This window comes from Lemur catta, chromosome 2, assembly GCF_020740605.2.
Source record: "Lemur catta isolate mLemCat1 chromosome 2, mLemCat1.pri, whole genome shotgun sequence".
Taxonomy (NCBI): Eukaryota; Metazoa; Chordata; class Mammalia; order Primates; family Lemuridae; genus Lemur; species Lemur catta.
Genome location: NC_059129.1, coordinates 107,646,594 through 107,790,772, shown reverse-complemented (window position 1 = coordinate 107,790,772; position 144,179 = coordinate 107,646,594). Strand labels below are relative to the sequence as shown.

General features: G+C 37.3%; 4 protein-coding genes across 7 annotated transcripts; 1 reads left to right on the top strand and 3 right to left on the bottom strand.

Annotated features, from left to right (window-relative positions):
* Positions 1-59,090: 59,090 nt before the first annotated feature.
* Positions 59,091-78,359, bottom strand: RWDD1 (RWD domain containing 1). 3 transcript variants are annotated; one of them, XM_045544236.1, is made up of 8 exons: positions 78,053-78,142; positions 75,531-75,644; positions 70,356-70,421; positions 65,578-65,708; positions 61,669-61,812; positions 60,833-60,965; positions 60,293-60,355; positions 59,091-59,386 (listed from the first exon to the last, which is right to left on the bottom strand). In XM_045544236.1, exons 5-8 carry the CDS (start codon positions 61,792-61,794, stop codon positions 59,265-59,267), a joined length of 444 nt encoding a protein of 147 aa, XP_045400192.1. In that variant the 5' UTR covers positions 61,795-61,812; positions 65,578-65,708; positions 70,356-70,421; positions 75,531-75,644; positions 78,053-78,142; the 3' UTR covers positions 59,091-59,264. The 3 variants fall into 3 exon arrangements, with proteins under 3 accessions (XP_045400192.1, XP_045400191.1, XP_045400190.1); XM_045544235.1 differs by lacking the exon at positions 78,053-78,142 and adding an exon at positions 76,726-76,837; XM_045544234.1 differs by lacking the exon at positions 75,531-75,644 and having other exon boundaries at positions 78,053-78,359.
* Positions 78,360-90,113: 11,754 nt separating this feature from the next.
* Positions 90,114-94,595, bottom strand: CALHM4 (calcium homeostasis modulator family member 4). The gene is made up of 2 exons (XM_045542296.1): positions 93,978-94,595; positions 90,114-90,528 (listed from the first exon to the last, which is right to left on the bottom strand). Exons 1-2 carry the CDS (start codon positions 94,533-94,535, stop codon positions 90,142-90,144), a joined length of 945 nt encoding a protein of 314 aa, XP_045398252.1. The 5' UTR covers positions 94,536-94,595; the 3' UTR covers positions 90,114-90,141.
* A 5,201-nt stretch (positions 94,596-99,796) lies between these two features.
* Positions 99,797-132,420, bottom strand: CALHM5 (calcium homeostasis modulator family member 5). Of its 2 annotated transcripts, none has more exons than XM_045544231.1 (2): positions 131,812-132,420; positions 99,797-99,892 (listed from the first exon to the last, which is right to left on the bottom strand). In XM_045544231.1, the coding sequence occupies exons 1-2, from the start codon at positions 132,349-132,351 to the stop codon at positions 99,836-99,838; spliced, it is 597 nt and encodes a 198-aa protein (XP_045400187.1). In that variant the 5' UTR covers positions 132,352-132,420; the 3' UTR covers positions 99,797-99,835. The 2 variants fall into 2 exon arrangements, with proteins under 2 accessions (XP_045400187.1, XP_045400188.1); XM_045544232.1 differs by lacking the exon at positions 99,797-99,892 and adding an exon at positions 125,878-128,335.
* On the top strand, positions 102,337-138,805 carry TRAPPC3L (trafficking protein particle complex subunit 3L). The gene is made up of 5 exons (XM_045544233.1): positions 102,337-102,378; positions 105,483-105,580; positions 108,481-108,580; positions 134,675-134,860; positions 138,211-138,805. Exons 1-5 carry the CDS (start codon positions 102,337-102,339, stop codon positions 138,328-138,330), a joined length of 546 nt encoding a protein of 181 aa, XP_045400189.1. The 3' UTR covers positions 138,331-138,805.
* Positions 138,806-144,179: the final 5,374 nt, after the last annotated feature.

Sequence of the window (144,179 nt, the reverse complement as noted above, 5' to 3'; positions counted from 1 at the left end):
TGTGCCTACTTGCTGTCATAGCTGGACTAAATAGTCCACTGAAAATTCATTGATATGAAATTCTACAGAGTTTCTTACATTCTTCTTCTTTCCCAGATAACAGATACTGCTTCTAGAAGAGATATCACAGCTTTAATACCACCAGCTCTGGTAGCTGAGGGGTTGCCAGTGGTGGTGACCAGAGGTGGCCACAGGTCTGTAGATGTTGAAGAACAGGAGAACTGGAAGAGTGTGTTCCCCATGCAAAAGAGGCTGCATTTCTTCTCCCTCCTCTCCTGCTCCTTCCTCTTCTGTTTCCACTTCCTTTCCCTTCTCCCTCTCTCTTTTTCTACATTTTTTATTTTACCCTGTTAGGATGTCAGATATTAGAGTAAACGGATCTTCATCTTTCTCTGCAGTTCCTGACATATTAACATCACTGATTCATTTCAGTCCATCGCTTATCTACTTGTATGTTTCTTTTATTCCCATTTCCTACTGCAAATGCTACACCTACCCCTACCATTGCAATCAGTCAATTGGTTTTAAAGTGCATCTGTCTGCTTGAGTGTGTTCTTTAGAGATGTGTACTGTTGTGAGTTCTTATATTTTCAACTTAAGTGGATCATCTTATTTCTTACGCTTTTTTAACTTAATACTATGATTTTAAGATCCATTATGTGCTGCCTCTGATCTACTGCCCCTATCAGCTGCTGCCTCCTCCTTCGTAGCTGCACCCATGGGCTTTACCTATCCACTGTCTTACTGAGGGACTTCCCCACCCAAGCAGCACAGCAATGCGCATCCTCGTTTTGTTCCTCTGCATGGACCTGTTTAAGAATTTCTTTAGGATAACTATTCAGGAGAGCAATTGCTTGTGCTGAAACTGAGATCATAAGGCTGAAGGAATGGACTATTTCTGGTAAAAAGATACCAAATCCTAAACAGGACCTAAGGACATGCCAGGCAAGGGTTTAGCCATGCACCCCTACATTTAAAGTATGAACTAGGTTTGAGATGCCGCAAGGTGCTCCTTTTTCCTAGCAGCTAAACATGCGCTGGCCTCATGATAAGCAATATTGAGACAGTTGTCACTCACTGACTGCCATACGCTGAGTAACTCAACCCCTGTTCCACACACCACAACTATACCTTTGATTGGACAAGAGACTGATTTTAGTAACTTTCTTGTGACAAGAGACCACAACCCGTGGAGTAGTTCTGGCCAATTCATAGGGTCTGGTCACTGAGTGCCTTTGTGTCCTTACTTCACCTTTTGATGCAGAGGGCCTAACTGGAATGCATTTAAATGTTGTCACCCCCACAGTGACATGGAATGTATGTGACATGCATGTTTGCTTATTGTGCATGCGTGCATCCCCCACTGGTGAATATTCATAACTGCCTCTAAAATCTATTGAACAGGAATACTTGGCCAACCCGTTCAGCATAAATTCCTGTCTCATCCTTCCCTGCCTCAAAGTGGTCGATTTCCAGTTTCAGCCAGAGGCTGAGCCTCCTCCCTGGAGCTCGTGACTCTCTTTGAGAAATGAAGAAACAAAGTTCTCCTCTCAAATTTATGAATCTTCAGACCTTTTCTGTGACACTTGCTATGTATGTACCTAATATGTCCAAGAAGTGCCAGATTGCTGTTCAGAGAATGGCTGTTTTGGTCTCTTTTCCCATGGGTAATACACTAATACATGTAGATCTCTATCCACTCCTCGTCTGCATTTGACATATTCACCTTGCAAATTCTCGTTAGTCTATGTGATGGTTAAATTTATGTGTAATTTGAATGGGCTAAGAGATGCCTAGATGCTGGTAAAACATTATTTCTGGGTGTGTCAGTGAGGGCATTTCAGGAAGAGATTAGAGTTTGAATGAGTAGGATAAGAACATCCTCCCTCACCAATGCAGCCAGGAATGATCCAATCCATTGAGAACCCAAATAGAACAGAAAGGTGGAGGGTGGGCAATTTCTCTCTCCCCCTGAGCTGGGACATCAGATTCTCTGGCCCTTGGAAATTGCAGGACCTGGTTCTTGGGCCTTTGAACCCTGGGACTTGCATCAGCAAACTCCGCAATTCGCAGGGCTCCGTCCTCATACTGGGAGTTACACCATTGTGTCCCTGGCTCTGAGGCCATCAGACTTGGTCTGAATTACACCACCGACTCTCCGTGGTCCCCTGCTTCCTAAGGGCTTGTTCCCAGCCTCCATAATCATGTGAACCAATTCACACTTATATATATCCTTAATATATATAACATATATGATATATATTCCTATTAAACATAAATAATATTTTTATATATGATATGATGCACATATTCTTCTATAAATGCCTTGTGGTTTTCTTAGCTTTGTACATAATATAAAAATTAAATGTACAAAATAAGTCATACATCATAAGGTCATAAATAGTGTATTGTGAAGGGAAAATTAATCAGCAAAAAACATTGGGATATTTTTCTTGTGAGGCTACATCTTTAATTATGGCCATTCAGAATGGCTTCACTGACACAGTAATATTAAAATAAGGAACCAAAGGAGAGGAGGAAATGATCCATGCAGATGTCTAGGGGAAGAGCATTTCTGGAAGCAGAGACAGGGAGTGCAAAGGGCCTGAGGCAGCAACATGCTTTTAGAGCTCCCCTAGAGCAGCTGTGTTGGATCAAAGTCAGCGAAAGGACCAAAACTATTTTTAAGTACTCACAGCTTGTATATGCTGCTGTGAAACCTCATAACATAGAAGCAGATCCTGTTCATTTATTTGGACACTTAAAAACCTTTCAAAGCACATGACTCCTTTTTTTTTTTTTTAGGAATTAATGTTTTACGTATGCAAAGACTATTTGCAATATCTGTGATCATGTAAATGGTGATAGGTTTCTATGGTTTAGATACCTTGTTTTTAAGAAGTTAAAAGAGTCATCATTTGACCACCTTTTTCAAAGTGACCAGGAACCTACAACATTGCAAATGAACTAGTGTGGAGAGCTATCAGACTCACTGAGCAGCAGGGGTCACTGCAGAGAGAATGTGTCTTCAGAGTACAGTACATGACTTAAAACTGGGCCACCTGAGACATGCTAAATAGAGTAGAAAATGGAATTGAAATCAGGCTTTAGTGATATTGGGTGATCAGCAGGAAAAGCAGGCTCAAGGAAAGAATGGAGGCACCAGCCCTGGGGCAGATTCTCAGGCAGGAAGTAAAAATACCGCAGGCAATGGCAAGGAGAGAGACAACCCTTTAAGGTTTCCCTACCCAAATTTCCATATAGCATATTGCTTTAATCAAACAAGCCATTCTATGACTTAGAGATAATTAAAAATATTTAGGAATTATTCTGTAATATGATAATTAGTATGTAAACTTTCCTCCTTCTTATGCTCTTCAAATATATGTCCCAATACCTGAATAAATGCTAAATATTCTTGCTTCCTTTCTCATCCCACTTTAGCATTCAGTGTTTGATGTTATCTTAAGTCTAATGGTTTTAACATTTTGCCCATTCCAATGACATATCAGAAATAACTTGTAACTGCATTGTACAAAACCTTATTTCACAGAATATTGAACAGTGAGTTCTGTATGTCCAAAGGATTAACACTATATGGCCATATGTAATACTAGTGAAAAAACTAAATTCTCGTATTATAGAAATATCATTGTATGTCTTAGATTAGCTATTGGAATACTGAACTTACCAGATTTTGGGTATGTGACTACGAAGACATCATCATCTCTAATTTCAAAATCATCTAAGTTTTCTAAAAAGTTAGTATCAACTCCTCTGCGCTGAAAATAAAATCCTTTAAATTTCAATAAATCTGTTTCTAAATCTGCCATAATTCAGTACCTGCAAAAGACATATAACATTCTTTGAATGATATTTAGATGAATTTTGTGTCTTCTTTCCATCAATATTATTGCCTTCCGGTCATATATTCAGAAAAGAAATTGATTCTTACTTTCCCTATAAACACATGAACATTCTAGGTCTAAAAACCAATTCTGGGTGTGTCACTTGCTCCAGTGCCCAGGAGCCCACTGCTCAAGGGGTGGGTCATTGTTTTCTGTGTATGTGCTCCACTCATGTAGCTACAGGGAGGAGACATGAAAGAATTATTGTAATAATTTCAAAAATGATGTTATCAGATGTTTGGTATGTATTCCACCATAAACAAATAAATGCATTCGATTTAAACAGGCGTGAGAAATATTTGTCTGTTACACTAGTCAAAGAATTCTTTATCACTGGGTCTTTTTTTCTTTTTCTCTTTTTTTGTCTGTAACTGAAGTATAGGGCTTAGGTTTTAGCTATTTTATAGAAGCTTTTCTTTGTATAGTTCTGGAGTTATCTCTTTATATTTTTTGACAATTTTTTACTAAAATATGATTTTATTTCTTAACGTATAACTTATTTAGAGCAATTGGGATAATAAAACCAGGAAGTCACAGATATGAATACATTCAAGGAAGCCCGGGAAATTGAAAATCATCAATTAAATTGTCCATAATGACAAAATAAACATTGCAAGAAAGTAAGAACATGAAAGAAAATATTCAAATAGTGTGTCGACATGAAAAGTGGTAGAGGGAAGATTTTAAACCAAATCTTGTGACTCATGATTTATGTATATATTTTACCTTGCATTATTTTATTATTTTAATGTTGCAAACTCTGAGATTTTTTTAAATGTGGGAGTTCTTTCAGAGGAAGTCAAATCTTTTCTTCTTCTTTCCCACTTGCTAATCATAGGATTCAAATCAAGAAAAGCATAAGAAATACAAAATTTGAAAGCAATTCAAGGTAGCTGGGGCCAAGAATCATTCCAACAGGAAAGGACATAAGTAATTTTAAAAATATATTTTGAAGGAAACACTCTAACTGTAAATCTTAGTTTTGATAGCTTCTCTTCTAAAATGAGATTTATGAAAGGTAAAGATTAGTTGGCACCATCAACATGTGTTTCTTGCCAAAGCAAGGAACAGGGATGGAGGTGTGGATGACATCAGAGAGAAAGACTTGTTCTGTCACTGGAGTTACTTAAGGATCCTCTTTGCTGTTCCCAGATATTAAAGAAAAACAGCAGGATTTACCTCTATTAGAGCTTATATTTGGGATCTATTATGATTTTTGCTGCAAAGCAGTAGATTTCCTTGAAAAGTAGCCAAATCCATGCCTTGGGATCAGAACAATGAGGACGAAGCTGTGAGACCTTTATCTTATCATAAAGTAAACATAATTTCAGTGCTTTTGGAGTAATGCTAAAGGGACAATAGATCATAACAAGGATGGCTAGTGACCTAGGAGTGACTATTTGAGCATGAGAAGGCAGAAAATGATTACAATCATCTAGAAAAGTAAACATGATTTGAGGAGCATGAGTTCATGATGATGGTATTTACAGGAAGGGACAGAAATTTTATGTGATGTGCAACAAATTTCTGAACCCCTAACAGACATTCCATTACTAGCACATGGAATTCCAGTCAACAACCAGGTCATTGATTACAGAGTATTGGTTAAAATTAGAGGATATGTTCAGAGTGCATTTAAAAATATATGTGCTGTTCAGGGTTCTTCCACCACACCTGGGAGGCTGAACCCTGAACAGCACATATATTTTGAATGGCCTCTATCAAAAAGTCCCAAAATAACAAATGCTGGCATGGATGTGGAGAGATTGGAACACTCTTACACTGCTCATGGGACTGCAAATTGGTATAACCTCTGTTGAAAGTAATTTGGATATACCTCAAAGAGCTAAAAATAGAAATACCATTTGATCCAGCAATCCCACTACTAGGCATCTATCCAAAGGAAATACAGACATTTTATAAAAAAGACATCTGCATGTGAATGTTTATAGTAGCACAATTTGCAATTGCAAAGATGTGGAAGCAACCCAAGTGCCTATCAACACATGAATGGATTAATAAAATGTGGTATATGTATACCATGGAATACTACTCAACTACAAAAAACATTGGTGATCTAGCACCTCTTATATTATCCTGGATAGAGATTGAGCCCATCCTTGAAAGTGAGGTATCAGAAAGATGGAGAAACATGCACCACATGTACTCACCATCAAACTGGTATTAACTGATCAACACTAAGGTACTCACATAGTAGTAATACTCACTGGGTGCCGGTCAGGTAGAGGGGTAGCGGGTGGGGGGTAGAGCGGGTGGGGTGGGTAAACCCACAGCTAATGGAGACGGGGCGCACCGTATGTGGGAAGGACACACTTGTGGCCCTGGCTTGAGTGAGGCAAATGCGTTTCATGTAAGGAAAGTGTTTGTACCCCCATAATATCCTGAATAAAATAACATAAAATAAAATATATGTGCTTAATGCATTACTTTAGATGGAGGGAGAATGAGAATTATTAAAATGAAGAATGTAGAAAATTCATAATGGCTTTTAACAGCGAGAAGAAGTTATAAAAAGCATGTGTAAAAGATACAGGAATGTGAGGGATTGAATGTTTGTCCCTTGCTATCTTTTCCCAAGAGTGAAACAACAGTACCTGATGGTGACCTGGGCTAAAACATAGTTACAAATGCATCTGAGAGAGAGATTGGTCATGATCTGGGATGCCACATGGTTCTGATAGATCAAGTGGATTATATGCTATTTTGGGCAGGAGCAAATGTATAGAGCAGGCTTTCGAGGAATGCATATACCCCACACCTGAGCCCTACCTGATTCAAAATTGGATTGGAAGGAGCACGGAGGATGTGATATATGCATGATTACACATTAGGGTATTTTGAGGTGTAGAATTATAACTAGAATGATGTTGAATCACAATCTTTTTAAATGACCCATTTGGGAAATTTTAAAATGTTTTTAGTTATCTATTTCTTGATGTTTCAGAGAACCAAACATTTCAATGAAAGCAAGGGAATGTGTCATTAGCTGGAGGTGGCCAAAGAGAAAGAATATTTAAACGTAAAGCAAGTGGTATAGCAATCCACAATTCTGCGGGGAGTGGCAGGGAGGATATGAATAAACTTTTCTTATTCATTCCAATGTAAAATGAAAAAGAAATTGGTCACAATATTTATGGTAGCCAGATGATATTGTGTATGAGTGCAACAATTGAGCACAGTTCAGAGGGAATTCTGACGAAAAGAGATTGAGGTTACTGAAATCCTGTGTACAATAATACAGAATGTTGTAATAATAGAAAACTTTATTTTTTCTTCTAATATTTTTCTATAGTAATAGGATATTATGAAACAAAAAAATGGCAGGAAGGGCAATACAAATGAGCTCTTTTTTCTAAGGAAATAAAATGTCAGAAAAGACATGAAAAACTTGGGAAAATGTTGAGTGTGCCAAGTTGATCACGAGTAGGAGTAGAATAGCAAACAAAAAAGCTGGATCTGATATGTAGTTTTACTGTCACATAGAAGTTCCACCATGTTATAAACTACTTATATATAGAATCTGTATATATATATATTTTTTTTCTTTTTTGAGACAGAGTCTTGCTCTGTTGCTCAGGCTAGACAGCCATGGTGTCAGCCTACCTCACAGAAACCTCAAACTCTTGGGCTCCAAGGATCCTCCTGCACCAGCCTCCCAAGTTGCTGGGACTATAGGCAAGCACCAACATGCCAGGTTAACTTTTTCTATTTTTAGTAGAAAGGAGATCTCAGTTTTGCTCAGCCTGGCCTTGAACTCCTGACCACAAGTGATCCTCCTGCCTTAGCCTCCCAGAGTGCTAGGATTACAGGCTTGAGCCACCGCACCTAGCCTAGAATCTAAATCTTTGCTTTAGTAGAGTGTGTTCTTAAATCTCTAAATAGATATTTTGGAGCTACACCATTGCTAGGTCTGTTGAATGTCAAAGCAAAACAGTCACACAATAATTTTGCCTCTAATAGATTAGAGGAGATATCTTAAGCATATTTAGGCTAGTGTTTGTAAATGACGCCAGTCAAACCATATATAACTAGTATACTACAGACACAAGAAAGAAGCTACTTACCGTAGGAGTTATGTGAGAATTAAGAGTTAATGTCTCATATAAAGGCAATTGAGAAGAAAAATTGTGTTGTTGAGGATGGAGAATTATATAGATGGAGACTAAATATTCCACAAAGAGAATTAATGACTGAGCAATTTGCAGGGCTGCTAAAATCAATATTTCACTCAAGGGGAGGCTTCACCTGTTGCTGGCATGCAGCTCTCACAGTAGACCACTGAAAAAAGCCTAATGTATTTATTAGGAAAAATAATCTTGGCTCAGAAAGTTCAAACTTTTCAAAGCTGCTAGATCAAATACAACATTGCTGCTTTGGAATAACTTCAGAAAGTCAGGATGTATTTGCTGAAACAGCTGCTGCTTGCTGTCCCACTTAGGACTCCCTTATGTTCATAGATCACTGTAAAATGGATTGAGTTGTTTCTACTTCAGTAGCACAGCTAGTGGGGCCTTTCAGGCTTTGGGTTGTTTCTTGTGAGACAGAATTGAGAATGAAGTGGGAAGATGACGAACGAGTGCCTTATCTGCCTGTAGTAGGTAGATTTACTTTGGAAGATCAGGCATTTCCCCAAATTCTACAATATGCTTGACACAAATGCACTCATCTAACAATTATACCAAATCACCATTTATCTGCCATCACAGCCACTCAATTGGGCAAATGTTCAGATGGTCTTCATATCACTATATCACACAGGTAGACAAGGATTCTGAGGCTGGTTCTTCAGGCATTCTTTTGTGACATCTTTGTTATGTGTTCCACCATAGCCAGGCAGTTTGTCTAGCAAATGGAATGACCCTAAGAGATAAGTATTTCGGCACTACCCAAACTCTCTGCTTACTTAGGTTATTGACATTAACTGCTGCTTCTTATCTGTTATTAGTGCTTCTTGAAAAACATGTATGTCTTGCCATCTGCTAAGCTAACTTATGACTCTTTTGTACCTGCTGACTTAACACCAAGCACATTACATGATTTGGAACACAACATAGACCCATCCCTATACATCCACCCTCACCTCTGTTCCATAGACACCAAGCTAAGCAAAGCTATCTTGTATTTCCGACTTTAGTAGCTTTAGATTTCATGGTTTCAACTTGCCCATTGTCACCATTCACTAACTGAAATCTTATGTGAACAAAGGTGTCAATCTCTTTTATTGGAGAAATCTTTAATGCTAAGAAAACTGGGTTTTACTCTAACAGAAATTTGAGCTTGTAACTAACTATTTAGACTGCCTTTCTCTCATAGTGATTTCTAAATTTAAATAAATACTGATTTCCTTAAGACTAAGTATGTTAATGGTTAAAAGGAATAACTGTCAATCACTAACTAAAATGAATAACTTGAAGAAAGCAAATTAAAATTTATTGTTTTTAAACTTCTAAATTTTTATCAATCTTATAGGGTGAAAATGTGAAAAGTTGATCAGTTTCCAGTGTTTCAGCACAACTTCTGACCTATACCTGACCGACCACTAAGCTATGCTGGCCCAGATTTGTATAAAAAACAGTGGGACTGCAAACTAGCACAACCTCTATGGAAAGTTGTATGGAGATACCTTAATGAACTAAAAGTAGAATTACCATTTGATCCAGCAATGCCACTACTGGGTATTTACCAAAAGGAAAAAAAACATATTCTATAAAGAAAGACATCTGCACTTGAGTGTTTACAGCAGCACAATTCACAATTGTATGGATATGGAAACAACCCAAGTGCACATCAACACATGAGTGGTATATGTATACCATGGACTACTACTCAGCCATAAAAAATGACAAACCACCTATTGTAGTACCCTGGATGAAGCTGGAGCCCATTCTTCTAAGTGAAGGATCACAGCAATGGAAAAACAAACACCACATGTACTCACCACTAAATTGGTAGTAATCAATCAACAGTTATGTGCACATATGGAAGTAACATTCATTGGAGATTGGGCAGGTAGATGGGGAGGACAGGATGGGTAAATTCACACCTAATGGGTGTAGAGCACATTGGGGGATGTGCATGCTTATAGCTTTGACACGGTGGTGCAAAGGCAATTTATGTGATCAAAGCATTTGTACCCCTATAATATTCTGAAATTTAAAAATAAATTAATAAAATGAAATTAATTTCAAACAACATAAAATTCAAACTGAATAAGAAAATTGACTGGATACATACAAGTCCACATACTGCTGATTAAACACACTCCATAGAATTAGTTTTGGTGTTTCACTAAGTTAAACACATGAAAATAAAACAAAGCAAAAGAGCAGAAACAACAATTACCTCCAAGAACAGAACAGAATTCAGAGTAACTATATTGTATAGATTGTTCAGTTTTCAACAAAAACGATATAATTCCAAGAAAGAAGAAAGTATGACATATAGTTTCTTAGTCCATTTCACATTGCTATAGAGGAATACCTGAGGCTGGATAATTTGTAAATAAAACAGGTTTATTTACCTCATGGTTAACTTCTTTCAGTTATTTTTTTACATGCAAATGAAGTAAACCTCCCATTGAAAAAGCATACATGCAAAATGAATAAAAATCATGATCACCCTATATTCTGTCTACAAGTGACTCACTAAATCTAAAGATATCAAGAGTGTTGAAAGTAAAAGAATGGAAACAAAGATATTATATGCAAAGAGTAATCAAAAGAGAGCTAGGGAGGTATACTACCACCAGAGAACATATATTTTAAGTAAAAAACTGCTACATATCACAAACAAGGTTAATATATACTTATAAAAGAGTCAATCCACCAAGGAGATACATCAATTATAAAGTTATGTACACCAAACATCAGAGCTTAAAAATATATGATGCAAAACTGACAGAATCAAAGGGAATAACAGACAGCTCAGAGTTAGAGCTGGAAACATCAACACCACTCTTTTAAAATAGAGAGAGTAAGGAAGGAGAGGACTTGAACAACATCAATACCAATTGAGCCTAAAAGATATACACAGAACACTCCAGTCCAAATAAACCAAAATATCCTTACCTATTGTGCGCAAAGAACATTCGGCCTTAAAATCAGTTTTTATTGAAATTTTTTATCGACCTACCCATTTGTTTTATGTGTCTGTACATAATTAATTCATACAACTTGATGTGTTTGGTGATGAGTATAGACCTGTAAAACCATTATCATGATCTATTCCATAAACCTATCCATGACTTCCAAAGGTTTCTTCCAACCCCTTATTTGTAATTTTTCCTTTTATTTCATGATAAAAACATTTTACCGAAGACCTAGCCTCTTAGTAAATGCTTACATATACCATATAATATCATCAAGTATAAAATACTGTATTGTATACAAATTCTGAAGCATACAATACAGTATTTTAAGTATATAAAACACTATAATTTTAAGTATACAATATAGTATACAATACATAAGATCTAGACTTTAAGCAAATTTTAAGTATATATTACAGATAGCATAACATAAGCACTATGCAGTACACTATCTAGGAATAATTTATATAAAATAAATAAAAATCTGTGCCCTTCACATAATATATGCTTATTTCGTGCTTCCCTCAGCCCCTGGCAACCACCATTTCATTCTTTGCACTTAAGAGTTTGCTTACTTTAGATTCATCATAGAAGTCATATCGTGTAGTATTTATGCTTCCCTATCTGGCTTATTTAACTTAGCATAATGTTCTCTAGGTTAGTCCCTATTGTCACATATGAAATATTTTCTTATTTTATAAGGTGGAATAATATCACCTTCTCAGTATATAGTACAAATTCTTTATTCATCCATTAATAAACATTTGGGTTGCCTTTGACTTTTGGCAGTTGTGAATAATGCTACAATGAATGTGAAAACATCCCCTAGTGATATTGATTTTAATTTCTTTGGATGTATATTCAGAGGTAGGATTGCTGAAAGATATATTAGTATTACTCTTAATTTTTTAAGGCAGCTGGATAATGTTTCCCACAGGAGCTGCACCAAATTACATTTCTACCATCAGTGTACAAAAATTCCCTTTTGTCCACATTCTTACCAACATTTGTCATATTTTTAATAATAATCATCCTAGCAGAGGTGAGCTGATATCTCATTGTGGTTTGATTCAAATTTCCCTGGTGATTAGAGATGTTGAGCAGCTTTTCATATACAAGTGGGTTTACGTTGGGGCTATATTCTCTTCCATTTGTGTATATGTCAGTGTTTGTTCCAATGCCATGCTGTTTTGATTACTAGAGCTATAAAAGAGATTTTAAAATTGAGAAGCATGTTGCCTCCAGCTTACCTTCTTCCTCAAAATTGCTTCTTTGGCTATTTAGGATCTTTTAAAGACTGCCTTTTTATTAAAAATACCATTGGGATTATGATAGGAATTGCTTTGACTTCTTAGATGAATTTGGGGAATATGAATATTTTAACAAAATTATTTCAAACCATGAACACTAAACAAATTTCCATGTATTTGTGTCTGTTATAATTTCCTTCAACAGTGTTTGTAGTTTTCAGGTGACAAGTTTTTCACTTCCTTGATTAAGTTTATTTAGAAATATATAATTCTTTGTGATGCCATTGCAGATAAAATTGCTTCCTTAATCTTACTTTCAGGAATTTCTTAGTAGTGTACAAAAACACAACTGATTTTTAGATGTTCATTTTGTATACTGCATCTTTGCTGGATTTCCTTATTTGTTCTAAAAGCTGTATGTGTGTGTTTGTAAAGACTTTAGAGTTTTCCCCATGTAAGATCATGTCATCTGCAAACTGATAATTTTACTTCCTCCTTTCAGATATTGGTGACTTTTGTTTCTTTTACTTGCCCAATTGCTCTGGCTGTGACTTTAAATACTATAATATATAGAAGTGATAAGAGTGGGCACCCCTTCCTTTTGCTCTAGGTCTTAGAGGAAGAGATTTCAGTTTTTCACATTTGAGTATGATGTTAGCTGAGGGCTTTTCATATGTGGCCCTTATTGTGTTGAGGTAGTTTTCTTACATACCTAATTGTTTAGAATTATTATTATGAAAGTGTGTAGTATTTTGTCAAATGCTTTTTGTGCATCAATTGAGATGATCATGTAATTTGTATGCTTCATTTCATTGATGTGATGTATCACATTGATTATTTTGCATTTGTTGAATCTACCTAGCATCTCAGTGATAAATTTCACTGAATTATGGTATGTGATCCTTTTAATGTGTTGTTGAATTTAGTTTGCTAATATTTTGTTCAGGAGTTTTTATCCATATTCATTAAGCATATTAGCTTGCAGTATTCTTTTGTAGAGCTTTTGACTGTCTTTGGAATAGGGGCGATGTTTTCATTGCAAAAAGAACTTAGAATTGCACCCTATTCTCTTTTTTTAAAAATGTTAAAGGACGATTGATATAAATTCTTCTATAAATAAATGGTTCACTCACTTGTGAAGCCATCTGCTCCTGGACTTTCCTTTATTGGAAGAATTTTGATTACTGATTGAATCTCTTTATTTGTGATCACTCTATTCAGGCTTTCTATTTGTTCATGAGTCAGTCTTAATAGCTTTTATGTCTCTAGGAATTGACCCATTTGTTCTAGATTGTATAATTGGCAGGCATATAACTGTTCATAATAGCCCCTTATAAATTTTTCCCCTATAGCATGTTGCAAAGTCTGCTCTTCCATTTCTGATTTTATTTGTTTGTGTCTACTCTGTTTTTTGCATAGCCTAGCTAAAGGTTTGTCTATTCTGTTTATTTTTTCAAAGATCCAACAATTAATTTTATTTATTTTTTTCTATCATTTTTCTATTCTTCATTTTATTTATTTCTGCTCTATTCTTCATAATTTCCTCATTCTTCTAACTTTTTGCTGAATTTTTTCTTATTTTGATAGTTTCTTGAAGTGTAAAGTTAGGTTGTTTATTTGAGATCTTTTCTTTTGATAAATTAACTACTCCAGTTTATCAATCTTAATACTCCTATTCTCGGTACCATAAGTTTTGGTGCATTGTGTTTTTATTTTTTTTTCTCAAGATATTATTTTATTTCCATTTTAGTTTCTTCTTTGAACCATTGGTTGTTCAGGTGTGTGTTGTTTAATTTCCATGTATTTGTACATTTTTCCATTTTGCTCCTCTTATTGATTTTAGCTTCATTCCACTGGAGTCAGAAAAGGTACTTGGAATGATTGCTGCCTTTTAAAATTTGAGACTTGTTTACTTATATAGCATGTAGTCTATCTTGGTGAATATTTCATGTGTGCTTGACAAGAATGTGTACTCTGATGCTATTGTCTGGAATATTCTGTTTATTTCTACTACGTTTATTTGGTCTACATTGTTGTTCACCTCTGCTTTTTCCTTGTTGATTTTTTTGTCTGGATGATCTATTAATATAAGTGGGGTATTAAATTCTCCTACTATTTTTTGTATAGTTTTCTAATTCTCTCTTTAGTTCTCTCAACTTTTGCTTTATTTATTTTGGTATTCTCAGGTTGAATTCAAGAGTCATTGTTACATCTTTCTGTTGAATTGACACTTGTATCATTAATGTTAAAAAGCCTGTGTTTCTTGTGATAGCTTTTGACCTAATGTCTATTTTAACTGAAATAAATATAGCCACCCCTGCTTCCTTTTGCTTTCCTTCGCATGAAATATCTTTTTCCATCTCATTATTTTTGCCTATGCGTGTTGTTATATCTAATGTGGGTCTCCTGTAGATACCATATAGGTGCATTTTGTGATTTTATCCATTCAGCCACTCTGTATCTTTTGATTGGTGCAATTAATCCGTTTGCAGTTAGTCATATAGGGAAGAATTTAGTGTCATTATTTTTTTCACTCTTTTCTGACTTTTTAATACTTCTTCAGGACTTCCCTTCCTCTCTTGTTCTCTTTATGATTTCATAATTTTTGTTGTGATATACTTTGATTCTTTTTCTTTATTTCTCATTTTTTTCTACTTGTTATAGGTTTTTTTCTTTCTGGTTAGAATGAGCTTTGTTTAAAACTTCTTTATGTTGTAACTATTTCAAGCTGATAACTTTAATCATGTACAAAAGTTCTGCACTTTCCACCCTCAACACTTTACGCTGGCGATAGCAGAATTTACTTCTTTTAATATTGTGCATCCATTACCTGAATTTTGTGGTTATAGTTATTTTTAATACCTCTGTCTCTTAACTTTTATACCCTTTCAGTATTATATTACTCTGTATTTGAATATATATATCTCCCTTTATCAGTGAGATTTCCATTAATACTTTCTTTCATATACTTTTATGGTGTTTCTTTAGTTTCCTTTGTTTCACCTTGAATGACTCCATTTAGTACCTGTACTAAGACAGTTCTATTTGTGTTGAATTCCCTCAAATTTTGTTTATCTGGGAAAGTTTATACTTAATCTTCATCTTATAGAAGAATATGCCCAGTTATACAGTAAATCCTCACTTAATTTTGTTGATGGGTCTTGGAAGCTGTACTTTTAAGCAAATAGAGGTACAGAGAGTCCTCAAAATCATTTCATTCAAGGTCATTTTGCTGCAACAGTGACCAGAAAAATTATTTTCATTAAATATCATGAGAATTTACTGTGGTATCATTGGTGGCCAGGGATCTTTTTTTCCATGTTTATAAATATATCATTTTACTCTTTCCTGCCCTGCAAGGATTTTATTGAGAAAACCACTCGTAATCATAAGGAGGTTCCCTGGTATATAAAAAATTGGTTTCTATTGCTGCTTTCTGTTCTTTATCTTTAATTTTCACAATTCATTATAATGTGTTTTGGTCAGGAACTCTAGGTTCAAACTATTGGAATATTTTGGACTTCATGAATTTCGATGTCCATTTACCTCTTCATACTTGGGAAGTTTTTAGCTCTTAATTTGTTAAACAGCCCTTCTGTATCTATCTCTTTTCTTTCCTCCTCCTTGGACTTTCATCATGATTATGTCAGTTTGCTTGATGGTGTACCGTAAGTCCAAAGGCTTTTTGCATTCTATTTTATGCTTTTTTTTCCTTCCATTGACTGCATACTTTTAAATAACCAGTCTTTAAGCTTACTGATTCTGTCTTTTGCTTGTCAATCTGCTGTTAAAGCTCTCTATTTTATTATTTTATGCAGATATTACATTGTTCAGCCCCAGAATGTCTGGTTGATCCAGAGTTCACTGAGGCAAGCCTGCTTCCAGCATTCATGGGTTGTCAGCTGTTCTCTTCACTCTCTTTCTCCCACAAAAGAACTCCAAGGGAAAGAGGATCTCTCTTTCTTCTTTTCTATGTTGCTTTTTAGGTTTCATCCATTTGGGGGCTCTCTATACTTGTCTTTTATGGCTACTATTTTCTTAGTTAGATCTATGTTCTTTTTCTATGCATTCTTTCTAAACTTTATGTCAATTTGCACCAATAACATATATTCATCGCAGAAAGTTTAAATATGCAGATGAAGAAAATTCAGGGAAACAAAATGTACTTAAGGAATAGTAGTGCAGACCTTTTCTTTGAGGATATTTCATCTCTTAATATGGTTTATTATTATTGATATTTGCCTTCAGGTAAAAAATATATGAATTAACCTAAACTCTTCAAGATTTCTTCTTCTAAATAATTCTGTTACATATCTCTTTCCAATATTTTATTTAGAATTCTCTACTTCTCTATTTGTAATCTGTAACTATTTTATGATTGGTCAGGTTTTGGGGAACAGTTACATATTTTTTTTAATAGAATTTTATTTTAGAAATTTTGAATCATTTGCTATGCTCTGGAAAGGTTGAATAAAAGATATTATCCAACCTTGAAAGTTTAAAAGACACTTTTAAACTCTGTGGATGGTTCCTTGAATAGTATTACCCCAAAAGTTCTTGTACTTCCTAGGTCCTCAGAGTTTGACTTTATTCAGAAACCAGGTTGTTGCTGATGTAATTAGTTAACATGAGGTCAATGGCTATGCTGGCTCTGCAAGGTGCTGCTTCCTGTTTCCTTACCAACCCCAGGCAGGGTTTATCTAAGAAAAACGATGCACACCTCTTGGCAGGATTCTAGGGAGGTGGTCAAGAAGGATGAAAATTCTAGATTTGTGATTTAGTGGAGCCCTGCCCGTCTTTCTCATGCAGCCATTCTGACTTGGACTCTAACAGTCTCAACTGGAAACCCCAGAACTCCTGGTCCTGCACCTTGAGCACAAAGTAGGAAGAATGTGAACCAGAGAGGAAGAAATTTAAGGGTCTGAGAGTTTGATGCAAGCTGTGCTGTGAGGAGCAAGTGTGGCATCAGTGGAGGGACAATGTATTTACAGATCGTGTGCGCATGCGCTTGGTCTTGGCGTAAATTAGGCCCTTAATCCAATACGAACTCGTGTCCTTATGAGAGGAGAGAAGGTGCAGACACAGAGACACGCAGAAAAGAGAACCCAGGTGAAGACAGACACAGAGGGAGAATGGGATGTGAGGACACTGGAGAAAATGGAGTGTAGGAGCCTCAGACTAAGGACTGCTTGGGGCTATCAGAAACTTGAAGAGGAAGGGAGGTTTCTCCCCTAGAGGACTGATTTCAGGCTTCGCGCCTCCAGAACCATTGACAATATTTAAGCATCCATTTGAGTTAGTTTGTTTTCGCAGCCGTAGGAAAGTAGTACACTTAATAGTGTATTTTTAACATCCTCACTGGTATTTTATAACTTCCTCATTCTTTTTTATCCTTAATTAAACATTGCTCATTTGTATTTCCCCAGAAAGCGTTAATGCCACAGTATTTTACAGCTTATCAGCCAGGTGTTGTAAAGAGTGTTTTCATTTAATCACCTCTTCAATTGTAGTCGTACTTATAACTTACTCTTTCTTGTTTGTGTTTTCCCTTTTACTTAGCCTACCAGCTTGGGCCATTTATCTTTTCAGAAAAACATAAAGGAGATGAACGTTTGTACTTATCCCACTGTTTCTCTGGTTTCAAAATATTAGTTTCAGTTTTTATCATTTTTAATGCTGTTCTCCTTTTCTGTTTTCTAGCTTCTTGAGTAAAATGCTTAGTTCAATGTTTTCACTCTTACATGTTAACGTAAAATCACTTATAGTTGTGCCTTTTCATTGACCATTCATCAGCAGGTCCTCCTCAAATTAGAGCCAGCACAATTAGATAAAACCAATCTTCGTCCAGCCGAAGTCAAGAGGGCGTTTCAGCTCACTCTTAGAATAACCACTTTTTCAGGCAAACATGCACCCACCAGCAAGCTGCCAGCAGGAGCTCCATAGCCTGTGTGACCCTGGCAGGCGTCCCAACTCCCTCTCCTCAGCTCTCACAGCAGCCCCACTCTCCTGCTTTGGAGTCTTGAGGACTAATCCTGTTATACTCTTGGACCCAGCAATGTTGTCATCACAAGAGACCTGGACTTTTTAACTCATCCCCACCCCTGTCCTCCCCCACCATGCTCTGGACATTAATTTTGCTGAGCACATATTCTATCACTTCAAATTCCTGAAATGTTATATCTTTGCCCTTGGAAATCATGACCAATAATTATTAATCTGAACTTTACCCTCTTGCTGACTGATCTTACATTCTACTCTTCCCCACCTCCTGAATCCCTTTGAAATCCATGGTCACATATCAACCAAATACTCTGTAACTTTAACCTCTTCTGGCGACTGGTCTTTCACCAATTTGCTGTAACAATTTTGTCTCTTCCCACTGAAGTTAATGCTTCACTTGTCAGTCTCTCAAGTGGTGGATATTTTCATTTTCATAGGTGCAGTTTTGTCTTCCCTCCTTCTTATTGCTACTTTCAGACAATTAACTCCCCCCTTAAATACACACAATTTTGAGTTTCATATCATCTACCCATATCACCCATGAAGAACGTTCACACTAGTTCTCTAAAGTTTGGCTAAGAAAATCAACTCTCAAAAGGCAGATTAATTGCAGAAAAGGCATAACAATTTATTTAACATGCCCACCTGGGTGCATTTAGAATAAAGACACAAAGTATATGGGAAATTATCCATTTTTATGCTTAAGTTTATCAGAGTATAGACTGCGTAGAAATATGATGTGACAAAAAGGGCATGATATGATGGTAATTGACTGAGTAGGGAAACCCAGCAAGGTCTCTCTGTTCAGATCCTTCTTGTGCTCTCTGTGCAACATTCCTTCCCACCTGACTCGGGGCAGGACCCTTCTGAGCTGAGGGTCTTTGACCTACAATCAGGCAAGGTAGGTCAGAGAATTTCTTTATGACCATGTCACAGTAACAGTCACCCCATCTTAAAGCTAATTAGTGACTCTATTTTGTCCAATGCTCAAGTGTGTACTTGCTTAACAATACCAAGAACTGGACTTGAACAATTAACTATAGAACCACGATTATGGGATGTCCCCTGGAGGAAAATGGTGAGCAGGTAACCTTTATTTCTGTTGTGGGCCTACCTGACACCAGCCAGGCTGCCAGATGGCCCATTCTCACGATAACCATCAGAACATGATGTGCTCCCTGCATGTAGCTAGCTCCTCTCAAACCTCCTTCCCCTCTAAAAATCTTTTCATCAGCCTGAGCAACTTGATATAGACTTTGGGACATTAGCCTGCCATATTCTCAAGTTACTGGCTCTTGAATAAACCTGCTTTTCCTTTCAACATCCCTTGCCTCTTGAGTTTCTTCTTCAAGGGGTGAGCATCTAATCCCAAGTTCACTTAAAGCCAGATGTGGGGAAAGAATACAGTATGTTTTTAGTTTCTAAGGCTTGCCTTGGGGAGAAATAACAGGGGCTATGGGACTTATGAGCCAAAAACTCCAAATGAAAACCAGTGTATCTGTTATGTATTGTGTCATAACTTCTGATATTATGTTACATATTCTCATCATAATCTACAGAGGTGCTTCCTTATTAATCAATATATATTTAGTTAAATGCATACTGAGTATACAATGTATCAACTATTTGTAGCTGTTACTAGGCTTTATGAAACATGAGATATAATTTTAAGGTCTAATCATAAAAAAATGAATATTTGATGTGAGAAATTTTTGACTAAACCCAAGATTGGGAATTTAAAATATTGTCTATAAATTATTTCAATCTACAATTTCCTTAACCTGTAAGAAGGTGATTTGCTACTTAGTAGTGGACTCTACCTGAATATGTGATATAAACTTTTTTCATAATGCCCTGGGTTAAATAACAAGCATGAATTTACAAACCTTGCTAAAATGGCAAAAGAGTGCATTATAAATATTTGTGGGTGCATTAACAATTTAAAACTGAATACAAAAACACAAAATAAGAATAATTCAGATATTCATGCACATTGCATAAGTCCCACACTCTTTTCTAGTCATTTCTGCCAGAAGTGGGAACCACTAGAATGTGCACTTGATGACGGACCTTTTCTTTCCACTCGCACACTTTACTGTTAGTCCTAGAATAATGCCTAGCAGAGAGGAGGCACTCTGTAAATACTTGCTGAATGTGTAAAGGAATGAATCCTTTTCTGCTTCTGTTTTGTAGCATAGTGTAATTTTTAAAATATACAAATTATCAGATAGAGTTTGGGATAAATAAAAATATATGTGACCAAAGAATGGCCCCCCATTAGAAAAATACACTAAATAGACAATACACAGAGTTTTGGAAAACTGTCACACACACCTCCCACTGTTAGTGTACCATATTAAAATAATTATAATTCCAGTATATAACATATGTACTTCAAAAATACTCCACCAAAAATTTTCCTGTTCCCCAATTTGCCTTATGCATTTGGTTAAATTGTATCAATCAAATTGTTTTCAGCAAAACTCTATGCTCACAAGCTAGGCAGTAGAATGATAAGAGATGGGAAATATCATCTCTCTTCTTGAGAAATTCTCATGTTTGGGGATAGATAAATATGCCACTAGACAAAAACACACAGGATGGTCCTATGCCACAAACATGGGATACCTAACTTACCCTGGATTGGGATGGTCCAAGGCACCTTCTCAAAAGAGAAAGTGCCTGAGACAACCAGTTGGAGGGCAGGAGCTGTGTTTCAGTTGGCTTTATATTTAGAGCTTTGTAGAGAATCTATATTGAAAACTTTTATTGTATGAATATATGAAATCAAGTTGAAGATACAGGTAATCATGTTAAAACGATGTATCTTAGAATTTAAGCTGCATAGAAATAATAAAATTTAAAAGAAGGATATCAGGGGAGAAACATGGAGGAGGAGGAATCTCTTGAAATATCAGAGAAAATCTCTAATGGGAAATAAGGGAAAGAGAGCAAATTGGAATCATGGAGATTGACATTTGAGAGAAGAGCAAGAGAATTTAAGATTTCTGAGAATCTCCTTTATATAATGACAATTTCCAGAGTGTTCTTTAAGGTTGGAGATGGCTAAGGTGGGGTGAAAATAACATCATTCATGAAATTAATAAATGATGAGGTTAGTATATTGAGAATAGGTTATATAGTAGAAATTGAAGTGCCAATGATAGCTCTTAGATATATTAGTTGATATTAATTCAAAATTTAAAATACAGTCTTAATCTTAAATTCCTGTGATTTTTTTTGTTTGTTTGTTTTTAAATGAGGATCCTGCTATGTTGCTCAGGCTTACCTCTAACTACTGGGCTCAAGTGGTCCTCCTGGCTTCAGCCTTTTGAGTGGTTGCCAATACAGGCGTGCACAGTGCACCCGCCTATATTCTTGTGATTTGTGCCAGATTTAAAAGATGGAAATCTGAAGTCGAAGACTCAGAAATGATTTACTTTGATTAGGTGCTTGCCAAGTGACATATTAAAAAAAAAAAAAAAAGCAAAAAAAAAAAAAAAAGGACCCACAACACTTAGGTTTTTAAGACATGAGGCTTTCCTTTTAAAACTGTACAAAAATTAAAACAAATTTATTTCCTACCTGTCCGGTGGAAAGGTGAATGGTGTGTGCACGAGGCCTGGTGAGGGCACTGGGCACACTGCAAATGTTTGTGCTATTGTGCCTTTAGGAATAAAAATTTCTAGACTTCTTAAATATCCTGGAGTGAAATGACCCTGAGTTACTTCACCTAAACATTAAAAGAGCTGTCTTTTTTACTTCAAACACACTTTTACTCAGAAGAAGATGATCTTCCTGTACTGAAACGAGAAGGTTGGGCAGTAGGCCTAGGGCCCCTCCAAGGTGCAAGTCTTGGGGGTGTGGTCAGAATGTGGAATTTAAGCCACTGCATCTGCAGTGGGAAAGAAAGGAAGGGAGCTGCATTGGGAATGCACCTAATATCCTCCAGTAGTGGAAGATGGGAAAATGCTGGAGAAGGTTCGAGAACATTGTAAAGTGTGGGGAGTGGGGTGAGGGAAAAGGGCGATTGTTAAAAATTTTAGATAGCATAGTGCAGAGCCATACGGAGCCTGGGGAAAATGGAAATATTCGTATTTATTTAATATTTTAATGTTTTGTTCATTGCAGATTTCAGTTTTACTTTTATGTTAAAAAATATTGCCTTAAAGTGTTATTTCTCTTGAATATTGAGTTTTGGTGTCTTCTTATGGATTGCACCCAAGACCAGTGCTTCACTCACCTCACCTTAGGCTTCCGCAGACCAAGAAGGCTTTCGGGGTTCCCTGGCCTCCGTCCCCAACATCATTTGATAGAAAAGCCTGGAGATGGAACCACATGGGGCTTTCTAATAAGGGAGGCTTTCTTGCCAAAATGAAGTTGCTCTATGGACATGAAAATGAAGTCCCAAGCAGACATCTTAACTAAAGCAATTAAGGATCTAGGAATTACTGGGGTTAGGATACCGCCTCATGCCCAAGACATTAAAAAATAGGTTCTTGACTTTGATCATATGCAGTCCACACATATCTAAATGTGACAGAACTGCAAAATTAAAGTGCACTATACTCCAAGTATGGTGGTAGTGTTAATGGTTTGATTCTTGTGGAATTCAGACAGTCTTGAAAATACAGATCTGGAATATGTTCCACCTAGTCAATTTCTCATTTATTGACTTTGACTTGTGTGCCAGATAATACTAGGTATTTTCTCATATAAACCATTTTTTATTTTCAGATTTTTCTATTTGTACTTATTATATTCTACATGGTATCTTAAAAGAAATTTCCTGTCAAACTTTCATCAAATTTAACCCCCTTGTGTGAAATTTAACATAAATTTACTTTTTCTCACCTTTATTCTCAAACCCTGAAAGACACTATGAAGGCACAAGTGGTCAAAGAGCTAAGCACAAAACAAAACTTGTTAAATAACCAAACTCCGCTAGATATACATACATATTTAAACACATAGAGAGAAGGTAGACGATTACCTCTCATTACTGGGATTGACAACATTCTTGCAAATGATCAGAAACCTTGGCAACTTTCATCTTTTAATATATTTATTATTATTTGCCTTAAGATAAAATATATATGAATTAACCTGAACTCTCCAGCATATATTCTTTTTAATAATTCTATTAAATATCCCCTGCCAATGTTTTATTCAGAATTCTCTATTTCTCTATTTGTAATCTATAATTATTTTTAATTGGTCAAGTTTTTGGTAACAGTTACTTTTTTTTAACAGTACAATATCTGAGAAAATTCCAATCATTTGCTATGCTCTGGGAAGGTTAAATAAAAGATATTATCTAACTATCCTTAATGGATAGTTCCTTGAATAGTATCACCTCAAAAGTTCTTGTACTTCCTAGGTCCTCAGAGTTTGACTTTATTCAGAAACAAGGTTGTTGCTGATGTAATTAGTTAACATGAGGTCAATGGCTACCTTGGCTCTGCAAGGTGCTGCTTCCTGTTTCCATACCAACCCAGGAGAGGGTTTCTCTAAGAACAACGAGGCACACCGCTTGCCAGGATTCTAGGGAGGAGATCTAGAAAGATGAAAATTCTAGATTTGTGATTTAGTGGAGCTCTGCCCATCTTTCTCATGCAGCCATTCCGATTTGGACTCTACCAGTCTTAGCTGGAAACCGGAGAACTCCTGATCCTGTACCTTGAGCACAAAGTAGGAGGAGTGTGATCAAGAGAGGAAGAAATTTAAGGGTCTTAGAGTTTGATCCAAGTTGTGCTGTGAGGAGCAAGTCTTGGATTAGTGGAGGGACAATGTATTTAGCGACTGTGAGCACACGCACGTGTTCACAGTGGAGTAGGGTGGGCCCTTAATCCACCATGAACCAGTGTCCTTATAAGAAGAGAGAAGATACGAACACAGACACAGAGAAGAGAACCCACGTGAAGACAGACACCGAGGGAGAATGCTACGTAAGGTTGTTAGAGAAATTGGAGTGACGTGGCCTCAAGCTAAGGACTGCTTGGAGCTACCAAAAACTTGAAGAGGCAAGAGAGTATTCTCCCCTAGAAGACCGATTTCAGAATTTTAGCCTCCAGAACCGTAGAAAATAAATTTCTGTTGTTTTAGGCATCTATTTTGAGGTACTTAGTTTTTGCAGCCCTAGGAAACTAATATACTTGATAATGTCCTTTTAATGTTCTCCACAGTATTTTAAAATTCCTCGTTCTTTTCTATCCTTAATTCAATATTTCTCATTTGTATTTTCTCAGAAAAAGTGTTAATGCCACCAGTATTTTACAGCTCATCAGCCAGGTGTTGAAGAGAGTAGTTTCATTTAATCACCTCTTTAATTGCAGTAGTACTCATGACTTACTCTTTCTTATCTGTGTTTTCCCTTTTAGTTAGCCTGCCAGTTTGGCCCATTCATCTTTTCAGAAAAACATAAAGGAGATGAACGTTTGTACTTATTTATCAATCCCACTGCTTCTCTGTTTTCAAAATATTAGTTTCAGTTTTTATCATTTTTAATGCCATTCTCCTTTTCTGTTTTCTAGCTTCTTGAGTAAAATGCTTAGTTCAATGTTTTCACTCTTAGATGTTAACATAAAAGCACTTAAAGTTGTGCATTTTAATTGACCATTTCTTAGCAGGTTCTCCTCAAATTAGAGCCAGCACAATTAGATAAAACCAATCTTCTCCCAGTTGAGGTCAAGAGGGCATTTCAGCTCACTCTTAGAATAACCACTTTTTCAGGCAAAAATGCACCCGCCAGCAAGCTGCCAGCAGGAGCTCCATAGCCTGTGTGACCCTGGCAGGCGTCCCAACTCCCTCTCCTCAGCTCTCACAGCAGCCCTACTCTCTTCTGCTTTGGAGTCTTTAGGACTAATCCTATTACACTCTTGGTCCCAGGCACCTTGTTCATCATGAGCGATCTCGGATTTCATCCCCACCCCTGTCTTCCCCCACCAAGCTCTGGACATGGACATGACTTTTGCTGAGTACATATTGTATCACTCCAAATTCATGAAATGCTATACCTGTGCATTTTGAAATCATGACCAATTAATTTTTAATCTGAACTTCACCCTCTTGCTAAGCTGAACTTGCATTCTACCCTTTGCCCCCTCCTGAATCCTTTTGAAATCCATGGTCGCTTATCAACCTATGTAACCTCAACCTCTTCTGGGGACTGGTCCTTTAGCAATTTGCTGTAAGAAACTTGTCTCTTCCCACTGAAGTTAATGCTTCACTTGTCACTCTCTCAAGTGATGGATATTTTCAATCTCATGAGTGGGGTTTTGTCTTCCTTCTTTCTTATTGCTACTTTCAGACAATGAGCCCACCCCCCTCCATAAATACACCCAATTTTGGGTTTCATATCATCTACCCATATCACCCATGGAGAAAGTTCTTCTTGGACCTTGAAAGTTTTGCTAAGAAAATCAACTCTGAAAAGGTAGATTAACTGGAGAAAAGGCATAACAATTTATTTAACATGCCCACATGAGAGCTTTTAGAATGAAGACCCAAAGTAGAGGGGAAATTATCCATTTTTATGCTTAAGTTTATCAGAATATAGACTGTGTAGAAATACGGTTGGCCAAAAAGGTATGATATAATGGTAAAAGACTGAGTCGGGAAACCCAGCATGGTCTGTCTGATCATATTCATCTTGTGCTCTTTGTGCAACATTCCTTCCTACCTGATGTGGGGCAGGACCATTCTGAGCTGAGGGCCTTATGACCCACAGTCAGGCAAGGCAAGTCAGAGACTTTCTCTAAGGACATGTAACAGTAACAGTATCCAGGGCAAGAGAGTGAGACTCTGTCTAAATAAATAAAACAATAAGTAAGTAAAATCTAATAGAAGAATATTACAGATCTTTCAGCATTAGAGTCAGAAAGAGTAGGTTTTCAATCATGGTGCTATCACTTACTAAATATTTGCCTTTGGGAAAATTAGTTTACTTCTCTAAGCTTCTGGGTTTTTTGTTTATTAAAGAGCAACTAACTCATAAACATGTTGTTAATATTATAGGAGAGAATCCATAAAAAGTTCTAAACCCCATATTTAGTATACAGAAAGTGCCAAATATTTCCTTTTGTAAAGCATAAGATTTCCTAGCCACGGAAACCCATGTTTAAGAAAACAGGAGAAAAGATGGGGTGGAGCAAGACAGCCATATAGAAACCACCAAGGATTGTCTCTCTACATGAACACCTAATTCAACAACTGTCCACCAAAAGAAGCACCTTCAGAAGAACTAAAATTACGTTAGTGATTATACTACCCATTTTTCACATTATGTCAAGGAAAGAGACACCAAAGAGGGCACATAAGATATTTTTTTATTGCCTACACCAACCCCCAATCCCTGGCAGTGATGGGCCAGCTCACAGAATGGACAGAGAATCTGTGTGCCAGAGGAAGGAAAGTGAAGTAATTCTGGGACTTTGCATTGAAAGTCTAGGCCACACTGGCAGAGTGGAACACAGCACAGGGCAGAATTCTGTCAGTGCCCCCAGAGGAAGCAATATGCCCAGCGTAGCTACAGGGAAATTGTCCACCCTGAAGCCTGACTCCCTTCTAGCCCAACCACCAGCAGAAAAAGAGCAGCCTGGAGACTGGACTAAATTGGTAAGGCAGTAGGACCACAAGGGCTGCAGCCCTTGGGGAATTCCTATGGCTGTGCTGGCTCAGAGCCATTGGGCTTATCGTGCACATGATCCAATGAGAGACCAGCAGCTATGGCCAAGCCGGGGGCTCTGTCAACCCTCCCCCAACTTCAGGCAGCCTGGCTCAGGGAGTGTCTTCTTCAGCTTGAGGAAATGAAAGAAAAGAGCTCAGAGGATTTTGTTTTGCTACTTGGGTAGCAACCCAGACACAATAAAATAAAGTACCAAGTAGACTCTTGATGCCTGAGTACAGAAATAGTTCCTGTCTGGCATTTCTGGACCCACTCTGGGCCTTCCCTTCTACCTTGAAGGGAAGCATGCAGTCATTAGAGGATTCACTTCCTGTGATGATACAGCCCTTAGGCTTTTAATAAACATCAGAGGTAGCGAGGCAACAGTCACCACCGGCTTTAGGCGAGCATGAGCTGGCTTCAGGTGAGACCTGCCACAGTCCTAGCTGCAGTGGCCATGATGGAGTGCCCACAGCAATCCCCCCCAACTCCAGTAGTCCAGCACAGATAGTGAGGAAAGAGAGTGAGAAACTTTGCCTGGTAATTCAGAGAATTCTCTTACTTCTTATCCAAGCCCACCAAGGTGCTATCATCAGGAGACTGCAGGAGTCACAGCATTACCCAGTGCTGATATAGTTGCAGTGACCTGAGACTTAGACCCCAGTACTCAATTCCATTTGAGTATCTGGAAAGCCTTCTAAGAATGTTGTGTTCAAACAAGCCCAGATTGTGAAGATTTAAGTAAATACCTAACCCTTCAATGCCCAGACATCAATGAACGTACACAAACATCAAGAACATTCAGTAAGTCATGATCTCACCAAATGAACTAAATAAGGTACCAGTGACCAATCATGGAGTGATGGAGATGCGTGACCTTTCAGACAGTGAATGTAAAATAGCTGTCCTGAAGAAGCTCAATGAACTTAAAGACAACACAGACAAGGAATTTAAAAGCCTATCAGAGAAATTTAACAAATAGATTGAAACAATTAAAAAAAATAAAGGATAAATTCTAAAGCTTGAGTACTCAAATGACAAACTGAGAAATCTATCAAAGTCTCTCAGCAGAGTTGAGCAAGAAGAAGAAAGAATTAGTGAGCTCAAAGACAGGCAATTTGAACATACACAGCATAAGAGAGAAAATAAAAAGAGTAAGTAAGAATGAAGCACACCTACAGGATCTAGAAAACATCCTCCAAAAAGCAAATATAAGAGTTTTTGTTTTTAAGGAGGAGGTAGCAAGAGAGATTGGGATAGAACATTTATTCAAAGAAATAACGAATGAGAACTTTCCAAACCTAAAGAAAGATATCAATATTCAGGTCCAAGATGGTAACACAATACCAAGCAGATTTAACCCAAACAGGGGTACCTCAAGCCACTTAGTAATTAAGCTCCCCAAAAGTCATGGATAAAGAAAACATCCTAAGAGATGTAAGAAAAAAATAACATAGAAAGGAGTTCCAATACATCTGGCAACAGACTTCTCAGTGGAAACCTTACAGGTCAGGAGAGAGGGGCACGACATATTCAAACATGCTGAGGAAAAATACTTTAACCTTAGAATATTATATCCTGCAAAAATATCCTTCAGACGTGAAGTGTAAATAAAGACTTTCCCCGACAAACAAAGGCTGAGGGATTTAATTAACACCAGTCCTATTGTACAAGAAATGCCAAAAGGTGTTCTCCAACCTGAAAGAAAAGGCCATTAATGAACAGTAATAAATCTTCTGAAGGTATACAACTCATCGGTAACAGTAAGGACACAAATACAGAATATTGCTGTAAGTGTGGTGTATAAACCACTTATATCTTGAGTAGGAAGACTGAAAGACAAACCAATCAAAAATAACAACAACTTTTTGAGAGATAGATAGTACAAAAAGATAGCATAAAAAGATATGGCTAGAAAGAATAACAAGTTAAAAAAATGGGGGAATGGAGTTAAACAGTCAAATTTCTGTTAGAATTGTCTTTTCTTGGTTATTTGTTTGTAAGCAGTGTTGGCGTATGTTTAAAATAATTGGTTATAAAATGCTTCTTGCAAGACTTGTGGTAATATCAAATCAGAAATCCTCAACAGATATGAAAACATGAAACACAAAAATTACATCACACTACCAGAGAATATTACATTTAATAAAGAAAGAAAGGGGCTGGGCGCGGTGGCTCACGCCTGTAATCCTAGCACTCTGGGAGGCCGAGGCGGGCGGATTGTTTGATCTCAAGAGTTCGAGACCAGCCTGAGCAAGAGCAAGACCCCTGTCTCTACTAAAAATAGAAAGAAATTATCTGGCCAGCTAAAAATATATATAGAAAAAATTAGCGGGGCATGGTGGCACATGCCTGTGGTCCCAGCTACTGGGGAGGCTGAGGCAGTAAGATCGCTTAAGCCCATGAGTTTGAAGTTGCTGTGAGCTAGGCTGACGCCATGGCACTCACTCTAGCTGGGGCAACAGAGTGAGACTGTGTCTCAAAAAAAAAAAAAAAAAAAGAAAGAAAGAAATAAAGGAAGGAAGGAAAGAAGAATGACATGAACACAACCAACAAGAAATAAAATAACAAAATGGCAGTAGTAAGTCTGTGTCTATCAGTAATAACATTGAATGTGAATGGACTAAATGCTCCAATCAAAAGACATGGAGTGACTAATTTTAAAAAAAGAGTTCATCTAGTTGTCTAAAAGAAACACACTTCACCTATAAAGACATATATAGACTGAAAATAAAGGGATGGAAGAAGATAATCTATGCAAATGGAAACCAAAAGTGAGCAGGAGTAGCTATACTTCTCTCAGATAAAATAGATTTCAAGATAAGAGCTGTAAAAAGAGACAAATGTGGTCAGTATATGCTGAAAATTGGGTCAATTCAGCAAGTGGGTATACCAATTCTAAATATATAGGCACCAAACACTGGAGTACCCAGATATATAAAACAAATATTATTCGAGCTAGAGAGATAGACCCCAATACAATAATCACTGTAGAACTCAAGATTCTACTTTCAGCTTTGGAAAGGTCATCCAGACAGAAAATCAATATTGAAACATTGGACTTAATCTGAACTATAGAATAAATGAACCTAATAAATATTTATAAAACCTGTCATCAAATAGCTACAGAATTCATGCTCTTGTCCTCAGCTCATAGATCATTCTGAAGGATAGACCCTATGTTAGGCAAGAAAACAACTTCATAAACAGTCAAAAAAATTGAAATTATACCAAGTATCTTCTCTTACCATAATGGAATAAAACTAGACATCAATTACAAGAGGAACATTGCAAAATATACAAACACATGGAAGTCAAACAATATGCTACTGAATGAATAGTGAGTTAATGAAGAAATTAAAAAGGAAATGTAAAAATTTCTCAAAACAAATGAAAATGAAAACACAACATATCAAGACCTATGGAATAAAGCAAAAGTAGTATTAAGAGGAAAGTTTATAGCAGTAAATGCCTACATAGAAAAACTAGAAAAGCTTCAAATAATCAACCTATTCATGCATCTTCTTAAAGGAGTAGAAAAACAAGAGCATACTAAGCCCACAACTAGTATAAAAATAAATAAATAAGATCAGAGAAGAAATAAAAGATATTGGAACCAAAAAAACAACACAAATGGTCCAAGAAACAAAAAGATAAGCAAAATAGACATAACTTTATCCAGAAGAACCAAGAAAAAAAAGACAGAAGACACAAATAAATAAAATCAGAGGTGAAAAAGGAGACATTAAACTGACACAACAGAAATTCAAAGGATCATTAGAATCTACTATGAGCAACTGTATGCCAATTAATTGGAAAACCTAGAAGAAATGGATAAATTCCTGGGCACATACAACGTACAAAGATTGAACCAGGAAAGAACCAAAAACCTGAATAAACCAATAAGAAGTAATGAGAGAGAAGCAAGAATAAAAGTCTCCCATCAAAGAAAAACCCAGGACTCAATAGCTTCACTGCTGAATCCTACCAAGCATTCAAGGAAACACTAATACCAATTTTACTCAAACTTTTCAAAAAAAATCAAGGAGAAGGAAAACTTTCAAACTCATTCTATAAGGCCTATATCACCCAGATACCAAAACCAGACAAAGACACAACAAAAAAGTAAAATTGTAGACCAATATCTCTGATGAGCATAGAGGCAACAATTTTCAACAAAATGCTAGCAAATGAAATTCAAGAACATATTAAAAAGATTTTTCATAATGATCAAATGGGATTCACCTCAGAGATGTAAGGATAGTTCAACATCCACAAATCAATGTCATACATCATATCAACAGAAAGAGGCCAAAAAACGTATGATCACTTCAACTGGTGATGACAAAGCATTCAGTAAAATTCAACCTCCCTTCATGATAAACATTCTCAAAAAAACAGTTTATAGAACAAACTACCTCAACACAAGAAAAGCCATATATGAAAGATGACAGCTAGTTTCATACTGAATAGGTAAAAACTGAAAGTCTTTCCTCTAAAATATAGAACAAGACAAGGATCCCCATGTACACCACTGTTATTCAACATAGTACTGGAAGATAAGACAAAGAAAGACCATCCAAATTGGAAAGGAAGAAGTCAAAATATCTTCTCTGCAGATGACATGGTCTTATATGGAGAGAAACCTAAAGAATCCACTGAAAAACTATTAGAACTGCTAAACAAATTCAGTAAATTTGCAGGATACAAAATCAACACACAAAAATTACTAGCATGTCTATATACCAACAGTAAATAATCTGAAAAAGAAACCAAGAATGTAATCCAGTTTACAATAGCTACAAATAAAATAAAATACCTAGGAGTACACATAACCAAAGAAGTGAAAGATCTCTGTAATGAAAATTATAAAACATTTATGAAAGAATTTGAAGAGGAAAGACAAAATGGAAAGATATTCTATGCTCATGGACTGAAGGAATCAATGTTCTTGAAATGTCCATACTACCCAAAGCAATCTACAAATACAGTGCAATCCCCATCAAAATACCAATGACATTCTACACAGAAATAGAAAGTGTAATCCTAAAATTTATAAGGAACCACAAAAGATCCCGAATGGCCAAAGCCATCTTGAGCAAAAGAAACAGAACTGGTGGACTCCCATTACCTGAATTCAAATTTTACTCTAGAGCTGTAGTAACAAAAATGCCATGGTACTGGCATAAAATAGAAACATTGACCTATGGAACAGAATAGGGAACCTGGAAATAACTCCACACATCAACAGTGAATTTACATTTGAGAGAGGTGTCAAGAAACATACATTGGGGAAAGGACAGTGTCATCAATAATTGGTGCTGAGAATACTGGGTAACCATATACAGAAGAATAGAAGTAGATCCTTATTTCTCACCATATACAAAAATTAAATCAAAATGGTTTAAAGACTTAAATCTAAGACCTGAAACTATGAAAGTCCTAAAAGAAAATTTGGGGGAAATGCTTCAGGACATTCATTTGAGCAAGAACTTCTTCAGTAATATCCACAAAGCACAGGAACCAAAGCAAAATTGGACAAATGGGATCACATCAAGCTAAAAAAGCTTCTGCACAGGAAACAAAACAATCAACAAAGGGAAGGCACAACCCACAGAATGCGAGAAAATAATTGGAAACTACTCATCTGACAAGGGATGAATAACTAGACTATAGATAAGGCACTCCAACAACTCAGTAGGAAAAAATCATATAGTCTTATTTAAAGCATGGGGAAAACATCTGGATAAACATTTCTCAAAAGAAGACATAGAAATGGCCAACACATATGAGAAAAGCTCAACATCATTAGTCGTCAGGGAAATTCAAATCAAAACCACAAAGATATCATTGTACCCAAATTTAAATGGCTTTTCCAAAAAACCAGGCAATAATGAATGCTGGTGAGGATGTGGAGAAATGGGAACCCTCGTAAACTGCTGGTGGGAATATAAATTAGGGTAGGCACTGTGGAAAACAGCATGAAGGTACCTCAAGAAACTGAAAATAAAATTACTATAGGACCTAGCAATCCCACTGCTGGGTATGTACCCAAAGAGGGGAATTCAAGATATGGAAAAGACATCTATACCCAGATGTTTATTGCAGCATTGTTCACAATGGCAAGGATATGGAAACAATGTAACTGGCCATGAGCTGATGAATGGATAAAAAAGTTGGGTACATATAAACAATGGAATAATATATAGTCACAAAAAGAATGAAATCCTGTCATTTGAAGAAACATGGGTAGTACTGGAGAACATTAGTTATGTGAAATAAGCCAAGCACAGAAAGACAAATCTTGCATGTTCTCACATAGATGTGGGAGCTAAATATTAAAAACAATTGATCTCACAGAGACAGAGAGTAGAATGATGGTTACAAGAGGCTGGGAAAGGGAGCAGGCAGGAGGGGATAAAGTGGGGATTGTTAATGAGTGCAAAAATATAGTTAGATAATTAGATAGAATGAAGAATATTTGATAGCACAACAAAGTGAGTATAATCAACAATAAGAGTATATCTCAAAATAACTTAAGAAGTGAAATTGGAATATTCCTAACACAAAGAAATGTTAAATGCCTAGGGTGCTGGACACCCCAATTGCCATGATTCAATTAATTCGCAGTGTATGCCTGTATCAAAACATCATATGTAGTCACTCTATAAAGATATACAACTATTAATATTATGTACCCATAACAACTAAAAATAAAATATATTTTAAATAAAGAGGAGAAATGGAATGCTTCTCTGGAAACATATGTCCTTTTTAAACTCACACATGTGGAATTTGTGAGCCCGTGAAACAAAGGAGCCCAGAAATGCAAAGGCAGTGTACATGGAGGGACAAGGGGAATGGTAAATCCTCTCCTGGTGCAAGAGTTTCAGGGCCCTTTGTTTTCTTCTTTCAAGCAGTAGATTATGAGAGAAATGATGTGTGTTGCTTAGGAAAGGTGATCAGAGTGATAGGGTGGATTGAAAAAAGAGCGAGTGAGGAAGCCAGCAGCCCGAGGTGGGCCCGAGTGAGTGGGTGCCCCAGTACAACTGCACACTCAGCCGGCTGGTGGTGTCACCGTCTGTAGTACTGCTGACCTCCAGCTAACTGCGCTGCTTTCCACCCATCCAAGCCTAACACCAGAATCCCGGATTGTAAATGAGCAGGCGAAACCCACAAACAGCAGTAAAGCCGTTAGAAAATGCAACTGAATAAACATAGTCCTCCTGTTAGCTACAAATTCTACATATACATGCTTAGGAATAAACTTAACTGCAACATAGTATGCCTTTTATAAGGACCATGTATCCTTAGAAATTGATGTGAACAAAAGCACAAATAAATGATGAACACAAAATATTTCTTAATGGCAATCAAAATTTATATATTCAATTTTTTTATTTTTTATTGATACATTATAATTGTACATATTCATGGAGTGCATGTTATATTTTGATACAAGCATATAACATATAATGATCAAATCAGGGTAATTGGGACATGATTCACCTGAAACATTTATCATTGCTTTATGTTGGGAGTATTTGAAAACTTTTAGCTATTCTGAAATATAATAAATTATTGTTAACTATAGTTGCCCTATTGCACTATTGAACACTAGAACTTTTTTCTTCTGTTTAACAGACTTACCCCTTCACCAACACCTCTTCATTACCCCTTCCCACCACCCTTACCAATCTCTAGTAGCCACCATTTTATTCACTACCTCGAGATCGATTTTTTTTTAGGTCCCATATATGAGTGTGAAAAGGCAATATTTGTCTTTCTGTGCCTGGTTTATTTCACTTAAAATAATGTCCTCCAGATCTATCCAAGTTTCTGCAAATGACAAAATTTCCTTCTCTTTCATGGCTAAATAATATTCCATTGTGTACATAACCACATCTTTTTTATCCATTTGTCCCTTGATAAACACTGAAGCTGATTCCACATTTTAGTCATTGTGAATAATGCTGCAATAAACACTGAAATGTAAATATCTTCTGGTTACATTTTATGTCTTTGCTTCACCCAAGTGAGGTTTAGAGGCATGCCCTTCCCCTCTACAATGTTCACCATGTCTGTGACCGTTAGTTGTGAGTTTGCACCCTCAACCCCCTAATCCCTGGAGAATATTACTACCGTATGAGCACCATAATGTTGATCAGTTAGCACTAATTTGACGGTGTGTATATGTGTAGACTATTCCTCCGATCTTGTGATACCTCACTGTGGATAATGGGCTCAAACTCAATCCAGGAAAATATAAGAGGTGCTAGATCACTGTCGTTTCTTATAATTGAGTAATATTCCATTGTACACATATACCAAACTTTAGTAATCCACTCATGAATTGACGGGCACTTGGGTTGTTTCCACATCCTTGCAATAGTGAATTGTGCTGCCATAAACACTCGGGTGCAGATGTCTTTATTATAGAATGTCTTTTGCTCTTTTGGGTAGATGCCCAACAGTGCTATTGCTGGATCAAACGGTATTTCCACTCCCACCTCTTTGAGGTTTTAAATTACTTTTTAAATGTAAAGCAATAACCAACAAAATTCCAACAGGATTCTGTATGAGAGTTCATAACATTATTTTAGAAATTTAAATGGCATGGTTTTGATAAAAGAAATGAAAGCAGAACAATGTATACAGAGTCAACTTATACAATTATTTAGAAAATAATAATGTCTATTATAAGCAGTAAGAAAATGGTGGACAATTAAACAAGTGATGCTGGGTCAACTTGTTATCTATAAAAAGATATAATTAAATAGTATTCTTATAGCATGAGAATAATATGCAAATAAAAGTAAGATATGACTTATGAATATATGAATACATTTGCAATAATAGTCCTCCAAGGTAAAACATAAAACATAGAAGCCATGAAATGAAAGATTGACTAATGTTATTACATAAAAATGAAAATTCTGAATATGACAAAAAGATGATAAGCAATTTGTAAGTAAATGTAAAAGTAAAGTGTACAACTACCTATGATTATATGCCAAAACGATATGAGGAATCCTCAAATGATCAGAAAGGGAGGAATATCTGGAAATGGAGAGCTCTGAAGATGGCAGAAATATAAAGGTATTAATATTCATTAATCAGTGAAAGTTTGCAATATGGTTCTGAGTGTCAAGGACTGAAGTGTATGATTTAATGTATTTCCTGCTGAAGGTGATTTCCTAGGACTCTGTGTGCTGAACTTAATTCTGTGATTCATTTACATCCCAGATGAACTGCAATGGAAAGTCTTTCCCCTGCTTTTGGAAAATCTTGTCAAATCTTTCATTCTGCTCAATGGTCATGTGATTTTTCCAGTCTCCAATGGTACCTGGTAGAAAATAACAGAGAAATAGCTTCAGTTAAGTTTTGTAGTGTGGCGAGGGGCAAAAGAAACATATAACTCAGTGCTGACAGAAACCTTTTCCAACTTTTATTTTTCTGCCAATTAAGCTCCCAGGCATTCCTCTACCTGGCTAACACTCTTCACTTTCTGACTTCATGGCAAGCACACAAACACATTTATCATTGCAATTTTACTGTAATTAGATACAGTCATCACCCACATTCTCAGTGTCAGCACCTGGGAAATGGAAAATTACTACAACTTGATCACTGTTTTGTTCCAAGATCACATTGGTTCCCCTAATCTACAGAAGTCTCTTAAAAATTCCATAAGAAAGTCATCACTGAGATGATACTTACAGGTAAAGACTCAGATGCTCAGAGAGATTTTGTAAAACAGACCAAGATCATACAGTTTCTAATGGCAGAGCTGAAATTATTCCACTTTTACCCCATTTACTTGTGAGATGGCCTTAAACTAAATTTTCAAAGACATCCTGATGGCATGAGGAATAGTAGCTGATAGAAAGAGAGGCAAGACAAGACAGACTGATTTGAAAAACAGACTGAACTGAAAACACACTGAAAACTTAAACAACTGAAGCACTGAATGAACTAAGAACACAAACACCTAGTGCAGGACTGCTAAAGCGAAAGCAAAAGATGATCAGGTAAATAAAATGAAGGAGAGACTTGTTTGTTTCTCTGCAAAATAAACATATGGCTCACATTCACAAAGACATTTGGATCACTCTTTTTTTTCTTATAGCCATTTCAGTCTCTCATTGTCAGGGTTTCCTAAACACACCAAAACACACAAAAATGTCTTCTTTCGAATGCAAAATGCAAGTGCAGTGCTAACGGAGGTATGCAGTAGCCTCAGCATCTGGAAGATAGTAGGATGTGCTGGGACTAATGGCAATGGGCATGTGCCTCTTCAGGTCAGCTCAATGCTACCAGTGCTTCAGGTATTTCAAAAGAAGGGGAAAAGATACACCAAAGAGAGGAGGGAAGGAAACATTAACTTAGAGAAATACAAAGCCAATATTTATTGTTTGTTGACATAAGGTACATAACCCTATGAAATTACTAAGTGCCAAACCTAGGTCTATATTTCTGTGTAATACCAAGTTAGCAAACATGAAATATAAATAGAATGATAGTGTAAAGCAATTATTCTAAAACTCATTCTCCAGAGGTCAGATAAATGGAATACAACTATAAATTTTCTTAAAGTGTTACACTAGTTTAATAAAAGACATGTAGCTAGTAGTCCATCCTAATACCAACATTAGAGCTAATATGTGTTGTTCCTTCATCACAGTGAGAGGTCCAGGATAAATCATGGTGATGCAAGAGTGGCCATTGATGGCCAATAGACTTGTCAATATTCCATTGTCAGGTGCTATGCCCTTGTTTAGGAGGGAAAAGCATCTAATCCTAAGTGAATATCCATTTGGTGGCAGGTAGGCACTGTGCTAGGCATCAGTCGATTTTCAGAGGCCATAGAGAAGACCTTGTGATTTTAGGTTCCCCATCAGATACCCTTTAGGGACCAGATAATGTAGTCACATGGAGAGCACCAGGCAGACATCATGTAATAGAAACTGACTACAGAAGGGAAGAGGGCCAAGAGGGCTCCACTTTTTGAAACTCTACCAGGAAACCCCGGGGCTACACTCTGTTCCATCTGCACCACAGTGGAAACCAGCTGTTACTGCTTCACTGCTGAACTTCACCTTTGTGAAGGAAATGGCCTTCCTGTAGTTTTGGCCCAAAGCCCCTGTAGAGTGTGTTTTCAAAGTTTGCTAGCGGGTCATCCTTCATGTTCTCAAACGAGGCCTGTCTCACCACGGCATCCACAGCCTCCTCACTCAGGTCTTCACCCAGAAATTTGCAGAGTTTTAACACAGAACTTCTGAGATCCTGAAATAAATCACAGTGTGATTAATTATGCAAATTATGAGAAGAGAGACATATGCAAGTGTCACATATAAATATTGCGGGAGTGAAAAATGTAGGTACTTCAGCTGGTTGTAAGTTTGGAGTTGGACAGTGCAACTTGACTTTCTTATTCCTTACTGGTAAATATTTCATTTGTCTGCTGTTTGAGAGTTTAATTAGGTTAATTGCACATTTTTTCATTTTCTCTGTGTTCACTTAGCAAAGTTTCTACTGTCAGGCACTGTTCTGTGTGATGTCAAAGTGAACACAGGGATAGGAAGGAAATCAGTGCTGGGAGTTGACTCCAAGATCTAGGGCAAGAGAGTGACTGTGGAATAGAGGTAAGAGAAAGTTACGGCCAGGCGCGGTGGCTCACCCCTGTAATCCTAGCCCTCTGGGAGGCTGACGCAGGAGAATCACTCAAGGTCAGGAGTTTGAAACCAGCCTGAGCAAGAGTGAGACCCCGTCTCTACTAAAAATAGAAAGAAATGATTTGGACAGCTAAAAATATATACAGAAAAAAAATTAGCCGGGCATGGTGGCACATGCCTGTAGTCCCAGCTACTTGGGAGGCTGAGGCGGGAGGATCGCTTAAGCCCAGGAGTTTGAGGTTGCTGTGAGCTAGGGTGAGGCCACGGCACTCTAGCCTGGGCAACAGAGTGAGACTCTGTCTCAAAAAAAAAAAAAAAAAAAAAGATCACAGATTCATTTCAGTCCATCACTTATCTACTTGTATGTTTCTTTTATTCCCATTTCCTACTGCAAATGCTGCACCTACCCCTACCATTGCAACCAGTCAATTGGTTTTAAAGTGCATCTGTTTGCTTGAGTGTGTTCTTTAGAGATGTGTACTGTTGTGAGTTCTTATATTTTCAACTTAAGTGGATCATCTTATTTCTTACGCTTTTTTAACTTAATGCTATGATTTTAAGATCCATTATGTGCTGCCTCTATTGTCCCTATCAGCTGCTGCCTCCTCCTTCGTAGCTGCACCCATGGGCTTTACCTATCCACTGTCTCACTGAGGGACTTCCCCACCCAAGCAGCACAGCAATGCGCATCCTCATTTTGTTCCTCTGCATGGACCTGTTTAAGAATTTCTTTAGGATAACTATTCAGGAGAGCAATTGCTTGTGCTGAAACCGAGATCATAAGGCTGAAGGAATGGACTATTTCTAGTAAAAAGATACCAAATCATAAACAGGACCTAAGGCCACGCCAGGCAAGGGTTCAGCCATGCACCCCTACATTTAAAGTATGAACTAGGTTTGAGATGCCGCAAGGTGCTTTTTCCTAGCAGCTAAACATGCACCGGCCTCATGATAAGCAATATTGAGACAGTTGTCACTCACTGACTGCCATACGCTGAGTAACTCAACCCCTGTTCCACACACCACAACTATACCTTTGATTGGACAAGAGACTGATTTTAGTAACTTTCTCGTGACAAGAGACCACAACCCGTGGAGTAGTTCTGGCCAATTCATAGGGTCTGGTCACTGAGTGCCTTTGTGTCCTTACTTCACCTTTTGATGCAGAGGGCCTAACTGGAATGCATTTAAATGCTGTCACCCCCAAAGTGACATGGAATGTATGTGACATGCATGTTTGCTTATTGTGCATGCGTGCATCCCCCACTGGTGAATATTCATAACTGCCTCTAAAATCTATTGAACAGGAATACTTGGCCAACCCGTTCAGCATAAATTCCTGTCTCATCCTTCCCTGCCTCAAAGTGGTCGATTTCCAGTTTCAGCCAGAGGCTGAGCCTCCTCCCTGGAGCTCGTGACTCTCTTTGAGATATGAAGAAACAAAGTTCTCCTCTCAAATTTATGAATCTTCAGACCTTTTCTGTGACACTTGCTATGTATGTACCTAATATGTCCAAGAAGTGCCAGATTGCTGTTCAGAGAATGGCTGTTTTGGTCTCTTTTCCCATGGGTAATACACTAATACATGTAGATCTCTATCCACTCCTCGTCTGCATTTGACATATTCACCTTGCAAATTCTCGTTAGTCTATGTGATGGTTAAATTTATGTGTAATTTGAATGGGCTAAGAGATGCCTAGATGCTGGTAAAACATTATTTCTGGGTGTGTCAGTGAGGGCATTTCAGGAAGAGATTAGAGTTTGAATGAGTAGGATAAGAACATCCTCCCTCACCAATGCAGCCAGGAATGATCCAATCCATTGAGAACCCAAATAGAACAGAAAGGTGGAGGGTGGGCAATTTCTCTCTCTCCCTGAGCTGGGACATCAGATTCTCTGGCCCTTGGAAATTGCAGGACCTGGTTCTTGGGCCTTTGAACCCTGGGACTTGCATCAGCAAACTCCGCAATTCGCAGGGCTCCGTCCTCATACTGGGAGTTACACCATTGTGTCCCTGGCTCTGAGGCCATCAGACTTGGTCTGAATTACACCACCGACTCTCCGTGGTCCCCTGCTTCCTAAGGGCTTGTTCCCAGCCTCCATAATCATGTGAACCAATTCACACTTATATATATCCTTAATATATATAACATATATGATATATACTCCTATTAAACATAAATAATATTTTTATATATGATATGATGCACATATTCTTCTATAAATGCCTTGTGGTTTTCTTAGCTTTGTACATAATACAAAAATTAAATGTACAAAATAAGTCATACATCATAAGGTCATAAATAGTGTATTGTGAAGGGAAAATTAATCAGCAAAAAACATTGGGATATTTTTCTTGTGAGGCTACATCTTTAATTATGGCCATTCAGAATGGCTTCACTGACACAGTAATATTAAAATAAGGAACTAAAGGAGAGGAGGAAATGATCCATGCAGATGTCTAGGGGAAGAGCATTTCTGGAAGCAGAGACAGGGAGTGCAAAGGGCCTGAGGCAGCAACATGCTTTTAGAGCTCCCCTAGAGCAGCTGTGTTGGATCAAAGTCAGCGAAAGGACCAAAACTATTTTTAAGTACTCACAGCTTGTATATGCTGCTGTGAAACCTTATAACATAGAAGCAGGTCCTGTTCATTTTCTTGGACACTTTAAAAACCTCTCAAAGCACATGCCTCTTTTTTGTTAAGAACTAATGTTTTACATATGCAAAGACTATTTGCAATATCTGTGATCATGTAAATGGTGATAGGTTTCTATGGTTTAGATACCTTGTTTTTAAGAAGTTAAAAGAGTCACCATTTGACCACCTTTTTCAAAGTGACCAGGGAACTATGGCATTGGCAATGGACTAGTGTGGAGAGCTATCAGACTTACTGAGCAGCAGGGGTCACTGCAGACAGAATGTGTCTTCAGAGGTCAACACATGACGTAAAACTGGGCCACATGATAGGTGCTAAATTGAGTAGAAAATGGAATTGAAATCAGGCTTTAGTCAAATTTGGGTGATCACCAGGAAAAGCAGGCTCAAGGAAAGAATGGAGGCACCAGGCCCTGAGGCAGATTATCAGGCAGGAAGTAAAAATACAGCTGGCAATGGCAAGGAGAGAGACAACCCTTTAGGGGTTACCTAACTGAATTCCTATTTAGAATATTGCTTTAATCAAACAAGACATTCTATGACTTAGAGATAATTAAAAATATTTAGGAATTATTCTGTAATATGATAATTAGTATGTAAACTTTTCTCCTTCTTATGCTCTTCAAATATATGTCCTAACACCTGACCAAATGCTAAATATTCTTGCTTCCTTTCTCATTCCACCTCAGCATTCAGTGTTTGATGTTTTCTTAAGTTTAATGGTTTTAACATTTTGCCCATTCCAATGCCATATCAGAAATAATTTGTAACTGCATTGTACAAAACCTTATTTCACAGAATATCGAACAGTGAGTTCTGTATGTCCAGAGGATTAACACTATATGGCCATATGTAATACTAGTGAAAAACTAAATTCTCATATTATAGAAGTATCATTGTATGTCTTAGATTAGCTATTGGAATACTGAATTTACCAGATTTGGGGTATGTGACTACGAAGACATCATCATCTCTAATTTCAAAGTCATCTAAATTTTCTGATAAGCCAGTATCAAATGCTGCACAATGAAAATAAAATCCTTTAAATTTCAATAAATCTGTTTCTAAATCTTCCATAACTCAGTGCCTGCAAAAGACATATGACATTCTTTTAATGATATTTAGATGAATTTATATTTCTGTGCTATACCAAAAACAGGATATAATGAAACAGAACAAAATATCAAGAAGGGCAATACCAATGAGCTCTTTTTTCTGAGAAATAAAATATTTTTTAAAAACATGAAAAAATTGGGAAAAAGTTGACTGTGCTCATTTGATCATGAGCAGGAGCAGAATAGAAAACAAAGAAGCTGCATCTGTATCCAGTTCGATTGTCATATAGAAGTTCCACTACCTTGTAATCTACTTACATTAGAATCTATACCTTTGCTTTAGTAGAGTGTGTTCTTAAATCTCTAAATAGATATTTTGGAGCTACATCATGGCTAGGTCTATTGAATGTCAAAGCGAAAAAGTCACACAGTAGTTGTGCCTCTTAAAGATAAGAGGAGATATTTTCACATATTTAGCCTGGTGTTTAGAAACCACAACAAACAATGGAACCACATACAACTATTACAGTACAGACAATAAGAAAGAAGCTACTTACCACAGGAGTTAAGTGAGAATTAAGACTTGATGTCTGATAGAAAGGCAAGCAAGAAGAATAATTGTGCTGTTGAAGATGACAAAATATATACAGATTATTCCACAAGAAGAATTACTGGCTGTCCAATTAGCAGTGCTACCAGAATCAATAACTCACTCAAGGGGATGGCTTAAACTGATGCTAACATGCACCTCTCACAGTAGACCAGTAAAAAAGCCTAATTCGTTTACCAGGAAAAAATAGTCTTGTGTCAACAAGTACAAACTTTTCAAGGCTGCTGGGTCAAGTACAACGTCTGTGCTTTGGAATAACTTCAGAAAGTCAGGAAGTATTAGCACCCACAACTGTCTGCTTGCTGTCCCACTCAGGACCCTCTTATGTCCATAGATCACCATTAAACTAGACTGAGTTGCTTTACTTCAATAGCACAGCTATTGGGGGCTTTAAATCTTTGTGTTCTTTCTTATGAGACAGAATTGAGAATAAACTGGGAAGAAGATGAAGAAAGAATGCCATATCTGTCAGCCGTAGATAGATTTACTTTCAAAGATTAGGCATTTTCCCAATTTCCACAATATGCTTGACACAAATGTACTCATTTAATGAACAAATCACCATTTATCTGCCATCACAACCGCTCAGTTGAGCAAATGTTGTTATGGTCTTCATGTCACTATATCACACAGGAAGAGAAGAATCCTAAAGTTGGTTCTTCAGGTATTGTTTTTTGGCACCTTTGTTATGGGATCCACACTAACCAGTCAGTCAGTTTGCCTATTAGACTGGAATGACCTCAAGAGGTAAATATTCTAGGTGCTACTAAAACTCTCTGTTTACTCAGGTTATTTACTTTAACTGCTATTTCTTGTCTACTGCTAATGCTCTTGAATAACAAGTATTTCTTGCCATCTTCTAAGATAAATAATGACTACTTTGTACCTGTTGACTTTACACTGGGCACATTACATGACTTGAAACATAACTTAGGCCCATCCTAACACCCCCACCTTTCTTCTCTATTCTGCAGCCACCAAATCCAGCAAAGCCAGCTTGTATTTCTGAATGCCGTAGCTTTGGATTTTGTGGTTTGCATCTTCCCTCTTTTCACCATTCACTAAATAAAAATATTATGTGAAGAAAGGTTTCAATCTCTTTTACTGGAGAAATCTTTAATGCTAAGAAAACTAGGTTCTACTGTGACATAAATTTGACCTTGTAACTATTCAGAGTGCCTTTTTGTCAAGTGATTTCTAAATTTAAAAATACTCATTTCATGAAGAGGAAATATGATAATGATTAGAAAGGAATAATTGTCAGTCACTAACTAAAATAAATAACTTGAGGAAAGCAAACTAAAATTTATTGTTGTTAAACTTCTTAATATTTTGTCAATCTTATAGTGTGAAAGGGAGTAAATTTAGCAGCTTATGGTTTTCAAGCAGAACCTCTGACCTATTACTCACTGACCACTAAGGTATGCTGGCCCAGACTTAAATAAAAAGCAAGAACTTTTTTTTCAAAGTATTATGGGGCTACAAATGTTTTTGGTTACATGTATTGCTTTTATAATGCTCCAGTCAGGGTTAAAAGTGTTCCCGTCACCCAGATAGTGTTCATTGTACCCCTTAAGTAGGTCTTTCACCCATCCCCTCCTCCCCTCTCCCCTCTGCTTGATTTCCTTTGAGATACACTTCTCTCTATGCACAGTGTGCTCATCAGTTAGTTTCAATTTAATAATGAATACATGTGATGTTTATTTTTCCACTCTTTAGATACCTTGCTTAGGATAATTGTTTCCAATCCCATCCAAATTATTGCAAAAGATATTAAGTCATTTTTCCTCGTGGCTGAGTAGTATTCCATGGTATACACATACTACATTTTGTTAGTCCATTCATGAATTGAGGGGCATTTGGGCTGATTCCACATCTTTGCAATTGTGAATTGTGCTCCAATAAACATTGGAGTATAAGTGTCTTTTTGATAAAATGACTTCTTTTCCCTTGGGTAAATACCCAGTAGTAGGTTTGCTGGATTAAATGGTACTTCTAGTTCTTTGAGGAATCTCCATACTGTTTTCCATAGAGGTTGTACTAATTTGTATTCCCACCAGCAGTGTATAAGAGTTCCTCTCTCTCTGCATTCGCACCAGCATCCATTGTTTTGGAACTTTTTAATAAAAGCCATTCTGACTAGGCTAAGGTGATATCTCACTGTGGTTTTGATTTGCATTTCCCTGATGATTAGTGATGTTGTGCATTTTTTCATATGTTTATTGGCCATTAGTCTATCTTCTTTTGAAAATCTTCTGTTCCTGTCTGTTGTCCACTTTTTAATGGTTTTATTTTTGTTTTTATTTTGTTTTGTTTTGTTTTTTGCTGATTTGCTTGATTTCTTTGTAGATTCTGGTTATCAGTCCTTTATAGGCTATTTCTTTGGATATCACACCAAAAGCACTGGCAACAAAAACAAAAATAGATTAATGAATTGCATCAAACTAAAAAGCTTCTACCTACCAAAGGAAACAACCAACAAAGTTAAAAGGCAACCTGCAGAATGGGAGAAAATATTTGCTAGATATATATCTGATAAGGGTTAATGTCCAAAATACACAAGGAACTCAAAAAATTCTATAGCAAAAACAAACTAACAAATAACAAATTTAAAAAATGGGCTAAGGACCTGAATAGACATATCTCGAAAGAAGACAAAAATGAAAAGATGCTCAACATGCTTAGTCACTGGGAAAATGAAAATTAAAGCCATATTGAGCTAATATCACACCCACTAGAAGGATAATCAAAAAGGCAGACAGTAACTAGTATTGTCTAGGAATCCTCATACATTGCTAATGGGAATGCAAAATACTGTAGCCACTTTTAAAAACAGTTTAGCAGTAGAATGAACACATTATAGTATATGCATGCAATGTAATAACCCAATGAAAATGAATATACTATTACATGCAATGACATGGATAAATTATAAGAATGTGTTATTGAGCAAAAGAGGACCACCACAAAAGAGTACATTTTATATGTATATGAAGGTCAAAAAGAAGTAAAATTAATCTGTGGTTTTAGAAGTCAGGACAATGGTTATCCTGGAGAAGGTTGTGACTGGCAGAGGGCGCCAGAATGTGGATACAATATCCACTACAAACATTGCATATCCACTACAAACATTGTATATCCACATGTTTATAGTTATATATTAGCCTTGTACTCTTAGGACAAGTTACATCACCTTTTGTCTTTCAGTTTTCATATCCATAGATGAAGATAGTGAGTGCCTACTTCGCATAGTTGTGGGGAGGATTACATAAGTTAATGCATGCAAAACACTTAGACTGGAGCTAAACACTTAACAATTTCCCCAGTGCATGCTAGATATTGTCATTGGTGGTGGTGTGTGTGTGTGGGGGGGGGTGTTATTCAGTAATAATATTCAAAATATTTAGCATCTAGTATGGTATATATAGTCACTGACAATTCAGAACAGACACTGCTTTAAAGCAGTTGGACAACTGTGTCAATGTGTGCTGGCAGACATCAGCCCTGGTTTTTTTAGCTTTCTACCAATATGTATGCAGAGAGTGATAGTGTTCATCAAGTATTAATGACAGCATTTCTTAGAGGGGCATTTGAAGCCTTGCAAAATTAATTGTACAATTATATCATTTCAAAAGTCTAAAATAAGTATGTATCATTTTTTATGAAAAATTTAAGGCCTTGTTAAAAGTCTTTGAAATTCTGGCCAGGCGTTGTGGCTCAGGGCTGTAATCCAGCACTATGGGATGCTGAGGCAGGAGTATCACTTGAGCCAGGAATTCGAGACTAGCCTGGGCAACATAGCAAGACTCTGTCTCTACAAAAAGTTTTAAAAATAGTAGAGCCGTGGTGCACACTTGTAGTCCTAGCTACTCAAGAGGCTGAGTCAGCAGGATCCCTTCAGCCCCGGAGTTCGGGGCTGCGCTGAGCTATGATTGTGCCACTGCATTCCACCCTAGGTAAGACAGCAAGATCCTGTCTCCAAAAACGGAAAAAAAAAAGTATTCAAAACTCTTAAGGCAACTACTACTAGAATTTAGGTCAATTCTAAATCTCTTCAGAAAATAATAAATGAAGAAATCAATTCAAAAAAATAAAATCTCACCTCCAAAACCGAATCATGCACACTCACACCCACGCACAAAAGTCTAAACTTGCTGATACCATTAAGTCCTAACATAAAGTTAATACTGTGACTAAACATGGACTGAATTTCCCCATTGCAAAAAAAAAAAAAAAAAAAACAACCCACAAACAAACAAAAAAAGCCACCTTTCAGAAAGGTTTAAAGCACAACATCAACTTTATTACAAATGACAACCTAAAAAAAATGTCATAAAGACATTCCAGATAAATCAGAAGAATGTATTCAAGTTATATAGCACAGTCAGGCATATTAGTCACTACTTTACGTGTTAGTAACAGCCACAAAATCTGGGAACATAACAAAAATGTCTATCTTGCTCACACAATCTCCTGTGGATCCAGGCAATTCTTCAGAGCAACTGTCCTCTATGTGCAGACCCTGCCTTCCAGAATGTTTTGATCTTATGACATCTCCATAACAATACACACCCCCATGGCAGGGGAAGGGCAGGCTCAAGAGTCAGACAATCAGGTATTGGTGAACAGAGTAATGTCTACCCTACAGGGTGCTCACTCTCTTCCCTTCTGGGATTCTGGCCAACTGAATACATGCACAGACTACTAAGCCAAATGAAGAAAAGTATTTTTTGTGCAGCCCAGAGACTGTGTTGAGATTTTGTACCTCCATCCCCAAGCAATGCCTTAGTATTCGTGAAGCTCTGCCTTACTCAGCAAGTGGTACGTAGGGAAGCTAGAGCCTGGGGACCCAAGGCCTAGCAGAGACACTGTGGCGCTTGCTGCATGGAGATGGGAGTCACAAAGCTAACCCAGTGTGTCCAGACACAAAAGGTCCCAGAGAGGAGAGAGAAACAGGGCAAAGCCCTTTGGGTCTTTAGACACCTAATAACAGGGGTCAGCTGGATTAACTCCTTCAGGGGGAATCACTAAGGGTAAAAGATGGAAAGGGTACCTGAAATGTTTATTTCAATGTCTTCACCTTTGCAGAAGTGAGTAGAATTCTCCTATCCTGGAGAAGCTTCTGAATGCAGTAAGTATCCTCCCACAGACTGGGTCTGGCGATTGTTGGATTATGGATGTCGGTGGTACCAAGGATTAATGAATATCTTCCCTATATGTGGTTTACGAAATTGTGTGGATCACGTTACTTAAGTCAAAAATCTCTACAGATCCTGAAATACACAGAACTTTTAGGAAGTGGTAGAAGAACATAAAATTTCATTTATACTTACTTTTATTTTATTGAAAAAATATGCAAATTTGTTTACATTAATCTGGGAAAGACTCAGACTCTTAAGTCATCATGTCCAGAGTCTATTTATCTCCTTTCAATGGTGGTGATTGAGAGATCATAAATAAAGAATCTCTTTATTGCCAACTTGTTTGGGTGACTAAAAAAAAAAAATAAAGAATCACTTTTCCTGGGAATTTTGTCTACACAGGGACTGAGATGAGGTTAAAATGCAGTACAGTTATAACCTGGAAAAACCAGGGATTCAGGAAAAGTCAGGCAGAGAAACCAGGAAAGGACAAATTCCAAGGAAAAACTGCAGGTGCCTGTTCTTCTGTACAAAAATATTGCCCTGGCTAGAAGAGAGAGAGAAACCTACGTGTTGGTCAGGATTTTTCATGAAATCAATCCAGTCTAGAGGAGCTTAAAGCCTGGTGTGGTCACCCCAAGCTCCATAAAAGCCTAGAATCTGAACTCTACCCCTCAAGTCCCAGTCCCAGGATAGCAGTGTAAGCCCCTTTGAGACCATCCCTCAAATATCTGGAAACTCTGGACAAATACCAAAATGTACAACTAGTTGAGGATACTGACACGTAAACAAAGGCAGAAAGATTGTGTAGGGGAGACAAACTGGAAGAAGTCGCCAGGATGGGGGGTAAGTTCCCTTTATCTGTTTGTTTTTGGTTTTTGCCCCTTTGCCACCTGGAGCCAGCCATAGTTGAACAATAAATACAGGGTGTCCCAAAAGTCACCATGCATAGGGAAAATTGGAAATTGTAGCTAAATGTACCTTTATTTACAAAATATTCATTACAAAATTTTTCCTTTGTATAGAGACGGGACACCCTGCAGTACCGGCAGCTAGAACGCGATAAACACTTTAACCACCAGGTGGCACTCATGAACACAGCACTTTGCAGACAATTTACTCAATTTGACTGATAGATGGTGACTGTGTCCTTTGCATGATCAAAGAGGTATTTAAATTTAACATTATTTAATATTCACAGTACAAACATTATAAGGAATATACCCTATGCTTAGCATGTTCTAATGTATACCAGTAGTTCATTTTTTTATACTGTTGAGTAGTATTCTATTGTATAAAAATAACACAATTTGTTTATTTACTTTTTGAAAGACATTTAGGTTGTTTCCACTTTGAGACTATTATGAATAAAGTGTTATGAATAGTCTTGAACAAGATTTCATTTGGACGTACATTTTTGTATATCTAGTGTAAACAGCTAGGAATGAAATTATTGAGTAGTATGGTTTGCTTTACAGGAAAATTCTAGCTTTTCAAAGTGGTCAAATCATTTTACACTCTCAGCAGCAGTGAGAGTTACAGATGCTCCACATTCTCACCAACATTGCAATTATCAGGTTTTTAAATTTTAGATATTCTAATATATGTGAAGTATTTTATTGTGATTTCCTTTATATTTACAAAAATTATAATACCCTTACTCTCTTGACATAAAATCTACAGAGAACACGCTCTAACTATATATGCAATTTGAAAAAAATCAAGATAATGCCCCAACTGTAAGAGAGAAATAAAAAGAAAATACTAAAATGAAACATATATTAACATACAAAATATTCAAGTGTTACCACACTACAAGGCTTAATAAAGTAGCCAAATTATTGCACTTGTAAGTAGAATCACTTTAAATTAAACAGCTATGAATGTATGTATACAACAGATACATTGTCTTGGAAGTTCATTTATAATATGAGGCATGTAACTGACGTTATTTTTTCAAATGTCAAAAAGTTTTTGATAAATTCCTGGACACAATGGTGGTTACTAAAACTTTGCAAAACAAACTGCATTTTTATGCCAAATGGAATTTGTTTCCACACTCAGCTAGATATGGGTTTTTCAGAGCTATGAATGTCCAGAGGATCATTTCAAATTTAGGACAGTTTTCATTTTGTGGCACTTACACCAGAAAATGTCTAGTGCACCTGGCTCCCACCCACCCTGATACATTGTGAGAACAAGAAGTGCTCCCACACATTCCCAACACCCACGCAGAACCACTGTCCTAGAATGATTCGATGTCTGTGGGCACTAGCCAAGGGCACTACTAGCTGATGACCTGTCCTACCAAACTCTCCCCTCAGCCAGTTCTGATCTATCATTAAGTCACCTTGGTGTTTCCTTTTAAGTTGTTTGATAAGACGCTTTAGGTTGGTTTCCCCCAGGAAACAGACTGGGATTTGCATGAAGACTGGAAATTGCTCTCAGGAATGGTCTTTGCGAGGGAATGAAAGAAGCATGACTGGGCAGAGTTGAACTGCAAGGCACTTGCAACAGAGGCCACAGCTGATCAAATAGGGAGCTAAGGAGCTGGGATGCTCTTCACAATTGTTCTAAATTGAGGCAGTTTCGCTGCTACAGATGAGAATGCAGGGCAGCATTTGTGCAACTGTAGCTTAAAAAGGTACAGTCTGTGTACCTAAGTAATCTTTTGTGTTTCTTTTTTTCCTGAAGTGTATTTTTTTAATGAAAGTGACAAAAAAAGATAGAGTATACTTCTTCATAGTAACTTAATTGTGTAGGGCAGGTCGAATAAAGTGAAATGGGAAAGAGGAACAAATTATAGGCAAAGCCCTATGAAAAACTTCCCTGCTAACTAATTTCTAACATGTTGATCATTTTTTCTTTTTAAAAAATAAGTTGTTCATGTTAAGGAGGTATTATTATTACCATCTTACAGATGAGAAAACTGAGGATGACAGGTTCAGTGATTTTTGTTCAAGCTCCCAATTACAGAAAATCCCAATTCTCAACCATTTGTTCACTGGTTTGACCAACTGTATCATATATTTTAATACTAAGCAATGTGTCAAATTTTGGTGGTGAATTAAAATATTAAATATTACATCTTCACTAACTTTTTTTCCTTTGTGCTTAAACTCCCTGGAACTGGCTCAATGTGTGCAGGTCCATTATCAATTGAGCCCCAAAGTCACAAAAAGAAACCCCAACCTTCCTACATAAAAAATACATCTTGACAGACACTTCCTATCTCACATAGAATCCCATAATATTAGTTGATAATAGCAAGGAAAGGAGCAGAACATTCAATGTATACCCTTTGAGGATTTGCCTCTCTAACGTTATTGTCATGGGCTTTAGGGTCAATAATTACCTTTTACCTTTTAAAAGGTCAATAATTACCTTTTAAACACTTTTAGTAACAGATCCCAATCTCTTAAGGGACTTCGTATAAATAGAGATTAATCTATCTGACATTTTAAAAACAAAATTTAAATATCAGAAAATATATTCAAATTAATATCAAGAATGATCAAGATTTTCAAAAAAACCCTTATCCCCAAATTCCATGTGGAACATGTTCAAGATCTATATTTTCCAAACAGTCTAAATTCCACAAGAATCAAACTATTAACAGTACCATCATATATGGAGCATAATTCACTGTAACTTATGATTCTATCACATTTAGATATGTTTGGACTGAGTATGATCAAAGTCAATAACCTACTTACTAATGTCTTGGCCATGTGGCACTAGTCCATACCCTAGTAATTTCCAGGTCCTTAAATGCTTTAGTTTAACTATCTGCTTGGGGCAAGCAATAATACGGCTTCATTTTGATGTTCATAGAGCAGCTCCATTTTGGCAAAGAAGCCTCCCTTACCTGAAAGCCCCACGTGGTTCCATCTCCAGGCTTTTCTACCTAATAATCTTGGGGGGATGGAGGCCAGGAACCCTGAAAGCCTTCTTGATCTGCTGAGGACTGGGGTGAGGCGAGTGAGGCACTAGTCTCAGGGGCAAACTTTAAGGAGATGCCAAACTCAGTATCAAGAGAAATAATATTTAGGGCAATATTTTTAAAAATAAAGATTAATGTAAAATCTATGATGAAAACATCAAAATTTTAAATAGATCTAATTTTCCTTTTGCCCCAGGCTCCAATATGGCTCTGTACTACATTGTTATTTAAAATTTTGTATTAAGAGCCCTTCCCCCCTCTACAATATTCTTGAACCTTCTCCAGCATTTTCCCAGCTTTTACTACTGGAGGGGATTGGATGCATTCTTAACCCGATACACACTCCCTTTCTTGCCCACTGCAGATGCAGTGGCTTGAATTCCACATTCTGACCACACACACACATTTTCACCCAAGACTTGTAACCTTGGAGAAGCCCTAGGGCTTCTGACAGCCATTTCTTTGCTTCAGTATAGGAAGATCATTTTCTCCTGAGGAAAATTGTGTCTTAAGTAAAAAAGCCAATTCTTTAATGTTTAGGTGAATTAACCCAGGATCATTTCAACCCAATATATTTAAGAAGTCTAAAAAATTTTATTCCTAAAGGCACATTTAGCACAAACATTCATAATGGGCCCAGTACCCAGGCCAGGCCACCTGCACACACCATTCATCTTTCCAACAGAAGTGTAGGAAATACATTTGTTTTCCTTGTTGTACAGTTTTAGCAGCAAGTCTTCAAAATCTAAGTGTTGTGGCTTTTTTTCTTTTCTACTTTTTTTTTTTAATATGCCACTTAGGAGGCGCCTAATCAAAGTAAACCATTTCTGAGTCTTTGACTTCAGAATTCCATCTTTTAAATCTGGCACAAATCACAGAAATTTAGCTGGGTGCACTGGTACATCCCTGTAGTCCCAAACACTCAAAAGGCTGAGAGGGCTATATCCCTTCAGCCCAGGAGTTCGAGTCCAGCCAGGGCAACATAGTGAGACCTGTCTCAAAAAAAAAAAAAAAAAAAAAAAAACCCAGGAATTTAAGATTATGACTGTCTTACTTTTTAAGTTAAGATCAACTAACATATCTAAGAGCTAACACATCTTTGGCAACTTCAGTATACCAAATATAACCCCATCCTCAACATTCTAATCTCATGATTTATTAATTTCATTAATGCTATTATTTTTATCTCACTTCAGCCATGTCCAACCTTAAAGAACCACTCTGGAAGTTGTCATCTGAAAGAGTCTCTCAGAAATATTAAATTCCTTTACTCTTCTTTCCAATCTCAACCTCTCATGATTCCAATTTTCTTTCTCTTATTTTCCATTAGAAATTTTCTTTTCTTTGATTTTTTTCAAGAAATTTCTACTCCTCCATTTTTCCCCACATTATTTTTTCCATCCAGCTTAAATCCCAAGATATTAATACATCATTTAACATGTTCCCCTGAATCTTCAACTTCATTTCATGTATTCATCCAATAAAAGTATCTAATATAGATTCTCTACAAAGCTATAAATATAAAGCCAAATAAAACAGCTCCTACTCTCCAACTGGTCATCTCAGGCACTTCCTCTTTTGAGAAAACTCTCCGGGCCATCCCAATGCCAGGGTAACTTAGATGTCCCTCCTTTGTGGTATGGCACCATCTGTGAGTTTTCATCCAGTACTGTATTTATCTACCCAGAAATGTGGGAACTGCTCAAGAAGAGAGACTACATCTCCCATCTCTTATCATTCCATTGCCTAGCTCTGAGCATAAAGTTTGACTGAAAAAAATTCAACTAAATATGATTTGACAAAATGCTTAAAGCAAATTGGCTAACAGGTAAATTTTAGGCAGAATATTATTGTAAATTAATAATTTAGTTACCGGTTTTATAGGTTTTCTTAAATACTGGTGCACTCAGGGTGGGTGTATGTGTGACAATTTTCCAAAGCTTTACCTTTAAGTATTTTTATCCATTTTTCTAAATGGGGGAGGGGGCACGCTTTTTGTCACATTCCTCTTTATTTATCCCAACCTATATATCTGACAATTTGTGTATTTTAAAAACTAAAACAGTAGTACAAAATGACTCATCCATATGTATTAAATATTTAAAGAGTGCCTGCTCTCTTCTAGTACTAACAATAAAGTGGGGGAGCAGGCAGACAAGGGCCATCATCAAATATACATAGTGGATCCCATTTTTGACAGAAATGACTAGAAAAGCGTCTAGGGACTTATACAACTAGATATCAATTATCTGCTTTGTTTAAGTGGAGGGATTATAAGTTTTCTAATGTACTTTTCCATTTTGATCTTCCTAAATCTTCAATAAATAGGAAAATGCCCACATTCGAAAAATAAAGATGCTATTTAAAAAAATCTGAGATTTAGGACTGTTGAAAGGTTTGTCTTTTAAAAAAAAATCCCAAATCAATTTTCAGCTCCATCTTTCTGCTCAAAAGCATATCTGAAGAACTGGTACATTATTTTGTAATTGATGAAAGCAGTAATATTAGTGATATGGCAATTTTATTGGTGTTTTAAAGATATAGTTTTAATAGTAAGAAAACTACTAATTTACAAATGACTTATTGAGAAAATAGCAGTTAATAATTGTTCAATAATACATGTAGTAGGAAGGGGTTGGTTTGCATAGAATATAAGCTTGATATATAAGTAATGTGATTTTTGCTCCCATCCTACTTCCTTAGCCTTTCACAATATAGCTCCAAAATGACTTTCCAGTCTTATTTTCTGGTGGGAACCTAACAACTATTATTCTCCAGGAAATTTGACTGAAAAAAAATTAGAAATTTACAACTGATTTATTGAAAGAGTTTTGAAAATTGGCTTAAAGGTATTGAGCAAGTGCATAATGGCAAATATGACTTTAATTGAAATGCCAAGTTCATCAAAACTATCATTTTCCCAATTATTAATTTTGTTGTGGCTGTGAAGTTTTATTTTAGTATTGGTGTATTGGTGCATCATAAGGTAGTTTTGCAACACTTTATCTTTGGTAAATATTTTATCTTTACCTTTTTTAAAAGAAAAGAACTTTTAAATTTTAAAAGATTTTTTTCTTTTATGTTTCCAATTTATTTTCAGCCAACTCATTTCTTGGTGCTTTGTTCATTACGTAACATTTGGAAACAACCTAAAATGTTCAACAGTAAAGGATTTTCAGAACTAAATACCTTTCATCTTTGTGCAGGGGTATGAAATCAAGAAAACTAATGGAGGCTGTTCTTTCAAGGAGAATGACTGCAAAAATAGAGATGGGGTACTAGCTCTAAGAAGGTCTAGGAAGTATATTCTAAGATAAGTAAATGTGTAATATAAATGGCAATCGATATAAAAATAAAACAACTATTTTATTTAAAAACTAATGTCAATTAAATGTGTAAAAAAAAAAAAAGCTTTGGTGGACTAAGAATAACCTCTCTCTGTCATATTTTGTTTACCTCCATTATTTGAACACATTACCACTAATTTTTTTTTTCTCACTTGCCATCTCTTGGGCTATGCTTTTCCAACAGTCTCTCCACCTCTCCTCCTCTCTCCCCCTACTCCTCCTACCTCTCTTCCCTCCTTTGCTGTTTTTCCTCACTTGGTTCAGTATTCCTGGAATATTTAGCTGCATCACAGGATGAAGATTAACCACCAAATACTAGTTAACATTGATGGTTCAGGACCATGGACAGCAACAGTCACATTGGAAGTGGGGCTCACCTATATTGGGGAATGACTTTGAAAGTTTGGTCTCCTACGTAACAAACTTGTTGGCATGGCTACAAATGGATACAATGCTGATCAGAATATTAAAACTCGAGGCTGAGTGTACTTTCTTTTCTTCCCTTCACAGAGGGAAGGGGGGAAAGATATAACATTACCACAAAGAAAGACTGGCACATAGTAGCATTAAAATACATTAATTGAATAAATTGTTCACCTTAATGATAAAGAGTGGCTCCACAGATGCTTATTTAATGGATCTTTTAAAGTGATCATTCCCAATCAACAACTGCAAAGCAAATTTGTGTATTTTTTTTTACCATGTTGTCCATAGTGTCAATAAAAATAAAGTTCTTAAAAGTTGGACCAAAAAATGAGAACTGAGTTAAGATTTGGTCACTAACATAGGGTAAAGCAAATTAGTTTTAGATGTAAAATTAAAAATATTGGGCATTTTTGTTTGATGACAAAAATTTAAAAGTCCTTTGATGAGTTTGCCCAACAAATAAAATGACATCGTCATTCATTCTCTGACACGGGTAACTTAACCAAATTACATGAAACTTGACCAACAGAAGCTTGAAAACTTCAATGATACACCTCTACAGCAGCATTCTTTCCTCTGTTACCCTTACATGGTTCATAAAGCAGCAAATGAATGCCATCCACATTTATATATTTATATAAACTCACACTTCATGCGTCATCTCTTTCAATTTTCCCTACCACTTAAAGGCCTCTTTCTAAAATTACTCCCTACAGTTCTTGAATCACGTGACTCATTTTGACACATAATCAAATAACACCTCCTACTTTTGCTGCCTGACACATATGTTCTCTGCAAGAAAACCACTTCAAGCTACTTTAGTTCACCTACTTTCTGTTTGCAATTCTTAACACCTAAAAGGGCTAGCACATAAATATCAAAAACCCACAATCATCTTTTTTTAGGGAATCCAAGAATGTATCTCTTTGCTTCTTGGTACATATATCTGAGTTTGTGACAGTACAGTAAATGAACTCAATCATTTTCATTGACACGATGTTAATGATCACTCCTCTTGGTTTTACCTCAACTGGGAAATGTTCATGTAACTATTTAGATGTGTTGCCTTAGATCAGCATTTGTCCAACTTTTTCCCTAAGGCATCCCTACTGGCAAAAGAGCATGAAGTAATGCAGAATCTAGGAGCATTCATCAAAATTATAGATAGCAAATAAAAAATTTCTTTGAACTGTCATGTTTTATCTTTAAAATACATTAAAATTTTGCATTCTATTCCATAATTCATTCATTCAACAAACATCAGGTGCCTACTGCATGCCTGGCAATATTACAGGGATATAGTAATAAATATACATATTTGTGTTTATTTTTAACCTAACAGTATTTTGATAAAATTTGGCACGAGTAGAAAAACAAAAACAATTTTCCCAAATCTAAGCGCAAAACTGATATTCTAAGATGGGCCAATTGTCGCTCCAAATACTCCTAGTTATGCTGTTGCACATCCGGAGAGTATGTGTGCTCCCATTTGAGAAGCATAGTCTTGAGTTAATTGCCAGAATACAAAGCCAACAGTAAAGTTAATATTTAATCTAGGTAAAAATACTTGGGAGTGTCATTAGAACTAACAAGGTTGTCTTCATTTACCATTAGGTTCTGCCTTTAGGTTCTGAAATGGCAAAGGTGGAAATCCACTTTAATACCTGGAGAAAATGTATACAACTTATCCTTAAAAATTAGGTGAAGGGGAAGGGGATATCATTCCTGACACTTCAAAGGTAAATCTTCATCGACTTCAGCACCACATGGCTCACCATTGCTTTTTTTAACCTTAATTAAATGGCTTCTTCGAGGTTCTCATGCATCTGCTGATTAGCTTCAAAAACGACATCTCCTTAGGGAAAGAAAAATCTCACATAACACAAACTTCAGGATTTCTCTCTGCACAGAAATGCTGAACATTACTCCTACTCCAGTCTGTTGGTCTGGCATCAAGGTTTCTAGGATCCTAAGATTTCTTGAAAAGTGTTAAGTCCCCCAATAATAGTTTTATCTTAAATAATTTGCTTTTAATTATGAGGTCTCAAAAAATAAATGTGGGATTAATATTGCTGTTTGTGGGTATGTGACATATGTATTTTTGACTGGAGGCAGCTTTTATAATAGCTTTATAAATTTATAATAACACAATTTACTTTAATTTATTTTTTGGGGGGCGGGTTTAAGAGTCAGTCCTCTAAAACTGCAGTGACTAGATACCTTGCATGAAGCCTGGCTCTTCTACCTGAACCACCAAGTCAATCATCCCAAATTATTACCAAGGTCTCATACATAACCTTTGTATGTTCTCTCATAGAAATGTACAACCCCAAGAATTCAGAGCCTTTCAGATTGGTTAATTAGAAAAGAGGTAGAGAAAATAAATACCAAAATATTTAGACTTCACAACAGCAGGATAGTGGTTCTTAAACAGGAGTGTGCATCAGAATCATCTGTAGAACTAGTGTGACATGTTGCTGTTTTAAAATTCAGTTGGGGCTCAGTGTTTATGAATCTAACCTGAGAAGGGCCTAGTCTTTAAAATGCACACCTTTAAAAAAAACTCCACACATAATTCTAACTCAAATACTACTAAAATACTGCTGATTTGGATATCTGTCCCCTCCAAATTCTATATTGAAATTTAATCCCCAGTGTTGTGGTGTTTGGGTTGTAAGAGTGGATCCCTCATAAACAGATTAATGTTCTCCTCCCTGGGGGGTGAGTGAGTTCTCACTCTATTAGTTCCCACCAGAGAAGGATTTGGAAAAAAAAAAAAAAAAGCCTGTACCTCCCTCCCCACTTCTTTTCTCACCATGGGATCTGCACATGCAGCTCCCCTCTGCCCCTTCACCACGAGGCCCTTACCAGATCCATCCAGAATAGTAAGCCAAATAAACCTTTTAACCTTTTTCTTTATAAATTACAAGCCTTAAGTATTCCTTTGTAACAACATAAAATGGACTAAGACAAAGATAAAGTCCATTTTATTTCTGAACAAAATATTAGCTTCTGATTTTGTTAAAACTTAAAGTTATTGTGCCTGGAAGTGAGAATCCAGAAGCTTTATGTTCTATTCACCTCAGTCTTTTCCTACTTTATATGAGTGACAGCACTCGGAATCTGAAAGTAGCCACTGTCTCCAGCATAGAAATTCAAAGTCATTCCAATACCTCATGTATAAACCCAACATGTGCACAGTAGCAGCCTACCTTTAAGTCTTGGTGTTACAAGCAGGATCTCTCTCCAAAAACTAAATGATTTTAAAATATACAACCTTCCGTTCACCAGTAAGAGGAATTGAACATTTTATATTTGAAATTTTAAGGTCAGTTTATTAAGTTCAATGATGAAAGCTATCAGAAGAATATTCTCCTGAAAATTATTTTTTCTTAGAAAAAAAGAAAGGAAAATCAAAACCCTCTGAGCATAGCCACAGATGCTGTGGCAATCAAGCCTCTCTGCAGATGGGGACAGTCCATTAGTCGGTTGAGTCACTCCCTGGGTCAGCAGGATTGTAGTCTGGATCATCCTCATCATCCTCCAGCTCCAAGTCATCCATTTCCTGGAACAAAGACTCATCTACCTCCACATTGTTTCCAGCTGCAAGAGGCAAAAAATTTTACCTTCAGTCTTATACTCAGGAATAAAAGATAAAACTCATTAGCGGTACCAAACAGAAACTTCTAAATCTGCATGTGAGATACAAGTAACAAAATCCCAGACTACTACTGCAAATCTTAACAATGATCTGTTTTAGTCACTAGAGACTGACAGCTTCAGATCTGCAGTTCATAGTTTAAAAATCCAGTTATTAAAAAGAAAAGCTTTACTAGAATTAATTACTTTTATTGTGGCATGTTGTAAGTTGAAAACAATGATAATATGTTGCCCTGGTTATACAAAATTGATTGTCACTGACCACGGGACCTGTACCAGGAGTTATCTCTTCCAATAGTGCCAGATAAGCACATCATTAAAGCTCAACTATACTTGTTATTTAATTGATAGATTTAACTTGATCTTCACTCTTACCCAGTTCCCCCTTTAAACAATGCTTTCCAACAAAAAGCAGACACAACAAAATCATTAAAAGGTTAACTTTAAAATTAACAAATAGTTTTCACTTTTTGAAATTATTTAGTACATAGTAGTTAGATTTTTACAAAATAATGTACATTTTTAAGTATGACTAATTGAAGTTTCTTGAATGCAGCCTTCCAACATGAAAAGGTTTCCCACCCCCAGGCTAGTGTGACCATCACTGTCTGTCTATTGCTATCTTTGATACTCCTTAAGCTATCATAAATTTTAAAAATATGTTGCTATAGAATTATAACATTCATTCCAAACGTATAAATTGATCAACCGTTGGAATTTATTCTTCAAAATGTATTTTTTAACAGCCTTGGGAGAGAAAATTTATAAATAAAGTTATCACTCTGATTTTCATGGTTTAAAATTAAAGTCAGCACATTATATACATGTGGAATTCTAATAGTATCTTACCATCCTCCAAGAACTGGATATCAGATGTGTCAAGATTATGATCTGTTTCAAATAACTGTTTCCCTAAAAGAAATAAGTACATTTAATTCAAATGGCATGGTATCCTGCACCTTCCCTACAACTCTTTAAAAAAATGTGATAATCTAAGAAAACAAGTCTAAAAACCTGTTTTTCTGTGAATTTCAATAAACTGATGAACCCACTCAGTAGCTAAGAGGCATATGAAATACATAAAATGGAGCAAATGAAGACCTAGTCTGCCTTAGAGTCCTAGAAAAACAAATGTTTTGACTCTACCACTTGTAAAACTTGTAACCCTGAATGTTCCTGTATCTGAGAGTTTATCAATTATAACATTTACATCAAAAATGTCATAGAAGTAAACTGTACGTGAAAAAAGATTATCATGTAGATATGTCTTCTCTTTTTGTCCTAGATGCCTAAGTATATTATTTTCGTATAGGTATCTGTCCAAATGATATTCATGCTATATAAGAAATGAGGGTTTGGGAGGAACTGGAATAGGGGTGGGAATCATACCACTTAATTTATTTTTTCCTGCTTGTTCTTCTTCTTTCATCCGTTTCTTTTTAATTTCCAAGAGTTCTGCATCAAACTTGGCCTTCCAATTTAAGAAATTCTCAATTGTAACAGGAGTGCCATGGAATAATTTCTTAGAAAATAAAAAAGACGTAAGTCATTAGATAAATGAGGCAGCAGTTTAAGAAATAAAGACTAAGGATATCATCTAAACAAATACATACAACTCCTTGTAAGAAAAAAATACAAAAAAATGAATGTTTGAAATTTTGAAATATTAATATTTAATCTGATTTCTGCCTGCTCCCTGGTTTTAGCAGTCTACTCTGGAAAAGTCTGTTTTTGACTGTTATACAAAAAAACAAAGGTAATATGCAATATATTCACAGTATGCACTATAGCTATTTATTGTTAAGAAGTTGCTGCTGTCAGTACGAATATGTTTTGAATACATATCAATTTGTAATACTAAATTATAGCTTTATCACATCACTTCAGAATTTGAGGGTTTCTTACATTTATAAATCATTGTAGTAGGTGCTTTATAATCCTAAAGTCTATCCCATAGGTGAAATCATTTATATTTCTTGGTCTTATCTGCATAGATTTACTAACCTTTACTGATTATCACTCATTTCTCATGCTGTTCCATCAACCAAATGAAGGACTTGCAAAATTTTATTCTTAGTAAAACTTTACTAAAATTTACTTTCATTTACTTTTGCGATTTAAAAAAAAAAATTACTGAAATTGACAAAAATAAACCCAACCAACCAACCAACCAACCAACAACAGATTTAAAGAATAATTAACAAACACAAGGCTTTTAAACATACCTTTTCAGCTTCTTCTGCTTCTTTTTCTTTTTGTTTCTTTTCTTCCTCTCTTCTAGTTTTTATCTGATCTACTATTTCATTTAATTTTTCTTGCACAGCTGTTACTAGAGTAAAAATCATCACCATACCAAGATTTTCTTCAGCCTATGTAACAAAAAAAAGAAACATACTTCTCAGAAAAATAAAAATCCACACATTTATAACATGATTACTAATTCAGTTATATCATATGTTCATATACTTCCATGATTATTAAAATGAACATAGATATAAATAATCTTACTCAAAAAATCATGTATATTTGCCATATTCAACCTAAAACAGGTATTGTATTTCACAAAATTCTGTTTAATAATTATAAATACAGGTAGAATTCAGAAAAACCTTTCCTATAGTAACTAGTACCATCATTTCTCCAGCATGTTTTCATTATTTTTGTTCTTTCTGAGTTATCTTTAATTGCCGCAGATATTGGTGACTTATCTTTTTGAGTATTTTAAGAGCTATGACAATGCATTGAATTTTGAGGCCAGAGTGATTTTCTATTATAATAATAAAAAATGTAGGTACATTTGTAATTTATCTACCTTTTTTTCTTTAGACTTGAAATGGTTTAAAAACAAACGTAAAAGCATTGCCAACTCATAGAAGGGATAAAACTCAAAGGCTATTTGAAGTTTGTCATTTGAAGGCAGAATAAAATAAAACAAAGTACCTTGTTTCTCTGCAGAAACAAGACAGACTTTCAATAAAGTAGGCAAAAAAGTAATTTCAAAATATACTAGCCAGTCCTAGCAGCAGAGATTACCAAGTATTTTTTTGACAGGGCTGGCCTCAGCAGCATTTGAGTGAGTACTGCATCTCCTGGGCCCTCCATGAGTACTAGCCTGTAATCCAACTCAGTGGGGCTTCTCTGTAGTGTCTCTGTGCTAACCATCCTAACTCTATGACTAAACAAGCCTCTCCTGAGTTCCAGACACATATTAAAACTGCCTACAGTAATTTGATATCCTGCAGTCACCTCAACACTGAAACATCATCTTCTCCACAAAACCTATTCCTGGATCCTCAGTCTCCACAAATCACACCACCATCCACCCAGTCTGAACACCCCACCCCATAAGCTCCATCACTGTCTCTTATCTATTTGTAAATGTCTGCCCACTGTTCTCTATCAACACTGCTTTTACCCTAGCCCAGGATACCATCATTTTCAGCTTGAATACTACAAGAAACTATCTTTTTAAAACCTATGATCTTGTCCCCAGTAACATCAATCTCCCCTGACTACTCAATAAACACACACAGGCAGAGAAAACTAATCTAATTTATAAGCTGAAGCACCATAAAACTAATCTAGTCAGTCTCTTGCTTAAAACGCCTTAATAGCTTCCCAAACCAATCAGGACCAAGTCTATAATTTTAAAACAATTTGGAAGACCCTTCTAAAGAAGAAAGTAACCTCTTTTTAGTTCCACCACTTAACACCACCAATTTCAAATTCTAAGTTTAACTAATTTCGTATGACTGGAAGTTCCAGGAGAAATAATCTCTTTCTCCCCCCACCCCCTTCTCCCACCTCAATGCCCTTTAATTTAACAAGCTTGTTCCTCTCTTGTTCCTTTGCCCTGAAGTTCTTCTATTCCCTTTATTTCCTACCAAACTCTTCCTCCAGGTCTCAGATCCTCTTGGAATTTTCTCCAGAACTACAAGGCTATGTAGACCCACAATCCTATACTTAACCCATCACAGCATTTTTCACATAAAACAATGATTTCTAGTTTGCTAGTCCACATTCCTCATCAGAGTATAAAATCTGAGACCAGGATGGTGTCTGTCTTGGTCACTTAACCTAATGCTCAACTGCTCAACACATTTCAATAACAAATCCCAGCAGGATATCTTTTATAAAAGTTAAAAAATTCTCACAGAAAAGCAAAAAAAAAATCATTCACATGGAAACTAGATAACTCAGAAGTCATACTAGTTCCATGTCACTAGTATCTAAAGAAATGCAAAGTATAACTATATAAAATTTCCATCTTGTCATCATTTTATTCCTAAATGAAAATATCTAATGCTAGCAAATGTGGGAAAACAGCTCAATGGCTATAGTGAGATCATAAATTGGCCAAACCGTTAGGAAGGCCAATTTGGCAATATGTATGAAATTCTTAAGTATGCATACCCTTTATACCAGCAATCCTACTTCTAGAAAACATTGGACTAGTATACTCATCAGTAATTAATTCTTTTCATTTATTCAACAAACATTTGAGTGTCTAATACATGCCGGGCACTAAGAATACAATGGAGAACCTGCTCTTAGGACTACAAAAAGACTTACACATTAAGTCAGGCAAAAATGAGAAACACCTGTAAGTTATTTTTAAAAAGATGTGTAATTACATATGCAACGAAATTCTATCCAGTTATCAAAAATAATGATTCATGTATATACGCTTATATGAAATAGAAAGATGCCCACATATGTTGTTAGGTGAAAAGAGGAAGTTATAAAACATTATGTTTAAAATTATCTAGCTTGGGGTGGGAGAAGAAGACTATGTATATACATGTAAGAAAACAAATCTGACACTATATCACACCAAAATGTTAGTAGACAATTATACCTGGTTGGTGGGATAAAGAGTAATTTTTATTCTCTCCTTCATGATTTTTTGTATTTTCTGACTTTCTGTAATATGAATTTATTATTTTGATACCTGAAAATGAATACAACTATTTTTGGAGAAAAAGCACAAATATTCTCTCAACAAATCTGATCTCAGGCAGGAGTCAAAGAAATCAAAAGTGCCTTTTTCAAAGAAGAGATAAAGAAATTAATACTAACATGGAAAAATTCACTTAGATTGAACAATTAATACACTAATGTATGACTAACTGAATATAGCATAATCATCCTAGGTTCTCTGCAATGTTTTAAAATGAAACATGTTAAGCCAAATAATGTCAGAATTAGCATAATTTCATGCTGGGTAACAGATTAAACAGGCCCAGGAACAGGAAAAATTCCGGTCTGATATATTATATATTCTTTCACTCCTCATTCTCTAACAGTTCCAGGTATTTTTATAACATCAGCACTCAGGGAACCATTGGTCCTTAAAATATCCAAGTCACATCTAAGGTGAAGATACGCTTTCTGTTAATTCTTCATAAAACAAACAAAGCTAGGATTTCTGATTTTAAGACGGTGGAGTAAGAATTTTACTTGCTCTCCCTACTCTCTACTCTGAAGAACCCATGAAAACTCTCTATCCAAGCATGAGTAAACTTTCAATACCTGCCAAGCCCGAACTGTGTGTAGCCCATCCCACAATAGAACTAGGCCAGTAAGAACTTTCCAAAATACACTTTTTTCTTCCACACAACCGTCCCCCCGCGGAACGGCAGGTCATAAACCACTGTTATTTGTAAACTTAGGGAAGAGAAGAGATGGGGGGTGGGGGAGAATCAGTCACTAGTCATCTTCCCAGACTGCAGGCAGCTAGCCTGTAATGGGTCAGAGGGGGTAAGAGTTTTCATTTTTCTAAAAGTTGAAATTTTTGGCTACACATGGGACTAGGCATTCTAAGAACCAAATCAAAACTGTGTTTACAACTTAAAGTACCTGTTGGACTTTTTATCACTTAAGAGCGAGCAGAAAAGTCATGGAGCTGACTGAGTTTCAAGCAGGAGCACTGGGGCAACTTCTATTAATATTACTCAAATTTTAGGGGACAGTGGTAAACAAAAATAAAGATGCTTTTCGATTATGTATCATGAATTCTGCTTGTCAATGTAATGTTTACACATTTAATAGCATTTTCTAACTCTTAAAATTAATGTATAAATATTTAAGGCCAATAAATGCCACTATAAAACATAAAACTATTATTGCCTTACCTGTAATGCTAATAATTTTAAAATGTCTGAGACATCATTATCTTCTAGATTTTCCTGGGAGAATATTTCATAAAGGGGAGCTTCATCTGGGTATTTTTCACTATATGTAAACTTGAGGGTAGTCTGGACAGCTGAAACACAAGGTAAGAGTTTGATGTGAATACCTTAAAAGTAAAAAGGTAGGTATCTGTTGAATCAGTGAAAAGCAGCACAATAGATATGCCTACAAAGAAAACTAAGGTTACTAAGAGACCAGATAGATAATCACTAATATAAACAACACCTACCACAAAGAGATATGTGAAACAAATCATGGGAATAACAAAAATCAATTCTTACTCATGAAATACATTTACCATTATTGGTATTTTACCATACTGAATGCCTGTGAAAGAGGATAAATTAAAGCAACTCTTTTTAAAACCTTCCCGGAGATAAACAAAAGACACTGAATATAACACATAAAAAAATTAGTAACGTAGGCTCATTTTTTAGCCTCCACCAGAGTGAGCTCCCACCTGCAGAAGATCTCTGGCTATGGCCTTGGAACCTGTATTTGTATCTACACAGTGTCAGCAGGGCTAACTGGTGGCTGGATGACAGTTTTGACTTGGACAATTTAAGAGTTTATCTGGGAAACATTTAACCTAATTCATCTATACATTCTCACTCACTCTCTTGGCCTGTGACAATTTATAGATCTGACACTTGTACAGGAGTGAAACTCTTACTGGCACATCAGTGCAAGGTGCCTCTCTGCAGCCTTGCCCTGTGAGTTCTCAACGCCACCAGGCAGTTTGCAACTAAACAGCAGTGCTACACATTTTCTATTTAAACTTTTTATTACTCACAGTGATCCTCTGCCTAAAGCTCACCTTTCTTGTAACTCACATTTTAATTATTAAAATCTACTGAGTTACTTTAAATAAAGTAACTCAAATCTATATTGGTCTTCATGGGAAGGGAAAAAAAGTACTTAATATTTGCAGGTTTGATATTTTAATTTCTGCGTTATAATGTCAACAAAGAATTTTATGAGTTAATAAATCCAAAAGATTAAATAGAAGTTAGTAAAAAATATAGTGTCTTCTGGCATTTTTCTTTCATCCTTTATTAGAACATTTCTAATTTTATTGCTAGAACATGAAGTTTTTTTATTTTTATTTTTTTTTCTAGCTCTCTTGAGCTATACTTGACAAACAAAAACTGTATATATTTAAGATGTACAATGTGATGTGGTTTTTTTTATTTTTATTTATTTTTTATTTTTTGAGACAGTCTCACTCTGTTGCCCAGGCTAGAGGCTAGAGTGTCATGGCATCAGCCTAGCTCACAGCAACCTCAAATACCTGGGCTCAAGTGATCCTCCTGCCTCAGCCTCGCAAGTAGCTGGGACTACAGGGGTGCGCCACCATGCCCAGCTAATTTTTTCTATATATATTTTCAGTTGTCCATATAATTTCTTTCTATTTTTAGTAGAGACAGGGTCTCGCTCTTGCTCAGGCTGGTCTCGAACTCCTGAGCTCAAAGGATCTACCCGCCTCGGCCTCCCAGAGTGCTAGGATGACAGGCATGAGCCACCGCCCCACCACAATGTGATGTTTTGATACGCATATATTGTGAAATGATTACCACAATCAAGCTAATTAACATAACCATCACCTCACATAGTTATAATATGCGTATATGTATATGTGCGTGTGTGGTGAGAATGCTTAAGGTCATCTCTCTTAGCAAATTTCAAGTATACAATACAGTATTATTAACTATAGTCACCAATAGATATCCAAACTTATTTGTACCACATAACTGAATCTTGTACCCTTTGGCCAACATCCCATTTCCCCTACCTCTCAGTCCTTAAACAACCAATGACTCAAAGATGAAATTAAAAAGGAATTCAAAAAATATCTTGAGACAAATGAAAATAAAATCAGAACATCTCAAAACTTAAGGGTTGTAGCAAAAGCAGTTCTAACAAGGAAGTTAACAGCAATAAATGCCTATATCAAAAAAGAAGAATGATATCAAACAACGTTAATACTACATTCAAGAAACTAGAAAAAGAAGAAAAACTAGGCATAAAATCAGCAGAAAGAAGGAAATAATAAAGATCAGAGCAGAAATAAATGAAATAGGGATTAGAAAATCAACAGAAAATATCAATAAAACTTAGCTAGACTAAGAAAAAAGAGAGAAGACTAAAATAAATAAAATTTTAAATGAAAGAGGAGACTTTACAACTGATACCAGAGATGGGAAGATACTTGTTATAGGATACAAATTTTCAGACAGGATAAATTCTGGAGATCTATTGTATAGCATGGTGACTGTAGTTAATAATAACGTATACTTAAAAATCGCAAAGAAATACTAAATGTTCTCACCTCAAAGAAATTAAAAAGTAAATCAAAATAAATAAAGTTCATCATTATGGCATATTAGTTTTCTCCTCTTTGCTGTTAATGGAGCTTTATAATTTATTTGTTTCATGTGTATCATATCCTGAGAATATTCTTTAACGCTGTTTATAAAGCTGCAAACCGAATTTCACCATGCAGGTATAATAAAATAAATTTAACTTTTAAAAAAATGAGTTTGTTAAAAAATAATATTTAATGATACTACTATAAGTACTAGACACTCATTAGAGAAAATTTAGTCATAAAATAAGGAAAAAACAAATTCACAAATAATCCCATCACCAGTAAGGGATCACTGTTTCCATTTTGGTATGTTTTAAATATCTTAAAAATATTTTTAAAGTATACATTAAAGTATTTTTCTCTGCATATATTTACATTTTAAGTAAAGTTCATCTATAGATAGATGGATAAAATTTTGTTTAAAATGCACATAGTCATACATAAATATAAAATCTCAAAAAAAATATGAGTACCTGTCCAAGTCCTTAAACATTCAATACAAGCATATTTCACTTTCTAAGCATTCTATCATTTATTAGTTAACATAGAAACAATGATATTATGAACACCCTTGTGTGTATTTTATTTGTATCATGATACTTTCCTTAGAATAAATACCCCATAGACTAGTCATTACATCAAAGGATATGAACATTTTTAAGTCTCCTGCTTCGTGATTCCAATGGCTCTCTTGAACACATGTATCAATTTACACTCAACAGCACAGTGCTATCCTCTAATACTAATAATTTGTGGGATATGAAATATTTTCATTTTAACTTGCATTTTTAATTACTAGGGGAACTTTTTTAAATTTTTAGTGATTATTTATACTACCACCTTTAGAAATTGCACATCCATGCCCTTTGCCTGCTTTTCTACTAATTGGTTCATTAAAATGGAGTTTTCAGGAAAAAAATAGTACGATCTAGGAATTTGTTTCAAAGAAATAATTTTGAGGGTATGTCTCAGATGGGAAATGATGGGACTATACTGAGTGTACAGAGCTATTATTAGAGCCTAATAAAGCTATTATTCTGAATATGGGAGCGTTCAGGAGAAATTTTGAAATTTTACTTTCATTTCAATGTAATCTTAAAAAAATTTACATTTTGGATTATTTATCAACGAGCACTGCCACACCATTCTGGAACCCATAATGCCGTCATATGAAGCCCAAACTGGCTTCTTTACAAAGGAAAGTTTTAAATAGTTTGAAAGCAATCAGTACTTTAATGCATTACAGAAACTTTTTTAGGTACCTATCTGCAAAAGTATATTGGTTATCAATTTAGTAGTAAATAAATTTTATCCATCTATCTATCTCACTCTGTTGCCCAGGCTAGAGTACAGTGGGATCATCATAGCTCACTGCAACCTCAAACGCCAGGGCTCAAGAGATCCTCCTGCCTCAGCCTCTTGAGTAGCTGAGACTATAGGTGCATGTTTCCATACCCAGCTAATTTTTTGTAAAGCCAGGGTCTCGCTATGTGGCTGAGGCTGGTCTCCAGCTCCTAGTCTCAAGCAATCCTCCAGCCATGGCCTCTCAAGGTGCTAGGATTACAGGTGTGAGCCACTAAACCTGGCAACATTCTTTTAACTCAGATTTTGGTAATGTCTGAATGCTACCCTCATTTTCAATTCCACAAGACTGATTTCGAGTTATCAGCTGATACCATTAAAATTGGTTATTAATGACTGCTCCTGCAGAATTTTGGTTCACTAGCCTTACAGGAAAAAAAAATTCATGGAGTTGTTAATTCTAATTTATATAACATTTTTATCAAGTTACCTCATTAACTGAAATGGATTCAAGGCAGAAATAAACTTTGGATACCACTTACCCCAAACACCTGCCAAATTTAAGTTAATTTATTTAATTTTAATGTATTGGTTTTATAGCTACTTTATTTCAAGAGAGAGAGAAAAACATGCAGATAGGTGTATATCTAGCCCCATTTGTAACAGCAAATATCCAGTAAACGATCTAAATGTGCAAAGAGAAAAAAGCCATGGAAAAACAACAATCAAAGGAATACCAAACAGCCACTGAAATACATTTGCACGCAAAGTCTTGCTTGAATAAAAATCTCCCACCTTTTCTCCATCTGTTATACTGTTAAGGTTTCTGCCTCCATGTGCCAGACTGTATCTCACTGATTTCCTCTCTTTTTCTCTAGGAGTCATGTTTACACAGTAAATACTGATTAGAAACACACAGCATTCGTTCTACATTCATAACATCACCTTAGCACCTCTACACTTGCAATGCCCAGCACAATGGCTACAGAATGAGTGAAATTCCTGAGAGAGAAGCTTAGAAAAACTGCAAGCATTTTTTATTACACTTACTTTCATCATTTTCTCCAGCTTCAGATGTCACAGTAATGGTGAAGCTGGGTGGATTTTCGGATAACACTGCAAGAAAATATACAGAGAAGTTATTAACATGCTTCCTAAGGCAGATACTTTTTCTTATTAGCAAATTATCACTAACCAGTCCTGAAAATTGGTCCCTATTCTATATTTCCAATTTCACAAATACAGACTGAACAGAGCACTGAAATGATAAAATGTCCATCAACTTTCTACTTGAGGGTTGTCTTTAATCTAGAAAGACTTATAATACATAACCCTCTTGGAGTTTTACCAAAACAATGAAATAAAGAGTTTGCCTTTTAACTCAAAATCTCCACTTATACATCAAAAATTTCATTCTTAAAAATCCCAAATGCAATGGCAAACAAAGAAACTACCCATACGAATAATATTAATCTCATTACTGACTTTCATAATTATATATTCTGGGGTTTAACTCAGAATCTCCATGACAAACAAACAGTAAATATTGTTTTCTTAGTTTGTGTCTTCTTGCTTTCTCTCTCTCCCACAACATCTCTGGAATCATCTTTATTCTTTCACAAATACTTACTGAGCTTCTACCATTTTTCACAGAATTATAAAATGAATTAGCTATGAATCTAAACATACTGTTTGCAATTTATTAAAACATGTAAGACATGTAAGTCATTTCTACATATATAAATAAGAAAGCATTATATGTCACTTTATAGCCTAATGTCTATCTAGTACTGTAGCTCTGTTTATTGTCTATTTCCCCACAGGAATACTGTAACAACTTTGTGAGAGCTCCTAGGCAGTATGTAGAAACTCAATACTGGCTCAATGAAAGAACTAAGCTAAAGGAATGAAAGGAGAAAAACAATAACAAAAAAATAAAAACTTGTATTCAGAACCATCTGAATAGTAAACAAGGAAATTTCAAGCCACCAGGGATGGCTGCTAAGCCTATGAGAAAAGCCTATGCCTCCTTCCATGCCTGGGAAGCACTGGGACCTGTCAACGTTGGCCACAGCTGCACAGACTCTTCCTGAAATGAAAGAGCAATGGATCACTGAAGAAGTCACCATGGAAACTATTCAGCTTTTACTATTTGGGAACTTTCTGAAGCTGCCATAAACATATACTATCAATAATACTTTCAAGACAGTTGCCTTCATTTTAATTGAAGTTTAAGGTACTTGGACCAACGATGAACACCTATAATTACTAAAATGTGTTTCAGAAAGACAGACTCACTGGACTCATGTTTTAATAAGTCTCAGGCAGTCCAGCCCATGCTGAAAAAGCCACTGAAAAGTCATTATAATAAAGCTTTCATAATATGATTGGCCTTGCCTATTATTTAACAAGTATATGTAAAAATCTAGTTGATGTATTTCATTCTCAGTGACTTTCATGACAAACTGTAGCATTTCACATCGTGCATATGTATTACATGCATTAAACTCCGCAACTGTAGAAATAAGGGTTTAACCCAATGACATTCCAATCTGTCATCATTTTCTAGCACTCTACGAGGCTATAGGTCAGGGGTAACCTATACCCAACAATAACAGCTAACATTTATTGAGCATCACTTTGTGCCTGTGCTATGCTATGCAGTTACATAAAAATCCTTTACTTCTGGCACTAAGACCATGACTTTATGCTCTTACTATATTTCACTATATTTATGACGCCATCAAGTATGATGGCACCTTACTTTATAAATCATTAAGAAATAAAAATAGGGTGCCAATTAAACTATGACATGTAATCAATTGTAAGATAAGTCCGTTAAAATGTAAAAAATATGCCTTAGAAACAATCAAATATAGTATCACTCCAATTGTATAAACTTAGAAACTGAGACACACAGCTTTTAAATAACTTGTCTACGGCAATGCAGCCACTAACCAACCAAAATGAATAAACTATTATAGAGCTTCATTTAAAAAGAAAAACATATTTTCAGCTGAGAAATTCCAAGGAAGTCATTTGAGCTAGGCTGTAAATCACAGATGGCAAATTGGTCAGTAGAGACAGAGAAGAGGAATGTAGTTGAGGGTACCATGGAAGCAAGGGCACAATGGTGGGAAACCTAAAGGAATATAGAAAAAAAAAAAAATTACAAATTTTTCTGTTTGGTGGACTTATGTGTGGGTAAAGAAAACTAGCTCAAAATATACTGAAAATTTAATTATGGACAATAGTTTTTTTTACAATAATATGGTCAAAACTGTTTTCTAAACATAGGAAGACAAATCTAACAACAGTACATAAAATGGAATGAAGGAAACAAGACTAGAGGTAGGATGAAACTAGGTAACTATTGCAATGACCCAGGCACAAGTAATGAAGTTCTGAACTAGGCTGGCAACAATAGGAATAACAGAAAATAGGGAGGAAGCTAAGATGGTGATGACACTGAGTTTGCAGGCTGAGAATGTGGTACCACTAACACAAATGAGGAATACAAAAAAATAAAAATTCATACATGCTGTATTTTAAGGACACAGGTACTTCCAGTTGGAAGCAATCAAATATGCAAACAGAGCTAACAAGAGCTGGGCTTTAATTCAATTTGGGATCAACTACAGAGACGTCACAGCTAAGGCCATTAGACTGCATAAGATCATCACAAAAGTAACAGGAAAGAGATGGAAGTCAACACCAACTCTGTAAGGAATCCTCAATTTGAAGAACAAAGTAGGAGGAAGTAAAACTGCCAGAGATTAAAATAAGCGGCCAGAAGAGGTAATAACAAACTCAAGAGATAACAGTGTTATGAAAATCAAGGGAAGGGAACATTTCAAGAAAAGGAGGATGATTCTTCCCATCCCACCCCATCCTGCCCACTGTCTCTCCTCATAGAGTTTCCCAGCAAGCAGATTTTACCACGTCATTACCCACCTATAGCAGCAGTTCTCTATCTATACACAATACGTTGGGATCAGTGGTGAGAAAGGGGTGGAGTCATAGGCTACACACTAGAAAACACGCATAACCCGAAGCCTATTTTATTTGTGAAGCCACCCCACCTATCAGGACCTGGGTCTGACATGGCAGTGTCTACAATGTGTGCACTGTATGTTCTGCATAGTTATGGAGGGATAAAATGGGCAATGACCTATTGCCCTGTCAGATCATATCTAAATCCCTGACAAGGCCCTCTGTGATCTGGCCCCTGCTTACTTGTCAGGTCTCATTTTCCATGACTCTTACTTCTCACTTCATGTTCTAGCAATACCAAACCACTTGTCCTTTTAATGCATTTTGATCTCTCAGAGTCCTGCTTCCGCATATGCTGTGCCCCATTCAGGAATACCCTTCCCCCGGTCCCATTCACTCCTCATCACCCCTCAGTTCTCCAAAACAGCCCCTCTCCCTAAATTTAACCAATATCTGTTTAATTAATAGACTGAGCTCCTAAAAGTAGATATAAGAAGCATTTAGTAAATTAGGAAACCAAAAGGACATAGGGATGTTAGCAAGAATATCATTGAACTGCTTGACCTGGGGAGCCAGACAGAATAGGGAGGGCAAGATGGACCAGAAAGAAGCTGAAGAACTATCAATCTGTGAGAAATTATGAGAGGCATGTTCAATAAAAACATAGGAACAAAAAAAACTACAGGGCTACAAGCGTTATGGACAAAAGGAGGAATTTCAGAGGCCAAAATTTTAGAGATGGCATTTTCAAGGTGTAGCTATGTTCATGTGCAGAAGGAGAGGAAATCAAAATTGTTAGTTGATAAAGATAAGGAATTATGAAACTATATTACTGGAATATCAACAACTAAGATGGTAAAATTCTAGTAAAGAGTTATGTTTGTTTAACAGTTAAGAAGTAGTTACACTTAACATTCTTTCTCATTAAACAGATATAGAAACTGAGGCTTGGAGAGGTTATATGATTTGTCTGAGGGCACTACACCAACCTGCTGCTATAGAAAAAAAATGTGAACCAGGTACAAAAAAGAAAAAGAATATTGGGAAATACTGCTATTAATAATAGATCCCCAATATCCACTCTCCCCTTGTTCAAGTTATACAGTTTTTAACTGAGCATATTGACCACCCAGAATAAAGACTACATTTTCCAGTTTCACTTCCTGCTAGGCCTCAGCAAATAACTAAGTTCCAGCTAACAAGATGGAAGGAGATATGTCCTTTGACAGTTTCTAGGAAATGTCCTTAAGAAACTGCTGTCTTCTACTTCTTTTTGTCATCCCTTTATTTGTCCTACTGCCTGGTTAGGGAATGCTGCCACCTTGACCATGAGAGTGAGACCACATCTTAGGGATGACAGAGAGCTAAGTTAGAAGATGGGTCCCTGAGGATTTCTTGGACTACAGCTGCCAAAACTCTCTTTTATGTACGGAAGCAAAAAGCATTTACCTTTTTAAAAAAACAGTGCCATATGAGGTTCTCTGTCACAACTGAACCTAATCCTAAAATAAAAATTAAAGAAAACAAGGAATAATATTCCAAAGTTTGGTAGTGACTAAAATAGGGATGGGAAAGTTACTTAATTGGATTTGCAAAAATGGAAGATTCTCAAATTCTGATGAAGGACTAATCCCATTCCAATGTATTACTGTGAGTTACAGTAAGTAAAGATTAGTTTTCACTAAAGATGCTATACTTCCACCACTATGAGTGGATCAAAATACTTTTGAGAAAATGAATGCTGTTGGGCATAGTGGAAGGAACTAATGGAAGGGCAGGAGGCATTAGGTGATATGGGGGCAGATGATGGTGAAATGGACAAAATTAAAGATTTTATCAAAAACAAAGATAATGAAGATAGTGGCTAAAAGGAACACTAAAGGAATACACAAATGAACTTAAGTTTTCACAAAAAACCAGAGAGCCCATATCAAAATGCCTTTGGTTGTTAGGGAGTATCTGTCCTTTCAAAAAGTATGTCTTAGAAAAACTAATTTTACAAGATGACTCCTATCCTATCTCTAAGATACAACTATACCTGTTAAATGCTGATGGCTGCTACTTAGAGGTACTGACATAGCAAATACAGGATTATGTAGCCCTCTTTGTAAGGCAAACAGAATTATGGAAATTTGGCTTTTGGTTAACCTGATGCCAACAAATTTTGTTCCAACAAAACTTCCCACAGTCAGAGATTTTGATATAGAAATTGAAATAACCAAATTCTACTACCTTAGCAGGACCTTGTCAAGTGAAGCACTACTGAAGGAGAATGTGGTATCAGAAGAATCCATTTATATTTTGGAAGACTAGTTGTTAGGAGGGTTGGATCAATGTGCAATCAAGCTACAGAATAGGCAAAAAGAAGAAATTGCATTATGATTTGTTATAATTCACAACAAATGCAACAGTGGACCAAAAGTTCTTTGCAAATAGTCAAGCAATTAATTCTAAGGTTAGGCTAGGTCTATGGGCCTGTACCTCTTCTGCAGCCACATGGTGTCTTGTGTACTTAACAAATATTTCTTTGTCAAGCACTCAGTCATCCATTAAAAAAAAAACAATATATCTACGTCTTTTATTAATAGCATTGAGTATATACCAAATCCACTAGTTAAATACAACTCAAAATTAAAAGTGATTCGAAAGTTAGAAAACTACCAATTAGTGTTCCTTGGTAAATTGACACAAGTAAGCTCTTTCTTAAAATTTGGCATGAGAATATGAAAGTATGGAATCATATACACAAAAGAAGGCTATAAAGCAACAAACCTTGAAAATCCTTAAGATTACAAAAGATCAAATATAGGAACATTTTATTTCAAAGTCCTCTCTGCCTTTCCCCTAAGAGGTTTCATAAAGAGCACAATCACTAGTAAGGCAAAGTTCCCTAGGAACTATAAATCAAGACATTTCATTTTAATTTTATTGCAAAGCTTATAAGGAATGCTGACAGGAATTAAGGCAGGTAGCTCAAATGATACTGCAGAATACTTGAATGCATCAACAGAGTCATACACTGTCTTTTATTACCCTGGCTCAGAATCCTCAAGCACTTGTGTATCTGACAAGAATTTCACATACTGAACTATACCATATACCAGAGCTGTCAGGGCCCGGTACAATTTGAAATACCTACAAGATTGTTTTAGGGTTAAAAATGTATCACTTTTATAAATGCTTATATGCATAGGATTTAATGAGTGAGGATCTCTTATCTCCAAAGAAATGAAAAGAACAGCACATCCTATGCTTTCTTGACTCTGCCTACAGAGTGTTCACACCAATGCATTCCCAAAGTGCTGGAAATGACCAAACATCATAACTAAGAATATATCAAACAACTGACCCTATATTCTGTTTTACTTAGACATCAACATATAAGCAAGGATAGAGGAGAAGGGAGCCAGACTCCATACACACTCACCCAGTTAATGACACTCTCAAACCCCTCTTCACTCATCCCCTTAACATCCTCACAGCACAGATGTACTGCTGGCGAGAGAGAACATGAACAGGACTGGAGCTATACTGGGGTAGCTGAGAGACATCTGCCTGTTGGCAAAGCAGAACAAAATTTGCTACCATTGCAAGCAGTGGTCAAAAGGTGGAGCCAAGAAAACTAAGCTACACAATGAAAGGGAGAAAGGGGTTGGAGTTTACCGGTTAAAGTCACATAACTTACACTATAAATTCTGACCATCAATGATGGACAACACTCAAAGGAAAGGATGGGGAATGTAAATCCACAAACCTAGGATCTACTCACTCATATTGGCTTTATTTGACTGCTTCTCAGATCTAAAGGAAGTCACACTGATACAGTTTTCTTGTAGCATTTTCAGAATCATTTGAAGCATGGCTTCATACAGAATTCTCTTCCTTTAAATTATGCCTAATGAATTTAGCGTTATTTTAAATCAGCCCAACCTACCAAGTAATCTTCTGCCCCCCCCATCTCAGCTGCAGCCGAATCCCTGTCCCACGTGTCTGGAGGGTGAAAGAACACGAAAGAATTCCAGACCTAACTCTCAGTACCGGCCCTGCCACTAACTTGCTGGCGGCACCAGAGCAAGACACTTACCTTTCCTGAGCCTCCATTACTTTGCTTGTGGCAGGAGGAGTCCCAGGCTAGATGATGTCTAATATCCCTTCCAGTCTAACAACCTATGAATCTACAGCGGAACAGAAATTTAGGCCACATCATTCAATAGGCATTCTGCAGAATGCCAGAATATTTTCTTAAAGAAGCAGCCCGACAAACTTCGGGGATCACGCTACTCTCAAAGCCGATTCTGGTTACTGAGAGCAGCACTCTGAATCCCACAAACTTTAAAACACCATTGTATGAAAAACAGTTTCTACCTCAATAAAGGTGAAAATGTGAAAACTAACACCTTTGCGATTCCGGGAAAAACTAATCTCACTTGGAGTACCTATTCTTTCAGTACATTTTATCAAATCTTGGGTTGCTATGGGCTACACAGAAACCCAAGTGCTCCCATCTCAACTCCAAGCCTGACACTCTCCAGCATCACCCGGACTTTTAGACTTCAGAAAACAAGCGGAGAAAGGAAAAAGTCATTGAGTTACTGGTAAGTGACTGAAGAACTTGAGAAGACTGGCGGGAGAGGTGGCCGCGCGGCCTCGCTGTCCCCTTCTCCCCCCCAGCCCAGGAGGCCGAGGGCTGCAGCGGCTCCTGCCCGTCCCACTCCACCTGCGGGCGGCTGCGGGCTTGCGGCCGCGGAAGTCACCTGTGAAGGAGTCGGGGTAGATGGATTCCAGAGCCTCCAGCTCGTTGCGCTGCTCCTCGCCGTAATCTGTCATCGTGGCCCTTGCTGCTGCCCATGGATCGCCCAGACACTCAGGCAGCGCGCAACGGCCAAGACCAGGGCCGCGCCGGGAGAGCGGGCGGCGGCCGGGCGGGCGCAGGCGCAGAGTCCCCGGCTGGAAGGCCCAGGGCCCAAAGCCAGGCCGGGCCTGCTGAGCAACAGCTCCGCGCCGGCCCCCGCCTGCTCCCTAGTTCCGCGTTCGGCTCATTCGGCCTAGCCAGCGGGGCACTGATTCGCCGCCGGTCCCACGCCCGCACAGGATTTGCTGGGATGGTGAAGGCGCCCGGTCTGGCATTCGCGAAGGACACCTAGGACCGGCTCCGGGGCTTTGCAGGACCTGAGCCTGAGAAGCCCCTCGGTGCGGCCTCCTCGCTCGATGAGTCTGGGCTGAGGGTTGGCCTCCTAGGCAGGACGGTGTAAGTAGTGGCGAGGGGAGGACGGCCGGGAGCTTCCGCGTTTTCCGGTTTCCGGTTTGCGACCGTGTCTAGCCGGCGCTGGGGACGCTCAGCCCGGTGTTTAGTAGCGGTTGGGTTCAGGTGATTTCTGCGCTTCTCGATTGCTTGGCGTCCCATGGGAGTTGGATGAGGAGCTGGGATCAGTGTAGAGGCCAGTGAGCAGGAGCGAAAGCTCTGCTACTGCGTAGAACAGGTCCAGAAGGGCGGCCCGGCTGCTTATTAAGTCGGGGTGGACTCCGGAGAGAAATCGACTGGGAGTCCGGAGATCCGGCTGCCGGGTTCAGATCTTTGGGTTTCACTCTTGAATTTGTGAAATGAACGCGGCTGCATAAAAATCTAAAGATGTCTGTGATTGCGCATTTCTGTTAATTGAAAAAGGGAAGGTAGATTTCATTAATAGTTCTGATACGCAGTGTAATAAGAATTGCAATACTCGAGAAATGTTCAGAACCTTTGATTTGGTAATACCACTTCTGAGAATAAACTTGAAGAAGTAATATTTTAAATATACGCGTCTTTCATCTTCATCGCAGCAATTACAGAGAATATCATTTTTTTAAATCATGGCAAAAGCTAAGAAAATGGCTAAATAAACAGTACTTTTATGATAAGGATATTAAGCAACTATTTGGGTTTCTATTTTTGTTTATAATAAGAAATGAACTTATATTAAATCAAAAATATATATACTAGGTAAAAAAAATTGGAAAAGTGTAAGAAAATGCTCAAACATTAAAAGGTTTCTTGCTTTTCTGTATTTTCCTTTGTTTTGTCTTCTGTATTAAAGCTGGTTTCACTTGTATAGTGGGAGGAACACTTTTTAAATAAGAAGCTTCCTAATGACAAAAGCTCTTACGTTTTCTCTATGAAAATAATGATATCCCATGAACCAGAAGGCATCTTGATCTCTTATTGGGAAGTATTGTTTACTTAGAGTAATACATTAAAACAAACATACTCAGGCTTACTTTGATACTGATTCTGTGTTTTAAAGTATTAATATTAATTGATTTACAGCATTCTTTTAAACTTTGGAAGCTCTATTATAGTAAGAATCAAATAAAATATGAAGTAACTTTGCAAATATGAGGTGCATGTTTTTCTGGATATCCTCAGTTCAGAAGAATTATAGTAACTTGTTATTGGGCAGAGGAAGCAGCCTGTACAAAGGTCCTAAGGTGGGAACCCACTGGAAGCTGGTGTGGTTAGAGCACATTGAACTAGAGAGAGGAGGGAAGTTACTGCAGATGGTGTAGGATCATTGGAGTGTCTAAATGGGAGTGTGACAATCTGACTCTAAACTTCAGAAATACCACTGTAGTTATGGTGGTGTAAATATACTAAAGGGGGACAGACTGAAAGTATGGAGGCCAATTAGGAAGCTGTGGCAATAATCTAAGCAAAAGACAATGGTGACTCACACCAGAGTGGCAGTAACAGAAGTGGTGAAGTATCGATGAGATTCTTGATATATTTTGAAGATAGAGATGTCAAGATTTGGTATGAGTTGTAAGAAAGGAGTCAAGGATAATTTTTGGCTAGAACAACTAGAAAGATAAAGTTCTGTTTACCAAAATGACAAGTGAGGAAGACAATGCATTTGGCAAGGAAGAAGATGATAACACGTCTTTAAATGACCCATGGATCAAAGAAAAAAATCAAAATTAAAAATTTTTCCTAACTGAATGATACTGAAAACAACCTACCAAAAAGAGGTAAGATTCAGCAAAGCAACCAGCGTAAGGTTTATATTAGAAAAAGTTTACTATTGGTTGCAAATTTTAATCTAGTAAATGGAGTGCCTTTTTATTTACTTTACTATCTTATTAACAATTTTTGGTAAAGCGTCCTTCACAAACCTGTTACATATCACTATAAATAAAGCCTACATGTTCAGAATGCTCAAGAGTGTTGTTTTTAATACTAGAGATTGCTCCCTAACAGACTTCCAATGCTAATGTAATCAAGAAAACACATCCTCAAATCCTTACTTTTGTCACGTCCAGCCTCTTGGCAGACTGTTGTCCTGGTTCTTTGGCTCCTTGCTTGGAAGTAACACCAGCAGGCCAGTACAACGGAGAGATTGCAGACAGGAAGCAATTCCACACAAACAACTTTATTGCAGAAAAACAGGAAGCTATTATTGGTGAAAATGCATTCCAGAGAGAGGAACAGGTCAGTCTCCATGAGTGGAAAAAGACATTAAGTAGTCCCAGGTGGTTTCCTTTTATTGGCCTCCTCAGGGGAGGGCTTATGGGAGATGTGGGATGTTATCAGATGATTGACACGTGATTGTCAGGTGTTCTGCATTTTCCTGCAGTCCCTTCCCCTAACTGGTACCCCGCCCTTCCCTGCCCCTAGGAACCGCCCTCCTGGCCTGTATCTGCCACCTGCAGATTTGGTCCCTGCCTAATACTTTGTCACCCCTACATGGGCATCATTAAGCATATTTTAGTTATTTTCTAATTTCGTTTTGACAATGACAGAGAGACTTCACAGAGCACAGCAAGGCCCTTAACTGAAAGTATGGAAAATTCTCATGAGGCAAATTGGATTTCTTTTAGTGTTTCATTTTTAATTTATAATTAAAGATGTTATGGAACAAGTGTGTTTGAAGCTCTGCAGGTAGACAAAAGGTGTAGCAAGAATAACCATCATGGGATCTGGAGCCAGAAGTGAGAAGCCCTGCCTTAGCCATTTTTAGGTACATAAACTTATAAAGCATTCAAATAATATGAAATAAAAATGTATGAAAGCATGTTGCAAACTCTAAAATACAATGTTGATGCTACTTATTGGTAATTTTAAAATACATATTTTATTCCCTAAAGCTGCGGTCCCAACCCCCAGGCCATGGCCTGTTAAGAAACAGCCGCACATCACCACCTGAGCTCCACACCACCACCCACAACACCCCACCCCCGACCCCAGTCTGTGGAAAAATTGTCTTCCATGAAACTGGTCCCTGGTGCCAAAAAGGTTGGGGACTGCTGCCCTAAAGCATGGCTGTTCTATTTTCATCTTTATTACTAAAGAAATAAGTTTCTAAGAGAATCATCTTGTTTGTAATCATCTTAGCTTCTTTTGCAGGTAATGCAAACCTGCATTTCCTGTTTGCTATTTCCTAATATTATCAATCTTTAAAAATTGCTTTGGTGTTTATATTTACTTTTCTAGGTCTATGAGTTTTCTTGGCAATCAATCCTACACTACTCTCAGAAGTTCAGAATTGAGAATTCCCTATTCAAAGATTAATTTTAATTGTCAAACTAAACAATTCATGTGGCTAATGTTTCATTTACTCAGATGTCTCAAAGACTTGTCACCAGTCACAAGTACAAACAGCTATATAAAATTTTAATTGTGTATACTCTCAGGAGTTCTCCTGAATGGTAGTAAATCTCACTAATACCTTCTAGCCTAACTGACCTCCCTGCTTCTATCCTTCTCCCCTCCAGTCTACTCTGACTCAACACAGAGGCCAGAGTGATTCTGCTACAATGTAAATCAGATCATGTCACTGCTTTGCTTGTACTGCCCCCATCTCCATCTAGATTAAAGCCCCATGTTTTTACAAGATAGGCCGTAGAGAATCTGATTCCCTGACCCTCACCTGCAGCTCTTGTTCCCTCTCTTTGTTTTCTGTTGCATGTAACAGAATTTCTAGAACTAGGTAATTTATAAGAAATGAAATTTATTTCTTACAGTTCTGGAGTCTGGGAAGTCCAAGGTTGAGGGGCCCACTTAGTGAGAGCTTTCTTGCCAGTGGAGATTTTTGTGCACAGTCTCAAGGAAGCACAGGGCATCACATGGTGAGGGGGCTGACCATGCTAACTCAGGCCTCTCTTCCTCTTCTATAACGCCATTAATACCACTCCCAGGGGTGCACCTAAGGTATGCAGGCTCCTGGCAGCAAACATTTTTTTATACCATCCCTGTCTATATAAACTATTTAATTATATTAGATATGTACTGTTAAAAATTCATGGGCTCATGTAAGGTATAGTCACTTATTGATGAAGATTTGGAATAAATAATAGGTACATATACATTTGTTTTTGTTTAATCAGTGTGCATGAAGATGCTCCACAGTACCCATGCACTCTCTCTTCCTGTTCAGGTTGATGAACCATCTTTTCATGTTTTTTTATTGTCAGATGCATTGTTCCTGTCTGAGTTCATATCTCTCACCATGATTTTTTTTTAAATTAGCCATGTTGTTATGATACACAATGTCATGGCTCTTTGACATTTCTATCAAAAACAATATAGTTCTTCCTGTCTCTGCAGTATCATGACACCATTTATATAATGCTGGTCACATCGTTACTCATTAAGCTCCAGCATTCATCATGCTGCTACCGAATATGGGCTTCCAAAGAATTTCTCAGAGAATGGGCTTCCTTGGGATGATCACAAATGCAATCTTACCAAAGTATGCGAGAAAATGGGGATCATTTGTTTTCCAGTCAGTTAAATTTACCACGTATCCTCTGACCACGTCTTCTCTTGAGTTCTTTAGGCCATAATCACTGCATCCCTCCAACAGGATGTCTTTCAGTGTCCGCTGCGCCCTGCCTTACCCACTTGGCCACCAGGTGGGAGGACAGGCGAGGTGCCTGGGGGCGGCGCCTTTTCCAGCGCAAGCCCCGTCCCTGACCCACCCGAGAGAGCACAGCTGCACCGCGTTGGTCCATGGCCAGGAAGGCTGGCGATCTGAATGACGGGTCGAAAGCACTCAGGGCGATTCCTGGACGCGCCACCCAGCGGACTGCCTGCTCGGGGCCGCCCTGGGTGCCCGCGGCGCGGCGCACGGAGGGAAGGGCTGGGCGCCGCCCGGCCGGCTCCGGGCCCGCAGGCGGCGGTTGGCTCCCCTGGCCGGGACACCCCGGCTTCTGGGGACAGAGGGTCGAAGAGGGCGGCTCCCCTGGAAGGGAGGAGACCGGACCCGCGATCCGTTCTGGCTCCGGGCGCCCCATCTCGGCCAGTCCCAGAAAATTTCGGAGAAGAAGAGCAAAACGCCTGGCGCCCTGATGGCGGGCGGTATTGAATTGCAGACTAAATCATTCTTCTAGCCCTGCCAGCAATAACCTTAGATACTTTTTGCTTTTGGCTTTATCTCCCCCACAAAATAGCAACCTTTTTCATAGGACCTCATAGGATCGATTATAATAAATCATCATTGGACTAAAGACGCTTATTTTGTAGGTAGCGTTCTCAAATTCAGGTTATCTCAACTTGCAAGAATGGTGGTAGGCATATCAATAATAAGCCACCTTATTATTTATAAGTTGGCTCGATTTATAAAATTTATGCAATCAATAAAGCACCACGTGGATCCAGATTCCTTGGGGGTTGTTTTGTTTTGCGCTGGCATTAGCTTTCCCACATTTCCCACAAATGCCAAAATATGTCTACATTATGAAATAGTTTATAGTATATAGTTCTGTTCATGCCACTAACTGGCAACTACAGAAGAAAAATATATTTAAATGTGTTTTTATTTGTAGCTTAAGATGAAACATCTACAAATGCATATTAAGTTTATATTTAGCTCAGCTCTTCTTTTTGCACTTTAGAACGCCTTTAAATATTAGAACACATTGAGTTTTATTTATTTATAAAAGATTATATTATAGATATTTATATTTATTTTCCAGGAGCAACAATTTTGCCTATGGTAGAGCATTAGCACACATAGAATCAGGATGCTCGTGCTAGAAATGACCTAGAGCTTGAGGCCAGGAATTCAAGACCAGCCTGGGCAACATAGTGAGACCATGTCTCTAAAAAAGTGGAAAAATTTTTTAAATTAGCTGAATGTGGTGGTGCACACCTATAGTCCCAGGTACACAGGAGGCTGAAGTGGGAGAATTGCTAAAGCCCAGGAGTTCAAGGGTGCTGTGAGCTATGATCACACCAATGCATTGTAGCCTGGGCAACAGAGTGAGATCCCCCCCTTTTTTTTTAAAGAAATGACTTTGAAGTGGTTTTAATCTGAAGGGTGTCATTCATCCACGGCTTGTGAGTTCATAAGCTCCTTAAATGTATTGGTTTGTATGCTCCTATTGCCACTGTAACAAATTTGCACAAATTTAGTGGTTTAAAACAATGCAAATTTATTATTTTACATTTCTGTAATTATAAAAACAGTATGTAGTCTTACTGTTCTAACACAGGTCAGACACAGGTCTCAATGGACTGAAAATCAAGGTGTCAGAGCTGTGTTCCTTCTGGAAGCTCTTGGGGAAAGTCCATTTCCTTGCTTTTTCCAGTTTCTAGAGATTACCCACATTCCTTAGCTCATGACTCCCTTATCTTCAAAGCCAGCAATGGCTGCTGAAGTTTTGCTTAGGCTGCAACACTCTGATATGCTTTGACACTCCTCTCCTGTTGTCACTTTACCTTCTCTCTGACTGATTCCTCCTGCAGTCCTTTTAAGGACCCTTGTCAAGATCCTTAACTCGACCACATCTGCAAAGTCTCTTTTGCCACATAGAGTAACATCCACAAATTCCAGGGATTAGGCTGTGGATATCTTTGGGGAGCCATTATTTAGCCTACCCAATATTGTAAACTCTGAGGTATGTGTGCCTGGGTCCGTGTGTATGCACTGGATATTTCCTCAAAAGGGCTTCCCCAGAATGGCTCTTCAAAGGGGTCTGTGATTCCAAATAGTTTAGTCACCCACTCCTATAATTTAATTACCCTCCCCTATCTTGTGTAAAGGAAAATTAAAGTCCCTGAGAGATTGGCTTGTACAAAACCACATGAATGATGGGAGATAGTGTTTTCCTGACCCCTGTTTTGACCCTTCATAACTATGGGCTACTGAAAATAAATTGACAGATTATTGTGGTGTCCTGTCCAAGCTCTGCATAAGAGAGAGAACACTTGAGACTCTAGAGCAGGCTTCCAATTAGTCTACGGCTAATAAAATCAGTGCCACTGGCTGTTGGGGTGATCAGGTCCAAAGTTACACCCCAGTGAGAGTGGACAAGTCACTGCTAAGAAGCACAGTACCTTGAAAGTGAGCCCTGATGTATGCAGGTCCAGTTCTGGTAGAAAGAGAGAGACTCATGTAATATGGCACCTGATTGTCGGAACTCAGGATGTTTCAGTTATTCATACACTGGAGTAAGCCCTGGAAAGTTGATCAGCTCCCTCATTGCTGTATTCTAGTTCAGGGCTGTGGAGTGCAGAGTCAGAAGTTGGACTGCCAGGGCTGGATTCTGGCTTCATCACTTATAGGTATGGGACCTTTGGCACATTGCTTGATTTCTCTCTATCTCAATCATCTCATTAATAAAATGGGGGAACTTACTTTATTGGGGTTAAGTGGGCCTGGATTCCAATTATGACCCAATATCCATCAGTTATCTAATAAAATAATTACGTAAATATTAATGCATTTCATTTGTATAGGATTTTACAAAATTCTTTCACATTTAATATGGAAGAATTAATGTTATTAATGAATTGGTAAAAAATTAATGTTTTGCAGTATAATTTCAGCAAGTTATTTTCTAATATGTGACTCTATTTGCCACTTTGCTGTAAGGATTAAATAAGATAATTTAAAGTAGCTGGCATATAGTGAGGACTACATATTTTTACCATCGCTGCTATCACCATTACTATAGATAGGTGCAGATACCTGTTGTGCCCACTAGGTGGCAGCAGAGGAAACCATACTTGAAATTCATTTTTTTCCTGAAGTTCAGCGTGCTGAGATCAAGGAAACTTAATCACACTTGGTGGTTAGTACAGAAAAGCATTCAGGTCAGGAATAGCACAGTTTGCCTCTCTGGAAATACAGTTCATTGCTCTTCCATCCAGGGGTCACATTTATGGATTTGTGTCTCCCAGCTTAAGGAGCCAGTTGTGTAGCTGTCATTCTCTCCTCAGCCTGCCAGTATCTGTTCTTTATTGACCAGTGCTAAATTTTAGTAGACTCTATTTAGAAATTAAAGTTGTATCTCTACACCTTTTATTTTTGAGATAGCAAATAGCTACCTAGTCTTGCATTCAGAAGGCCTTCAGTTGGCCATGATACTTCAAAGTTGTAGGGTCTATGTGATTTCCCTTTGTGCCACAGATGAAAGGCAAGAAAACACTTAGAAAATTACATTGTTGTTTCTTATTTCAATCATGCACTGGAATTTTTTTTTTACAATAATGGAATTGAAGACTAAGAGCAGAAAAAAGAGACAAAGAGAATGACAGAGTATAAGTGTAGTTCTACAACTCAGCTTTGGAAAGCATACAGAAAGCTAAGTAAAACACATCTAAACGTTGGGTTTGTATTTGTCTGGGAACATTGTGGTGGGGGAGTGAAGGAGCTGACAAAGTTGAATTTAAGAAAGGAGCAAATTTATAATATATTAAATATATGCCAAGCCTCAGAATTTGATGTGGTAGCCAAAAGCATTTGGTAGCAGAATATAAGGTAGTATTAGCACATAATTGATTCTAATTATGTGCTTTATAACTACATAAATCCATTAAGCATAAAGGGAAGGAAGTACCATGTTCTTAATGGAAAAGTTTTGTCATCTGGCTGTGGAACAAAAGAATACTCTAGACCAAAAAAAAAAAAAGACTGGGAATTCAATTTATTTGACTTGAAATAGATAACATAGTGTACAATGAAATCCCAAGGATGTGTACTACCCTTTATATATGTACATAGATGCTATAAAACACTTTAAAGCCATGTAGAAGAGCCAAAGAATACTTACAATCCTTTGCCAGAAAGCTATAGTGGACGATAATGATTAACTGTCTCAAAATATAAAATTTATACGTCATACTCTGAAAAAGTTTGATTTAGAAAGGGCTTCCAAAGTTAGTGGAAACAAAGTTTCCTAGTGTTAAGGTATAAACAACTGTTAATCTTCTTTCTGATGATGTAATGTTATAACTTCAAACATTCTTTTATTTTGCTATTAACTGAAAACCTTACTGAAGACTCTTTACTGTGGTATAGTTCCAGAAAACTAATAAACTAATTCTGAGCACGGTGTAAAGTGTTCGTTTAACCAGTATGTCCCAATACAGAGGAATTTCAAAAATTCTCAGATACATAGAGCCATAGAATTTTAGAGCTGCAGGAGACCTTAGGGAACAAAATGGATGTGACCTTCCCTATTTACACAGCTCATGTATATGGGGGTGAAACTAGAACCCTACTTGTCTTCCACAACTTGCTTCTATTTTTGTTTTTAACATCTTTCTTATAATGTCATATCAGTACTGAGTATAGAATCAGTTGACAAACTAACTTTCCTTGGCCACTTGAATAAAGTCAGTACATTAACAGTCTTTTAAAAGTAGAATGCCAGTAAAATCTTTAGAGAAAGCTCAGATTCAAGTTCAGTGATATTTTCCTTCCAAGAGAAGCAACCTGAGTCTACCACCATTTCAAAAGGTTGTATACATATTGACCTGTGTACATAGAAATATAAACATAAAAATCTTCCTAGATGAAGAAAACACTTCAAGAACTCATTTAGTTCAGTTCTTTGCCTTCCAGCAGGAAGGTATCATTATTTTGATTTTATGGATGAAACAATCAGGATAAATTACAAAAGTAATGGTGAGGGCAGGACAGGTCTCCTGTCCCAGCAAAGTACTACATTGTGCAGTATCTTGTTGAAAAACAAAAAAAGCCAAAACAAAACCTGAAAATGTTTTATTTCCTTAAAAATTCATTTTCTGCTTATTTCTATTAAATTGTTGCTTCTGGCTTTATCTTGCTCAAAAAATATAAACTTTTCTCATAGGATTTACTAGATCATCATTGGATTAAAGATGTTTATTTTGTAGGCAGCTTTCTCAAATTCAAGTTATCTCAACTTGAAAGAACGGTGGCAAGCATAAGTTTATCTTCCATAATTGTGTAAAAGAATCTTACACCAAATAGGCAGGGCACAGCAGCTTACACCTGTAATCCCAGTACTTTGGGAGGCTGAGGTGGGAGGATCACTTGAGGCCAGGAGTTTGAGACCAACCTGGGCAACATTGCAAAACCCCATCTCTAAAAAAATATATATTTTTTAAAAATTAGCCAGGCATGATGGCCCATGCCTGTAGTCCAAAGTACTCAGGAGGCTGAGGCAAGAGGATCACTTGAGCCCAGGAGTTCAAGGTTACAGTGAGCTGTGATTACACCACTGCACTCTAGCCTGGGCAACAGAGTGAGACCCAGACTATAAAAATATAAATAAATAAAAAAGAATCTTACACAGAATAGAATATTCCATAATTGTGTAAAAATAGATTACCAAGTATTTGATGGCATTTTAGATAGTCATGTTCCTTGGTCTCCGTGAAAATGAATCTTGAGAGTCTAGTTGACCATTGGCAGTTGCACTATATTCCAGTAAGCAATTATTATTTTGGCTAAAGAAAGAAATAAAAGTCCTCAGATTGCTTATTTTGGCCAAAAAGCCAGTTGCTTAAGTGAACATGGCAAAAATCAGGCACAAGACATTACACATCAGCAGTGATTAAGATAAATTAGAAAACTGTCAAATGTTAGATGTTGCATTTAGCAAAGGTGGGCAGAGAAAAGTCAGACAGATGTTATCCCCTTTCAGAGTTATAGATCATGGATATACAAGTATAGGTTGCAGTCTTGGTTCCCCAAATAGATTTTGAGTGCAAAGGTGCAATTTGATATTGAAAAGGTACAGATGGTAGCTCTGTAGTGGAGCATGGAAGGGAAGCCTTCTAGAATAAACTTTACATGTAGTGGCTATAAAAATGTTCTTAGTATGGAGGTGCTACAAATACCATCTATGATTCTAATGATAATACAATATTGCATCATCTTCCACCAGTTATGGAAGGATGACTCAAGACTTTTCTGTATGACCTCCCTCACATGTTACCAGTTTAGAAAGGGCTTTTTGCCCTGCTTCCCAAAGGGTCAGATATTTAGATTTGAAGAAAGAGGAGGAGGTTGTGAAAAGTTCCTAGATATTATATAAAGGTAGAAACAGAGAAGACCACAAATTAGAGGGAAAGAAAATAGTGATGGAATGCAAAGAGAAAGGGAGAAAGTGACATTAATACTTATTTTATGAAAGGCAGGGTGCTGAGCACTTTGATTACATTATCACATTTAATCCTCACAACAGTTCTATGAGATAGCCACCACATACAGATGACAAAATGGCAGTCAGAAATATTAACTTTGACAAAACAGCACTCAGAAATATTAACTTTTACATAGCAATTAAGTAATAGAACTAAGATGTAAGTTTTGATATGACTTCAAATTCCAAGCTGTTTTTAATTAGACCAGTATGACACTATAGGCATTACTAGACCATCAATGAAATTTCAGAAAGAGAGATACGTACAATTATCAGATAACTTGATTTTGGAAATAACATTTTAGTTGGACTTATGTAAACAAATATCAGAAGAGAGAGAAAAAGATGAAGAGAGAGAAAAAGATGAAGAGAGAGAAAAAGATTTACGTTGAACTCCACGATCATGAAAACCAAGTATGTTGTCAAGCAACCTGAATTGTGAAAGGTGCTACAATTAAGGTTGTAATTCAATACCTCTTGATTTGTCTTCCTCATTATCCTCATCCACCCTGTCTCCAAGGAAACTATAGTGACTTTGCAAGTAATCACCCATGCATAGAAGACTGGGTGCTGAAATCTCTCTCCAGTCCTGACACGAAGGAATACGGATATGTTTGACATCTTTACTCCCCGGAATGAAGCCAAATAGCTTCTTTATGCGCTGCGTGATGAGGAGTCGGGAGTGCTGCTCTGCTGCTTTTTCAAAGAGCTCTCTCTCATTCTGAAGGTGGTTGTTCCAGTAATAATCCTGCAGAGAGGTGAGGGGAGAGCAGCATCTCGCCAAACAGCAGGAGACTAGGATAGCGATGGTTGCCAAGGTGATCAAAATCCAGCCCAGCATCTTCACGTCATTATTCAAAAAAAAAAAAAACAAAAAAACCCAGAAAATATTAATACAACGAATATTTAAGAAACAGTCGTGGGAAGAGGGATTCCTATAAAGCTAAGCACTAAAATGTGGGTAAGAAATTTGCTTTTCTAGTCTTTAATATATTAACAAGGTACTGATCATTTGATGTGGAAATTGATCTGATGGAGGGGATAGGCCCAGCCATTTCAACTTGGTTTTCAGGCTACAAAGAAATTTGACCAGTTAACTTGGAATGGATTAAAAGTGCTGTCCTTGAAGTGACAGACACTATAACCCACCAATTAATTTTACATAAGATACACAGCTTTCTTTGCTTCTAGCTCAAGCTTACTTCTCAACCGTCAGGTACAGGCCCATGCATTGTTTGGATGCTTAAGAAATATTTGACAATGATAGGGATGAAAATGATGGTATGATACATAACAATAGTGGGCTCCCAAGGTGTCTTCAATGGTGTGCCAACACATGTTCATTGATATTTTTCCCTGAGTTGCTTTTTCCTCTTATGTTTTGCAGCTAAAGAAGAAAGTCAGTGAACAAACTCATGTCTCTAAATGTATTATTGATAGTATAGTCACTGTACCTATAGTGCCTAATTGTTTTTCTTTTCATTTCCCTTGTCCTCAAATAGTCATTTGCTGACCAGTTTTATTATGTGTCTTTGAAACATACCTCGAAAGAAGAATAAACTAGTTTTTATTTGAGATTATTTAGTCTCAACTTTTAAACACTGACATAAATGGCTGTTTTCTAATTTAGAATCCTTTTTCTTCTGTTTATTATTCTTTTTTCAATATTTCACAGTTATCATGTAAAGTGAGAGAGGCAAGTTCCACACAGGTAGGGAAGCCCACAGTATGCACCCACAGTTTGGGCCGGGAAGGCCTCTTCTGCATCTTGTGGGAATTACCAGTGTGTGCACAGTGGGACATTTGCTCTCTATGGAGGCTAAAACCTACAAAGAGATATTTATCACAATTTTTTTTATTTCAGCATATTATGGGAGTACAAATGTTTAGGTTACGTATATTGCCCTTGCCCCCCTATACCCCCCCAGTCAGAGCTTCAAGAGTGCCCATCCCCCAGACGGTGCTCACCACACTCATTATGTATGTGTATACCCACCCCCTCCCCCCCATCTGCCTGACACCCGATTAATGTTATTCCTATATGTGCTCTTAGGTGTTGATCAGTGAAACTAATTTGATGGTGAATACATGTGATGCTTATTTTTCCATTCTTGGGATACTTCTATCACAATTTAACTGAACAGATGCCAGCATGGTAGCAGAAAAGCCATCCCAGATGCTCATTAATTTATCAACTATCATTTACTGAGATCCAGGTTAACCTCTTACCCTGGGCAGTACATGGTGCTTGGTTAAGGGATCTCAGGTGTGAATAATTTGTGAATAACTCAGATGTGAATAATTATCTCAATAATTTGAGATACATTCACACATTCTCTATGGTTTTTAAACCCAAAGGAGGAGACAAATGAGCAAGCCAAGAAATATGGTACAATTTGGTAGTTTTTGGTATGAGTAAACAAAACACCTGAGGTAGCACAATGGAAGAGAAATGAACTCATTTAAGGGAGAGGAGAATACTGCTCTTCTAATAAGGGAAGAAAACAGAAAAATAAGAGCATGAAGAGTTGGAAGAACCTCAAGAATTTGGATTTACATGGTCATAGAAGTTATGTGGAAAAGTGATCAAGAGCCAGATATTAAAGGACTTTGTATGTCATGCCAAGGAATTTGGAATTGTTCTCAGGCTAGTATTAATAGAAAAGTATTGAAGGACTTTATACTGAGAGTGGGGAAATCTCATCATCCAATTTGCATTTATCAATAGAAAGATATTTTTGACATATGTGTAAAAGGTAGATTGAAATGGGGTGAAACTAATGTCAGGAAGATATTTTAGAATGGGGCCTGGGCAAAGAAAGGATTTGAACATAATGTGATCTTGTGGTCAACTCAGAAAAATCCAATTGAAAAACCATGTGTACTCCTCAAATGTAATTGCAGTTTGAGATAGTTGCAGAAGGTGGCCTGGTGAAATGGCAGCAGCATGATCATGGGATATCTTGATCAGCTTTTTATTAGCTCTATGAATTATATGAGTTACATAAACTTTTTAAGCTTCGATTTATTCATCTGTGAAATAAGGTTAATAATATCTGTCTCTCAATATCATGAGAATTAGAGTTAAGATGTGAAATGTTTACATAGTATACAATAAGCATCTCAATAAATATAAGTTTTATTGTCACAAAACCGAAAAATCTGCTGGTGATGGTACTCAGAACTATAAAACTGTCTTTTCACAGAAGTCTGTATTTCATAAGACATTTTATTTTGACTTTAAGAAAATCTGGCTATTGTGTATTACATTTTAGTTTTTCATAAGTGAGAACATTTTTTTAAAGTTATAATTATTCCATTGATTTTTTGAATTTTTGCTTATCTTCACATAGCTCCTCTGCCTGAGTTTAGGGCTAATATAAAAAAATTGAGACAGAGTATATTAATGGGATATCTAACTTTTCTTAAACTAGGCCATATTGCAACCTTTTGGTATTCTGTGTCTTGATAGTAGGGTCCCCCTCCCAACTAAATAGCATTATTTTTTCTAAATTTTAATTATTGAAAGGTTGCAGGTCAAAACACCTGTATGCCTTTACAGTAAGTAGTTTAAAAAATACCGTCTTTTACTATATTACAGTGGTTTGAAAATATATTTTTTCCTCAAATCCCTTGGAGGAACTGATGAACGCTAATGGCTCTCATTAATGAAAACTAATATAACTGATGGCTCTTTCTCTACTGCTGAAGTACACAATTGCATTTTTAAAATTTAACCTATAAATGTAGTAGATTCCCTCTCACCCCACACTACTCTCTGACACAAACCTATCCAAAGATACGAAGTTTAAAATCGTAATTGGAGTTTTTTAATCATAATTAAGCTTCCTGTAATTCTAGGTGAGATTTTAATATATAAAAATATATATTTAAGAATATATATATGCAGGAAGATGGGATTTAGTAATACAATAATAATATTCATAACAATATCTAAGATTCATTGTTCTTAATATGGTACTAGGTACCTTATTGAACACTTTAGACGTATTAATAACCCCATGCAGTAGGTACTATTAATATCCCCATTTTACTCAAGCTCTTGCAGGTTAATAAGTGGCAAAACAAGACTCAAGCCCAAGTCTACTAACTTCAAAGCCAACATCCTAACTATATTTATATAGCTGCTCAGAACTCACTTTGATGAACGACACCCAGTTTGTGTTCCACAATCAGACAATATGAGAAGCTGTAGGAATGCGAAATGTTTCCAGTGACTATAGTTACTATGGGATAGCAAAGCAGAGGAAAAAAAAATCAAAACCTTACTTGTGACTGGTATCTGTGCAGAAGAACTATTTCATCTCTCACTGGGATTAGGTCCGAAGGAGCTGATGTGAAGCATGGAAATCCAGCCAGGATCTCTTCTCGTTTGCTGGCACTGACGTTATCAAACACTGGGTAATTGTCCACAGTTGCAAATTCACTTGCTGCGCATTCATAGTAGGTGCCTGTCAGCAGGGTCACTGCCAGCCACGTTAATGGAGCAACAACTGCCCTGCCAGTGATGCTGAAGAACCTGAGGCAAGCCAGCTTGCGCTCCAGGGGGCTGATTCTCCGGTGTGGAGGGGCACAGCTGCAGCAGTATTCACCGGTAATTGTCCACATTTGGCTTCTCAGAGCATAGCCAGCAATCAGAAGGATCAAGGCAGGAATGACAAGAAAAGCAGAACCATAATAGAAATTTTTCCCAACTTGACAGGGACATCTGAATGTGAAACACGAGAACAGTTGTTGCCCGCCAACAGTCAACGCTGCAATTAAAGAATTGACAAATGTTCCGCTTCTCTGCAATGAAGACACGATATTCTGGAGAGTTGGGCTCATCCTGGGAAGCTCTTACACAAATCAGTGCATGGCCCTTTCTGATCAGTGGACTCCACCAGCTATAACCATTTTATGGGATCTTACTGGTTTGACTGGTTGTGTCACGTGACCCAACATCCTTACTTGTTTAAAGGATTTGAGCATCTTTCCTTGTGTGCTTTGTGAATCCTGAGCTAATAAATGCACCTCAGATTATATCTGGATGAAATTGAGAGAGAGAACCATTTTGTATGGGTGAGTGGGGGAAACTTCTTCAGCATATCTTTCCACTAAAAAGAGGATGGCTTGCTTGCAAAGCACACTGCCTCCATCTTTGCTTGTGCTGCTTTGTACAACACAAAATGCTGAGCACCAGCAAATAGAGCATTGGAAGCAAAACAGAAACATTCTTATTCTTGTACTAGACCAGGATTTTGTCACCATAAAATTAAAATATAGGGAATAATGGAAATTATCAAATACTAGAGCAATCCAAAATTTAGGGCTAGCTGGAATGTCCCTAACCTGAAGATGCTGCCAGAAGATCCCAAAAGATTTCCCAAAGGAGAAGAATAAGCTTAGGTGTCCCTAAAGCCAAATCACAACAAAAACATTCTAACTTTGCATAAAATTTAAAATCTGTTTGTATTAACAGAATATTGCTGTTTTGCTTTAAAAATTACATTGCAAATTTGTTTATATGGTATCTTTTTATTATATGAAAATGTGATATTTGGTTTTTAATAAAGTTATATATCTATAAACAAAAAATGTAAGGTGTTTTGTATGTTTATTAATCAGCAAATATTAATTGTATTAATATAATATCTATATGAAGGGCACTGCACGAGGCTTGGTTTGGGCTTATAAATAAGTGATATGATATAAGTTTTTTGTCTCAAACTTTCAACTAGACATGGCTAAATACATAATTAGTGAATGGGAACATAGGACTGAGGAATTCATCCAAAATGCAGTACAAAAAGGCAAAGAAATAAAATATTTTTAAAAGCAGTTAAGAGAAATAGAAGACAGATTAAGCAACTCCACCATCTGTCTAACAGGACTTCCAGAAGATAAAAGGAAAGGATAGGCAGAGAGGCAATATTTGAAGAAAAGTAACTGAGAACTTTGCAGAATCAAAGAAAAGTTCTCACCTAAGAAGAATGTTGTTTGTTTTGAGTGGTATAAATAAAGGTAAATCCACTTCTAGACACAGAGTAAAACTGCAGAATGTGAAAAAGATATTTTCTTAAAAGCCACCGGAAAGAAAAGATAGATAACCTATAAAAGACCAATAACTGACAGCAGACTTCTCATCTATAGCAATAGAGAACAGAAGACAGTACCTCCAGAGTGCTTAGTGCCAGCTAAACTATTATTCAAGACAGAGAAAAATGAAGATGCATAAAGACTAAAGGAATTTACCACCAACAGAACCTCAGCAAGAGGATTGCAAAAGGATATATTTTGGCAAAAAGAAAAATGAGCCCTGAGGAAAGACATGGGAGCAAAAAAAATGATGACAACCACAAATATGACATTTTAAAATTTCCCTTATTTATTAGCTGTACAAATGATACAACTAAGGCAATATTATTATAAGATATCACTGCATCCCTACTAAAATGGTTAAAATTAGAAAGATTAACCATACCAAACCTTGGCAAGGATGCGGAGCAACTGGAGTTCTCATACACTGAAGGTGGACATGTAAAAAAGAACAACCACTTTGGAAAATGGTCATTTTCTTTAAAAGTTAACCATACAGCCCCTGTATAACACAATCATTTATCTCCTAGTTGTTCACACAAGAGAAATGAAAGCATATGTCCACATTAAAATTGGTACATGAATGTCCATAGCAATGCTATTTAGAATAGCCACAAACTGGAAACAACCCAAATATCCACCAGCAGATGAATGAATCAACAAAGTATTATAAATCCATATAAAAGAATGCTACTCAGCAAAATAAAAGGAATAAACTATTGATATATACAATAACATGAATGAATTAAAAATAATTATCCGGATGAAAGAATTCAAAAAAGGACTATATAATGTATGATTCTATTTATGTAAAACTCTAGAAAATATAAATTAATACATACTGACAGATAACAGACTGGTGCTTGCCTAGGGAGTTTGGGAGAAGGAATAAGTAGAGAAGGATTTCAAAGGGACACGAGAAAACTTTTGGGGTTGTATCAACTTGGACCAGCAGGATTTCACTTTATGGAGGTGACAGTGATGATGTAAAGAAGCCAACACCATTGAAAGAAGAATGTTTTATTTACATTTCCCAAGAGAGGGTGGCATGCCATGCCACACCACGCGGAGTCATAGGAGGAAGCATCAGGTTTGGTGAGGGGACAGAAGGAGGTGGGGAAAGACAAGTCCAGAGTTTTTTTGGGGTTTCTGTGGAAAAGGCAAGGTAACCAAGGAAAACATTTAGGATTGGCTAGTTTAAATAATTCTGGCAGGCTTTGGGGCATGGAGGCTGTCCCTACTTGTCTGCAACCTGGCCATGGTTGATTTAGTGCAGCCTGAATATTAGCTTGGTACATGAGACCTAGTTAAGGAAGTGGTTCAGAGTATGGGCTCTGGATCACAGGGGAGAAGTAAACAACTTGCCTATTATTTGGTCCCATAATTAATGATGCCAAATAGACAAATACAGAATCGGAAAAAACACAGCTAGAACAGGGGTGATGGAAATGTTAATTATATTGATTGATTTGGTGGCTTCTGTGGTATATACATATGCTGAAACTCATCAAACTGTATACCAATTACATCTCAATAAAGCCATAAAAATTTTAAGAATGATCACTAAAATAATAGAAATACAATGTATAGATCATTCAAAAAACAGAGGAAATAAAATGGGAATATTGACAGGAAAGGAGATAGTAAACCAAAGGAAAGAGGATGGTAAAGAAAAAACACAAAATAATGGTAGAAGTGAGACCAAATACAGCAACAATCACAAAAAAAATGTTTTTAAATAGCTAATAACTGAGTGCTTACTACATGTGAGGCATTGTTCTAAAAACTGTATATTATTTAGTTCCTATTTAATTGTTCTTTAATTCCTGTTCTTTATTTAACTCTATGATGAAGTACTTATATCATCCTCAGTGTTTTTACAGATGAGAAGACTGGGGTGTGGAAAGATTAAGGAACTTACTCAAGATCACACACAGATTAGTGGAAATGCCAGGATTACCATCTGGGTGGTCTGACACATGTTTTTAACCACCACGCCAGAGCTGGATTAAACTCATCTACAAAGTAATTAAAAAATAGACTCATGCTGGTTATAAGTGACACTCCCAAAACTATACCATATGCAAAGCTTGAAAAGAAAGGATTGAAATACGTATCATTGGGAATAATAATATTATTAATAAAAGAAGGCCAAACTGAACAAAAGGCAAAGAGTGTCAAATGGGCTAATTTTGACCATCCCATTATAACAAAAACAACAATCCATTAGGAAGATATGATGGTTGCCAACTTGTATGTCTGTGACTACATAGCTTTGAAATACATAAAGCAATAACTAATGAAGCTATGAGGAAAAATTCTTATAATCATAAAGAGAAATTTTTAATATACCTGTATCAGAAATAAATTGATCAAGTTAACATTAGGAAGGATATAAAAATATGAAGAATAAACTTAGTATTTTTTGTGTATAGTATTCTATACCCTAAAAGTAGAAACATTTTTATAAGTTTTCCCAAAATCATTTGCCAAAATGTATTGATCATGTAGGAGATCACAAAAATCATTTCAGTATTTCAGCATTGATGTCCAATAACAAGGAATAGATTAATAGACCACAATAATAAAACGCTATTACGTAGGGATCTGCTGGCCCACTGTCTGTTTTGTATGCCTTGTGATCTAAGGATGGTTTTCACATTTTAAAATGGTTGAAAATTTTGTGACATGAAACTTATATGAAGTTCAGAGTTCAGTGTTTATAAATAAGGTTTTATTGAAACACAGCACTGCCTGTTCCTTAAGGGTCTGTGGCTGCCCTTATACTATGGTACAGTGGGGTTGAGTTGTTATGACAGACTGTGTAGCCACAAAGCCTAAATATTGCTCTCTGGCCCCTCACAGAAAAAGTTTGCTGACCCCTGCTGTAAATCTGTGAAAATAAATGATCTACAATGACAGGTATGGATATGAATAAACTTTAACAAATAATTTCGAGAGAAAAATGCAAGCTGTAGGATATGTGCTGTATGATAAATATTATGTAAAGTTTTAAAACATACAACATAATATTACATATTCTTTGTGGATATTAATATGTGTAGACTTTTACAACATGCATAGGAAGGATAAATATCAAGTTCTGAGTAAGTGGTGACCACCGAGGAGGAAAAAATAGGATTAAGAAGGGTACAAGAATTTCAGCTGTGTCACTACTGCTTTACTGCTTACAACAAGCCTGAAGTGTATACAGCAATGGGTTCAGTAAAGTGTGGTAATAAGTACTACATCTTTCCTTTAAGTTCATATTTAAAAACCAATTTAATTCGAGTACAGACAGTCCTCAATGATGTTGCAAAAACAATACACATTTGGTAGAAACTGTACTTCAAGTACCCATACAGCCATTCTGTTTCTCACTTTTAATACAGTATTCAATAGATTACATGAGATATTTAGCACTTTATTATGAAATAGGCTTCGTGTTAGATGATTTTGTCCAACTGTAGGCTAAAGTAAGTGTTCTGAGCATGTTGAAGGTAAGCTAGTCCAACCAATGATGTTTGGTAGGTTAGATGTGTTAAATGCATTTTCAATTTACCATCGGTTTGTCAGCGCATAACCCTATCACAAGTCAAGGACCATCTGTATATGGTAAGTGAAGAAGTGGGGAAGGAAATTAAAGACCATTTATTCAGGCAATTATGTAGAAAAGGATGGAGCATTGATTGATTAGGAGTCACTATTGGAGTGTCAAATTCGTGCTATAAAGTAGTTTGCTGATGATAAATTCCTAAGTTTTTATTAATGTTTACTGTTGAAAGAGCTATTAATAATTGTTTCATCTGCAGTCCTACTATGTAATTTGTCAATGACTGTGAATGATTACATCTGTGAGTAATCAATTTTATTTGGGGCTTTGTCTTGGTCTTTTCATGCTGCTATAACAAAATGCCTGAGACTGGGTAATATATAAAAAAATACAAAAATTTATTTCTTACAGTTCTGGAGGCTGGGAAGTCCAAGAACAAGGTGCTGGTATTGGTGTCTGGTGAGGGCTGCTCTCTGTTTCCAAGATGGTGCCTTGTTCATGTGTCCTCACATGGCTGATGGCTGAAGGATAAGGGAGGATGACTGCTTTGTCCCTATAAGGTAGAAGAGCAAAAAACAAGGTCAGAGCTAGTCTCCTTCATCCCTTTTATAAGGCACTAATCCATTCATGAGGGCAGAGACTTCCCAAAAGGCCCCACTCTTTAATACTACCACAATGGGGATTAAGTTTCAACACATGAATTTTGAGGGACATTCAGGCCACAATAGGCTTTATAGTCAAATGGTCTCCTTGTTAAAGATAGCTTGCTGTCACCCGTCTATTCAACATACAGTTATCACATGTCTCCTCCTCAGCAGAGACCCACCAGCTTGTTCACTGAGCACATACTGGCACATGGATAAGGAAAATCAGATCTGAGCACCAGAGCTATCCTTGGGGGGGAAGGGAGGGTGGGTTGCAGAGAAAATCATACACAAATTTTATGTAAACATAGGTTAAAATAAATACTGAGTGCAGCCTCAAATAGAAAAACAAGTTGCAAAAAGATAACAAATTTCTGGACCAGATATTGTGGTAGCTGGAAGTAGATTTGCTTTCTCTGATTGTTTGTGGATGATCTCAGATGATCGTATAGCTGGCGGATCAGTGGATGTTGTCCTCTGTTAGCATCTTCCCAAGTCTCTATTCAGTTGCCCAGGTACTTCCACAACACCAGGCATCCTAGTACCACCATCCCCTTCCACCAAGCACACAGACCTTTTCTGTGTTTTCTCAGAGAACTGTTACCTGGAACCCAAAATTGTCCCCAAACCAGGCCTAGCAACGTGCCATCACTACGCCTTAGTAGCTTTTGTGAGTCTACCTCTACCATATTTTGTTCTAACATAATTAGAATGCATGTAATAGAAAAAAATTTTTGATTTGGAATCAGCAAATTTAGCCCAAATCTCTCTTTGTTGCCTACTATCCACATAACCTTGAACAAATTTCTTAACCTCTCTTCTTTTAGAGTCCATTCATGGCCATGATTATAGTACTGACTACCTTGCAGATTGTAGCTGAGTTAAAATGAGGTAAAGAGAATGAAAACCACATTGTAAACTGTAAAGTTTATATAAATATAATTTGTTATTAATTGCTACTGAAAAGCCCCCCACCCTTACCCCACAACCCAGCAAAACTGATTTTCTTGAGATCATCGTGTCATAGAACATAGCAACTAATGGAAATACCTTAAATATTGTAGAATTCCATTCAGTCTATTCAACTACAAGAATAACCTATAGTAATTAGTTTTTATATAGTGTGTTATAATGTGTTTTATAGCACAAATTATCTCTTTGATACTCACAATTATGCTAGGAGGTGGGTAGAGTTGTTGGCATTTTGCAGATGTGGAAACTGAGCCATGGGACAGTAAAACTGCTTGCCCAAAGTCACAGAACCAGTAAATGGTAGAACTGCAACTTAGCCTGAGCCTCCCAAATCCTCCTATATTCTTTCAACTACACCACACTTTTCTTCAAAGTATGAACTAGTCTGTCACTTTATAGCAAGGATTTGCCACAACAAATAGGACTAAATGACTCAAACTGTAAGAAGCAGGAAACTACTTTCCTAAATTGAGTTTTGTACTTCTGTTTCTGCAAAGATTTTGATCTTCTGCATCCTACAGTTGTCAAGACGAAAGGATTTTTTTGCTTGAACTTTAAATATCTATACTTCTATATAAAGGAAGAGAGCCTTCAATAGCTAACATCTTAGGAATAATCAAAAGAAAGCTAAGGGCTTGCTTCCTCTGCCAGAATCATTATACATTATTAAACTGTTGAGTACCCATTTTGAGCAACAGTTTTGTCAGAAAATATCAACCATTCTTTGCTCCTTAAAATCGCTTGCTGATTGCTGCTAAGGAAAAAAAAAAAAAAGACTACCAGACGTATTTGAATATTGTAATCATACAATATGGGGGGCTAGGTTTTGGGGACAATGTGCTACCTATTGGTGGTGTTGATCAGGTTTGAACTCAGGATTTAGTACCTATAGATTGCTGATCCTGTCTCTCTAATTCATACAACAATCAATACAAGACTTAACAATGCTAACATTTCGACCTATCCTGGATTGAAAAGGTTTCTCTCTGTGATTTTAAAACAATGCCTTGGCATGAGAACAAAACACCACTCTTGAACTCCCTGGGGCTAAAGAATTTTAGTGTCTCAGTGCTTCTGGTCTGACTTCACACTATCAGCTTTTGTGGTTCTAGATCACAACTCATTCTCACAAATGAAACAGTTATTTGATCTGTGGCAAGTTACTGGGCTACAAGACAATTCTGTTCATGACTATTTTTCCCTCTTCAGTTCAGCAAAGAGCAAAGGCAGTAGAGTGCAGAAGTAGCACTCCTGTCTCAAACCAAGGAAGAACTTGTAAAAACAAAAGGATAAAGACTGATACACCTCTAAGGTATAAGCAAAAGAAAAGAAATTGAAGATCACATTCTTCATCTATCAAGCACTTCATCTATCAAGCACTATGTCTCGCCCTGCACACAGAAGACCAGAATACCATAAAATAGTAAGATCTTTTTATAGAGACTTTTTCTACATTAAAAATGTTTTCTTGAGTTACTTCTGATTTATTTTGAAAGGTGATGTTATAAGAATTTTTCACTAGAGCAAAGAGAGTGTTTTGTGGAATGAATCATAAATGACACCTCTAAGCATTATTACAATTATCTCTTATATACTGTAACAGAATAATCGATTCTTTATACAGATTTCAGGGTTTTCTTATATGACTAATTATATCCATGCAAGTGTCAAATTTTTATTTTGCCTCTGACAGAAAATATGAAAAGATTAAGCAATTCTTTGTATTTTATACTTCATGAAATAGGAAATGAAATGTATGAAATGTAAAATAGTTGATTATATGTAAAATTAAATATGAATAGATCCTCTAAAGACTAGATATTAAAAGGTTGCCTTCAAAACATATTACCTAGTATTAAATATAAGTATTTATTATTGTAATTTGGTATGTGATATTTTCCGTCCTATGTAGTCCAAGTTCAGAGTTATTTTTAAAACTTTATTTTTTTGCAGATTAGATTTGGATAAATATTCTTCTTTAGTCTTCTCTTATAGTTTTAGTCATTCAGAGCTTACACATGTGAAAGACTCATCATTAAATTTAAAGCTGTGCTAACTATTTCAGGAGACTGATGGGCATTTGATATAATTAAGCCCTAGGGTAATTAGAATTATAGTGACTAACTAGCACCCCCCCAGTTTGAAATGCCTGCAAATGCCCTGTCTGGGATTCTGGAAATTTGATTTATTTTTCCATGAGGCTCTCAAATGCTAACAATTATTGTACAGAGTTCATATTCATATTGTACCCAAATTACTTGATTTATCTAGCAGTTAAAACATATTTTTATCCTGATACATCTAAAACCTGAAATAATAGTGTTCTATTTTTCACATATAAAATGATCTTCTTTTTTTTTTTTTTTATTTCAGCTCATCATGGGGGTACATAAGTTCAGGTTGTTTTAAAAACCATCAAGATAAATTTATGTTGATCTTTCCTGGGATCCATGGTATGGATTTGAGACCCACTGGACATGTAGTTCAAGGTATAACCCTTGGCATGAAGCAGAATGGAGAAAATGAGCCTTTATGGCTATTGAACTGGAAACTCAGTTGGAAGTAAAATATGTTTCAAAATATAACAGTATCCCCCACCCCTCAAAGAGAGAGAGAAAAACAGACACAGAAACAGAGAGAAAGAAGAAAATGCCATTATTCAATCTGGCCTTAATTATAAATGAGCACAATGCTGAGGCTATGGCATATAGGTAGGGTACAATTTTTTCTCCTTTTCTCCTTTTGTCTTTTTAAAATTCTTTTGTTTTACTGCCAGTAGCAACAAAAACATTATCATTCTGTGTCTCTCTCTTTCTCCCTTACTTATTTTTATGCTGTAGCATTGTTAATAGCAGTACTTTGTCTTCTGCTGTGGCTTATGTTAGGCAGGTATTTCATTTATAATTTACAGGCATATCTTGTGATTTATGATTAAGTTCTTAGCAGATTTAAATAAGAAGAATGGAATTAAAATTGAATACATGGTGGCCCTTCAGTGTTTTAACAACATTATTGTTTATATCCCTTACCTTATAACCCTTGTTTCCTAGCAAAAATATTAAGGTACTCATTATTTTCCTAATGATCATATACCTAAATTGTATATATTAGTGTCCTTAACAAATATGATATATATTCTACATACATTGAAGACATTTGAATTTATATTTTCCATATGAATTATGTTCATATGTATCATATAATATTTAGACTCTATCCATTTAAAATTTATTTTGTGATATTAAATATTTTACCTTACTGAAGAAACATCTTTGTTATGATATAAACCCATAAATAAAGGAGGCGACACTGGTGATGTTAGGGCAACTTTGTAAGTATTTGAATCAAAATTATGTATTTTATAGAAGCCACTTTGTTAAATATACCATTTTGATTGATTTTTGGAGCCATTTCTGCTCATGCTTCAAACAAAGAATACATATTATTGGGCCTTATCTTCCCCTACATATTAGGCTATTCAAAATACCGGGGCCAAAAGAGAAGGACACCTCTTCTACCTGGAATCCACATTTGACTGTTCATGAAAATAGAGGATTATACACAAAATAAGATTATATTCAATAGTGGTCCTCCTTCCTACTTTCCTCTCCCACCCGCCTTTACTCCAAATGGCACCCTCCTTTGCACACCTTAGAGATAAATGCTGTATCAGCATGGAGGCCTGGAGTCTGAGATGCCATTCTGAACTACTGGCTAGTTGGGCAAGACATCCAGTCCCTCCAAGGCCTCATTCTCTCCTCTGTAGGAATGAGAGCGTTGGAATAAATTATTTCTAAGATCCCCTTCCCTTTTTTAGATAGCATTCAATAGAAGAAGCAAAACTGAGAGACTTTTCAAAATGTATTGAGCTTTTTGTTTTGTTTCTTGTATATTCAACATACCTATGCTAAACCAAACCTAATTTGTCCTCAGTTTTAGTTTTCATTTATAATTCACTTTAAAAACGAGGCATATTTTGGTGATCTAGAAGGAAAACTCACATTTCCTTTTTTTCTCTAAGCAAAAAGAAAACACTCACAAATTTGTTGCTACAGTTGGGTTCATCCTAAAAGTGTTCTTGGCAGATCTGGGACCCATTAGGGATTGTGCAGTCTCATGAGAAGTCTTACCCAGTTCTTCCTTCCAAAACCCGAAAACACAGTCGGCAGATGTCAAAGGCTATTATAGAAAAATAGAAATTAGTATTTTTAAAAAATCTTCCTCCATGAAAATGTATTGCAAGTTATATAATGTAAGCAACTGCATAGGAAGATGTTCTCATGTTAAGAAATTTATTTTATTTCATAGCTCTCCCCCGACACACAATGTATCCAAATGTGAGTATAATATGTTCTCAAAAGTGTAAATTGTGGCAATAATATTAATAAAAGTGTGTAAAAAATGAACAGATGATTTCTAAGGCTGCTTCCAACCAGAAGATTTTGTTAAAAAAACAAAAACAAAAAGAAGTACAGTCATATGTTATTGTAAATTTTACCATAACAAAAATTATCCCTTTTTATCCAGAACAAAGATCTCTTCGTCCTCACCTATGGAGCTCTGGTTGCCCAACTGTGTAAGGATTATGAAAAAGATGAAGATGTGAACAAATATTTAGATAAAATGTAAGCAGAAGTTTTTCATTCTTGTGAAATATTTGTTATTTCTTTCCATTGCCTGCGTTTTTTTTTTTCTACCTCTGATGACTTCTCTTGCTCCATCTTACCAGTTTTTCTTTTATCTCAATGAATCACATCTGAAAGCTGAACGTAATTTCTCCCAACTGCCATTTGGGTTCACAGCATAAAGTAATAGAAGGCAACATTTTTTTCCCCATGAATATCAAGTGTGGAATGTTTCTTTTTAGTTGGAAATCATTTCTTTGATAGTCACTTATAAGCGAAGGATATGGCAAAACTGAAATTGTTCTCTTAACAATATGATAGAAATCAGATTTTATTTTTTTCAGAAGTCTTTTGTTCTATCATAACTCATTCCAATATAAATATATGCCTACATAAGCATAGACCATCTATGGAACAATATGCAAAAATCTAATAGTAGTTGCCCAAGAGGAAGACTGAGAGGCTGGGGATGGTGGGAGGGAGGGAGATTTTCTTTTTCCTATATAAGTGTTTTTAGTGTTTGAATTTTTTACCATTACTATACTTTACTTAAAAACACATTAAATAGAAAGGCCCACTCTTTCCTTTTTAAATAAAACCCATTCTCCTTGTTTTTATGAGGAGATTTTTCCTGCACAAATTCTCCCTTTTAATTTTCTCAAAGTAATTATCTGATCATCGGATTATTGCTAAACAGTAAAATTAAACAAAATAAAATGACATTTTTGAACCTCTTAATTATGGATGCTAAAAAGGACCCAAACAGAGCAATGACTGGAAAATGTGTGTTGGTTAAAAGATTTACTTAGGCAGGTTGAAGGGGAAATTTGGCCTAGCATCTTAGAGATTTTTAAAAGGGTTCATTGTATTTTCAGTTGAAATACAGAAAAAAGACAATATAAAGGAAAGCCTGAAAGATCTTTTTTTAAACCCTTGTTTTCTTCTCTTTCTATATGGTTACTATTTTTCTTTTTAAAAAAAGTTCTTTTTTTATTTATTTAGGTATGCACGCATTTTTTTTTTTTCTTTCTTTTCTTCTTAGGAGCATTCGTAAAGAAGCAAATTGCCCAGCTGCCCACCTGTGGCTTTTCCAGTTACTTCTTCATCCAAACTGTCTACAATAGCAGGAGCTGCTAAAGCTATTTTACACTTAGGTCTCACTTAAACATCTGACATAGCATTTCCAGAAATTAGTTCATTTTATTTGACATGTGTTAGATTTGCATTGTTTTGTGGAATAGCTGTAGAAAATAAAGAAGCTCATTTATTTGCCTTAAAAAAGTACCTTTGGTTAGCTAGTTGAGTAAACATTTTAACAAGTATGAATGAAATAATAAAGAATAAATTTTGAGAGGCTACAGAAAAACCTTTCCTTAAGAAAAACATTTCACATTTGGATTTCTTTACTAGCTTCTGCTGAGAGCCTCTTACATTTTTAATTTATAAAATATCTGCTTTGAAGAAAAATACTCTTTGACCAAAGCAATATACATATATAGATAGATAGACAGATAGATAGATAGATAGATAGATGTACATATATATATACACACACACACACACAGTACTGCTGCTCACAACACTTTAGCTTCTTATCACTGTTCCCAGTTTCCAGTGGCTGCACCTGGGGATATTCATAATGATAATTAGAAAACACTAGAAACATTTTTAAATCCTGGTACAACTATTTCTGTAAAGTAGACATTCTGTTTGTTAAAACTCTTGTCGGTGTCAGATTCCTAAGAGAATTATAAACCATTTTTCTCCAAAGTCAAAGAGGCTAAATTGAATATCTTTATCCACTCAGAAATACAAACAGAATATCCCACAAGATTTAGTGAATTAATAAGCACTCTGACATCAAAGCCATCTCCCCCACTGCCCAGTCACCACAAATTTCACTTTTTTTAGATCCTCTGGAGCAATTATTGCCTCTAAAAACTGTGGTGTCTTGCTGGGCCTTTTTGGCTCCATTGGAATTGTCTCCGTACATGTGGCTGTGAAATTAAAGGACCAATTTTGTATCAGAGGTTTGACAAAAACAGTACTCCTTTTTATTTCCACCAGTAAGGTCATATTTCTCCAACTAGACTGAAAGTTCTCATGAGACAGAGACTGGCATTTCTTTGTATCTCTCTTGGAAATTGTGTAATTTCTCAGTATCTCTTGTTGAAGGCGTGTGCTCAGCCATCTTAGCCCCACACTCAGTGATAGTATCACGGCCCCGTAAAAGGCTCTGGGAATCGTACTTCAGGAACTACTTGAGCTATTTGCTTGGGGTGGAATTAACAAATAATACCAATACTTTCCCCTAAGTTCCACAGTTTGTTACCCTGGAATGAAAAATAAATTTTCTGAACTTGGCTTTTTTCTTTGAAACCTTCATTGGCAACAAAAACTTTATTTTTCTGTTCGTTTTTCCCCCCTCCTGGAGCCCATCCTGGAAATGCCTGCCTTTCCACCGTGATATCTCTGCTAAAAGAATAGAGAGCATCCAGGTATCATACCTGCAGCAAACAAGTTAGCTGTTAATAGACTCTCAGATCTGTTTCTGTCAATAGGTAATAATGATAAAGTTAGTCGCCAATGAGAAGCATCAGGCTACAGACACCAACCTTTTTTAATTTCAATGTACACTGTCAAGCTTGGGCCAGTCTTGATTCTGGTCATTCGCCTCTGCTTGCAGGAAACCAGTTAATATTTCTTGGGTGTTTTGCACTCTGCTTCTGTGGTCTATGGGACGAATAAGAAGCCCACTGCCAAAGCCATTTGACTTGTTTGGTTTAGTTTGTTATCCATTTGCGCAAGTGCTGAACATATGAATCCATTCTTAAACACCAATAGACTTCGATGATTACTTAGATACTATTTTCAGACCACACCCTTTCCTTTATCCACAGGGGTTATGGCATTGGAACGCGGCTTGTGGAAGACTTTTTGGCTCGGTCCTGCGTGGGAAGATGCCATAGTTATTCAGAAATTACAGACATAATTGCCCAGGTAAATGAATTTTAGCTCTGTCAGCGCATTTTAAAAGTTTCTGATGCTTTCTGAGCACGGTAGTTTTCTGCTCTGATTAGACAGATTCCATCTGTATTCATTGTTAGGGGATTCTGACTGAAAAGCATTTTATTTCAGCACAGAGATAAAGCTATTGTGAACTGAAAGAAAAATGCTTCTGGGAATTTAAGCATCTGTAGATTTTCCTGACTACAGGAGTGTGTGGAGTGTATATCTCACACTGAGAAAAGTGCATTGAGAAGGTAACCAGAAGAGGAATGTCATAGGGCCACCTTGTAACATTCATGCCCCACACCAGTTTATGTAATGGTTTTCAGCACATGGAAGGAGAGCGTCTTTGGCAGTATCTGAGAATATTTTTGTAGTCATTTCCAGAGCAAAGTTTTCCCAAGAGAAAAATAGAGCTTCCTGTAAATGTATGTGTTCTAAGAACTTTCCCAGCCCTGATGTACAGGAGACAACTTGGAATCATTCAGAAGTAACTCACATTTATTGGAAATAAGATTGGGAAATGCATCTTTAGCTAGCAGTCCTTTAATTGGCAGGCCTATGGTTATGAATTTAGTGTTGTTAATTTGTGGGAGACTCAGAAAGTATGCATGGATGGTCCCGGTATGCTGCCTCCGGGTTCACACAACTGACAAATTAAGTCAGTCTCATTCTTTTCTCTCCTGATCCTTAATATTGTTAATACATGGCCAAACTGACTCTTCACATGAATGTATATACTACTACTACACGGTGCTTTCTGATTCTAAATTCAGTTTTGCGTGCTTTTTGTGTTTCATCCTCACAGTAACCCTCTGAAGTAGACACAGTAGGAGTTACTATCCCTGTTTTCCAGATTAAAAAAACTGAATCCCAGAAAGAATATGATTGAAATTGAATAGTGTATGTGAAAAAAATTCTACATTAAAAAACACAATCGAAATGAAAGATTTTTCCACTTCTATTATTTTCTGGCTGGTGAATCATGTGGTTGAGATTGTTATCCAAGTGTCTTCCCACCTTAGCACAGTGAGTTTACCATACCACCAACAGGTTTTAAAAAAAATTTCCTTTCCATATTGGTAGAATATAGATAAGATTCTGAAACAGTTAGTTGAAAAATAAAATATTTTTTCCTAGACCGATTCGATGGGCAATACTACAAGAATACTAGCTGTTTTAATGGAAAGTAAACATTGAATTACACAAATTTAGATGGTTGTGTTTGGTTACATTTCTAGCTGGTAGCCTTCCAAGGCCTTCTGATTAATAAAGCACAGATTCCCTGTAAGAGGATGGTCAGACTGGTTTGAGAATGACTCCCCCTTAATCTTTGCCCAAATCCATCCAATTGTCTTAGTATGGGAATATAATATGAAATATAAAATATGTCTAGGGAAAGCTCAGCTTGCAAGTTCTCAAGGCAGTAGAAACATCAACTGATAATCTGAAAAAGCATATAATGTGGAAAATAAAACCCGACTCATACGCTTAACGTTGCTTGTTAGGCTTTGGACATCTGAAGCAGAAATGATTTCAAGGGCTGATCAGAGACTCCATTCTAAAGATATATTAGCACAATCATTGGAAGTTTCCATTGATTCCCCTGGATATGTTTATATATGTATGGCACACATATTTTTTTCATTGAATAATGTTTAAAAGCGATGATTAACAGAACCAAAAGAAAAATCTGTTATAAAAAGGTCAGTAACCAACTGGAAGTGGAGGCATGTAGAACCTCATTGCTGAAAACCTGGAATTATTTTCAGTCACACACTGGAAGATCAGAGCTCATCTGAAATGTGCTCAATACTTTAAATGCCCTCGGCCTGGAGAATACTGGCTGTTTGTCTAACTGAGCTTCAGTTCGAGCGGTGCAGTGACATGCAAGGATGCTCCAGATCTTTCTTACTGTCTGTTCTTGGCTCTGAGGGCAGACTCCAAGTCACCGAAAAGCTTCAGAAGGGAGTAGAAAGACATAATTTCACCTATTTATTTTAATCAGAGAGACATAAGGGAATAAGGCTTCTCTCTGGTAGGAAATAAGAGCAAGAAATTTTTTTTTACCAGTATCATTAACCTCAAAATAGCTACTAATAAATATTACATAAAAATCCTTCACAGAGGTAGCTAAAACGATTGGAAGTCTCACATAAAACTTTATTACTTGTGGCCCTTAACCAGGATATCCCCAGTCCCTATTCATCACAGGAAAAATACAAAGCTGAAAGCCTAATTATATATGCCAACATGAAATTCATGTTTATGTGGGCCCTAACATTGGACTTATTATTTGATAGATACTCAATATACTCAATAAAAATTAGTTGAAAGAAAACAAAGAGGAAGGGAAAGAGGACAAGAAGGAGGAAGAGGAATGAAAGCAATCTTTTTCAGGCCCCTTGGGAAGAGAGCTTCTCTTCAGCCAGAGGTGGCCTGGGAATGTTGCTCATATTGCCCAACACAATGAAGGGCTCCTAGAGTCCCTTCAGTGAGGAGCTACACATTTTACCTGACAATGAAGTCTTCAATCCGTGGAAATAGAACAAGAGTTCTTTCTGTGAACCAGATTTTTTTAAAAAGGCTGAAGAAGAACCTAGTGAGAAATGTTACATGGAGTGTGTAAGAAAGAAAGAAAATGGGATTCCTATCCCAGCAGAAAGAGGCCAAAAAAAAAAAAAAAAATCCCCTCAGAATGTCCTCCATTTCAGAAAGCATATTTTACTTTTAAAAGAGTTAAAGCAGCTTCTAAAGACACTAGACCTCCTAACTGCACAATTTTCCCCAAGTTAGAAACAAGTCTGTTTGATATAAAACTATTAACAAAAACATGTACAATATGTTTTCCAAATATCCCTTCTCTAAACTTCTCGTTCTCATGTCTTGTGACCATTCTGATGAATTCCTATCTGCATCTTCTGTCCTCAATGAACGGCACGTATACGCACTTCCACTTCTATGCAAGGTTCTTTCTTGTCAATGAAGAGAACATTACATCATCTTCCCCCTTCCTCCATGCAGAGCGGTTGTCTTCTTGTCTTTGCGCCTTTCTTCAAAGGCCTAATTTCCTCCCTCTTAATCATTCTCATTTTTCCAGAAAAACGTTCTTTTACATGTGCCAGTGATGTCACCCATTTCGGAAGCATTTGACACAGATGAAGGATCAGACTTTAGTTATAGACTCACCCACTGATGGTTTGCCTATAATTAGCAGCTTTTATTAAAAGGTCTGGCCTTTGGCAGCATGATCTCATTAATCCTTGTCAAACCTCCTCAGAGGAGGCAGATGTCAAATGTTACAGAGTCAGTTTTATAGAGAACTGTGTCAAGGTCAGAGGAAGTTTACTGCAGTCACATGCTGCCCCCAGAGCATAGCAGAGTCAGGAATAGAACCTAATGGGTCTGGATTGCATTCAGTTGCCCTCCCAAACCATTCATTTCTACACAACACTATCATCATCCTTTTCAGTACTGAGCACCTATATACCAGGGCACCCACAGAAATCAGCATCTCTGTCCTGGCTCCAGAGAAGGAAAGAGAGAAAGAGAATGCGTTTGAAGAGAATGGATCAGATGAAGAAACCTACGCGAGACAGGTGCACTGATTCCTCTGAGTTAGGAAAAAGACTGCACGTAGGAACAGGTCTCCTGAACTTACACTCCCCTCTGCTCACCTCTGCCTTGGGGAGAGAGGAACTGTGTAACTGCAGATAGGAAGAACATTCCCCTCACTCTTGTTTTCCTCACTTGGTCTTTTCTAAAGGGAAGGTCATTCTGTCACTAGGCCTCTGACAAATTCATTTAACAGGTAGTAGACTTCAAACTGAATAAATTCCATGAGAGAGGCTGAATCATTGATCAAAAGATCTTTAGTCTGCCTTTCCTTTTATGTAAGAAAGAGATGACATGCTAATTCTAAAGTCAACTTCCTGCAATCTTAAAATGTATCCTTTTTTTTTTTTTTTGAGACAGGGTCTTGCTTTGTTTTCCAGGCTAGAGTGAGTGCCGTGGCGTCAGCCTAGCTCATAGCAACCTCAAACTCCTGGGCTTAAGTGATCCTACTGCCTCAGCCTCCCGGGTAGCTGGGACTACAGGCATGTGCCACCATGCCCGGCTAATTTTTTTCTATATATATTTTAATTGGCCAGATAATTTCTTTCTATTTTTAGTAGAGACGGGGTCTCACTCTTGCTCAGGCTGGTCTCGAACTCCTGACCTTGAGCAATCCACCCACCTCGGCCTCCCAGAGTGCTAGGATTACAGGCCGGAGCCACCGCGCCCGGCCTAAAATGTATCCATTTTTAAAATGTGATTTTACCACATACAAGTTAACTTTTGTTGTGGTTGCCTCAAAGTAAAACTACAAATATTAAATAAGACATACTAATTGATAACAAAAAATTATAAACAGAAGTATTATATCATGACATTGAAAAACTTTAGTAGTACAGAGATTTTCTTCATAAAAGTTCAAAGTAATTCCCACCTATTATCTGTGTTTCCCTTATAAGAACCTTGCGAAGTAAAAAATACATCAATCATTAGCCCCATTTTACTGATGGTATAATTGAGTCTTATATGACATTACCACAGACATATAGTAAGAAAAGCAAGCTTAGAATTTAATTTTTCTGACCTTATTCTAGTGCTTTTTCCACAAATTGTTTCGTTAAAATATACCTTTGAAGATTTTTTTCTACTATGGTAATTATTCTGAGAAGAATTCTGTAGTTGTTCTAAATGAAGACATGTAATTTGCAGTAGAGTTACCATAGCTGATTTTAGTTGTAGTGATAAAATATTAGAGACCTTAGCTGTTATTTACATAACTATATATCTTTCAGTTTATCACAAGAGAAAGTAGAAAATACAATTGTATCTTTCTCTGGGCTAAGAACTAAAAGAATACCTCTTTATTTTAAAATATGTATTTATGGGTTTGCAATATATCAATGATAAAAACATTTTTATTATTAGGAGAAGCTAATTCGAAATAAGCTTGATCATTTAAATCAAGATGATTAAATATGACAAAGGCTAGGCTTGACAAGAAATATTATAATGGTGGCTTTTAGAAGTAATATAAACACAAGGAGCTCTGATCCTCAGCAGTAGGTGAACAGTAGCCCAACCATGTCTAGTGTAGTGGAGATTAAAAGAGAAGAGTTCTTGTCCTGCTTGGCAACATTCTTACTCTGTGACTCTGAGCAAGTCCTTCAGCCTGTCTGAAACTCAGTTTCCGTATTTGTCAAATGAGACCTCTTTTAGCTGTAGCTCTCCTGAATTTCAGATATTGCTTTCCCCGGCTACAATCTGGGCAGTGAATTATAATCATAAGTAGCTGAGTGTGGTTACGTGTAGCTTCCAAAGCCTCCCCTAGAACATCCACACCTTGTAGTTACTGACAATGTTTACAACTGCTTGGCCTTGCACAATTTCATTCATCAAAGTTGGGAAAGCTCTTTGCCATCACGTCAATGTAAATATGATAGTTTTTCTGAGGGGAATAGGGGGAATTTATCATTTCTCAGTGGAAACATCAAACCAGTGGTATTGTAAGAGTAAGAACTGATTTTTAAATGGAGAAAACATATACTACAAAAAGACTTATAAAACTTGAAACTCTGATCTTTAGGTTAAAAAATTGTAATTTAACATAACTACTCGTTGGTAATCAAAAATGAGATCTTTCCCTTTTATATTGAAATTTTCCTTAATTAAATACTGTGACCAAGATTTTCTGGGGGGTAAGTGATATGAAATCAAAGAATAACTCAAAAAATATGTTCATAGGAGCCAATTTAAATGAGGATGCCTAAAGTGGGGAAGGAAATCTAGGCAGTGAATCTTGTAAGCATAAATTCTAGGGCAAAACATGTAGGGGCATAATCCAGAAAAGGATCTAAATGTCAAAGGGAATTTTTTTTTTTACTGCATGAATCATTTTTATTTCAATAAGTGGTCCATTTAAGATTAGAGTTGATTCTACACAGAAGGATTCCAGCAAATCATACCAGTCATATTTTTTATTCTGCTTCTGATCTGAATGCACAAGACTGCCATGGCTGAATATATATGGGGAATTCAAACATTTTGAAGCCAAAACTCCTGAGTCACTTTAGAATGGGGACAGCTCTATGGTCATAGCATTTCAACCTCCAATACAGCTTTGTACTCAGAAGCACTGCTTTGACTCTTCAACAGGGTCATCCAAATCTGACTTTCCTAGACATTTGCAGATGGCAACCCCATGGCTTGGAAGGCAAACCAGGGAGGATCCAGTCAGGAGACAGAAACCACACAATCATTTCAACAAGGAAGGTTGGGTATAAAAAATTAACTATTTGCAGGGGATTTACTACTAAGAAAGAAAGAAAGAAAAAAGACTACACACTAAAGAATCTAGGGCTGAGAGAGTACCCAGAGGAGAAACACATTTTGAGAAAAATTCCTCTTCTCAAGGCTGGGTTCAAATCTCGTTGGAGGAGGTATGATTGCAGACCATGAATGGTGGAGAAGGCCACTGTGGTGCCAGACTGAGACTGGCAGGAAGGGAAAGTCCAGAGCTGGCAAGCAGGAAACCCCTGCCAGGGTGTAAGTGGGCTGAGGGGACAGTGAGAGAACCGTAGGCAGGAAGCTGGTATCTTACACTCTGCCAACCACACACATGAAGCAAACCAGAAAAGGTACACTAGAGCTAGAAGAGAAGCCCCTTCCTCCTACAGTGTGCCTGCAGCACCTTCTACTGGCAAAGGAGAAATGTTTGCATGATCTAGCCCTAGCATCACAAGCAGGGCAATGAAGAGCTGGTTCTGAGCAGAGAGGCAATAATCTGTGACAACCAGCGCAGAAGGCGTGAGCCATTCTGATTGTTACTTACATTTCTATGGCCATCTTTTACTGTGGTGGCCTTGGGTTTGACCCTGTCCCCCCCTGCTCACCTACACTGGAATTATCCTGGCTTCTCAGCCCAGCTCTGGCAGGCTGGTGGCAGGGAGATAGGGCAAGGGAAGCCACATTCTTTTCTTGCCAGGGTGGTGTCAAATTCCTGCAACTGAAGACACAAAAGGGACTGAAGAGCACAATTTTCAGTGTGCAAACTTGTCTTCTGAAATAAAGACTTTCTGTTAAATACTGTGAAATTTATTAAATACAGCCACTGCCTCTTTTTTCTACAAATTTTTTTCAACTCCTACAACCAAATCTATGTTCTCTCTTTCTCAGTCCCTCCCCTGATGATGAAATCTACTGTCTGTATTTTAGTACTCTTACAAATGCTATTAAATAAGCATTTCTTCCTGTGGCCAAGAACCCCGGAATATGGCTGGCCAATAACTTGTACTCTCTTCCCTGTGAGTCTAAGGAAGTGATACGCGAGGCACAACGGCAGAGTGGCCTTGAAGCTCTCAGACAGTGAAAGGTATAACCAAGCTTGGGCTTAGACTTAAAGTCTGTGCGAGAGTCTCATAGGCTGTAAATCAACCAGGTCCACTTTCTGAAATGTCTATAGATCTCACTGTGCCAAGGTGTGACAGCGAGTTTGCACTGCATGAGGCAGGAGATACAGTGCTGAGATAAGTAAGCAAAAATGACAGACTAACTTGGAAAAGATAAGAAAACGCATGAGTTATCTTACTTAAGACATCTTTATTATAAAAATAGAGCACCATAAGGCTGTATTTGGGTTTAATGTTTTATTAGTCTGTGAAATCTAGTTTTATTGTGTTTTGTGCCTGTTGGTCTTCCAAGAATTTGCTGTGATCAGCTTCTTTCATATATATTTCTATTGTCCATCTAACTAGAGCAAAGGTGTTTCAGAAAGAATGGGAATAATAGTTTCCCCCAAGTTAGGGTAATGCACGTGAACGTCTTTTTCTTCTCTCTACTTCAGCGCTTCTGGTGCCACACAGCTTCTGCTGCCTCATGGCTTCTGCTTACTCCCTTTTCTCTTGTAAATTTGAGATTTTATTGTATTGCCAGTAGTTATCTTTCATTTCTGGGCAATTCCGTTTCAGGTCACGTCTCTGTAAGCTTTTCAAAGGGAGAGACCATTTCCACCATTCTTAGGTTTGGTCTGCCATGCCATAGTAAACCTGCACGTTGTAGACATTCATTAAATATTGTTGAAGTGAACATAGAAAATAGTTGAAGAACTTTTCACACAGCTACACACTGTTGCTCCTCCTATTCTGTCCAGAAGAGGGCAGTGATCCACATTTGTCTCTAAATTAATGACTCCTACCTACCCCTTCTCTACCCTGACTCCCAGCACAAGTCGAAGTAGCTCTCTTAGTTTAAGCAATATTCCATACATTGCAAATCCAGCTCTAAAAGTATCTGGTTGTTCACAATAAAATCCAAATAACAAATCCAAAATAACAAGATTTGAACTGCAAGAGGGCCCTGAACAGGAAAATAGCTGATTCTTATTAAATAATAGATGTCGACCCAAGTGAATGACTGAGGCAGAAATCTCAATCAATGGAGGTTTACTAAGGCGAGATTCTGAGGAGTCTGGGAAAAACATGAATGGCAGACAAGCTGTGGCTGTTTTTCTAAAGAGGAAGTTGGAACCTTCACCATCTTAAAGGCATACAGACAGAAGGCAAGGGGGGTGCTGATAAGACAAAGTGGTTACATTCTTGTGAGGCCCAAGAAATCTACTTTTTACATAAAATAAGGGGAATGTTATAGGAGAAAAAGGGAGTGAAGGAAGCATCAGTTATGGAGATGTCCTTGGGTGGGTGGAAGAATGTCTGATTCTGTCTTGTCTCCAGTTCTGTTACCTGAAAGATAAACTTGTAATTCATTATTAGTGTGGAATTGGATAGGTTTAGTTTAGCTACTAAACACAGGTATAATTTGCATGTCCCTGCTTATGGGAGGTTAGCAAGGAATCCCCACGGTGAATGATCTGGGGGGCCAGTTCTTCACAGGTGCCTGAGAATTTTTACCTTCTCTTTTGCATAAGGAGTTGGGTGGTGGCCTGAGATCTTGAGTTTCTTTTTACATAGACAATGAACTCAACTTGATAATTTTATTGTAATATTCATTTTCCCCATTACCTACTTATATGAGTATAGAAAGTTTCAGAAGAGGGAGATTAATTCTGCTATTCAGAGGTCAATTGTGATTTCAAATGCAAACATTAAATAGGTAATCAAATCATTACACATTACATTTCACATTAGTATGAAAAATGTTTCAAATGTATCCTAAAATTAATCATGGAGCCAAATTGTGTTAGGGGGACTCCTTTAGGTTGCCAGCATTTGGTTTATGCCAGGTCATTGGGGTTTATTCTAAGGATATTTTGGGACACAATAATCAGGCCTCATGAAAAAACAAAATTTGGAAAATCCTTCCAATTTCATTGTATCTTTTCATCTCAGCAGCAAGCCTCTGTGGTTCCCTACCTCAGTCCCCTGCCATTTGGGTGACTCTACTTTTCCATGATTATTTTGTCCTTACACCTACCTACTGATATCTTTGTATTCTTTTTCTTTTCTCTACCTCAGTGCTTCTGGTGCCTCACAGTTTCTGCTGCCTCATAACTTCTGCTTACTCTTTTTCCTCTGGGTATCTTTTGTTTTCTGCCCAATAAATGGCCCAAGCTGTGACCTTGTCTGTGTCTCATATTCAAAGCCCCCCAAAAGACAGTGTCTAACCTGCCCAGTCAACCACTAGCCCTGTGTTGGGCAGAATGTTCATGCTGAGTCACTTCCAGGGCCCTAGCCCAACTAAGGACTGACCCAGGCTGTCAAAGGCCCACCATAGTCCATGAACTGTGGCCAGAATGGCAGAGTAATGAGACACAGAGCACAGCAATCGCGGGACCCCTCAGGAAGGGGATCTGGGTATGAAAAACATTGTGAGATTTCCCCAAATTGTGCAAAGTAATTGGCAAACACTGTGTTCTTCCTGTCTAGGAAGTTAGTAACAGTAATATGTATGACTTACTTCACCTATGAACCTTCTGCTCCACTTTATTCATCTCACTGATGCTGGTCTTTGTCTTTGAGAGCTTCGGGAGAATACTAGCGTTGCAGGCTCCATTTAGTATACTAGTTACAAAGTATTGAAATTGAAAAAACTCTCTTTGTTATGCATTTTGCAGATAATAATTAAGTAAGTAAAACTTTCAAAAACAAAATGCTTCCCCACTTGGAAGCAGTCCAAGTGAAACCACATTGTTAGTTCAAAGTAAGTATTTTAGTCTATTACTGTTCTGAGAAATGGGGCAGACATTTCTCAGAACAGTATTCTTAGAGAGATGCTTTGGTAGAAGGGAGATAACCACATTCTCCTGAGAAAAATGATGTTGTGTTACAATAGAGGTTTTCTTTTAAAATTCTTACAAAGGAACCAATAGTAAAAGTTTGCTCTGGTCCTCTAATCCCATGGGTTTTTTTCTTTTGTTACCCTTTTTTCTAGGCTTTTTTCAGTCCTTTCTCTTGGCATTCTGTGGTTTTTCAAAGAATGTTACCAGAGATAACATGATTTTTAAAGCAAATAGGAAAACAGCCCAGATGAAATGAACTAGAATCAGGCCATTCAAGTCAGAGACATCAGCATATCTTAGGTAGTTTTTCCCTTTCTCTAAAACAAGTTCCTTATGCTTCTGTATTTTACTTACTCTCCTTTTTTTTCTGGTTATATTTGGTTTCCTTCATTTTCTAAATAATATGCATTTTGAAACCAAATACTTTCCATAAAAGTCACCATATTTTACTCAGGAGGCTGAGACGAAAGAATCACTGGAGCCCTAAAGTTTGAGGCTACAGTGAGCTATGATTGTACCACTGCACTCCAGCCTGAGCAAGAACCTGTCTCTAAAAAAAGTCATCATATTTCACAATTCTGGGTATAAACCTACATGTAACACACCCGATATGATGCACAACACTTGAATTTTGTTGCCATGGTAATGCTGCACAGAAAATGGGGAAGCTTTTTTTTCTGTTCTTTGAATGTTCTTCCATTTGCCAGAATGAAAATTTAACTTTCAGTCTTAGAGTTGTTTTCCAATCCTCACACACACCCGTCTCATACACACACGGGAATTCTCCTACACGAAGCTTACTTTAAGGGATAGGCTCAGAAATGTAGCCCAAAGGATATAAAACAGAAGACCTGAAACTTCCTTATTCCCATGCAATCTCTGTCCTTTACTTGGTTAAAATCTCTCACTGATGTTGTGGAACAGCAGTCCCCAACCTTTTTGGCACCAGGGACAGGTTTCATGGAAGATAATTTTTCCATGGTGGAGGGGGGCGGGGGTACAGAGCTCAGGCAGCTCCGTCCTAACGGGCCATGGAGCAGTGCTGGTCCGCAGCTTGGGGGTTGGCAGAGCGCAGTTGTGGAGGACTGATCTTTGCTCATGATCCTCTCAAAAGGTGACTCATTCATGCTGCTTTCACCTCATCAGGGCTGGGGACTCCCCACACAGATACTAAAAGCAGATACCAATAAAGGACAACTTTCACTCGGCTCTACTCCAGCATCTCAGGGCCTTAGCAACCTGCCAGGAGATCCCTAACAGTGCAGGGTGGGAAGGGGGAGGGTGCAGGGTGGCGACCTCTTATTTCACCTCCATCAGTTGTGACTCTGTTAGTTACAAAGATGCTCCTGAAATATTTGACTATCTTGCCACTATCTTATCCTAGAATAATTTGTAAATAGATGTTTGAGAAGTTATCCATTATTGTATGTACCTCCCTCTCCCAGCCAAAGATTGAAGTTATGAAACTGAGGTATTTGAATGGTACGGAGTCCTCAGAGTTTAGGTGGGATTTGCAAGCCAGGCATTCCTTACCTGCATGGAGATGAAGGGGTGGGGAGAAACCAAGCGAGAGGCTCAGTTATTAATCTGAAGAGTCCAGACTTGAGGCAGATAAGAACAGGGAACACACAGGTGGAGCAGAACAATAGGAACAGAATTTGGGTTACAGATCAACGAAAGCTGCGATTGGAGGGCAACAGTGTCCTCAGATAACTCTTTGTTCATCATACCATCATTACCATAAATTATTACCCCCAGTGGGCTTTGGAAGCCATGACACATCCAGGCTTGAACAAACAAAATAAAAATCTCCACTCTCCCACAGATGGGAAGGGATAACATTCTCATTGGTGAGAGGAAATAAAAATGCAAGAAAGAGGAAAGAAAAAGGGAACTCAAAGAGACCCCGAGGCCACTGTCCGCTTGGACGTGTGCCCACTCTGACCCCTGCTTGCTTTGGGGTGTGGGTTTACCAAATAAAACTTTCTGCTTATGTTTTTCTGCTTTTGTTTCAATTCTTTTTACTAGACCCAAAGACTGAGAAAAATCACATGCCATTAACAGACAGTTGTGCAAAAAGCAGGTTCGTAACCAGTGGGATGGGTTTGAAACCGGTCAGAGAGAGCAGTTCTCAGCACGGTGCAGACAGGGGGGAAGCAAGGGCGAAAGCACCATGTATGCATCATTCTCAATTCTAGAATTAACTGCTTCCTTTCATTCTTCATCTCAAAAAAAGGAGGATAATCAGTGTAAGCCTAAATACAAAGTCTTTCTTTGCCATTACTGTTTTTCAAAGGTTAATTCAAAACCCCGTAGTAGGAGCCAGTGGAATTATTTTCCTGTTCTCTACTTTTTCTAACAAATGATATTAGAATAAGTGGGAGCCCTTGGTAAACAGGAATTGAATTCCATGGAAGTCACAGCCCAACACAACACAGCATTCCAGAGAAGGCTCGCATCACAGTAAGCTGAATGTCAGGCCATTTTACTATTTAGGAGCATTTTTGAAAGAAGAAGGGAATGGAAATAAATTCAAAGGAAAGAAAAATTATTTGGAATCATAAAATTCTCAATATTTAAACAAGATGAATATTAACAGCAAAGGTAACTCATAAATTATTTTGAGAATTCTTACCATTTGGACCAGAATTATGGCAGATGGATTATTAAGAAACTTATTTAAACAAACATAATCACTTAGGCTTGTTTCTTCCCACTGAGTACTCAAGAACTGCTTTATGTAAAACACCCACACACTTGATCTATTCTGGCTTGTACCTCTGGGAGGAGTGAAAGAGGAAAAATGTAGGAAATCTTCTTTTATGGAAAAGCATGTGTGTATAGCCACAAAGTCTGTAGATTTTGAGATTGATTGGACCAAACCTGAAAGACCACATCATCTGTTTAAGGCAGCATTCCAATGCAAAGGTAAGGCACCCTGCAGGGCGATTAGCCCTAAACTTTTATTACCACTACATTTGCATAACATTATTTTTCCTTAGTCTCAGAGAAGAATCCATTAAGGCTTGATTCTTCAGAAATTCTGCAAGTCACTAAACTAACTAACTTAGCACTGCCTCTCAACTTACTTATGAATGTCCATCTTCCATTTCTGTTTATGATCAGTACTTACAGGAAATCTGGTTTCATCTAGGCGTCTTGTCTCCTTGGTATTATTACCAAAGATGACCCAGAGGAGAAGTTTTGAATCTTCCAGATATCCCAGCTCATAAATATTTAGGCTGCTCTGACTTAGCATTGGCGATTCTTGGATTTTATTTCTATTGCTTAACTTATTCAGATGAAACTCATGAGAAACTGACTTAGGAAACTGATAGAGGCAAAATTTTACCTCAATCCTCTTAGAGTTTTGGTTTTTTGTTTTTTTTTTTAAGCTAGGCCCAAGAAATAAATTGACATAAGACACATCAACAGGAAAAAAGCATAAAATTTTACTTAATAGAAGTTTTACATAGCATGGAAACCTTTATAAGGAAACAGAGCCCCAAAGAGTTGAAAACATACATACTTACAAAGAATAGTAAAATGTGAAAAAGCAACTAAATTATTTAGGGAGGCTATAAGATAAAAGTTATTTTAATAAATTCTGTACAGAATTCTCTCAATCTCAACTTTCTGTCCTTGATGATAAGAATGTTGCCTTCCTTCCAGTATAGGAAAGATGTCTTTCACAAGGGAATTTTATCTTCTGCTTTCAAGAAACAACGTAAAAGTCAGAGTGATCTTCTTGCAGCTGCTGTTTTTCAGTTGCCTTTAATTTAAAATATGCCAGAGTAGCATATTTGAGGGTGCCATATTCTTAATTCCTTCAAAACGAACCTAAGTGTGTGGATTGAAAATAGCAATAGCTTTGGGAACATTTCATTTATTTAACTATTTATAGTGAAATTCCTTGCCAGAAGATGAAAAACATGGAGTAAACACTCTGGTAAATAAAACCCTAAAGCAAGATCTATTTGGTCCTAAGGATTCAGAGACACATCGGCAAGACCAGTTCAATTCTGGGTCCCCCCTGCTTGGTGTGATTTTTATTAGTGGTTCATGTCAGAAATAAGATTTGGTCCAGACTTACCCTGACCTCTCAGTGATAGGGCAATGATTATCAATCCTAGCTACTTGATTGGATCACCTGGAGCTTTCGAAAAATTCCTGATGCTCAGGGCTTACTTTTGACCAATTAAATCATAGTCTCTGGGAATAAGATGCAGGCATCAGAACTTTAAAAATGCTCCCCATGTGATACTAATGGGCACCCACTGTTTAGAGCAAGGTTTTCAAACTGTGTTCCGTGGAGTTCTAGGGTGATAACTGTAGAAGTAAGGCTGCTACTCCTCCAGACCCTCCCTCCAGATTTTTCCAGAGCTACCTCTCATTTTATCTCTTCTAAGTTTTTCAAATAAAATACAGTGTCACTTGAAAAAAATGGGGGAAAACACTAGAGAGATTTGATAAAGGCTGGACAGTTTTGATTGAAACAAAGCCTACCCGCCAGTTAGTCAGGATGAGTAACTTGTTGGGATGACAAACTGCTTTGGAAGAAGTAGGAAGAGAAGCTGTGTTTTTGAGGACTTTTGCTCCAAGGAAGATGGAAATTGATCAAACACCAGTTTGTAATCCTGTATTTCTATACTTCATGCATAGAGTCAGTGAAACCCACTCATAGTTAGCCAACCGTTTAAGGGAACAAGGCTTTTTAAAACACTGATTACTATCCCTGATGTTTCCTCCATAACACAAAACCCCTGGGAGAAATCATCTTCTTCTATGGAAACCATTAGCAATCATTACTGCAGAAGCACATCCCTTTCTGTTAAAACCTAGGAATAGGATATTGTTACAACGTAACTGGTCACCATTTTATAGGTTATGTACTCTGCCAAAGGATGTATATATTAATATTTTTGAGTTACTGTTCTTAAGCAAAGTTACTCAATATCGTGAGTTCTTACTTTACTTACTTGAATGATCCAGTGAATGTAGCTAGGTAAATTAATTCATTTTCTCCATTTTAATCTTACTTTTCATTACAACTGAAAACTGGTAAAGATTTTTGTCTAGCACTGATGTGGCTGTAGGTTCAGAAAATTTGAAGTTATAAAAATATAGCTGGTCAGACAGCTATACCCACTCATATATCCCTAGATATCTGAAAGATATCTTGTGACAGCTGGTTGTTTGCAAAAGGATACAAATAAGGTCTGCATGTTGCATCTGGTTAATATGGCTCTTATGTCTCTTTTAGTTTCTTTCTTTTATGCCATTGATCTAAGAAAAAACTGAGTCACCTATAAAATAGAATGTCTTATAATCTAGATTTATCTAGTTGTATTCTTATGGTGTTAACTGCCTTGTTTTCTGTTTTTTCTATTTCCTATAGTTATGTCTAAATACTTGATTAGGGTTTTTTTTTTAGGAGACAATATTTTACAGGTGGTATTGTGTACTTACTCTTGCTTTTCATCACAAGGCACATAATATATGGTTGCCATTTTTAGGGATTTTAGAGATGCTAATGTAGATGAGTGGCTTCAAGTTGCACAGGTCTTGATCCTGTCTTACTTCCACCTAGTAGTTTACAATTCATTATTTGTTGTCTAGATCCATTATGTTATTAGGGATTGCAAAATGTTTATCTTCTAATTCTGAAAAGCTTTCCAAACAATAAAAGACAAGACTTGCTGACAGATGCATTTGATTCTCTTCAGCTTCAGGGGAAATCAGAAGTTTAAAAAGAGAGTCAGCCTGGGCTTCGGTTGGCTCTAGTCCAGGAATCTCTTCTATATGCCTCCATTCTAGACCTAAGAGAGATTGTTATGGGTGTGACCATTTCGGTGCCCTCCCCAGATATCCAATTTCAGGATGCTCATCCCCCAGTTGCTGCAGGGCAACCTCCTCTGGAGGATGACCCTTGGGACACAGGAGGCTCCTTCCCTAAAGTTGTCTGGGAAATGTCCTCTCCTGCCCTGGAACAACTCACACACACAACTGATGTCCCAGAGCACCCTTTGGGATCAGGCCAAGGATGACATTCTAGAACCCCTATGGGTCAAGCTAGGGGAGGCAGGTGTCCCAGAGCTCCCTGTGGGATTGATTGGGCTAAGACTTCACTTGAAACTATATTCTTTCTTGTGTCTATCTTGCTAATATAATAGGTTTCTCCTGAGAGTATTCACTTTTAATAAATCATTTACACACAGCTTCCTGTATCAGGCTCTGCTTCTAGGGAGCCCAAACTAAGAAAGCTAAGTGTCCGTACTTCTAAAGTCTCCCCTATCAAAACTGGCTCACCCCATTCCCTCTGGACATCCAGGAACAGATAACAATTTGTATTCCCTGTCTTCACCCATCCCCTCCAAGGCTGTTCATAGATAAGGTTCCCTGGACTTGTTTTATTCCTGAACAAAGGACTGTTCTAATGGAATTTAGGATCAGGAGTTGGGATGAGAACCTGCTGGAACGAACAATTGTCTTTGCTCACTTTTATCTCCCTCCATCCTGACACCTCTGCCCCTGGTATCCCTAATCCCTGTCCTGGCCCTGATACACACACACGCACACACACACACACACACACACACACACACACACACACACACACACTACTGACCCTGCACCTCTAAGTTCCCAAGGGTATTGTATGTATGAAGGAAAAACAGTTTTCCCATTTATGTTCACACTTAATACTGAATGTTCCTGGCCACCAAGCATGTGGGTTTTCACCCACACTGACCAATTCTCCAACATCTGCTGGGTGTCCCACAATTCAATTCACTTCTGATACCAACTTGACTTAAATGCAGAGGTTAAGAGCTTAGTCCCATAAGACCTTCCCTAACTTCAGATGCCATGCCAGTTGCAAGCAGTAGGTCCCCAAGTAACCCACATCTTCTGTCCAACTCAGCTACAATCAGACCTTCCCATGATCCCCTTCTCAGGTTCAATCATTTGCAAGAGCAGCTCACAAACTCAAGGAAGCACTTTATTTATTATTACCAGTTTATTGTAAAAGGATACAACTCAGGACTAGCCACATGAAAGAGATACATAGAACAAGCTTTGGGGGAAAGGGCACACAACTTCCATGCCCTCTCTGAGCATGCCGCCCTCCATGTGTTGAACAACCCAGAAGCTCGCTGAATCCTGTCCTTTTGGGGTTTTACGGAGGCTTCATTACTTAGGCATGATTGATTAAATCATTAGTCACTGGTAATCAACTCAACCTTCAGCCCCTCTTCCCTTCCCCTGGTCTGGAAGATGGGGCTGAAAGTCCAACCCTCTAATCTCGGGGTTGGATTCCCTGGCAGCCAGCCCCCATCCTGAGGCCATCAGGAGCCCCCAGCTGTCAGTCCTCTTGTTAGCAAACAAAACGACACAGCACTTTGGAGATTTCAAGAGTTTTAGGAGCTCTGCTCCAGGAATGGAAATCAAGACCAAAGATATATTTCTGTTATAAGTAACAGTATCACAGATGTGTTCTGAGTCTTACATAGGACTCTCCCCTCAGTTTGTCATCATGTTTCATGGTAATAAGGAGTAATATTCAGCTTTCTCAAGCTAGGGAACATGGACGTCCAGTGATGTAAGGTGTAAGCCACAGCACAAAACATGGTTCTTATTCCTTAAGCACAATTCCCTCAGAGATTTAAGGGGAATTTATATATGTATGATATAAACTCCTATGGATATATATCATGGTAGAATGCAAAATTTACATTATTCCTGATAAATGTAAGACTGCAAAACAGTTTTATACTTGTATTGCTTTAGACAGTGTCCTCAGACCTTTAGTCAGGGCCAATTTACCCTACTATGGTCCGAATGTTTTACTCCCCCTCCCCCCAAATTCATGTTAAAATCCTACCCCTCAAGGTGATGGTATTAATAGGTGGGGTTTTTGATAGGTAATTAGATCAGAAAGGTGGAACCTTCAGGAATGGAATTAGTGTCATTATAAAATATGCCTGAGGGAGCTTATTTGCACTTTCTACCTCGTGAGGACACAGTGAGAAGGCAGCAGTCTGCAACCTGGAAGAAGGCTTTCACCAGAACCTGACCATGTTTGCACCCTGATCTCGACCTACGCAGCCTCCAGAACTGTGGGAAATAAATTTCTATTCTTTATAAGCCCCCAAACTATAGTATTTTCTTATAGTAACCCAAACAGACCAAGACATGCCCACAGTGTAGTAGGCACCGCGCTTAGGGCCCACAATACTTGTAGGGCCCCACAGAAGGGTTTTTAATTTCTTTTAAAACCAGAAGGAAATAAATAAACGTTTAGGTTGAAGAAAGTCTTTTAACATATAATATTAATATATTCATTTTTATATCGATGCAGTCATAAATATGTACATGTGTGTATATATTTATTTTTTATTACTATTTTGAATGTAGAAAGTGGTCCACGGAGACAAAAGTGCCCAGAGCCCACAAAAGTCATGATGCAGCCATGCCTCCAGAAACATGTTTTCAGTATACACTGAAAATGTGTGAAAAACCGAGTTTTAGTCATCATATTCTTTCATTTTGAGAACTGAAGCCTTCCAATACCGAGGGAATGAATTTCAAAGGATAGAATTTCATGAAAGACAGTGGGATGGATTTACAGGACAAAGACTCCTGCTGACCACACAGCAGATGCGTCATGCAGGTTAATCTATGCTAAGAGTAACCTGCTTACTCACAAGCCACTGCTTCTGCCTCTGGATTCTGTGACCAATACAGACAGAGAGTGGCAGATCCACTTTCATGAGTCTTTCTGTTGAATGACAAAAATCTCAGAACCTGGAGTGGCGTTTGAGCCTACAGAGCCCAACTCTGCGCCAATGCAAGAGCACCTTCGTCACCATGCAGTTATCAATTTGAGCACATCCTGACACTGCACTTGAGAGCTTCAAAGCAGTTTCCTTTGTGTTACTGTCTTGTAAATAAAAAAAAAAAAAAAACCTTAAATGTAAGAAAATACAGATACACAGATTGCTGTTGATACAGTCAGAGGATCTCAGAATAAGCGTACCACTCGACACCACGAGTCAGTGATGGTGAATGAGCTACATATTGTGGGCAGAACCCACAAGGACCATTGTCGTCTCATCCTCCTCAGGGCTCAGTTCCAGACCATCCTCCACCACCCTGTGGAGGGTGCTGTAGTGTTGCTGGCTCTGGTCGAAAGAGTGCAGCTCTGAAGCAGCCTCCCAGGCAGCAAAAGTGGGCATGGGAATAACATCTGGCCTCTTGTTTTCAAAAAAGCATTTCAGGTTCCTCTCACTCAGCTTGTTGGCATAGTCCAGAAATGTGTTTTCCAACTGCTCCTTCTCCTTTTGTGCATATGTCTTCCAAAAACTCAGCTGAAGATAGCTAACTTTAGATCGGCAGCGAGCATAGCAAATGGTGAGCAGAGAAAAGAAAGATGCTGAACCAATCAGGCACCATCCTAGAATCTTAGGAAAAAAGAAATATTGAGGACATGCAAAAGCAAAGTCACTTCTCAGGGAGCTGGGGTGGTATTATTGGGAAATGTATAGCTAAATTAATAGCACAGTCATTGCCATACCTCATTTGAAATCATTCTTCTTAATTTTTAAGCACTTATTTAAATAGAAAAAATGAAGATAAAGTTTACCTGATCTCTATTCTTTTACCTGACACTGCTGGTATGCAAAGAAATAACCAGAAGGCAGGCAACTGGAAAAGAGCAAAAAGTATAGATTGTCCAAGAATGGGATACATCAAGCTCTCAAATAGTATTAACTGTTAGAGGAAAGAACTCTGTGCATGAGTAAATGTAGTCATTTGAGCAAATGACCAGTTCTTCAGCCAGGTGCTTTTAGGCATTGATAAATGCAAATACACGGCTAGTAACCAATTTTTCTCATGTGACTTGACTTTGTTTGCAGAGAGCAGCAGACGTTCTCAAAACGAAGTGTAGTTACTCACTATCCATGGTAAAGGGAGACAGAAATGATACAATAAAGAAGCCGAAGCTAGAAGAATTTAAAGCCTGAGAAAAAATTAAGATTATTCATACCTTAAGAATTATTTGTTCACAATTTTGATAATTATAAAAAAAAACTCCTCTCTGAATATGAATGGTTCAGCTATTTTTTTCTGAATTGTAACAGCAAAAGTTTAAGTAGCTCAATTTATATTCTAAATATTTTTGTTGTTCTGATTTTATTTTCACAATTGGGATTAACTTTATGTTTGGGGACAACTAACAGATCTCTTTCAAAGTGTCTCTTGATATTTAGCTTAAATGACCCTTAGTATTCCTTAGCAGATAGGCCCTATTTGGAAATAGAAACAATAATCTGCAAATGAACCCATTCAGACCATAACACAACCTCAAATAAGCTTTAAATCAGTGGTTTCCAACCTCTGGCTCAGACACAAAGTTATGAAGGGTTGCAGCCTCTGCAAAAATGCCAAGTCTGGATTGGCAGTACTTGGGTTTAAATTCCAACTTTTCCTTTACTGTGGGTATTCTCTGGGCCTCAGTTTCTTCAGTTATAAAATGGGGGGGTTACACACCTACGGAGGTAATTTTAGAGATCTAATGAAATGATCCTGGACACACATGTGCATTCAGTGAGTTTTAGCTATTATGGCAAGCTGCTATTTTTCAAGTGTATACATACAATATTTAAAGTGAAAGCATTACTGAACTCATAATATGATTCTGTACCTATGATTAATGAGTGAGGCACAACTACCAACATGTGAAAACCCTTCTATTTCCCTGGAATCAGTTGTGGTTGGCTACCCCAGATCTTCCTCTTTCCTTCATTGTTTACCTTCCTCTTTCCCCACACCTGGGCCTCCTAGAGACCATCTTCCCTCAGTGTCTGAGCCAGTTCCAGCTGAGTTATAAACTATTCGATCAGCTTCAATCCCCTTTCTCCTTTCACATGACCTTAGCATTGACCTGCCCTCACCAGAGTGCCGAGCAGCAAGTCCTCGCTTCCCACCCCCTGTAATTCGCAGCACACAGAGCTGAACTAGAGCATGGTGAATGTTCCCTCCCCAGCCCTCAATTAATAGTGTCCTGTTTTGCATGAGTCTTCTCCCCAGACCCTGAAAGTTTTCCACACCAACTTGAAACACCTACGATGTACCAGAAGCTTTATGCCCATTTATGCTTATTATCTCTAAACATTCCAACAGCTCTCTAAGGTAGATGTTTTTACCCTCAACTATGAGAAAACTGGACTCAGAGAGGTCAAACGACTAACTCTCAGTCACATGGCTAATGAGTCATCAGGATTCAAACCCATGGCCAGCCAATTCCAAGGCTGAGCTCATTCCACTACTTCATCTACCTTCCTTAAGAACAGAGAGTCACCCAGCTGGATTTCTTGTTTCTCTGCCCCACCTAGGGATGAATGTACCTTTTCCACCCTCACCCACATGCCCAGCTATTGGTCTGGACTATACGTTGCCTCCTGCCTGCCTGAACCTCTGTGGTCAGCACCTGCTATTGATGCAATGCCACCTCCTCTTGTCCAAATCCCTCATGCATCCTCCCATGGAAATCAGCCCCAGGTCCTTCTCATTCTGATGAAAAGTCAACAGAGCAAGATGCCCAGTCTAAGCTATGACAGGATGTGCATGATTTCCTTGTGCCTGTGTTTAGAGAAGAGACGCTCACACAGTGATAAATGTTTGGACCTGGCACTAATTGAATGGAACCTGGTGCCTTAGGACATAGACCATAAGTCATTCATTCTGCCACAACATTTATAATTTATATCTTCCTTTAACAAAAGACACAAGACATTTGGGAGCCTGACATGTTTTTATCTAAGATACGCTTTACACATCAAATGAAAGATTTTGTTTGGGGGCATTTTTTGGGCTTATCAGTTTATGAACAGTGTAACTTTACTGCTAACTAGCTTTGGGATGTATGATTTTTAAAAATAGACCTTGCCTTGATGTGTTGCTACAAATCCTTGTTGAAAAAGTAAAATTTAACGATTTCAGTGCATTTATTCTGAAACAAATAGCATTCCTGACAAACTGTGGATCTGTTTATTTACTCTTACTGCTTGTTTTGATTTTGGGAATGCAATTCCTACTACTCATAAGCAGGAAGTAAGTCTTTCCCTGAGGCTGTACATCTGGATTTGTGCTCATGTACCTGGAAGGATGACAAGCTACTTCCCTGCATCAATTAGGTAAAGTTATGATTTCCTTCTGTTAAATAAAACAATGCCCCAAATCTTGAGCTTCCGAGGTAATGTAAGAACTTTTTTAGCTGCCCAGCACAAAGAGTATAAGACATAATCTCCCTAGAGAATATGGTCACTTTTCACTGAAGGCTATTTAAAGACTGCTGATTCCTACTTTATATGGCAAATTCTTTTCAGTCTTGACAGTAATTATTCACAGAGACAGCAGTTGCCAGAAATCATTGAAAGGAATCTCTACACTAATTATATTACACACAACTTTCACAAGTATTAACTCATTTGGTTCAGCTATAATTTAATAGATGAACAACGTGTGTGTGTATTTCTCTGAGAAACCAGTTTGAAAATAAATGAGAGAAGGCAGTAATTTCTAATTACCGCTCTGCCACTAACACTCAGTGTATGATTTAGTGTTATGCATTATTTATTTACAAAGTCAACCCAAAGAGATTGTTTTAAAGTACTTAAATATTTACATATGCATAATCCAGAGGATATTTTCTTTTTGGAAATGGAAAGGACATAAACCAATCAGCAATTTTCTGAGTCATTCAGCCTCCAAAAAGCTTTTCCTCAGATAGTCGTAATGCTGCTGCATCATGTTCCAATTTCCATCTAGTTTCAAAATATTCTGGCAATACTCAGACTCAGCCCTGCCTGAAAGGAGCCAGAGAGAATACTTCAAGCTCACGCTGGGAGAAAAAGGTGAGTTTGTCCTTTCTTACCTGAGACTGGGCCTGAAGGGACAGTTTCAATTCTTCACCGTGCATGGGTAGCATGCTGGTTTTGCCACAAGGTACTTTGTGCAGTTCTTCCCAGCACTCTTTAGGCTTGCCCTTGCAAATCAGCCCCAGGAGTCTTGAACTTTTCGTCCCACTCATGGCACATTCATAAAAAGTTCCATTGAGCAGAGCCACAGACAGCCACATCACGGGAGCCACCAACGAGCTCAGAGTGATCTGACCGAGGACATAGAAGAAGCGGCAGCTGTGGCCTCTGGGGAAGATTTTCCTGGGATTCACACAGCAGCCTGTGAAGAGTCTCCATGACTTGTTGCTCAGAAAGAATCCCAGGATTAGTAACACCCAGGCAGGAGCAAAGAGGAACACCAGCCCATAGACCGTATTCTCAGAGCTGCAGGGGCACTTAAAGGCTACGACTGAAAAGAGACGCTCACTTCCCACGGTCAGCAGAGCCATGAAACTGTAACCAATAGCGGTTTTCTGGTTAAGGAAGAATTTCAAAATGCCCTGAAAAGCATCCATGTTGGAGATGCTCAAAGAGGAACGATGCTTTGCCCTTGTTTTCGACCGAGCAGCTGTGGCAGTGGCTGAGGGTGGAGCTCTTTATTAGAAACAGCAGTCCTCCTTCACAGACCGAATTCAGCCAGATAAGGAAACAATGTCATTCCCTAGGAATGAATATTTCCCAACAGTGTTCAGATAATGCCTCCTACTGGTGGATATTGGGCCACAATACTGCAGCCTAAATGCTGAGAATTGAGAAAATTCAAAGTGCACAGACTTCGTTTTTATATTCTTTCCATGTGGCTTGGATTGAAAATCAGAAAGAAATTCTCACCCATACAAATAATGGCCTAGGAATTTTCCAGCATAAGGAACCAGCATGAGCAGAAAGGGGTTTCAGGCAATTGATTGGGAGCCAAATCAAATCTCCAAACCTAGAATTTCATGATTTTTTTTCTCTTGCTGTGTCACTTAAGATTCAGAAGGCAGGGATTCATTTTATATCTTCTTAAACTGGCTAGAGTTAGGGACTTGAACCAAATTTTAGGATTTTGAAAATCTGAATTTTATATGGAAAAGTTTAGGGAGGGTTTATTTTGAAGGGTTCTCATCAATTCTTTCCTAGGCTATTGTAGCAAACTTTTGATTAGTATCTCACATTTGACCTCATGCCTTCTCCCACTCATAACCCTAAATCCATCCTCTATGCTGACAAGAAGAGACCTCTAAAACAGAAATCCAATTCTGCATTAGCCTGTTCATACCTTTAGGGCTCTCCACTGCACACAAGTGGTTAGATATAGACCTACCCTGAACCTGATCATTGTATTTCAAGACTATGACAGGTGCCCGCTACATAGAATGTCTTTGCCCCACCTCCCCCCCACAACAACCTTGCCCACCTGGCAAACACTGCCTAAATATTCATGCATTCTGGGTCTAAACATGGTATAAAACACAGAATGGATGCTCACTCAATAGTTTCTTTTGCAAATGGCCATTGAATTCCTAGTATGTGCCAGGCACTGTGCTAGACAGGGAGCGCTCAGTAAGGACCTGTTGAATGAATGAATGCATGAATGAGGAACCTCTTAGACGTTCTAATTTTAAATAATTTAAGAAAATTATTTTCATTTCTCTCCTATACTGCTCTTGATTTTAAAAATTAAATTAATTAAGGCACTTAAAAAGTGACAAGGTATCAAACTGACAAATTTTCATGAATAAACTTCAAAGTCCAGGCCCGTGTGTTTTATAAAAAGAAATTGCACTGGATGAGAAGCCAAGGAACTAAGTTACAGTATGGCCTTGGGTGTATCATTTTACCTCTCTGAACACCAATTTACTCATTTGCAAAACTAGGGGTTTAAAAGACACAGTGTCCAAGATTTCTCCCATTCCTTTAAGCCCTGTAAAACAGCGGACTTTTTTGAGAAGTTACTCTATTTTTCTATTATTCACTACCCCTTGCTCCTTCTCAGAGACTTGTCATCTGTAGTAGAGTAGTCCCCAGTTGTCCACAAGGTATACCTGAAAACAAGCCCCCCAGTGGATACCTGAAACCGTGGGTAGTACCAAACCCTATAAATAACCGTGTTTTTTTTATCAGGTAAAGGAGAGGCTACGAAGTGACTCATGGGCAGGTAGCATGGATACAATGGACAAAGGGATGATTCACGTTCTGGGTAGGATGGAGCAGGACAGCAAGAGATTTCATCACGATACTCAGAAGCACAATTTAAAACTTACGAATTGTTAATTTATGCAATTTTCCATTTAATATTTTCAGACTGTGTTTGACTGTAGGTAACTGAAACCTTGGATAAAAGGAGACTACTGTAACATGATTCCCTCAACTTCCCAGAACACATTCTTGGGTCTAATCTGTTCACCTGCTCTGACCATCACCTTAACATTGTGGGAAATGTGTCCTGGTCCCTTCTAATTCAGGAGTTAATCCTTTGCTAGGATCAGCGTGACAAATATCATACTGACATATTGACGATTAATAACATTTTAATGTCTTACCCTGCTAAACAATATCTATCTTTAAAAAAAAGTTTTTTGAAAATAGTGCCTTAATGCTGTTTTTTATAAACCATATTGTTTCCACAGAAAACTAGTCCCTTAGGATGTTCCATAAAAATAAAAGGACTCAAGACTTCCACTTGTCATTAGGGTAATAAATTGCAAAGCTAAGTGTAAACCCAGACTCCCTGACTACAGACTCTGTGTGCTTAACCATTGCGCGCAATGCCTGTTAACGGGGTATTTGGTTTCTCTACTAATAGATATTTGTTCTAGTTGTAGTTCTATCAAATTTTGTTTTCCTCTTTTCCAGGTTGCTTTCAAGATGTACTTGGGAATTACACCCAGTGTGACCTGTAACAATTCAAGCAGAAATGCATTTTCCCTAATTCTAGACAAGAACCCTCTGGTGGAGTTTGTGGAAGAGCTCCCTGCTGGGCGATCTTCTCTGTGCTACTGCAACTTGCTCTGCGGGATTATCAGAGGTGCCCTGGAAATGGTAAAGCACATCATTCATTTTGCAGAGTATATTAGTTATCTGGTGCTTTGTAACAAATTACCCCCAAAATAGTATAGCTTCAAACAACAAGCATTTATTATTTCACACAGTTTCTGAGGACCAGAAATCTACGAGCAGCTTAGCTGCGTGGTTGTGGCTCAGAGTCTTTCATTGCTTCAAAGCAGTTTTTGACTACTTAATATACATGCAGTCAAGCTCTTGGGCGGGGCTTAGCTTCTGAGAACTTGACTGAGGCTGGAGAACCTACTTCCAAGCTCACTCACACAGCCTCAGTGCCTTGCTGGAAGTCGGCTAGAGGCTTTATGAAGGTCCTGGCCACATAGACATCTTTGTAGCTGTAATCACGGCAAGGCAGCTTGTGCTGCCAACACTGGTGCAACGTGGATGGGGACCACCTGAGGGCACGAATAACAGGAGGTGGGGATCATTGCAGGCCATTTTGGAGGCTGGCTTCCACACATGAATTATCCATTGGCTTAATTAAAACAATTATTAGTATCTGCTCAGTATCAGGCACTGAGCATGCAAAAATGAACAAGACACAGTCACTGCTCTTAAAGCATCTTCTGTCAGATAGAAAAATCAGATATGTAAAGTATAACTGAGGAGTATGGGAGGACCTGAGGCAGGAAAGACTTCCAAGAGAAACTCTGAACTGGCTGTTGAAGGAAAAATAAGAGGTAGGTAAAGGCCTTCAGTAAGGGGAGCAGGGGAAAATGTTAATAATATTCCAGGTAGAAGGATCAGCATGTCCAAAGACACAGAAAGAATGTTTCATTCAAGGAACAGGGAACTTGAATTAGTTCAGTATGGCTGATATGTAGATTGTCACAAGAAAGGGGGTTTAAATAGTCTTTACAGAAGCATGATGAAAGAAGGGATTCATATGACAAGCTTGGGAATTCAGGTTTTTATATTAAAAGCAACAGAAAGTCAATACAGGTTTATAAAGAGGAGAACAATATTTTGAAACTTCTGTTCTAGGAATTTCATTTCTCTATCAGCCAAGTGAAAGTATACAAGAGGGAACGGGCTGAAGGAAGAGAGGGGAGCAGTCAGGAAGCTGACGGTGGTAACCTCACGTAAAACCAGGAGGGAACCCTACTCCCCGACAGTAGGAGTGGAGAGGAGAAGACTCATTTGAACAACATACAAAAGACAGAACAGATAAGACAAAGTTATGAATTGGCTGAAAGGGACTAGATTAGGGAAAAGATGCAGACATGACTTTTAGGTTTCTGAGCAACTTGTAGTGATGGTTGTGCTATTAACCAAGAGAGCAAAGCCAGGAAGAGTACATTCAGGCTTCGGAAAAACAAAATGAGGAGTTGAATGTTGAACCTGCTGGCGTTGAGGTGTCTAACACACACACACAAGCGAGGATGTCCAGCAAGCAGTTGTTTATACCTGTCTGGGCTCACAGAGAGATGTGGAAGGAAGAGGCATTGGAACTGGCAAAGAATGCCCAGGGAGAATCTGTAGAGCAAAAAGAAAAGGGAGTCACCAATAAAGCCCTAGGAAGAACAAAATATAATGAATAGTTTAAACAGAGAACCCAAAGGTTGCAGAAGATACTAAGAAGGAATAATGAGAGGTAGGAAAAATACCAGGAAAGGAGTCCTAGAAACAAAGGAGGAGAGTATTTCAAGGAGTGATTAACAAGATCAAGTATAGCACAATCTAAGTAAAACAAGACCTGAAAAATATTCAGAACATTTAAGGACCAAAAGATGAGGGAGGGCTGTGGTAAAAGTTGTTTCAGGAAAGTGGAGGGAGAAGACAACAATCTGTCATCTTAGGAAGAGGTAACAGTCAACAAAGTCTCATTTTTACAGAAGCTTAGCTATTAAGAATTGTGAGACCAGATACTAACCAAGGTCTAGACAAGTATTGACCTACCCAGTAATAAGGCATGCATGTAATTTTTAATTATTTGTGATAACTAGGAGAAGGATAGAATAACAGGTAATCCAAAAGTGTAAAACAATAATGTATTATTCACACAGATCCTCCATGCTTCTATGTTGGCCTATTTTCAGGCTTGTCCTACAGTCTGTGGCCATAAGATCAAGAAAGGGGAAGGGAAGAGTTCTGGGAGTTTAGGGGTAAAGGGAGAAATCACAGAACTGGGTCAAAAATTGGGTAAAGAACTCTCCAGCTTTCGTGGATAACGAACGGTTGATTATACATGCTAAATGACAGACAGGTATCAGACCTCATGTGGCCCCAAATATTCAAATAGCTTCAACATAGTCTCCTTGTTATTTTAATCAATTTTCTGTTAAATTTTAACAAAGACATAAAAAATCTTATGGAAAAAGAAGTTGAGGGTAAATTTAGCTTCTGTATTTCAAAATGCAATTTGCATCCTTCTTTTGGGTAATAGGCATCTCAAGCCATGGTTTTTGCACCCTGTGTGAGCCAATTTGGCAAACTAATGGTTTAACAAATCCAGGTTGGTTGACTAAGGAATTCTTGGTGAGAGATGGGATGAGTCAGATAAGAGCCAAAAAATTAATTTTGCCTGCTAGACCCAGGCATTTCTTGCATATTATTTGCTTTTACGAGGTCCTTTCACTTCTTTGTCTTATTTATCCCAATGACTTAAAATAACTCTAACCAAATACTCTATTGAGGGTGAATCAGCAATATCGTGCTGCTTATGTGAACACATTTGAATGAATAGAGAAGTAAGCCTACAGGGTCTGGGAAACGGGAAGTGCTTTATAGAGGAAAAGGAGGTCTGAGTATCAAATATTCATGCCTGTAATTTCAGTGTTTAATTTTATATCTATAATTTATTTAGTCGATTTTTTTCTTTTCAAAGCTCTCAAAGCCATAAGTGACTGCTAAATGTTGTTAGAAGAAGCGATTATGTTATTTAGCTAATGAAAGAATGATCTATGGCAAACCAGTTTGAGAGGAATCGTTACAGAATCCATTTATCCTTGGAAGTTCTGCTTGGCCAAGCACACTGGGTCAAGGCCATCTTTGAGGTGGGAATTTGTGTTCTTCTTGAGATGGATCCATCGTCCGTCCCTGCACTGTGAGCTAAACTTGGCACGGGCCTACGTGTCTGGGTGTCCCAGTCATCCTACTTGGGGCAGACCTAGCCTGCCCTTCTCTTTGCAGATTCACACCACAGAGCTGACACACGGCCAGACTATCTCTGGAGGACACACAGTAAAGGGTCCTTTATCCACAGAACAAGCTCTTTTTTGTCATTTCATAAGGGAAGTAAAGAAAGCCAAAAAAAGAGATTGAGAAAAACGTAGAGGTTTTTTTTTTTTTTTAATTGAATGACGCAGGCCTTTTTTTTTCTTTCCTAGGTTCATTTGGCTGCTGATGTTACATTCTTGCAAGACAGACTAAAAGGTGACAGTGTGACAGAAATAGGAATAACATTTCTAAAAAAGCTAGACGAGAAAAAATATAGACGGAAAAAATAAAGAATACCATGCAAAATGCCAAGGGGTGGCAAGTTGAGGAGTTAATGTTAGTTAAACATGTATAGCCATAGGAATTTTGAATTGCTTCATAGCATGCGCTGTGAAAGGCTTATAGATCAGCCATATATTTGAAATGGGCATGAGGATTTTTTTTACTTTTTTTTGCTTATATATCTCAATTTTCAATCTCGTGTCCACAAGATTTCATATACAAATAACTCCTTATAAGATAGCAAGCATGAATTCCACACATTACAGAATCCATCCTCAGAGAATCTATTCATCTCATTTACTTATTGTAATGAAGAAAAGGGTCTACCAATAAAAACAGTTGGTGTATTTATCTCTTTTCAGTGGCAAAATGGATGAAATAATCACAGCAGAGTTCACAGTATATAGACAGTTTCTATATACTGCATATTGCATTCCTTATATTTGATAGAAACAGTTCCATTTGTTAACACTTTTTCATATTTCTGAGAAATTATGGATGTGGTTTTTCTTATTTATTAGCTTGGATTGTAGCTTTAGCCTGCTGAAGCTACTCTCGCTTTGTAATCACCAACACAAGCTATTTATTTGGTGCTAAGTCTGAAACATTTAAAATTGGCATTTTAAAAATAGCAGTTAATTTTAATTCATTTTAACTTATTTAGTTTTTAGATGGCTGGTATTTACCAAATTCCTTCCTTTTTTCATGGCTGATAGTCAGGCCAGGAAACTTCTAAAATGAGACGTAAATAATGATCTTTGAGAATACTTTGTTACCCCCAACTTATTCAGTTAGAATTTTTACTATCATTTTTATCCCCTAAAAATCTCCAAAGAATAGTTTGTCTGTGACCAGAACATATTTAAAATTCAAAAGGTACTGGATTAAATAAACACTAACCTTCACCAGATTATCATCAAACAAGGGGAGCCTACAAGGAAGCCCGGAATCTGCTGGGCTTTGCAAAGAACTCAATCTACAAGTAAAAGTTACAATTAGCATGACACAATTAGTGAAAACGGAAGTCGTGATATGGTAGTGATAGACATCAACTAGGACTCAGGAGCCTGACATTTTTCCAAAGAAGATATACAAATGACCTATAAGCACATGAAAAGATGCTCAACTATAATTAAGTAAATGCAAATCGAAACCACAATGAGATAACACCTTACACCCATTAGGATGGCTACTATCAAAAAACCAGAAAATAGCAGGTGTTGACGAGGTTGTGGAGAAATTGAACTTTTGTGAATTGTTGGTGGGAATGTAAAATGGTACAGTCATTATGAAAAATACTGTGGTAGTTCCTCAAAAAATTAAAAAGAACAACCAAATGGTTCAACAATTTCACTTCTGGTTATATATTCCCCAAAATTGAAAGCAGAGTCTCAAAGAAATATTTGTATATCCATGTTAATAACAGCATTGTTGACAATAGCCAAAACATTGAAGCCACTCAAGTGTCCATCCATGGATGAATGTACAAACAAAACGAATATATACATACAATGAATTATTATTCAGCCTTAAAAAGGAAGGAAACTCTGACACATGCTACAACATAGATAACTCTTGAGGATATCATGCTACATGAAATAAGGTAGTCACGAAAACACAAATAAATATGATTTCACTTATATGCAGTACCTAGAAGTAGTCAAATCCATAGGGACACACAGTAGAATGGCAGTTGCCAAGGGTTGGGATGATTGGAAAATGGAGAACTGTTGTTTGGGTGGGAAATAGGGAACTATTGTTTGCTAAGTATAGAGTTTCAGCTTTACAAGATGCAGAGATGAATGTTGGTGATGGTTTCCCAACAGTGTGAATGCATTAAATACTACTGAAATGTACACTTAAAAATGGCAAGATGGTAAATTTCATGTTACATATATTTTACCACATTTAATTTTTTTAAAATAATGAATCATATGTCTACAATATAGGATTGATTAAATAAAAATATATTTAAGGGGCACTTCAATTTCACAATAGATGGGCTTTATTTGAATCCCAATTCAAACAGATAATACTTTTATGAGGCAAACAAGGAACTTAAATGCTGACAGGCTATTTGATGATGTTAAGGGATCCTTGTTATTTCTTAGATGTGATGATAGTATTGTGTTTTTTAATAAATGTCCTTACAGATAAAATGATATGTTATTTGGGATATGCCTCAAAATAATCTGGTAATGGAGGGAAGTGTGGGAACATAGATAAGATTGCCAATGAATTGATAATTGTCGAAACTGATTTATGGGTACATAGGGCTTTATTATATCATTTTCTCACTTTTGTTTATTCTTGAAATTGTCCTTAATAAGCACTTTTTAAGACATATTAACAACTGTTAAATCTACATCAATGGTGGTTTATTATACGACTCTATTTTTCTCTGTTTATATGATAGTCATTACATAAAGTAAAACAAATCCTTCATCAGAATGATCCATCCATACTCAATGGCATCACCCATTTCTTTCCTGCCTCTCCATTGTCTGCATCATGTTGCTAAGTATAAGTCCCCTATGATGATGAAGGAAGCCTTCTGTGACCTGCCTTTTGTCTTTCTCTCCAGCCCTTGCACCCAGAGCAGGGGCAATGCTGAGCTAGTTTCTTTTCTGAATACACAATGCAATGGAGCCTCTCTGCCTTTTCACATGCTGTTTCTTCTTCCTGTAATGCTCTTCCCCTTCTTTACCCCTGATAAACTGTCGCTTCTGCCGCTCTACTATTTCTCTGACATGTACATCATATGAATCTTTGTACAAATCCCATTGCATTATAATTATTTGGCTGCAGGTCTTGCCTGTCCCCACTAGATTGTAATCATGTAATAAACACTTGATAAATATTTATTAAATCAAATTGCTCCAGCTTTAAATTTTTTTGAGTGACATTGTAAATAGAAGCAAAGGCTAAAATGAAGGAAATCTACCCAAAAACTAAAATTGTTTTTCATACTTTCAATTAATAGAGGAAAAAAATAGCCACAACAGCTAATTAAAGTGATAGCTAGAGATTTGTTTCATCTCAGAACACTAAAAGATTCTGGTGAAAGAGAATATTATTATGATTTTCGTCCTAGAATTATTTTGAATCCATTCAGAAAACACCAGAAGATTTTAACCAGAGCTTAATGTCATGTAGGTATTTCTTTCTGTAGCTGTAATGACCATATCTAGGGGACTCCTTGAAGAGAACTAGGCATGCAAAAGGCATAAAGCACGATTAGTATCGTTGGTAACATTTACAGATTCTTTCCATATATTTGAGTGATGATTTTAGTAATTATCTTGCTTCTCTTTTCTTATTTAATTTACTTTTTAAAAATGTATTCATGCAAACAGTTTAATCACCTGCCTACTTCCCCTTCCCTCCACAACCTCCAGCTACTTCCTCCTCTGCTACCATTTCCTGTGTCATACCATCACCTCCTTTCTACTCTTGTAACCAATTCTTCTGCTATTTATTGCATTTCTGTACATAACATGCTCATATAGCCCTTTCTTAATTTTTCAGTTTTGAGGCATTGTTTTTTGACTTCTGCATAAGAAAGATGAGGCTTTCTCACCCACAGCCTCCACCTCAGCCACACACAGAGGCAAACTTCCTGACCTCACTTCTCTTATGGTGGTAGGCTCTGAAGACCGAGCTCATCACTTTCACTTTTTCTTTTCATTACAAATCACTCAGTCTAGCATACAAGCAGGGAGGAAATTAATTTCTATCTCTTGAAGGAAAGAGTTTCAAAGGATTTCTGGACATGTTTTAAAACCACCACACACTATTTGAGAGAAGTCTCAGTAATTTCCCATTAAAACATTAAGGACTGCCGGGCGCAGTGGCTCACGCCTGTAATCCTAGCACTCTGGGAGGCCGAGGCGGGTAGATCGCTCAAGGTTAGGAGTTTGAGACCAGCCTGAGCAAGAGCGAAACCCCGTCTCTACTAAAAAAATAGAAAGAAATTATCTGGACAACTAAAAATATATATAGAAAAAATTAGCCAGGCATGGTGGCGCATGCCTGTAGTCCCAGCTACTCGGGAGGCTGAGGCAGTAGGATCGCTTAAGCCCAGGAGTTTGAGGTTGCTGTGAGCTAGGGCTGACGCCACAGCACTCACTCCAACCTGGGCAACAGAGTGAGACTCTGTCTCAAAAAAAAAAACAAACATTAAGGATTCATATATTTGTTAGCATTTTAACTGTCTTCCCCTCTAACACTTGAGATATAGGGCTAGTCGTATTATAGAGGGGCTGACTTTGCCACCATGTAGTGTGTTTTCCTTTCACCATCACCTTAGGGATTTCTTTCTCCTCTGTCTTGCATGCGGTCCCTGGTTTCCTTGATTTCATTACTTCCCCTTTTTGCTGTACTCCCTTTTCTGGAAGAGCACATGCTCCAGTAGCTTCCTGATAAGGAGTGAATAAGAGATAAAGTTTGTAAAAATATGATCATCCAGCTTCCACTTGTTTTTCAGAAGTTCAATGCCATTTGATTCTTTATGCTTGGTGTGTTCCTTCTCTCTGGCAAACTTTAGGGTTTTCTCCATATCTTCAGTGTTCCCAAATTGCACCATGATGCATCTCAGTGTGGGCGTGTATCCTTCCACTGTGGTGATTATCTACTGGAACTCTTCGGTTTAGAAATCCATGCTCTTCCATTTGAGAAAAACTTATTGAGTTATTTCTTTGGTAATTTCTTATCCTATTCCATCCTATTCTCTCCATTTTCCCTTTCTCCTGGAATCTTAGTAGGATATTAGATCTCCTGGATGGTCCTCTAATTTTCCTTATTTTTTTTCTTTTCCATCTTTTTATCTTAATCCTTTACTTTCTGAGAGATTTCCCCAAGTTTATTTTCCAAACCTTCCATTGCATCTTTATTTTCTTCTATCATGTTGTTAATTTCCAAGAATTCTTTTGTCTGCCAGATGTGTGTATATATTATTCTGTTCTTCTTACATGTAATGTCTCCTCTTATATTGCCAAAGTCATTAATGGTATTTGGATTTTTTAAAAAGTTTTCTTAAAAGTGCATAGTTCCTTCCAAGTAATTTTTTTATCTGTTTGCATTGGCCTCTGTCTTTCATACTTTTCTCAAATCTCTGGAGTTCCCACGGGCTATCCACTTATATTGGATAAAATATGAACTTTGGTGGAGCTTGTTGATTATAGGCTTCAACTTAGAATAAGTCAGAGAATTTAAATGTGACTCTCAAAATGTGTCATTTTATTGAAGTCACTTCTTTGGGGTAGATTTGCTAGAAATGGCTCTTCTGACCTACTACCTGAAGAATAGAGACTTAATGTCAACATTCTGTGAGCCAGGTTGGGGAAAACGGCTGAAGAAATGAAATTTCAGTATGTACATTTCAACTTAATTTCCATTTGTTCAATATAGTGTCCCTGCTTTCAACTATGCCTAGTGTCCCCCAGGTCAGAAGTTTTTGAAAAACTATATCTAGAGATTAAAACTCACATCTTCTGCTAGGGTGGGGAGAAGCAATTGCTTGGCTACATGCAGTGAGAATGGAGATCTGAGGGAGATTCTTCCTAAACAAGCTTTAACTAATTCTGTTTTTAACTCCACCTACTGCCCCATTTACAGAGGTGACTGATGCTGCTGATTCCTGAGCATTTTACAGATTCTATGGTACAAATCATATTGCCTCTTATCTCTTTCTACTTCTGGCTTGGGTTTCAGATTTTTCAGGTCTGTTAGGCCAATTACCAGCTACCATCTGCTTTCTAGCTTTCATAAACTGTGTTGCTTCTCTCTTGTTCTCTGGTTGTTTTATGCCATAAAAAAGTCCCTTGACTTTTACTGTACTGTGGTTGAATGTATACTT

Coding starts and splice junctions, on each gene's coding strand:
- RWDD1 (XM_045544234.1), bottom strand. CDS start 78,125: ATGACAGATTACGGCGAGGAGCAGCGCAACGAGCTGGAGGCTCTGGAA. Junction 65,709..70,355: donor AGCTGGAGAAAATGATGAAA/GTAAGTGTAATA, acceptor CTTGTGTTTCAG/CTGTCCAGACTACCCTCAAG. Junction 59,387..60,292: donor TATCCAGTTCTTGGAGGATG/GTAAGATACTAT, acceptor TGCCTCTTGCAG/CTGGAAACAATGTGGAGGTA.
- CALHM4 (XM_045542296.1), bottom strand. CDS start 94,535: ATGAGCCCAACTCTCCAGAATATCGTGTCTTCATTGCAGAGAAGCGGA. Junction 90,529..93,977: donor TGCACAGATACCAGTCACAA/GTAAGGTTTTGA, acceptor AATGACGTGAAG/ATGCTGGGCTGGATTTTGAT.
- TRAPPC3L (XM_045544233.1), top strand. CDS start 102,337: ATGTCTCGCCCTGCACACAGAAGACCAGAATACCATAAAATA. Junction 105,581..108,480: donor AACAAATATTTAGATAAAAT/GTAAGCAGAAGT, acceptor CTTTATCCACAG/GGGTTATGGCATTGGAACGC. Junction 134,861..138,210: donor TCAGAGGTGCCCTGGAAATG/GTAAAGCACATC, acceptor TTTCTTTCCTAG/GTTCATTTGGCTGCTGATGT.
- CALHM5 (XM_045544232.1), bottom strand. CDS start 132,351: ATGGATGCTTTTCAGGGCATTTTGAAATTCTTCCTTAACCAGAAAACC. Junction 128,336..131,811: donor CCCTTCAGGCCCAGTCTCAG/GTAAGAAAGGAC, acceptor TTTTTTCCTAAG/ATTCTAGGATGGTGCCTGAT.